General features: G+C 34.0%; 2 protein-coding genes and 1 non-coding gene across 4 annotated transcripts; 1 reads left to right on the top strand and 2 right to left on the bottom strand.

Annotated features, from left to right (window-relative positions):
* Nucleotides 1–262: 262 nt before the first annotated feature.
* Nucleotides 263–46606, bottom strand: LOC129221860 (RNA polymerase-associated protein LEO1-like). Of its 2 annotated transcripts, none has more exons than XM_054856211.1 (20): nt 46503–46606; nt 34963–36183; nt 32810–32875; nt 32025–32102; nt 29475–29558; nt 26393–26452; nt 25925–25978; nt 22441–22506; nt 22184–22240; nt 22054–22089; nt 19759–19812; nt 13599–13711; nt 12489–12607; nt 11202–11286; nt 9558–9652; nt 8164–8301; nt 7852–7987; nt 7568–7757; nt 6649–6749; nt 263–452 (listed from the first exon to the last, which is right to left on the bottom strand). In XM_054856211.1, exons 1-20 carry the CDS (start codon nt 46537–46539, stop codon nt 366–368), a joined length of 2877 nt encoding a protein of 958 aa, XP_054712186.1. In that variant the 5' UTR covers nt 46540–46606; the 3' UTR covers nt 263–365. The 2 variants fall into 2 exon arrangements, with proteins under 2 accessions (XP_054712186.1, XP_054712187.1); XM_054856212.1 differs by having other exon boundaries at nt 19759–19809.
* Nucleotides 46607–47391: 785 nt separating this feature from the next.
* On the top strand, nt 47392–47478 carry Trnar-ucu (transfer RNA arginine (anticodon UCU)). The gene is given in 2 exon segments: nt 47392–47428; nt 47443–47478. It is a non-coding gene; the product is annotated as a tRNA-Arg (tRNA).
* Nucleotides 47479–76232: 28754 nt separating this feature from the next.
* LOC129221938 (uncharacterized) lies at nt 76233–101888 on the bottom strand. Its single transcript, XM_054856321.1, has 2 exons — nt 101401–101888; nt 76233–76788 (listed from the first exon to the last, which is right to left on the bottom strand). Exons 1-2 carry the CDS (start codon nt 101774–101776, stop codon nt 76574–76576), a joined length of 591 nt encoding a protein of 196 aa, XP_054712296.1. The 5' UTR covers nt 101777–101888; the 3' UTR covers nt 76233–76573.
* Between the last annotated feature and the right edge of the window lie 2141 nt (nt 101889–104029).

Genomic DNA, 104029 nt, shown 5'->3' with positions numbered 1-104029 from the left:
CGCTATGTTTGCCTATAAAGATAATTGAATGAGTGTCCCATTGTGTTGAGTTTTTACTGTACGAGAATATACCTATTTAATTTTTCAAAAATACAGTGACTAGAGCAATTCTGACTTTCTCCTAAATAAAGATACACCAGTTCATTGCATGGGTTGACTCTAATATTGTTTGAAAAAGCATTATTCATCATTATAATACAGTAATTTGTGTAGTAGCATGTATAAAGTAAGCCACTGAAGTAAGCTATTGAAAGATAATCGAGTTCCAAAAAAAAACTTTTTAATGATAAATATACAAGTTAAAAGATTTTCTAGATTTTGCGAAACAAATGAATATTTACAATATTTTGATGAATGTATCAGTACTATTCATCATCATCATCATCACTTTCTTCAATTGTGACTGTTTTCTTCTTCCCATCTGCTGCTGCTTTCTTGCGATCAAAATAATCCTTAAATGCAAAAAAAGAAAAAATAAGCAAAAACTAAATATAAGAAATCTAAAAATGAAATATTTAGTAATTAATAGTGAAGCATTGTGAACATTCATTCAAAAATAATTCATTACAGTCTCTAAAAATTAGACCACTAAAACCATAAATGCAAACATTTTTTTCACTTTCAGAAATCCATTTTGGACATAAAAGTTTTATGCAACAGTAATTTATAAATATTAACTTTGAATAAAAAATGTAAGACCATAATTAAATTTAATAAAAAATTAATATTTTGTATCTGAACCATTTGTTTGAATTATTTCATAAGATACTTATTTGCAATTTAAATCAGAGAATAGATTGTTTTTGTGAATGGCTTGATCTATGCAATGGATACTCGATATTTTAATTCTACACTAAAAGCGAATGCTATCAGATATGAACACAGACCAAATAAATGACTATGCTTTTTTTAACCAAGCACATGCACTATCCTGTAGCAATTTTGAAATGCCTCGCTTTTTCAAAAAAAAATGTTAAGTACTACTTTCACTCTTTCATGTCATTCACTTTAAAAAACTTCATCCTTTCCAACCATTAAGGATTTTTTTTTAATGCGAGGGCAAATCAAAGTCTTTGCGCCTATTTTTTTTAAGCCAAAATATGGCTGGGAATACAAAACGAATATATACATTCCCAGCAGTGACAGTTCCTTTAACCGTACCAGCCGAATCTGCTTTTTGCTCAGAAGAGCAAAGCTGCTATCAATCATTTAAGATGAGGGTGGTTCTTCAGACGTCCACAGCTTATGAGCAGCAAAGTGTTATTCGTTTCCTGCGGAGCAAAAGAGAGAAACGCCCCTTGTGTCTCTTCAAGGGAGTCTCTAAGAGAGACACTTTTCCCCGTGTTTGGGGAGCATTTCCCTGCCAATTGCTATTTGCGTTTGTCCCTTGCTCCATAGAAAACGAATTACATTTCCCTGCTCATAAGCTGTGGACGTCTGAAGAACGACCGTCATCTTAAATGACTGATAGCTGGCTTTAAAAAAAATAGGTGCAAAGACTTTTTGAAAAGATTGTTTTCAAACTGTTTTGTTTTTTTAATGCTGGAGTTGACCCAGCAGAAATATTGCTGGCATTAATTCAACTAGATTTACAATAAGGTTTCCCATTAATATTTACAGAGTATCTACTACATTTCGAGTTTTGAAATCCATAACTCCTGCCAATAACTTTCCGTGACTCTGAGATGCAATTTCTCGAGACAAAACATTAATTTTACACAAGAATATCTAAATTAGTGTTTCGTAATAAATTGCACCTATTTGATCTGTGCTTTGAACTTATATTTCACTTTAATTTGAATTTTTTGAAACATAACTAACTTAGCTACTATTATAATTAAAAAGCAATTTATGCTACGATGAGTAGTAATACAAATGAAATAATTCGAGTTTGCTACGAAAGACACATTTATAAAACTAAATTTTTTAAAACATTTTTTGCATTCCAATAAATTATACAAAATTTTTGTAAGAAGTTACATGTAAACAAATTTAATACTTTTTCTCCGAAAAATCTGATATGATACACAACAATTTTTCAATTGCTCCCATTATTAAACATATACATTCAAAGACACAATACATTAATTCAATTCAATACATTATTCAATGGAAGAAAGTCGAGGGTAGAGCAAAAAACTTTATAATGATTATTTGATTTTTATATGGAACGCAAAACTAGAAAGATAGCAGTATATTTTTTTACTTGAGCTGGTACATAGGGGCGTGCACAGAGCTTCAATAATAGGGGTACCACTTTAGGAACGAGCAAGGAGGTTTAGATAACCACCAGAAAAGGGGGGCAGGGCTATGGCGAGGTCAAAAAATCAGGTGAGTATTAAATTGGTGCGGCATCTGAATTTTTTCAAAAGTATTTCAAATATAATATTGAGAGAAGATTTAGCTTCGGTTTAAAATGGAGTCAGGGAGCCAAAACTAGTCTTTCGATAAAAATATGAACCTAATCGTAAGCATAATATTCATTCACAAAGGAGAGTTTCTCCCCCGCGAATTTTTAGAAATTGCAGTCTTAAAAATGCATTTCAAACTATTTTTGATAGTGTTAGAGAGAAAAGGTTCAGGGACCCTTCCCTGTCCATTTTTCGAACTTGAAACTTTTAAAAATGCAGTTTGTTATTTCCAATTAGGTTGAGAAGCGCAGAATTTAGGAACTCACCCTCAGAAATTGTAGCTCTAATAATGTGACTTTGAACAATCTTTGGTGATGTAATGAGGAGATTCAGAGCTCTCCGTCGGAAAGTTTTCCAAATTAAATCGAAGAACTTAAAACGAAGTTCAAGACGATTAAGCCAGGAGAAGCTTCCTTTCCAGTCGGTTCGTTTCAGCCACCTGCTCATTACTACAAAACATTCTGGTGCTCTTGACAAGAGCGCATGCCTCTGCTGGTAAACATAACATTGCACAAGGTGCAGCAGAAAAAATTTTCACATTTGCCACCACAGTTTCTTTGGTACTAATAGTGTGGCTATTATTATTTTTGTGACCTTGAGTAGAGTGTGATCTACCATTTTGTTTGCCGCAATGGCATTAAATTTTCATTACTGCATGCCTATTCCACAACCACATAACTACTTTAATGTCAAGTGCCAAAGTTCATTTCCATTTCTCGAGCTGCAAAACAGACAAAACTTCGTACTGGGCCAAAACCAGTCGGTCTTCTGCGGCCCTTGAACAACCTTTTCACAACCAATCTTTAGTATACTCGGAGGTAAAACGGTCCGTTATAACAGGTATGAAAACCTAGAGGGTTCACTAGCATGGTGTGACAGCACACAAAATAAGAGCGTCATGGAGCCTCCCCCCAAAAAATGTTTCCTGGGCACCTGATTGCAAGATGACATTCAAACAGGGTTCGTACGGGTCATGGAAATCCTGGAAAGTCATGCAAAAAAATATGCAAATTTCAGACCTGGAAAAGTCATGGAAAATTGAAATTTTCATTCAAAGTCATGGAAAGTTATTTAAAGTCATGAAAAAATGTCCTGGGCAAAGAGAAAGTAACAGTAACTAAAAGAACATTAGAAATATTGAGTGATTTAGCAGTATCGCATATTAAAACTGAAAAATTGAACGATCCCAAAAACAAATCTGAATTTTGAAATCTCATTACATCCACTTCTGTAAGCCGCTCGTCTTTTTTTGCAATGTGACGTTACTGCTTAGACATCACTCATTTTGCATTTACCATTATTTTTAACACTTTTTATATTTTATATTCTGTAGTAGCGAACTAGCACATTCTTGATTTTGCCACGCCCACTTAAAAAATGCAATTCACTTGAATTCAAGTTTGTTTACGTCACTCGTAAAATTTTATTATTAAATTTATCAGGGTTTATATAAATTTGTTAAAAGTTTTAGAAAATGAAGATCTTTAGTTTGGTGATAGAATACAGAAATAGGGGAATCCTACTACTCTAAAACAGTAGTTCCCAACATATGGCCCGCAAGACTAATCCATGCGACACACTGCTACATTCAATGTCAGGAATCAAACACTATGTTGCAGAATTTCTGAACCTATTAATTTATACGCCTTTGAAAATGTGCAAATAAGTAAACAAAGACATTTGAATCAGAAGATTTATTCGCTACTGAATATGTTTCTTTCTTTTTTTAAATATAAATATTTGGTTTAAAAACATGAATTTACTAAAGAATGTGGCTTTGCTTTAATGAAACAAAGTACTGTCAAGTTATTTGTATGCTTAAATGCACTGCTGCTGCTAAAAGGCAACGTTTGAGCAAATTTATTGAAACTTGGTAATGACTCATTCAACCTTTGTCCCATTCATTATCATTCTACCCGTTTATAAAAAAAATATTAGACATTTAAGCACCGTTATATTCACTGTATGTTTACTTTACTTAAAGTATGATGAAGACAAGTAAGAATAGTTTAGTTTTTTATGTGTACACTGATATTTTTTCAATCACAAGTAAGTGCTTCAATGAGGTAGTGGCATTCACGTAAAAGTACTAATAGTAATATTCTCTTCATGTAACAAGGTCATGAAATTTTTTATGAAGTCATGAAAAAGTCTAGGAAAAGTCATGGAATTTTTTCATCCAAATAGGGTATGAACCCTGTTCAAAGCCTGCGATCATGTTTCTCCAATGTTGTTTCTTTTTTCTTTCTCTTGGGATATTTGTAGTTTTACCAACATAAGGCTAGAATGTAAAAGTCCAAGCTGGTTACATATTTTGGAAAGGCAGGGGTGCCTCCCCCCAAGGGCAAAGGCCTGCCCCCTGAATATTGCAAAGATCCCCCCCCCCCAATGAAAAAAATAACCACCATGACCCCCTCATAGGTGAGAGCCCCTGGGAAAGTTAAAGGTAGGTAAACAACCTAAACATTTTTTTCTTCAATATTCATTGCATCTTTCTGAAACTTTATTTGATTATTGAACATGACATAAATAACACCTCTTGACTGCTTATTTGCCAGAAAAAAAATTTCGATGTTTTTTTTCTTTTAAATGCCATATTTTTAACAAATTACCATTTCCTTAACACTTCCAGTGCATTCATTTTTCTTATAATTTTAAAACTTTTTGGGTCTCTTTGTGAGATAGCAAAGAATGATGTGACCCTCCAATTTGAAAATAATTAACTAATAACAGGTTTTATGGGTAAATGTTTAAAAATTTCCCCCAAAACATGTGCTTTCTGCCCCCTAAGTTTAATTGATCATTATTTCAAAAACACATATTGCATGTACATTAACTTTTCGAGGTTTATATCACAGTAATTTGTTCCATTACCATGTTTGCAAAGTTTCAAATCTTTAAAGTTGATACTTTTTCCGCTTGAGCTGTTGGCGTAAATAAAAAATTGAAAACGTGGTTATGAGAAAATCAAGAAAGAAAAAGTAAATTTCTGTTATAAGCAGTGCATTTGAGTTTAGTAAATTTTTTCTAGTTTTCTCAATAACTTGTCAATTTAGAAAACAATTGCAGATTAAGAAAAAAGAGCACTAGGGCTCTCTAAACTTTTCAAAATTCAGAATTGAGAGTCTGCCTCGCAGTTTGCAGTTCTTTTGCTACTGCGCAGCTAGTTATAATTGCAAAAAGTCGGATAAAAAAATTCATCCTTTCAGCACCTTGGAATTGAATATCATATCAATTTTTTCAGTTTCAAGTGTCTAAAATACCTTTCGAAAATGTGTCGCCAGCTTTCCGACTATTACAAGAACTACAAGTTGCAATCTGCCGGGAAATTGTAACAATATCACTCGAAAACACTAAGGATTTTCTTAAGAAAGTCTTGAAAAATGCGTAGGATATGAAGTTGGACGTCTGAATGATTTTATTTTCAAAAAAAAGTTATTCAGGATATTTACACTAATTGCAAACATTATAGTTTAAAAATGTAAAGGAATTCTTCAATAACCCTGTGTTATTGTTTTGTTATTAACATTTAAAATGTGAATAACAAAATTGTGACACTGTTGCTTTCTGAATAAACATATCAAAGTAAGTTAAAAAATTTAGAATATACACAAGTGCACCATTTGCTATGTTAACTACGAAATTTCAAATGTTCATACTGTAATGTAAAATATATGCTAAGCAAAAATTGGAGTGCTGTTACTTATTTATAATATGCTACTACAAAAATTTGATATTAAATGGTTATAGGAGTCGGCTGGTGGCGTGATGGTTGGGCGCTGGCCTTCTATGCCTGGGGACCCAGGTTCTGTCCTGGGAGGCCAGTCGGTGGATTTTCGAGATGCAGGAAATCTTCAACGCCCATGTCATATGATTATGCGGCATGCAAAAGATCCCTTGGGTATTCGTTTGGCTTAGAATATCCCTCGGCTAAATTAAATTCCTAGTGCAATTTTGCATCAAATGACAGCTCAGGTGCCTCCATCTGGTGGAAACTCTGGTGGTGTGGTCAAAAACACTGCTGAGTCATGCATCAGTGCCTTAATGGTGACACACGAAAGACTGATGCATTGTTGGGGAGAGAACTAGGTCTGGTAATGGCCCAGACGCCTCGAGGTGGGTCTCTTATACAGCCCCATTGGAAAGAAAAAAAAATAGTTATAGGATAATTAAATGGATATTTTTTTTTTGCCAAATTTCATTAATAAAATTAAAACATTAGTTTAAAAATACAAACCAAGTCACTGTCGTCATCATCATCCTCTTTGGCTTGGTCGGCTCTTTTGTCTTTAGCTTCATCATCCGATGGTTCATCAGAAGAATATATGGATTGACGCTCTGAAAAAGGCTTTAATTTAGTCATATCTTGTTAAGGCTCCGACTATGGTTACATTCATTTGAATCAATCAATAACCAATAAAAATCATAAAAAATGATTTTCTTCCCCACTCAACATCAAAAGTATTAGTAGAAAATTTCCCCCAAACAATACATTGATACAGCTCTAAATGCTGATGTTTTGTTTTTCATTGCTGCAATTTATCTCAAGATTCAAGAAATATTAGAAGCAAATGGTAATCATGTTTTGAATTTTATGGAAAACGTCATATGTTCAAATATATTCTTTGTTTTACTTCTTAATTTTGCCTGAATGATATTTAATAATATCCATTTGGGTATTTTAATGCATAACATTTCGAAAATAATTTTATTTAGAAATAAAATATATAAAAGAAAACTTTAAAAGTAACTCAAAATAAAACAACAGCAAAGCTGACATATTTTATTGCATTGGAACTGCCCAAGTTTGGAATCTAGAACTTTTCAATCACACACAAGTATATACCACAGACCCCCCCCCCTCCCCAAAAGAAAGAAAGAAAAATGACCAGCCTGCTTTTCAGTTATAACAGAGTATCATTAAAAATCCTTCTCTATTCGGAAACCGCCGAAGAATGGATTTCAAAAAGCATTTACTTGAAGCTAGTCGACCTGGGAATTTAGCTATAGTTGGGGCATACCTAATCTGGCAGCATTGTAGAGGCTACGCATATCCTTATCACAGCATTTATGATACTGCCACGTTGAGTTGTTAGAAATGCCATATATTAAATAACATTGCCATTATATTAAAAGAATTTGTAATACAAATTTACCTTTGGCAGCAGCAGCATTTTTCTTATACTTATTCTTGATAGCTGACAAAGAAATTGCGCCATCATCATCATCTTCATATCTGTCACCTTCTAAGTATGAACTACTGAGTCCTCTGGAATGAGATTTTTCTTTAACTCTCCTCTGTTTACTTTCCCTTCGAATGGATGCTCTTAAGCGATCTTCCTCTTGCTGTAAAATGAAAGACACTTTTTAAAAATGCTGTACGATCTAATATTTTAAGCAAATCCATTTAAGGTTTAAGTTACAGGGTAATCTACGGTACCTTAATCATTTCCCATCTGTGAGCTTCAGGATCTTTACCAACATTAGGCAACACCCTAATTTTCTGTGTCTTTTGATTTCTGTCTGCCAGAGACAACGTCATCTTTCTATGAGTGAAACTGTCTGTTGAATGAGGCCTGATAAAGAAAAAAAGGGAAAAAACCATTTAAATGGAGTAAAAAACATATAATAGAAACTTTTGACAAAAATGCTTTAAAACAGCAGTTAAAATACTTAACTTAGAAATAAAGAATATTATGCTCTTTTTTTTATATAGACAAAACTTTTTACAACTATAAAAATATCAACTTACCTAAAAGTGAGTTTTGTACGGAAAACAGCTTGACCTTGCAAACCTGTTCCTTGACGTATGAAGATATGATTATGATCACCCGGCATTAATGTTTGTCGGTAAACATCGAATATTTCAGAGCCTAAATGTAATGACAAGCTGAAAACAAAAATAGAAAGATGAATGCAGAAAAGCATAGGATTAAAAAAATATATAACTTAAGAAAAATTCTTTAGCCTGATAAGTCTAATAATATTTTAATTTAATAATCACTAGAGCCCGGATTATTAAATTAAAAAGTCATAGAAGCATTAAAAATACATACACTATGCAATAAAAAAAAGTTTTACTTGCATAAAGAAAGTTGTCACACCTGAATTTAAAAAAAAATCCCTGTTCTTCCTTTTCACTTTAGGAAACTCCATAAATAAATAATTCTAGGCTTCAATAAATAAATCCAATTCGTACTTTAAATCTGCATTATAGGATCGTTTTTATGAATTTATATGCACTACAATAAACTTACATCAAAGACTCAAGATACATTTCAACTTTGTTCAATGTTTTGAGCACTTGAAAATGAACCTTATTTCAAGCAGCGTTCAAGGTTTTTTAAAAATGTATGCACTATGTTTATGGGAACATTTTACAGCTAATTTTCATGCTGTGCATTTTCATTCCTTCATCTCAATTGTCACTGTTAAAGGAGGATTTCCATAACCATTAAAAAGGCAGTTCAAAATCGCAACCGGCTACTCTCGTTGATGATTGTTGACAGCAGACTGAGGCAGTGAGTTGTGTCTGAAAGTTCTCTAAGTGTTGCCAGAGTAAACAATGAGGATCACATTCACTAGGGAGGAGGAAGAAGAAATGAGAAGCGTAGACCAAACTGTATGAAGACATTCTGTAACTTACCGCTTGAGAAAACCAATTATCCCAAGTTAGTGCCATTTGTACTGTTTTTTAATCTGCTACTATTGATATAGTGATTGCTGTTCCACTAAAAAATTTTTATTTGGCAAGATTTTTTCTGTAATTCAATAGGCATATTCTAACAGATTTTTTTTTTACATTACAATATACAAAACAGATACAAAATTATATAATAGTGAAAATATATACTAACTTCTTTACGTACCTAATGTAGTCAAAAAAAAAGTTCTCATCACTCAGGTCAAGTTCGCCTTTTGTGGAAAGTCCCAAATTTTTTCCTCCTAGTGCATTCTCACTTGAGAATTCTTAATTATATATATTTACATTTAATTTCCTTTCTTCCCCCTTTTTTTTCAAATAACACTTTTTCAACTATGGATTTTTAATTCCCAAAATCTTGCAACATCATTATTAAAGCTTAATGAAGAATTTATTATGTTATCTAATCAACAAGAGAAAATATTAATAAAAACTATACCAACCTGCCATCCGACCATTTAATAACTCTAGCATTACTTTCCTTTTTTTCGTGTCCATCATCATCAAACACTTTGCGCCACCGAATTGTATTTTCAACCTAGGATAAAAATATGTAACATGTTAAGTTTTCAATACTCAACCGTCGTTATGTTTATTGATCATTAAATTCAGAGTCATGCACTGCAGTAAAATATATCACCATAAAGTAGGTAATTCTTTGACTAAACCTCAAAATGGAAACAAATTTAAAAAAAAAAAAAAACTTTTACTTGCTTTTTCTATTTAATAAGTTCAATTAATTCATTTCATTTGTTGGAAATTGGGAGATCTATTACGCAGTTTGGAGGTTCAGCCATTGAAACCACTTGGTTTTCCGTCATATCGTCGCCTCAAAGCAACAGTAGGATATCTCAGTGTTATTCCTGGGATTTGATGTCTTACTGTTGCTGAGGTGACGATACTGTGAAATCTAGTATTTTAATATACAGGGTGTTTCACATTGAATGGCACAAAATGAAAGAACACTTGTGAACATTCACATCATAATCACTTAATTTTAATAAATCAAACTTACAGAGAATATAATATAATTATTCAAGTCTAGTGACACGACAAGTATTTATAAACTTTTTTAGTTTGTGCCACTCTCATGATATATTATACTTCGTTAATGATTCAAGCACTCCAGTTGCTTCAGGGCTTCAGAGTGTTAGTTCCATTTTCTGAGGACCAGGGACAGCTAATTAGAGTTCACTGTAGCCTTCCAAAAATGCCTCATTCAGCAAATTTTGCCAAGCACAATTTCCATTTAGAGACAAGATTGCAACATTGAGATTATTTTTTCTTCCTTTAAACTTTTTAAAATTATTTTTCAATGATGCCTAAGGATCCTTCCCATTAGACGTTATGTATGTACATTCATTGCAGTGAGAAGCAAAGGGAAGTAAGTGGACATTTTCAAGTTTTGAATAAAACGACTTTAAAGATAAGATGCTAGGTAGGCTTTCATGATTTTTTTTTCTAAATCATACTATACAGCAGCACCTACCAGGGCTACTAGTACTATCTCTTGCCCCAAGACAGAAGAGAGGTTCCCCTACCATTTGTACTGGTTATCTCCAAATTTTTAATTTTGCCACTTACATCCCTTAGCTTCTCCCTGCCTCATTTGTGCACGCTCCTAATTTATCATTCGGTAAAATTTGGAATTGACCATTGATCGAATTTTTGAACAAAAATTTTTGTTCGGGGATCCTCTGCTGAGTACTAATATGAGTAAGTCCTTGAACAATAGAGGCACTAACACTTAGCCTTCAAAAATATCTCATTCATTCCCCCAACATATTTAAAGCAAGATCATTTTTGGACCAACATTTTTTTTAGACAAGATTTTTAAAGCAAACATTTCAGTTTAAAAGCAGGAATTGGTCCCTGCTTTTAATAATAATAATAAAAAAATAACCTGAGGACTAACACACCACAGGTTTTGAAATACTTCTTCAAAAGCAATTTTTTAAAGCAAACATTTCAATTGAAAAGCAGGAATTGGTCCCATAATAAAAAATAACCTGAGGCCTAACACACCACGGGTTTTAAAATACTTCTTCAAAAGCATTTTTTTGCTGACAGCAGATTTAGAAAATTACCTTTAATTTCAATCTGGCTCTACCTTCTTCATCAAGAACCTCATCTTCATCAATTTCGTCTTCATACCACTGAGGATCATAAGGCCTACAAAGATGAGTTAACCACTTTATCTCTTCAGCTACACACATATGAAAGTATTCAAAGTATAAGCTGTTTTAAATGCATTTAGTGTGAATTTTACTGGAAAATTTTAATACTCAGGGGGAAATTCTTGCAAAAAACCGACAACATCTGTCTCAAAACGTAGTAATAATAAATCTATTGCTATGTAAAGAAAATAATTAATGTTATTGGTAAAATGTTTTTGAAATAAGCTAAATAAACAACAGAATAGTTTAATAATTAATAATTAATTATGTCACCTTTTTCAGTACATTATTTTTGAAAAATTCCATAATACTGGACTGCTTCCTCAAGGGGACACTTTCGGAACACTTTTCCGACTCCCTTTTCCCCTTCCTCGTCTACCATCTTTTACATCTAATATTTATCAATTTATTATCTTCTAAATGTGTATATTTCTTGGTTATTTAGTTTTGCTATCGGCTGCGCCATTTTTTTTTTTTTTTGTAACGGCAAAGACAGAAAATTTTATAGAATAGTGGAAATGTTTTGATGGAGTATGAATGTTGTTTTTCTTGCCCGTTGTTTGCGAAAAATTTTGTCAATATATTTCCTTAATTTATTTCTAATTTATTCAAAAGTTTTCTCAGCAAAAATATTAGCAAAAGCTTATTACTATTATTTGATTATCGGGGGGCCCTTAAAATTGCAGCTATGAGGAAATATTCGGTTACGGGAGAATTTATTCATGTAATCGTTTATTCGTTACATTTGTTTATCCGTTACCCGATTAAGCAGGTCTGACAGTATATACTTTTATTTTTTAATATGTTGCAACTGTGCTATTCGAAAATTTCAGTCATGGTAAATTTACTACACCGTTTGTTAGTCTGCAGGACTAGTGGCCAATTGTCATTGATTTAGGCCTTTTCATATCATTTATATTTTATAATAATTTCGGCATTTTAATTAAGGCAAATTTGTTTCAGATAACAAGATTAGTTTAATGATTAACAAACATTAAATTATAGCTAATTAATTTCCAGGACAACAAGATGGGTCAACTGCAGATATAAATTTGAAAGTTCATTGTATAATTACAATATTGATGTGAATTTTGAAAACTAGTATAAAGAAAAACTGGAACACTTGAGAAGTGCAGAGAATAAAAAAATATTTTAAAAGAAAAAATAAAATTAAAAAAAAAAAGATTAAAATTATACCTGGTTTCAACACTGAGAAAGTTAGGCAATTTTATGAAATGCACTTCTTTTCCAAGATTAGTGCATATTCTTGGTATTTCTAATTCTATTCTTGTTTCTGGAGGAGGCTCTTCTTGTTCCTTTTAATAAAAATGAAAAAAGTTAATAATAAATAAAAAGAAAAAAATTGTCTTAAACACTTCAAATGACAAATTGCATTCATAATTTGGATGCAATAATTAAAAATATAGTATGGAAAAAACAACACTTTCAACTTCATGACCTAAGTTAATGCATTTTTAGATGTACCAAATTGAATCTACATTTTAAGAAAAAGTCTTCAATAAAAAATGATTCACTTACAAGACTTCCCTTTTATGTTAACAAGAAAACGCATCATTTTCAAAGTTGCAAAATGGGAAGTTCATTGTCATTCACAAAAATTGTAGAATCTTAGAAGCCAGAAAAAGTTGTGGGCACTTCGCATGACAAATTGTTTTTCAAAACAAAACCCTGTGGCATGACAGCCTGTGAGGGCCAGGCCTACTGTGCCAAACTCAGTTTTCTTGACCAAGGGCTCTGGTTGCACAGTAGATGTTCCGGTTAGGTGGTCAGCCTAACGCGGAACCCCCAGTGTTTGCTTCCGAAGTATGCTTGGTACTCATTTTATCGATCCACTGAAGGGATGAATGGCAGAGTCAACCATGCCCGACCCGGGAATAGAACCCCGGCCTGTGGCGTGGGAGAGCGAAGCGCTACCACTCGGCCACAGGGCTTCAAATTATTTTTCAGTTTTGGATTTTTAAGAAAATTTTGGTGTGACATGGCTGCTCCATACATCATTTTGCGATAAACAACTCAAATTTCAATTTTTAAATGAAAGCAGATTCATGAAACCTATAAATTAATAATAACAAAATTAAAAGCTAAACCAGAAAAAAAATCCTTAATTTCAAGTGTTTGAAACATACTTCTCTTCTAAAACCTTGCAATAGTAGAAAATGAAAATATATATTTAAAATTTTATAAAAAAATACCTAAAACTTCAAATATTTTTTCATTTCCAGTATCTTACAGAGCTATTATTTCTGCCTGTCTCAGTAAAAGAAACACACAGAAAACACAACATACCGGTTTTTCGGATGGAGAGGCATCTCCCATATCCCCATTAGTCATTCTCTCTGCTTTAGCTTCCTCATCTGAGCTAATATCCAGATCTTCTCCAAACAAGTCAGTTGCAGTAGCTAAACATTTTCACAGATTATTAGCACTCAAACTATGCTTTATATACAAATTCAAATATTGCATTTAAACATACAAAATGATATATTGATGACAACAAGCCTACGAAACTGCAATTGATACCTGACACCTGAACCAGAAGATAAAAATTCTGTGCAAGTAAAAAATGTAACTGGAATCTGTAAAAACTTGATGCATTTTCATTGATTAAGCAAATAATAAATCAACAAACAGTAAGCAACAAGTTATGCTTTCCTTTATAAAATGATTAAAAGCATTTTAACTATCATTCATATCATATTATTACAAAGCAAACACAATAGCTCCATAGTCATGTACAGCAATCCCTCACTATGTCTTGTTATATGGCTCATTTGAATATATAAAGCTTTTCCTCCGTCTCTCAAAAAATTTAAGGTAAGTAAACTACGATTTAAACTTAAGACCACTGAAGTAACAAAAACATTGTACTTTGGGAGAAAAGTTATTTTCTGTTTTTAACCAATGAATAGAAGTAGAGATGATTTTTACTTATTCATCTGAACTCCCCACAGTTTAAGTTACAACTGTTTGGATTCTTATTTCACAATAAAAAATGAAAAAAAAATTTTTTTTCCAATATAAAAAAGGCAAATGGTAGGCTAATTTCCGTTGGCTGCATTTAAAAAGTAATACTAATGTAGAAATAAAATCATGGCCCACATATGGGAGTGATTAGGGCACTAAAGCAATAGGACCCAGGTTAAGATGGGGTTCAAGATGAAACAAACATATAAATATATAACTTATTTTTATATACATATTCACAAAAATTAAAGGGGCCATAGCACTGTCTGATACAGGGGCCTCTTGATAAAGGTGTGGTACATGGATAAAATAGACATGGTATAGGTACACATACCAGTTACTTGTACGTTTGTTAAATTGTAACTTACTTAAGGACCAGAGTTACATCATGGTTTTGGATATATCTAACGTTTTTTTTTAATTCTCAACAAAAGCTACATAACAAGAGGGCTAATGTACTGAATATTCAGACCGAAAACCATGAAGCTGTGTCAGTGGTTGGAAGTAGCGCGCTACAAGTAGCGACGCTACTGTAGTAGCTACATTTTTTAGTAGTTTGTAGTGTAGCGCACTACTTTCTTAAAAAAGTAGAGTAGCGAGTAGTTCGATACAAAAAAAAAGTAGTTTGTAGCGATTTCTAGAAACTACTTTTAAATAAATTTTCAAAAAAAAAGAAAAAGGAAGAAAAAGAAGAGGTTTCAAGCGAATCTGACAGGTGCAAGTTTTACGCAAGTATAACTTGCACCAATCAAATTTGTAAGACTGAAAATTTTGAGCTGACCTCAGACACATTATTTTGGTACCATTCGTTCTATCTATTGACGCTGTTAGTTTGTTTGGCATCGAAATTTTCGAATTTCCCAAATATTCGCCTTGAATAGAGCATGGCTTAGAAAGAAAAGAAAAAGCGATAACCGCCAATTTGGTACCAGGTTTGCGTTTTCTGACAGAGGGGTGGGGGGGGGGGGGGTCAAAAAGGTATCCATACAATTTTTCATGAACATACCTGTAATTTTTGACATTGAAAAACATGTCTCAAACTGTTTTAACCCATTTCTTAACTTCATATTACCGAATTTAAATATAGAGAACTAAAATCTTACTGTATTAAAAAAATAATAACCTGCGTTATTGCATAAAAGCACTATTAGGATGCACAAACTCAATGGAGGAGAATAGCATGAAGTGAAACAGTACGGTACGTATAGTATGTAGCTATAATAAAATGCAACATTACAATAGTACTGTACAGTGGATACAGTAATTATATTCTACACACTGTTTAGTTGTTCAAGCATATCAAAAATCTTTACATTTCTTTAGTTGTCAGAAACTTTCTATTTTTCCTTCAATTTTTGAACTTTAGATAAACTTATAGGAAATTATGTATCATCAACTTCAAATTCAGAATGAAAAAAAAGCGGAGCGACTTGTACACTGACAAAGCGATGTTTTGACTCGTACGGTGTGAGGAACTTCCGCTTTCAGTGATTGCTAAAGGGAAAGTTTATTCACGAAACTAATATTAAGTGTGTTGCGGTTGAGGAAATTCGCGTTAGTTCCGAAATTCGTTACTCGAGAAAAACTCCGCATAAATCGAATCACGTTGCCACGCTAGTTCATTGTACTTTAAAATTGTACATTGAAGAGAAGTAAACTTTCATTTCATATTTTGGATATTTATTAATATTCGATTATAAATACTAGTACCGTTTTCGATATTTTTTTTTCTCTTTTTTTTTTTTTTTACTGATTGTGTTGATACATTAACCTAATAAAAGTCAATTATTAAATATTTTAGTTTTTGAGGCTTCGGTAAAATTTAAAAATGCTTTTATTTCATTTTATCAGTGGCATAAGGAGGGAGATAGTGTCAAAGTCCGGACCACTAACTTGATGCTCAAATCCAATTAATTAGTTCCTACAAAAAAATATAACTTCCCTACAAAATTAACTCCTATATTGATAATTAAATTTTGTTTAAAAATATTTTTCATCATTTAAAATCAATTTTATGAATATGTCTGTCTGTGTAAAATTTAAATTAAATTATAACTGCATCTTTTTGCATTTTCAAGTAGCGAAGTTGCACTTCTTGAATTAAATATTCACTGTTAGGAATGGATTAAAAATTTGAAGATTGAAATCTTTCAACTTTTAATCCTTTCCTAAAGCGAACACAGCAAAGCCTGTGAAGTTGACCACCTTTGTAAGTTTACCACCTGTCCAAGTTGACCGCTTTTTTCAGGAACGGAATTAGCCCTTATCACATAAATCAACCTCTCTAAGTTGACCACCTGTTTAAGTTGACCACTAAAGCAGTGCACCGCGAGTGGCCAACTTTCACAAGTTTCGCTGTATTCGTAAAAATCGTAAAAAAAAATGCTTCGAATGACAAATTGGCTAATTGAAGGAAGGAAAGAATAAATAATTCTTGGTAAAATTCCATGTTCAAATGAGCCAATTAATTTATTAGTCTAAACCACGTTTTGAATTCTTTTTGTTCAATCCTCAAACGGTGTGTATGTGTATGTATGTATTTATTTTTTTTTAAAGTAGTGAAGTAGCGACTACATTTCAAAAGTAGTTTGTAGTTGCTACATTTTGAAAAAAGTAGTTGTAGTTGTAGTTAACTACATTTTTCATAAAGTAGTTGTAGTTGTAGTTCGCTACAAAAAAAATGTAGTTTTTCCAACCACTGAGCTGTGTACATATCACATAATTCAGCTGTTAAAAGAAACATGTTGCTGTTGCCAAAAGCATCATAAGTAGGTTGTAAAATTATAATTTTGAGTCCGATTGCACCATTCATTACTTTTGCATTTCAATCTTAGTCATAGTGTTTAATAAAGCGAGAAAACTAAAGCGAAAAATTTCTCTAATGTAAAATTAGGTTGGTTTGAAAGAGAACTTGAAATTTGTTGATACATTTACAAAATATGTCCCATATTTTGCTTCAATTAATTAAATAAATTGAATTATTTTATAATGAAACAGAAGATATACAACAAAAACTTATGTAATAAAATTCAGTTATATTATTAAAAGGAATACAACTAGTAGTTTTCTGAATGTTGTTTATACTTAAATACAAATTTAAGATATCTCTATTTTTTCTAGTTGACAATTGAGGCAGCAAAGGGATGAAAGTGGACATGTTCAAGTTTTGAGCAAAACTTGTTTAAAGATAAGGTCTTAAATCGACTTTTATTGAAATTTTTTTCTAAATCAGGCTATACAACAGAACCTACCAGGGCTACTAGTACTATCTCTTACCCCAAGACAGAGGAGAGATTCACCTACCTCTCTGGTTATCTCCAAATTTTTAATTTTGCCACTTACATCCCTTTGCTTCTCACTGTCTCAATTAAGAATGATAAAAATAAATAAACAACTCTAATATGGTTATTTGATTACAGCAGTCAATAGTCCAGAGTAAAATAAGAGTAATTACGTTTAAATGTCCTAATAATTATCCATTCATAATAAAAGAAGTGAGAAAATATGTCTGAACTTTAAAATACAGATGAGGGACAGCTATTGTTTTCATTTACTAGGTACAAAAGTTTGTAACTTTAAGGCAAAAATGTGCAAGTGATATTTTTCTGTATTAGACGTATCTTGTGTAACCAGGGCTGCGAAGTCTGAAGGAAAATGGCCGACTCCGACTCCGGATTTTTGAAAAAAAATTCAATTGTATTTTTTCAACTCCCTCTCTCCCTTCAGGGGAAGGGGGAAAAACTCTAAACAGAGACTGAAATATTAATTCCTTTTCATGAAAATTTCGCATTTTGTTTTTTATTGTAAACCCAAGACGCATACAACGTTAGAAATTCAATTTAAAAATCAAATTTTTCAATAGTTACGAGTAAAAAAGTGAGATGACTTAAAAATCCCTTTTAAAAAATTTGAAAAGGATTATCTGTCATTTGCCCCCTTTTAATGTTTAACAAATAGATATTGACCAAATCGTGTGCTTTCAATTTTTGAAAGCTGTAACTTAAGAGAATAAAAGCTTTTTTTCTAAATCCAAGTTCTTGAGAGACACCCAAAGTTAATTTCAGAGTTTATAAAAAATATAAATATTTTAATTCTGAAATTTTTCACGAATATATTTTAAGTTATATTTCATCAATAAAATTTTAACGAAAATAGGGCACATATACGTCAGGAGCTAATTTTACACAAAATGCAGCGGCATACAAATTTATACGAATAGCTTTTACTATATTTATATTTCTTCTTCGCTAAATTTTTAATTTAAATTTTATTGGCTGCTTTAGAATTAATCTTAATATGAAGATTTTAAGATTGACTGCAATTATTGAGTGTTGTAATCAAGCAATCATTTACATTTATTTTGTTCCATACTTTTTAGTGAGAACCAAGCTTATAGAATTAGTCTTAATAAAGAAAGAAACATTAGATAATTTCATTGAATCTTTTGGATTCGTGCTTTCGCTCCAGAACTTCTTTGAATTTGCCGATCACCCTTAAACGTTTCAACCTTAGCTACGGGACTTGAGAGACTAATTTGTTACGTTTCTTTTACTATTTTATAACTGAGATCAAACAAAACACTGTATTTCTATTTTTATTTGCAAGTGATTACTTGAAAATGTTAGGCAACAAAACCGTTTGCTGACAGTTGCTACTAGTTAAGTTAAAAAGCAAGCAAATTAGGGGACGGCTACAGAAAGTTCGGTAAGCATTCAAGCTAGCTGATGGCCATAATGGCAGTTATTTTCTCATTAGTATCTTTTTATGCATCTAATCGAACCAATTGGTGGTTAGTTTTTAAAAACTGCAAGGGGAGTCAGTGAAAAGGAAAGAAAAAAAGAAGCCCGGAGTTGGCATGTTGTCTAACGACTCCGACTCCTTTACCCCAAAATCAGTCCGACTCCGACTCCACAGCCCTGTGTGTAACATACCTTAAAGAAATGTAACATTTGCAGTCAGTTTTAAGTGAAGAATACAATCACTGTGGGACAGTATATGCATGAATATTTTGAAAATGAATCGTGTGTTTCTTCGTTATGTTACTTCTCGGGAAGCCATGATTTGTAGCTACAGTATGATGAAATTCACTTCCCATGGTCTTATGTTCCGATAAAATTAATACCACTAAAAATGATAAGATTAACTAATTCTCTATTTTAATGGCTGTATTTTTTTCTGCTGTAATAGAATTTGTTACAATCATCATTTACCTAGCTTAGTACAAATCATACATGCAAAAGGTTTCTTATCAACCAATAATTTTACTCTCACTCCACCTATTAATAAACCTACATTGCCAATGTATGTCTCATGTAGGTTTTAATTGGTAAATGATTATGGAAATATATTTTTTTTCAACAGTTATAACAACTTGAAGTTCAAACTGAAAATTCATTTCCTTCATATCCATATGAATCCATGTTCTCAGTTCCTTGAATTGTACATATTCATTGCTTAAACGCTTAATAACTTTTAAAGTTACCTTTGGGAGAACCTTCTTCATCGTCATCTCTAACACGATCTTGATCCATTTCTTCTAAATAAAATTAAAAAAGAAAAAAAAATGAAAACTTGATATAAAACATAATAAAAAAACTAATAACATTGAAAAAAAATCAGAAGCTGAAGAGAATTTTTGTGAAAGATTTCACATTTTTATCATTGCGAAGTTTTATTTTGTTGACCTAGTTATGATTTTTAAAAGTAGGCTAATTATTTAACAATTAAACAATTATTTAACAATTTAAAATCTACCAGGAGTATGATAAATATAGTAAAAACTACTTTGATTCTAGTAGGGTTCAGACTAGGATGCGGGATTGTGGAATTCCTGCAACTTTTTTTATATAAAATCCCACTCAATAAAAATCACTTTGCTGGCTATTCCCGCTGATCATCATTAGCGGACATACGTTTAAAAGATATTTCACACCTCGGATTTTTCATATTTTTTTAAAAGAAGGTAGCCAATATAATTGGAATGACTAGCGCTAATTTTCAACTGCTATCTTATTACCAACGAATAATATAATCTGGGAGTTTAGTCGCAAAGTATGCAGAATAGACAATTGAGAAGAGCTTTAGCCTTTGGGTTTACTAAACCGCTAAAACACCTTTTGGAACTTATTCTTCTAGTCCTAATTGCACCAAACAAAACATTTTTTAACCCATTTTGGGTCGAAGCTACACAAAAATGCTTTTGTCTGCGAAATCACCATTTTCAAACTTTTTTTTTCTTTTGGAGGTATTGAGACTTTTTAAAATAATAATTGACAGTACTTTATTGTACACTATTTAGTAAATGATTGATTTTAGAAAAGAATCTTGCCTATGTAGGGGAAATTTGAGATTTCAATGTTAGTTTTTCTTTAAAAAAAATAGTTGATATCTCTAAAATGCAGTAAAACTCCTCTTATGTGGACAGTTTTTAATTACCCGGCAGGAAGGCATATACAGACACCCTCAAATATGGACACTATTTTGGAAGCCATTTATAGGGATCTTTCTTTTCTTGAGGGCAACTGAATTCATGAATGGAAAAATTAATTTTGGGAATAAAATAATTAAACATTGGAAATTATTAATTAAACATTGTTACATTTATAAAGCTCATGAAATCCACTTGTTTTAGAGTTTGGCAGGATAAAACCCTATCTTAACGGACAGAAAGCTGTTACGGTGGGAAATTTTCTAATGGCATTTAACAATTTTTTTCAGAGCACAATGGATGGCACAAAAATGGAAACCTGTTGTCATCCTGGAAGCAGCCAGACTCTAATGTTTTAGAGGTCTGCATCTAAAGCATTTACCAGTTGAATGATAATCAAGTTAAAGAGCCTGGATAAATGACAAATAGTGAACCAGTATTATGTCCCATTGTATGGGATTTTGGATAAAATGTTTGCTGGAGAAAAGGGGCATGTTGTTTTCTTTACGGATAAATGCGACTCAATTTCAAACAAATACATAAACAATATATATCTTCTTGTTAGCTGAAATTGATGATGGATGCCAAAATTAAGTCCTCAAATTTCATCTGATTGCTAGATTTAATGCATTTGAGCAATAAGATGAAAAAGGCTAAAACTAGTGGAGAACTGCTTAAAACTGTTAATGTTTTGAATGTGATCAGTTGTGTAAAGTAAGTTTGAATGAATGGGGGTTACAATAGATACAATAGCAAGTTGCTTTCATCATGTTTGATTTTAAAAAAGATACGTCAGAGTGGAAAATTTTGTTTCAATGATGAATCCGAAAGTTTGCAGGTGTTAGTGCGTCCAGTAAGGTTCAGAAACGCAACTTGGTGTAAGGCAACCGGATAAAGTAATGTTGGTTATTTAAACTAGTGAATTAAAAAGTTATAGATACATTAAAGTGCATATCATAAAAATATTTAAGTTGAGAGTTGAAAATGAATACTGCAAAATAAATCAATAAAACTGTAAAACTCCTCTCTTGTGGACACCCCTCTGTTAGGGACAAAAATGTTAGTCTCATTAGTGTCTGCTTTGGAGAGGTTTTACTGTAATAAGATGCACATTTATTCTAGCTAACAAATGGAACATTCTTTTTCAAAGTTGTGCTTGTAAAATAAGATTTTATAAGTTAAGCTTCATGATATGAACACTTTGTTCAAATACATATTTATCTAAAATGTTGAAAAAAAAAATCTAACTATTCCCATTTCAATTTTAAAAACCCCACTTGACATTTTGGGAGATCCCATTTTAGTTTTTTGCCTAGTGTGTGAACCCTGAATTCTAGTATCATTTCTTACCTGCGTCTGATGCATTTTTTGCTTCCATGTCAGAACCTGTAATAAGTTTAAAATATTTTAAGTAATAAACATTAACATGAGTACAGATCATCAAGTACTAGAGTAGCAACAAATTAAAACTAAAACCAACCTTGATCAGAATCATCAACAACAACTCGCTTCTTTTTCTTTATTTTAACATCGTCATCTAGAAGGGAGAATTCAATAATCAGAGACTACCTGAGCATATTTACATGTGTTTTATTGCTTATTATTTTTTTTAATTAATTTTCATTTTAATCTTTGTCTCAACAACGTCAGGGGACAGAGAAAGAAAAAAAACTGTGGAGGGTGATCGAGAAATAGTAACTAATAACACCAAAAACACTTATATACTCAGTAAGTTACCTTCATCAGAATCATTTTGCTCATCACTGCTATGTTTTCTTTTTCTTTGAGACTTTAGTTGGGATTCTGTAAAAAAAAGGAGAAGACAAAACAATCTATTAAATAAATGTTGTTATTAGTATATAATTTTTCTTTTAATGCTTATCAATTTTGAATAAACTTTGCTTGAATACATTTTTTTAACTATTTGATTTCTTGAACCAATGTGTTTCAGCAAAACAAACACAGGAGAGTTTTCAACACATTATAAAAACCTCAACAAATTTGGCCTAATAAACATAGCTCAAACATTGTCCACCAAATATGATCTAAACTGACTTAAAATGTGAAACAGATATTAAAAAAAAAAAGAAAGAAAGAAAGAAAGGAAGAATAAAGTAAAAAAAACATAATGGTCAAAAATCGTTTTTAAGTAAAAACGAAAGAGTCTAAGTGGTCTATGACAGTATTTTAGAATTATTAAAAATTGCCATTCAACCCTCATTTGATTAATCTAATAGCAATTTATGTGTTTTTCTCAATTTATATCTGTTTTTATTGTATATTACCATGTCATTTATGAAATTGATTTCAATTTTTTTTCCCATGATTTTTAAAAAGATTAGAGTAGTAATGCATGAAACATTTTTATCTAAAACTATCAACTTACAATTTTTATACAAGTTAAATATATACAGGCAAATTAATTAACAACTATAAAGATTTAAGGCTGTTAAAAAGTACTTTCAAAAGATCTTACATATGTTTATAAAATTGTTTTATTTAATTCAAAAAGAAAAATAATTACTTTTTACACATTCAAAATACAATTATATTACCATCAAAGTAAATCCTTTTTTATTTTAAACAGTGGATTCAAAAAGCGGTGGATTTTCATTTTGTCTGTTTTCACTTTTATCCAATTTATTCAGCATACCAGATTTTATATAAAACTATGGACAAAATAGCAGCCCTGACTTAGCTATAACCAACGTTCATACCTAAGTCTACTATACTACTATATTGTACTGTTGTACTACTATATTGTACAACAACTTTTTAAAAATTCTTTCATAATTTGGTAATTTAAAAGTACAATATGTTATTTTACAGTTTTAAGTTTCCTTTTTACTCATTAAATCTTTTCTAGTACACACCACACTACAAAACTGCAATAGGTTTGTTGATAAAAAAATTACTCAGCCTTGTTCCAGAATGAGAATTAATAAGAAAAATGTCAGCCAATTTTTCAACTTCTTTGAAAAGTTATATATAGTTAGTAAATGCTCATTTATTCCCTCAACATCAAGGACGGATCCAGAAATTTTTCAAGGGAGGGGCGATTGATTTTTATTACTTACTTTTTACTATGTATGTATACTGGTTTTAAAATATTGATCACAAAGATTTTGGACTAGAAATTTGGACGAAACAGCTCTGGGATAATGTCCCAAATGCATAACTCCCTTTCCTCAACATCGATGAAACTCGTCTAAATTTGCGTTTTGTAAACTTCATTTTCGAAAAATTACGGGGGAAAGTCCCTCAAGGGAGGGGCGATCGCCCTCAACGCCCCTCCCTTGTATCTGCCCCTGCTCAACATGAATGGTCAGATTCCCTTGGCCCACTATTCTGACTATAAAACTGATACCAACTATAAGTACTTCACAAATTAATCATCAAGTCCTTTTAAATATTGCATTTTTAAACTGATTACATAGCACAATCAAAATATTTTCGTCCCCGTTGCACTCATAATATTGAGTTGTCACAGCTTAGAACCTACGGCAGTTAATTATAGTTCAATTCACAATGAAAAAGGACCTATGTTAATGAATAATATTCAAACTTTTTTCCTCTCCTAATATTTATATACAGGGTGTTTCAGTTAACTGTTTTAGAACTCCTAACAGGGGTGATTGTGAGTTCATCAAAAAATACCTGAAATTTTCAAAGCGAGAACGGGGGGGGGGGGGGGGGGTGTAATCTTTGGCCCCTATTACTTAAGTGCACCTCTGCCATAGTTTTAAATAATTCTGAGTGAAAATTTTGTGTGTACATTTAATTAAACTTTTAATGGATTACAAAGTTACTTTTGATCTGGTGTTATACAATTTATCTTCACAATTGTCCATTTTAAGAGATAGGTGTCCATCTTACGGCTCTTGCAGGTATATTTGATGAGTATTATATAATTTAAAAAAATTGCGGAGGTAGGGAGAGAAAAGCATAACAAAAAAAAACATGATTCCGGTATTTTCGGACATGAAAATACCGGAAATACTTCCGAAAATACCGGAAATTCGGTAAAATACCGGTACACAATCACCCCTATCCTAAGAATGGTAGGGTGCATGACGACTTGAAATCATACAGCAATGCGGGGTTAGAAATGCTTTCCCAGGGTGGTGATGTACACAGAAGCAACATAAAGACAGAAAATGTGTAAAATCTTTTAAATTTTACATGTAAAACAGCAAAAGGTATGTGGGTCAAAGTAACTATTCGATATTGCGACGGCGACAAACAGCGCTAAAAATACAGTAAACTCTCGATTATCCGCGAAATAGGGTGGCACGGTAACCGCGGATAATCCGAATAATAGGTGAAAAACGATACTACTGTACACAATAGCTAAAAAAATATGAATAACGCTCACACATACATTTAAATTATAGCTAAAAACATTGCTGCATTCCCTCTACTAACATTGATTGTAAGAAATACACATATGTAAAAGCTAAAAACGAACAATAACACAATCATGAATTTAAAAAAAAACATTTAATTAAAGTTAAAAAGAATAGTGAAAAGACCTGCGGATAACCCGAACCGCGGATAAACGAACCTCCAATAATCGGGAGTTTACTGTAAACTCTTACAAAAACAAACTCTCGTCGCCAGAGACATTGAGAACAATGACTTTCAAAACTGAGTGTTGACAGGAAGTGTTTCAATGTGAACATGGCGTTTGTTTTATAAATAACAAGATGTAAATAGTTTAGTGTAGAATAATTAAATATTGTGCTGTCTTCCAAGAAGGAGTATTTATGATTTTTTGAGTATTTCCTTATGTGTAATCAACATCATCTACGGAATTATTCTACTGCAGAGAATCACTAGCAAACAAGCCTAACAGGTAAGCGACTTTGTTGTTCTTACCTAGTGAAAAATTAGGATTGTTTTAATCAGTGTAGTCTAATTTAGAAGGTTATGTTTGCAAAATTCAAAGTGTTTTCCACCGGCTGCAATGCACACCTCACATCTTTGGCACATGCAACTCAGGACAGTCTGGAATACTCCAGGCATATCTCAAATTTCTCAGGCAGAGAAATCATTTTCAACCCTCTATTGCTAAATGATTTCAAGTCGCCACGGTGCACCTTAGCCCTCATAGGAGTTCTGAAACAGTTAACTGAAACACCCTGTGTGTGTGTATGTATATATATATATATCACATAAACAAAACAAAAAAATAATTATATACAGACAATAAATACCATACCATCACCAGATTCATTTTCGCTACTATCTCTCTTGACTGCTTCCTCATCAGAGCCTAGATTAGGTTAAAAACAAGCATTTTATTTATTTTTAAAAGTAATTTTATGAATTAAATATCAATAACTGCAGCTTAAAGTTCAATGCATACTAAATCATTTGTTTACAAAATTCATGCACAATTACACATCACATGATAAAACTGCAGGCAAATAAAATAAGCTGCTGATACCGATCAAATTGGAGGAACCGAAATAAAATCAACACAATAATGATTAAAAACTTGCGAAGCTTAGCACTAAATAATTCAGAAATTAAAAGTTTTATTGTAATTAAAATTAAAAAAAAAAAAAAACTGACATACTTCCTCCGAGATAATAGTTAAAAGTGAAATATATGTTTAAAATTTTCAGCACTGAAAAACTATTGACAAAAAGAATGAAAATTATTCTGAGAGTAATTGAGAACCTACCCAAATCATTGGAATGTGCAATTTTTCTTTTCTTTCGGGATCTCATTTCTACATCCGAATCTTTAAAAGAAAAAGTAGTTATAAAAGTCAAATAGATAAATTATAGACAGCATTTTTGCTATAATATAGCATTTTTTGCTATACAAAAGTGCACTGATATTACTGTTAACTTCTTAATTTACTTTTTTTTTATTTATATTATCATCGTTAACATTAATCTTTTTAAAATCTTTAGCCCCCCATTATATCTGTCGACTGCCAAGTGTTCAAAACCTTGTCTTCGGCCAAAGAAAGTTTCATTCCCTTTCAGAAAAACACACATACACAATGGATCTCTGCGGAAGATCCCCTACTCCAGTTTTGGCTGTAAAACTGAAAAAATTTTTGTGTCTCTAATAGAAAGGTTTGGCTCCCCTCAGGTGACAAGTGGGTTAAAAGGTTGAAGGGAATGGGAGTAAGGTCCGAGGGGCTTACAAGTTTTATCACTTCTGTGCTATAAAAAGGTAAATATGAGAGTACTGCAGATCACCTCATTCGATACTCATAAAGAATTGAAAAGAAATTAATAGGTTTTTAAATTTTAAAACATTTTAGGATTAAATTTTAAACAATATACATATATTAAAACAGAGGCAAATACAGTTTGTGGAGGAAAAGTCAAATTTTTCAAGAAAGGAAAGACAAAACTTGAAAAAATAAAGGAAAATCTTCAAAAGAAATTAACAAAGGTTGATCAAATATAAACCGGAATTTGATCTAATGTTGCTATAAGTAATAAATCGGATGTGATGCTTTGCCAATATGTAGGTGGGGATGTCTGAAGGGTTTTTGTGCAAACTTTGGAGATATGGGGCTGCTTCAGTATGCCAGGAATGAGCAAGAAGTGCACACATCTGTTGCAAATGCATTATTATTAAATTTCTTGCAAAAGAGGGCACCAAACCCATTTTGAGACAGCTTCAGGCAGTTAGTGGGGAAAAAAAAACATTTTGCACACTCAAGTGTATCACTAGGATAAAAAATATATGGCAGAAAAAGAAGCTATAAAAAATGAACCTGATAAAAGAAGACCGCTGACAAGAATAACTGTGGTCAACATTGTTGCCATTTGTGACATTATTAAAGGACAACTAATGCAAGCTATTACTGTCACCTTTTGCATGAAGCAGAAGCTGTATATCGCACCATACTAGGCCACCAAGCGATATGGTACATCATTTTTCTCATCTCGTGGAAAGTAAGAAAATAATGCTAATCAACATGACAGAACTTTTACAAATGTTTCTGAAAGGAAAATCTTACTATGGTTGCCATCTCCCTATTTCCTTTGCATGAGTAACTTTCCATCAATTGCAATAAAATACATTATCCCTGCATCCATTCATTCCGCAATAAGCAAATGCTTTTCTGAAATCGAATTTGTGCAACGCTAGAGAAGACAAGCTTAACACCCATTGTTGTACTCTTGTTTTGTTTACAGTTGCGATTTCATTCAAAAATTTTGACAAAAATGTCAACTTAAAAAAATAATTTTCATTGTCGAAAAAAAAATTGTCTGTGCATATCTTTATGTAGAAACATGATGGACTCTCTGCCAAAACCTGAATACATAAATTAAAACTTTAGAGTGAATTTAAAAAAATATACATTAACAATAATTCTTTCACAGTAAAAACCATGGCTGCAGAGTCGGAGAAGTCAATCTCTTTTTGGGCAAACGAGTCCGAGTCAGGAGTCAAAAGTTTTTAATTCAAGGAGTCAGAGTCGGACTTATTTTGAAATAAAGGATTTGGAGTCAAAAACTTCTCCCAGAGCTGGAGTCAGGCATTTTCCCTCCATGTCTAAATTTTTGCCAAAGCTACAAAGTCAGAGTCGGGGAGCGGGGGAGTCGAAGTATGACTAATTTCTGGGCACAGGAGTTGGAGTCGACTGCTCCAAAAATCTCGGAGTCAGAGTCTGAAGTTATCAGCTACTTTGAACAAAATTTATTTGAAGTAAATCCACCTTTAAGTTCGGGATCTATATTGACTTATATTTTCACCGTAGGCGCTAATGTTAAGGGAATTGAACTGTTCAAAATTGAACGGAAAATTGTTCAAATCAAATAGATATTTTCTATACATGTTCTTCATCAAATGTATTTTCCTTGGAAGTTTGTTTGAAGCAAAGTCGGCTGTCTATATATATGTGTTAAGGATTGATATTTGTCTTGAATTTCCTCGTAGGCACTAATGTTAAGTTGTTTGAATTATTCAAAATCAAACAAAAAAATTTTCAAATCAAAAAATGAAATATGACGATGAGGTGTCCTCGCCGAGATTTTTCGAACAAAAAAAAATTATTCAAATTGGAGAATTCACTCAAAAGTTACTAGGCAGGGGGGGGGGGGGATAGACAGACAGACAACATTTTCCCCCATCTCAATACCCTACTTTCCAATTTTTCAATATTTATTTAATTACTTTATTTTTTTAGCGATATTTTAAAGATGCATTTACCCTTTTTTCATACCTTTCTTCTTTCTATGACTTTTACTGGGAAAAATCGGCTAAAAGTCGGAGAAACTGAAAAAAATCCGTTTTACAGGAAACTGTTCTTTTCAGTCTAAACCTCGAGAAATTTATTATTCGAAATAAAACAGACATTTTTCAATTTATAACTCCATAATGAAAGTTTTAGAATTACCAATTTTACTATCTGTCATTATTCTGTTTTAACTGACACTTATTTATACTGATGAAAGGTTAAAAAGTCAAAATGCTAGGGAGTTCACATTTCTTTTATAATTGAACTTAAAGTCTCAATATGCTTTTTACACTGAAAATCGATTTTCTCAGATTTCAAATACTCAATTTCGGCTGAAGAGAACCGATGCTGCTGATGAAGCCAAATCTTTTTCCCCGTTACAGTTGAAATGGGAATAATGAACAAAATTGTTTTTACGACAAAAAGTGCACATGATAAATGCAAAAGCCAAGAGCCATTCCTACAAACCAAACCAATAATTTATTTCATGGTTAAAACTAGCTTTAAAACTGACCAACTCTGACACACTACTTATTGAAATGCAAAGCCAGCTTACCTGCATCATTAGAATCAGCAGCAGAATGCTCTTCATGGTCAGATTTGACAGATGATGCACCTTCTCTTCCATCTTCATCTGATTCTAAGTATGAAATTTTTTAATTAAAAAAAGTTTTTTAAAAACTGAAACTGCTTAAACCAATGCACCTAGTATTTTTTAAGACTACTTTCACCTTTAATTTTAAAGCCATGCTTTCCAAAAAAAAATCTTCATAAAAATTTGTTTTGTTTTAGTGTTAGTCATTTCATTGATTTGATAAATCTTTATATATTAATACGTGAAGGGAATTCTTTCAGTATCATTTTCTCCTCTGTTTGTCAACCGATTTTCTTCATTTTTTCTGTTCAGTAGCTATTGCTAAGTTAAGTTTGTAGTGAGGGTTGTTTTTGTTTATATCAATAACATATTTTGAAAATTGACACTAACAAATGGAGACATTAATTGAAAATGCATTTTTGCCCTCAATGTTTATGCGAATGGATTATCCAATTTTTTGAATTTGTTGCGGTTGGAAAGCCTTTAAAAAAATATTTCAAACGAAGTTTTCACACAGCCTCAAAGGGCAAAAAACCTAAAGTCACTAGAAAAAAAGCTATAAGCATTTTTTAGATATCAAATTTCTCTCCATTGTTTACTCGAGCTATAAGTAATATGAAACATTAAGTTTTAATTGATTTTTTAAGTAGCTCTTTCAGCATTAAAAATTGATTTTAGTGTTTCAAGCTTGGTATGGTAGTGAACCCACAAAAAAATACCCCTCCCTTAAGACGTTTTTTCTAAATTGACTACAAAAAGAATGAGAAGCAATTGTGACTGAGAATTCATTTTTATTTGGATTTTTTGCATGACAGAGTTAAATTGTGCATTGTATCTTTCAATAATCTTTCTGAGGAATCACAACCCCCTCTCATATTGATTGATGAAAAAAGCATGGCAACAGCGGACAAATTAATTTTCCTTTTTTCCCCCCCAACTGCATTCTAGTAAAAGAAAAAAATTCAGAATTTCAACAATGTGGGGACGTATCAGATTCTGGAGTGAAATGGTTATTTTTACTGTATATTTGAAAGAATTTACATATTTTCAATTATTTCTTGATCCCTTTAGTGAGAAAAAAAAATTCAAGAACCTTTTGAAGTTCCTGAGGAATTTACGTCAGACAAATTAAACCAATATCACTTGAAGTTTTTAACTTAAGCTATACTCACAAAAACCTGCCATGGTTAAACCACAAATAGAGGTAGGTATGGGGGACCCTAGATTGAAGAGTGAAAAGTATGAGTTTACTGGATAATATTTCCAAAAACTGGAATCAGTGCACAGCACGGCAGTTGTATCCAAATTTTAGTATTATCATGGAGGTTTTCTACGAAAAATAGAGGATATTCTCAACTTTGATAAAATAAAAAGAACATCAAATGTTTACTTTTGTAAATTATCAAGACTTTACAGCAGTCACACAATCGAGTGTGCCCAGGGACTAATTTTAGTATAAGCCTGAGAAGCTTTTGGAGACCTCTAGCTTTTTGAGGGGGGGGAATGAATTTATTTTTTTCATAATGAATGTTTTCCATTTGTTTCGCACTATAAAATTTTTCTAAATATTTTTTATTTGAGTGTAAGTTTAAACAATAAATTGTTATTGCTGGCTCTGTGTTAACAAGGTTTACGAGTTCAACGGCAAAACTTAACTCTCTCCCATGGAGTGAGGAAAACTATCTGGAGTGACATCTGGCATAGAATGAGACCAAAACAGATGTCACTCCGAGCTCACTATTACTTCTTAAATAAGGCATTTATTTTTGTTTCCATTGATTTCAATATTTCCAGATGTTTGAATCTTTTATAATTGTTTATTTATGTAAGTTTCAAACTACAAATTACATTACAGTGACATTATCAAAACATATGAGGCAGTGAGAAGCAAAGGGATGTAAGTGGACATTTTCAAGTTTCCAGTAAAACGACTATAAAGATAACGTTCTAGGTAGGCTTTCATTCATTTTTTTTCCTTAATCATGCGTACACGGCTACTAGTACCATGTCTTACCCAAAGACAGAGGAGGGGTTCACCTACCATTTGTGCTGGTAATCTCCACATTTTTAATTTTGCCACTTATACTCTTCACTTCTCACTACCTCATATATAATTTACACCCTGGGTTTACTACAGCCTAAAGCCATACAAATGTCAATGAGGTCAACCTAAAAAAATAAATGGTGCAGATTACACCAGTTCCTCTTTCTTTCTTCGGGGGGAGGGGGGGAATATCAGGGTTTTTTTTTTTTTTTTTTGGATGGTAAGTCATATTTCTTGGGGCATGGGAATGTCTGGAATGACAAAAAGATATGCCATTGAGCACATTCTTCGGTTTTGCAAGTCAAAGGGGCCCCTACAAGTTTGTTGTGCTTGCAGTTCATAAATTTCTAGATCGGGCCCTGAGTGTGCCCTTCAAAAAAAATTTAAATATCACTGACTAAATTTACATGAATAACTAAACCTTTAATTAAGACAATCATAAAAATTTGTGATGATTTGTGACTTACCATGAGCAGCTTCTTCTTGGTTGGATGATCTTCGAACTTCTCTGCGTTTTTGATGGACTTTCTTCACCTTGCGTTTATCTAAATGAGTAGAAAAAGTTGAAGGTAGTCAACTAACAAAAATTAGTAATTCCAACATCATACAAATCCATACTAGTTGTTTGCAAGATTCATAACAGTAAAAATAAAAAAAGCACTTATGTATTACTAGAAAAGCATTTACTACCTTGGAGTGCAGGAGAAACTCATGTGTTGTTCTTGGTGCAAAAATTATATTTTTATAATACAACTATACGATTTTTTCGTTCTTTTCTTTAGAGAGAATACTATTCTTTTCTCAATTAACAATTACCAAGTAAAAGTTATAAGAGCTGAGAACATTTGTTCTGACACCCGAAATGCACAAACAAAGAAAACACAAACCCTGTGGCCCATCAGTCCATGAAGGCCAAGGGCTACTGTGCCCATCTTAGATTTCCTGACCAAGGGCTCTGGGATGCAAGGCAAATGTTCCAGTTAGGTGGTCAGCCGAATACGGAACCCACAGGGTTTAGTTCCCAAGCATGCTTGATATTCATTTTATACACCCATTGAAGGGATGAACCGTTGAGTCGACCAATATCAATAAATATAATTTTACGTATCCAAAGGAAGATGATTTTTAAAAAACTATTTAAAGTAAAAACTGAATGAAATTTGAAACAATATTTTGCATCAGTAAATCTAGCACTCATTATGCATCTATTGTTCAAAAATGCAAAACATTTTTAATAGCATTAATGAAATACCTTGATCTGAATGCTCATCATCACTGCTTAAAATTCTTCTTTTCTTTCTAGCCTCCGAGTCACTTGCTGTATTAGTAAGAATAATGCGAGAAACTTATCATTACAAAACAAATAATAACAATAACATTAAATAATAATAAATGATAGTTTAGTATATAAAATGTAAAACAACATCCAAGATGAAAATCTGCAAAATTTGAAGGTTTCAAATTTATCTACATGCATATTTAGCAGCAAATTTAAGCAGTGATATACAGGCTCCATACTCAAAATAGAAATAAAAATGAGAATTTTGGAGAAATCTTAACGGAGAAAAATGAGATTTTTAAGTACAGTGAAATCCCGTTTCAACGAACTTCAAGGGACCGCCAATTTTGTTCGTTGTAATGAGAATTTTGTTGTAATGGAATTCAAATAATGTAATGGCAATTATATAGGGACTGAGAATGTATTTCGTTGAAACGGAAATTTCGTTGTATTGGTATTCATTGTAACGGAATTTCACTGTACTACTTTAACCATATACTCTAAGCTAATCCAGGAGGGGGATTACCTGCAGTAGTTTCTAAATTTAATACATGTTGAAATTCAGAAAATAAAGTAAGTAGCACAGGCTATTCTTTTGCTTCCCTTAAAAGATTCCAGGTCCAAGATACAGCCTGAGTAGTTTTAAAATGCGAAGTAGAGCAAGATATTTAGTTGCAAAATCTTTTCATTTGAAAGATAATGACTTTTTCTTTAAAGCTATATAGTAAAACCTTCTGTAAGTCAAACTTTGACAAGCCAAAGTAAATATTTATTATGGCTTAGCTGAATGAGGAAGTATTGTTATTTATTTTCGATAATTTCCGAATTTCATCAAGTTGAAATTTTCAATAAGTCAAATTTTTATTTCCCTTGGACTTTCCTTGGTAAAGTAACTCGATTAGTTAAAGTCCCCCCCCCCCCAAACAATATGGAAAAAAGAAAGACCTCAGAAGGAGTGTGGACAAAGTGAATCTAATAAATCTCTGGCATTAATTTACAAATTGAGTGGAGCTCTTTCAAATGTTATTATTATTTTTTTCCTATCAAAAGGCTGTATGAAGAAAAATTGAACTCATATTTCCAAATAGTGCATATCATTATTTTAAAAAAAAATTATTTTTCAAACAAGAAAAAAACTGCAGCAAAATATTGTGCACCATTCCGGAAATAAAGCAGTTTTAAAACATGGCATTGAAGGGTACTTCAGAAAAATTTCCTAAATAAAGGGAGTACCTAGTTTTGAAGGAGCGTAGGAACCCTAGCTAAAGGAAAGAAGAAGCCACAGGATTGGATTATCTTAACAAAACTGTAATATTAATGATTCAACACACAGTATTAATGTAATCTCAAATGCATCAAAGCTTTACAAACAAAATAACATGTCATGATGTCTTGAAAAGTGGTTTTACTTAGCAATGTAAAAAAGTTTGGTAACTGCATTCTAAATCAGTTAATCCGGAAAAACTCAGTAGAAAGCAAGAGACAAGTAAATCAGTATAATACCGGAAAAAATAACAGAATGTAGTGATAAGTGGGTTAAAAGCAGATTATAAGAGCACCATGTAAAAGCAGCAACTATGAGAATATTTCAAAAAATTATGGTCAATTGTTATGGCATTTATTTGATGAAATTATGTGGAGCATTAAATATTTAACAGACTTAATGATTTAAAAAATATCTTACCTCAAAGTTAATTCATGCATAATGGTTCTGTACTTTAGAAAAAAATAATTTGCTTTTTAGAGATCCTAAAAGACATTTTAAGAAACCCTTTACAAGAACTTTGTCACAAAGGATTTTTCCGCAAAAAACCACTTTTTACTTCTAGTGCCCATTTAAGGAATTATTCCTGAATCCATCTTATGTGCATTGCAATTAAAATTTGTCAGAATGAAGTTGTTACTAATTCCAAAACACACATCTGTAATTTTTTTTTGTGTGTGAATTAGTACATTGCGATATTGATCTTTACTAAGATGGTAACCAGCTCAAAACAGAAAGGTAAGATTTTTTGCTTCAAAATTCCTCACATAATGCCACATCACAAAATGATTTCACATAAAAGCAACAGAAATGAAAAATTACTAAAAAATTGTTATTTCAACAGAAATCATAAATAACTTACTTGATTTGTTTCCTTGATCAGATTGTTCATTCTCTGAGGCTGCGTCAGACTGTTCAGAACGAGCTTCTGCTTCAGATTCAACACGTTCATTGTCAGATTCTGATCGTTCTTTATCGGAACTGCGACGTTCAGTATCTGAAACTGCTTGCTCAGCATCAGAATCAACTTGCTCAGCTTCCGAATGAGCTTGTTCAGCATCTGAACCAGCTTGTTCAACATCTGAACCAGCTTGCTCGACATCTGAACCAGCTTGCTCTACCCCAGAGCCTTCTTGTTCACCATCTGTTCCAGCGTGTTCAACTTCAGAACCTGCATCTTCAACTTCAGAACCTGCCTGCTCTGCATCAGAAACTGCCTGCTCCACATCAGAAGGTGCTTGTTCTGCATCTGATGCTGCTTGTTCTGCATCTGAACCTGCTTGTTCTGCATCTGAATCTGCCTGTTCTACATCTGAGGCTGCCTGCTCAGCATCAGAGCCTGCCTGTTCAATATCTGAGCCAGCTTGTTCAGCATCAGAGCCTGCCTGTTCAACATCCGAGCCAGCTTGTTCAGCATCAGAGCCTGCTTGTTCCATATCAGATTGTTCTGCATCTGAACCTGCCTGTTCTGCTTCAGATACAGCTTGCTCAGCATCAGAACTCGCTCGTTCTACATCAGATCGTTCTTGCTCCATGTCAGAACCACCGTCTTCATTAGCAGATTCCACTCTTTCTGAAACAGCTTGTTCATTATCTGAATCTTCTTCAGACTGATCACCTTGACGATTTTCTCCATCAGAAGCTTCTCTGACACTTTGTCCCTGATTATCTTGTTCATAATCAGAATGTTCAGCATCTGATCCTTCACTTTGAGAAGCACGTTCACTTCCTGAAGCTACTCTTTCAGATTGTGCACCCATTTCTTGATCTGATGCTTCATGTTCATCACCAGAAGCTTGTCTTTCAGATTCATTGTCTGAATGTTGCTGCTCATGCTGTTCTGAAGCATATGAATGTTGACCTTCAGATTCAGCATCCGAATCATGCTTCTGAGAAGCTTCATCTGAATCATTTTGATCATGGGAAGACATATTTCTTTCTTCTGCTTCAGATTCACTACCACTAGCCTCAGATCTTTCGCTGCGATTTGACTGTGCAGCTTGCTCATTTTCTGATTCAACATCACTATGTTCTGCTTCTGATCGTTTTTGTTCTGCATCAGACTCGTTGTGGCTTTGTGCTTCTGAAATAAAATTAAAAAAAAAGTTTTAAAACAAAATGGTCTACCTGAACAACTTTATGAGCAAGAAAAAGACATCAGTCATAAGAAATATTATCCTTCACTAGTAGTGTTCAAAATTAAGGGGTTTTTTATTTTCTGCTACCAAACATCATAGCCGGCCTTAAGCCGATTAGAGCAAAAGAGCCCAATGAGGCCCCGCGCCAGCACGGGCCCCGCTCTAATTTTTTTTTCCTTCCGAAAATAAATGGAAAGTAAAGAAAATAAAAAGTTCAAATGAACTTAAACTGATACTAATCACAAAATGCTTAACTGATATTTAATCTGGGGGTATGGAGCTACTTCCAGTGTTAAGGGAGTAGGAAAAGTTTCCTGAGGTTTTTAACATCCGCATTAAAGTTGGCAAATAAATGTCCAAAACTACTAGTTTCAAATAAATTTCCAGAAGAAAAAATTAAAACATACAGCCAGTTGAACATTTTTAAATCCATATCTAAGGCCGTCCCCTCTGTAACCTAAAACTTCCGGTCAAGAGAAAGGAACTAGGTAGTGGGGAACCAAAGTACAAAATTTTTAATTATTATTAGGGCTCGACCGATGGCATTTTTTGGCCGATGGGCCGATGCCGATTGTTGGCCGATTGTTCAAAGATGGCCGATGGCCGATTGTTTTCCTCCAAATGGCCGATTGCCGATGGCCGATGGCCGATGGCAAAAAAAGAAAAAAATCAAACAGAAATAAATTAATAAGATTATCAGGGATTTAAAGGATCGTTTATTCATTTCACTTTACTTCCTTTCTACGAATAAGGAATGGTATAATCGCAAAAAAAAACCAGATTTCTTTTTCGAAACATAAATGCTAAAATATTTGTTCTATTAACTTTCAAATGATTCCTTTAAGCAAATTTTTCATTTGTCTTTAAAATTAATCATATGCTCTGTAATTTTATTTCGTGCATAAGTTGTAAATATTCATGAAATTAGTCAAAATTCGACCTTTTGGCCTTTTTTGATATGGGTAATCTTTTTATGCTCCCGGTTTTACCTTTTTTGCCAATAGTGTACTTTGTACAGATTTTTACTGGGAATGCGTTTATAGCTTATTATATTAACAGCCCAGAATTCACCGTGAATTCCACCCCTTCCTTATAATCGGAGAGCTAGTGGCACATTTTGAGAAGGTACTTTAGGCAAGTTAAAAATAAGAAAATTGTTACTGGGAATGCGTTTATAGCTTATTATATTAACAGCCCAGAATTCACCGTGAATTCCACCCCTTCCTTATAATCGGAGAGCTGGTGGCACATTTTGAGAAGGTACTTTAAGCAAGTTAAAAATAAGAAAATTATTACTGAATAACAATATAATAAGAAAATAGTCATAATAGGAATATTTTTGTACTTATTTAAAATTTATGAATAGAAAAGTTTGCAATTTTCATAAAAGCTATAATAGTGAAATACATTTTGCTGAAAAAAGAAATAGCCATGAAAAGAGCGAGGTTCTTAAAACACAGCTACAATAAAAAAAACTCAATATTTACACCAAGTTAATAACCGAAATAAATATACTACTTGATCTGATGTTTGCTAACATAATATTGAACAATTTGATTGTTTAATCTTTTATGAAGCTTTACAAACAAATTCAAATTAAATTTTTAAATTTAGCAATAATTTTCTGAAATTTAAAAAAAAAATGCATAATTTGAAAATCCTTGAAACTTTTCTATAAAAAAGGAAAATAACTTATTCATTGATTTTATATAAATACATAAAAATCGTTACTTACAACAGAAAAAAAATCGAGCGCTATTAATGATGCAAAAAATAAGGCGCATTGCGAAATATAGGTGAAACAAGTATGAGAAATACGCAAAATGACATTTCTTGACCAAAATAAATAATCGCAATAAATGTTTAAGAAATGCTTGAAACGACGAGGGAGGGTTTGGGAGGGGGGGGGTCACCCTCTGATTTTGGAGTAACTCACACTTCGGCCCCAACTTCGGCCTCATTTTTTTAGTACAGAACCGCTACCACCAACGCCTCGGAAGAGTTTCTGAATCTACTTCAGCACTTCTGAAGAAAAAATTCAAAAGTCCCTTTGATTTTCTAATTATGTCACCATTCAAAACGTCTTTAATCAATTTCTTACATTAATGCTCTAAATTCTTTCTAAACAATAGATAAAGTTTGAAAAAAAATCTAATTTTATGAATGGTGCTAATTTAAAGAACTCAGAAGTACAACTAGAATTTAATTTCAGAAATTGAGGTAGTGGGAGGAGGGGCACGCAAGTAGTCTCGGAAATTCAAAAAATAGTCGTAAAAAATCGAGTTCAAAATAATCATAAAAATGGAGCAGAAAAAATCTTTTTAAACTTGCACCCGAGTTTGTTTTGACGTGCAGTGGCGGATTTAAAATATAGCAAATGTTGCAATTACACGAGAGGTCCCATAATTATAGGGACACCGTAGGAGTTACAAAAATGCTTATGATAAATGTTTTACAACTTTTGTGATAGAGAAATGAGGTCCCAAAATGTATTTCGACGGGCCCCAAACTTGTAACTCCGCCGAAGCGATACAGAAAAGAATGCATTACTGTGATTCATATTACAAATATTGAAAAATTAAAAATTACCGTCGGTTCAACGGAATCTAACAAAATGACACAAAAACCAAATCGCCATCTCATATTTGTTTCCATGGTTTTCAATGCGGCAATGTATCACCAAATGATCGTCAGTCTGAGACACTATATTAGTTTTACATTGAAATAAGTAATTAGTAGCTACAAAAAATGAGTAAACCGGCTTTTCAGAACACCCGATCGAAAACAAAAAGGGAAGTGCAAAACTGGAACGTACGCACACCCCACATGCGAAAACTTAACCTTCTACAGCTTACCATCTTTGAGTTATGACTTATGAGAGATACAGTCGAACCCGCTTAATGGAATATCGTATAATGGAATATCGTATAATAGAATACCCCGCTTAATGTAATAAACTTACAATGTACTACACCGTTGAGATGTGTTATTTTTATCCCGGATAATGGAATATACCGCTTATTAGAATAATTTTTCCTGGCAAATTGCCTATTCTATTAAGCGGACTCGACTGTATATACGTACATCCAACTTCAAGAAACAACGCAATAATTAACTTGTTTGGTACCTGAATGTAGTATTAAAAACTCTTTCAGGGGTAACTAAAATAGAAATTCATACTGAAATTTAAGTAAACAATTTTAAACTCCCAAAAACTCCCAAAAATCAAAAACTCCCTTTACTTTGTATTAAAAAGTAAAATAGCAAAGGTCCTTTAAAAAAAAAAAAACATGGGCCTATTCCATCGGCTTTTTGATGTATTTTAAGGCCGATGGGCCGATGTTTCCTGCAAGTTAGCATCGGCCGCCGATGCCGATGGCTAAATTGTTGAACCATCGGCGCCGATGCATCGGTCGAGTCCTAATTATTATCAGCAATTAATACGGTCGGTAGTAATGTAATGGTCAAGGGCCTTTATCCCAAGATCTTACTATCACATGGGCAATGCGGAAATTTACCCGAGACTCCCTAATTTCAGGAATTTCCAGAGCTATATTTTTAATTTATTTCATTTATATATTTACTTTTATTATTTTTTCTTTCTTTAATTTTGTAGATAAAAAATCTTAGAACTCAACAGCAATGACAGTTTTTTACAACATTACCACTAACGTAGGTACAATTCTGAAAAATAAATAAATGATAAACTTCAAATACTGCATGCTTAATACGCGTAAAACATCTCCATAACAATTCCAAAGAAAGCAAATTGCCATTCATCCTGTAACGTTTATATACATGCAGCCTGGAATTTGGTTTGTAAACCTTCAAGGCCAAAAAGCTTCTAGGGGCAGCCACCAATCCCTGGCATATCTCCTAATGTGACTAAAGATGCATTTTTAAGACTTCAATTTCAAAAAAATTAGAAGAAGGCAACTCAAATGCCCTTATCTCAACTTTATCACAAAAAAACTGACTAAAATTTAAATCATTCAGCTTTCAATTTTAACGGATTTTCAAGGAAGGAAGATTTATAAATTTCACAACCCTCCTCCTCTTTTTCTCCTTTAATGTCTCCAAAGGTAGCCTAAAATAGTGTTTTTAAGATCTGAATTTCAAAATATTTTATAGGGAAGGTCTCTGAAACATTTTTCCTAACTAATGACCCCTTTCTTTAGCATCAGCACAATAGCTCAAAATTTCCCTTTTAGAAAATACTATCACGAGAAAAATCTCAAACCCTTCCTTCCCATGGATAGCATAAAATTGATTACAGTTTTGAAAAAAATTCCGGGAGGAATCTCCTTCCTTTTCCTCTGTCGTTACCAAACAGGGCCTAAAAATGAGTTTTTAACATTTCAATATCGAAAAATTTTCGAAGAGTTAGGTTCCGAATTCCCTGAAGTAACCAATGATAGTCTAAAATTACGCCTTACCCTCGATTTTGAACGTTTTCTGCAGGAGATCACCAAATTCCTTTCTTCTCCAATTTCATCAAACGTTACCTAATTTGGACTAACATTTCTAAGAGGAGCCCCCAATACCCTATCATAACCAAAATTAATCTGAACTTATCTTAAGATATTAAAAATATTTCGATAGGCAGGGAACCTCCGCATCTCTCCATTTCCCTTAATTTTACACAAAATTGTCCAAATTTGCAATTTTAGACGCCAGCTTTGAAGACTCTTCCGGGGATTGTGGGTGGTTTATCTAACCTCTAACGTCTGTCTCCCCCCCCCCCTCTCCCACAAACCTCATCTCTGTACAAAAACTGCTTTTTTAAACTTCAATTTCGAAAAATTTCCAAAAAGAGCTCCCGCCTTTCCTGCATTTCTGTTCCACTTCTGACATACCAAAGGCGTCTGGTTTTTTGCATGTAGTCTAAAATTATATTTTTAGAACTGATAAAGTTTGGTGCATTTTCTTTTTAAATCTAAGCTATAAATTGTGCACATAGGCAGCTCGTATGGCGGGGGGGGGGGGGGGGGGGGGGGGCTGCCGCCTGCTCATTCCAACGGTGATGGGACTTGCCCCCTCACTTCTCAAAGTTGCACAGTAATGATCAATAGAAAAATGATTTTTTACTGGGTGGGTTGCTTTGTTCCACGAAAATAAAAACTAAAAATTCCAACCATGTTATTTCAAAATAATTGAACTTTAAATTAGAAGAGGCGAGTCAACGGTGGCCATCCGTTCCAGTATTAGAGATCATATTCCACATTTTTTGAAGGTCATTTAATCAGTCATGTTAAAATCATGGGCACCCATATGCAAAATTGTAAGGGGGGGGGGGGGGGGCTCAGATATTTTAACCATGGTTTTGCATGATATTTTCCCCATGAAAACCAATTTCAGGACAGATTAGAGTGATTAAAATTGGACATTTTTAATCACTTATTCATTAGTGGCTGGAGAAGAAATATTTTTACATTTTTGCAAAGAAAAAAGTACTAAAAACAAGAAGAGAAAAAAGTACTAAAAACAAGGAAGTTCTAATTTCTAAGGGGGGCTCGATCCCCCCTTGCCCCTATATAGGCGCTCTAGGTTAAAATCCCTTAATATCATCCAGTTTTACAAAAACAAAAACAGAAAGAAAAAATCAGCATCAGCGATGCCGTTCCCTAACCCCCAAACTTCTTTTGATCAGCCAATTTTCTTGTGCACCAACTGCATATGATTGGGTATAAAGATTCTCAAAGCTACTTATTTCACTATCTTAAAATTTACATTTACTTTTGTGGCCATTCATTCATTTCTTGAGATAAAAAGAAGTAAAAGTCAAACGTGATGTGGAATTTATGGGAAGACGGATAATTGCGGCAGTTTTGAATCCTCGCCCGAATCAGAAAAATCGGTCGGCACTTCTTGAATTCGTACAGCCAAAATTTGTAAATGGCCCCGCTAGATTTCTCCAACCGGGCCCCGCATGAGCTAAGGCCGGCATTGCCAAACATTTCAGTTTGACAAGCTATTTCCAGGGGCACTGACTAGCAAAAATTATGGGGGGGGGGATATCACCGGGGGTTTAGGGGGATTATGTAATCCCTTGGCGGTCCTCCCACCCCAAATAAAGGTCAGATTTTTGTACATTGAAAATGCCATACTTTCTGGTGTGTATAATTTTAACAACCAAACAGTAGCTATGTGACATGGCATTTTCGAAGTAAAATAATCTAAAGATTAGTTAACAAATTTTCTGGTTCAACTAAATCATGTCACTTGTCTTAGTAAGGGACATTTTTATATTCTAATTTATGGGGAGTCTTGCAGTGGCATAGCTAGGCACTGATATAAGGTAGGACACTTGACTTCCATGGAAGGGCACTCCAAGAGACGCTGACTTAATTTTTAAAAAAAAATGGGGGAGGGGGGAGCAAACCAGGGGGTCTTGCCACAAGAAATTTTTTAATTTGAGATGAAAAATAGTGAGTTTTAAAGGTTTTTTTAAGCACTTTAAATCCATATAATAATCAACATTAGAGCAACGAAAACTCGACAAGCCTGACACATATTTTTTGGCTTTGAAAAAAGGAAAAAATAAAAACAAACACCCACAGTATTTTGTAAAAAGGTAATTTAATTTACGCATGTTTTTTAAGCCCAGTTGATTTTCATCAGTGATTTCGACCAGCATATTCAAGTATAAACGCACTCTCAATGTCTAGGTCATTTTTGAAAAATTCAGTTGATTTTTCAAAATTTGTTTCACCTTTATTTAATAAAAGCAAGCACTTTTGTTCAACTACAATGATCTGTGTGAATCCAGTTGATGCAAACCGCCCAATATGCAAAATCGTACCATTTCACAAACCTCAATGTAAAGTGCCTTGTAGTACTCCTCTGGGATTTTGAAAGTGTGCAGTGAGCTGGCTTCGTTGTTTTCATACTTCTTTGGTATATGTCAATTACGAGGAAGCGAAGGAACATCGTTTTGTGAAGGTTTTTCTTTTAAACATAATTCAAAGCTATCAAGCCTCCCATTTAATATACAAATCAAACCCTCATATATTTTTTCCAGATCAACAACACTTAGACGAGCACGCCGCAGCGTTGCCCACCTGTGACAGACTTGACCAGCGCAAGTTCGTGCACTGGGACAAATTCTAAGTGTGCTTGCAGCACTGTAACACTATTATTATTCATGCCACTTGTTTTGAGTTAACCTGCTTACTACCATAATAATTATTTGTTTTAACTCATTTACTGGATGTATTTTACAAGGTTAACTACCTTCAAACAAGAAAAATAAAAGATAACTTCGTGAGTTTAGAAAGCATAATGTAACTATTAATTTTCTTGATTTATTGGGGGGGGGGGCTCTACCCCCTCAAAAATATTTCTGAGGCCCCATGGAGTCGGCGCCACTGGCTATTTCTCAAACCTAGGTGCCATGTTAGACACCAAAAACTTTGGATCTTCTTTTTTCTAAATTATTATCATCTGCCACTGACAAGATGGGGAGAGAAAGAAAGAGTTCTATTTTGACGTTAAAAATCCATATTGATATCCTGTGTGGGTATTAGAAATTCTATTTAAAAAAGGAGTTTTTTAATAATCTCTTCAAGACACATTTGAAATTCATTAAAAATTGGTGCCTAAATATTTCTCTTAACATCCAAAAAATTTATTGGAGGGGACACTGAGAGAAAGAGAGAGATAAAGAGATGCTTATGCTTAAATTTTTATTTTCTAAAATCGTCTCTTCATAGAAAATATCAAAACGTTTTTATGTTGAAGGGGATGGATTGGCCCTCTCAACTGGTCAAGATGCCCTGACTGGTTCATTATTGCCAAGTGGTGCAATATAAATAAATTGTAATTTAGCTAAAAATTTAAATTCAAGTTTATATCATTTGCAGTAAAATCCTGTTTCAAGGAATTTCAAGGGACTGTGCAGTTAGTTTGTTGTAATGGGAATTTTTCTGTATTGGAGTTCATCTCTGAAATCAAAAATAAATTAAATTTCAATGCAAATGTTGTATCCCAATTACATATGTAATTCTGTTGCTGGGATAATGAATATATAACTAATTGTTTGCAAAAGCTCTAAAAATTAGCAAAATTGCTAAAAATCAGTAACATAAAGATAATTTTTCTTTACAAAACTGAAAAATAGATTTATCGCCATTGCAGTTATCTTCAAATCGTACAATAAAATATTTAATTACATAAAATCTGCATTTTTTTTTTTTTTTTGTAGAAATGAGTTTTAAGCTGCACAGATAAAAAGAAGTTGTTGAATGTTTAATAGACAAAATGTTCACAAGCACATTAGTCAGTGAAGCAATAAAACTAGGGGGAGTTGGGGGGCGAGTCAATGACGATTGTGATAATTGTAACATTATTAATTTGAATTTATGATAAACAAATAGCCACCTATAGTCCCCACAAATCCTATAATAAAATCACATGGAAGATATTTTAACCAGTGATGAGTTTTCTACATTCTGCAACTTTATTTTTTTTTAAATTGTTTTCATGAAAATAGAGCAAAAAAAAATGAATTCCTCTTCTAATTTAAGTTTATAATTATTCGTATTTTCTTTATTTTTCATCTTTAAAAAAAATTGCAGCTTTTTTTTCAGGAGCAGGGCGAACATGGGTCAAGTTAAAGAAAACTTACAAAAAAGGAAGAACTATAGAAGAAGTAGAAAAGCAATATTCTAGTAATAACAACCAGTAAAGTTGATAAAAAGACTCAAGTTGAGCTGATTCTTGAGAAAATGTACATGGTTTAGCATGAATAAGCAAAAAATTGAAGTTAATTTACTATGAGGCAGTGAGGAGCAAAGGGATAATGTAAGTGGCAAAGTTAAAAATTTGGAGATAACCAGAACAAATGGTAAGTGAACCTCTCCTCTGGCTTGGGGCAAGAGATAGTACTAGTAGCCCTGGTAAGTGATGTTATACAGCAGGGGCGTAGCTAAGGGGGGGGGGGGGGGGGGTTGGGGGACAAAACCCCCCAAAAAGTTAGTCTCAAAAAAAAAAGAGAAAAAGAAGAGAGAAGAGAAAGAAAAAAAAGGAAGAAAAGGAAAAAATTCCAAGCGATTATACATACATATATATATATATATATTATATTATATATATATATATTATATATATATATATATATATATATATATATATATATATATATAAAAGAAGTAACCCCCCCCCCCCCCGAAAGTCGGGTCTAGCTACGCCACTGTTATACAGCGTGATTTAGAAGGACTTTTCAATGAAAGCTTACCTTGGCCCTTATCTTTGAATGCATTTTACTCAAAACTTGAAAATGTAGACTTACATCTATTTGCTTCTCACTGCCTCTCCAATCTTTAAACATATATTTTCCCAATCTGAACACAAAAACAAAGTAAGTAAGTAACATTACTGAACAATATTTATCATCAAAATCGCAACACAAGCTGTTTTCGTAATGCAAACCAAAGTATCCGGGGGCTCCAGGCACGTTGGTTCACTTAATACAAAGACAGGTTTTATTTTATTTGGGTCTGAGTGATGTCCAAATCCCCCTTCTCTGCACAGTGAAGTTGTTCTGAAGAAAGGGAGGGAGGTCACTAACAGAAAGACAGCATAAGAGTTATCAAGTTTAAAAACTCACAGAAACTTAGTGGGGGGGGGGATACAGATTATAAATTAACCTCATCCCCTCAACCTCACTACAATCACCACACTAAAATGTATCTGCCCAAAAACAAATTTATATAGTATTTTGAGTACCTTCACCAAGTCACTCTAATAAAAGCTTAGCAGACCGCAGGTTGAGTATATTGCTTTTGAATTTCTTTTATGATGAACACTTGGATAGTAATTTGCACAAAGATAAATTCGTTTTGAATATGCATGATCCCAAGATGTGCTCGTACGCTAATTTTTATAAAGATCACAAGTTATAGATTATCCCAAGGTTTTTTTTTTTTTTTTTTGGCTCCTTAAAATACTTTTTAGTAGATGTTACCTGAATATCGTTTTTAAAATATGACCAATTTATAGCAGCCACTAAAGATTCAAGCTTTATAAACAAAATAAGAAAAGAAAAGTAGAAAACATTTTACTCTTGAGGAGATTTCCGATGCTATACAAATTACACATTATATTTGTTAGAATTTAGTCTGTTTATGCATTTAAATTCGAACCGGTAAAGAGGGCAATTCATACGTGAGAAGGGGAAAATATGAGAAATAAGCATTCAGTAGGTAAATTTTCTTTCAAGTCTGAATAACAAACAAAGAGCTTGTTGAAAATTCATTAATCTTACCATCACCAGAGTCATCACTGCTTGAATAAGATTCCATATTTGTCAAATAAATAAACCAGATCAACCGCCATAAAACTTCTTAGAATTCAGATTTTACTGGTTCTGATGGGAACCATAATTCAGCGTTTGGCGTAAAATATTAGGAAGCCAAAACAAACACGTGTTCATCCATTTCGTTAAAAAATATCAGTGCGTACATTTATTGAAGAAAAACTTTTTATATCATTTTGTATCGGGATTGAAACAATAAATACAGTCATACTGCTATTCTAGAACGGAGAAATAATGTCAATGCAATGTTGAATTTGGCGACAAAAAGGAGTCTTTACACTAGATTTGGCAACTTAACACTGATAGGATTATTTTTCGAGAAGTGAAAAATAAGCTGGTAGATTTCATAATATTTGTTACCTATTTTTTCATTATTGCATTCTTCAAGAATCGAAGTTTTTGTGATTTTAATTTTGCTTCATAAAATCCATATCCATTTTAAAGATCGTCAGTCATTAGTGATCTGGTTTCATGTAGAACAAGGTTACTATCTAAGATCGCGAGAGAGGTTTTGTTTATGTGATCTAAAGAAATATTTGCTCCTCTTATCTCATTGAAAAAACATAATTTTTGAATGAAATCGCAGCTGTGAAGAAGTTTAACAATGGATGTTAAACTTTTCTTCTTTCATTTCATAAATTTGATTTCAGAATAGCGTTTGCTTTCTGCGGATGAATGAACGAAGGGACAAATTAGTAAATTGGAATTGATGGAAAATTTCCCATGAAAGAAAACAGGGAAATGGTAAATATGCTAAGATTAAACAGTCAAAAACAACAGTATAAACGCTATGATGTTGGTTAGCATTATTTTTTTACTTTCCACGCCTAGACATGTGGTCCCTGTAGCGCAGTGGATAGCGCGTTGGACTTCTACTGTATTAGATGGAATCCAAAGGTCCCGGGTTCGAATCCCGGCAGGGATGCAAATACTACACCACGATTGACGGGTGTATGCTTTTTTTAAAAAAATTTCGGAGTCACTTGTTAGGATTTTTCTTGGTTGAAAAAATCAACTTTTTTTTTTGCAAGGACTATTTAGTTTACGTAAGGATGCGAGGATTGTACCAACTTTGACAGGTGAAAAGTTTTTTTTTTTCTTCTATTTTTCTCAGCATTTTTTTTTTTGTTCAGAATTTTGTCATTTCTATGATGAAAAATTTGATGTATATATTTTTTTTAAGGCGATTTAATTTGCTTTCTATACAGCAGCGGATTTTAAGGGTTGGCACAGGGGGGACCTTGCCCACCCAAAGGAATAAAATTAATCTAAGCAATCCCATTAAATTTTTTTAAATTCATTTCTCCATAGTATAAATAAGGTTGGCACAGGGGGGACCTTGCCCACTAGGGTGGAGTGAAAAAAATTAATTTTCGAATTTCGAAACGTCTGGGGTCTCAAAAGTTGCCTTTTAGCTTCAATAGGGTACCCTTAAAATATTAACCTCCTAGAATAATATCTTTAAGTTCCAAAATCGTCCCAAAAAAGTCCAAATTTGAAAAAAAAATCGATTTTTTTTAAATTTTCTTTACGAAATTTAAATTATATAACTTTGAAGATTCTTATGGGTTCAAATTTTATCTCTATGTAAGGTTAATATCTCCTAGTAGAAGTTTTAGGTCGATAGAGAAATTTCTTCAAATTTTCTAAAAGCCACAAAAAACCAAAAATCGACTTTTTTCTACTATTTTCACACGACCTTGCAAAACAAAAATTAAGTCAAGTGCACACAATATAAATATTTTTAACACAGAATCTAAACTTATTTATCAGTTAAAAAATTTAATTTGTTATTCAGATAATTTATTACATTTTATTTAAGAGCTTTTGCTACGCATCATTTTTGTAGTTTTTGTATACAATGATGGTACAATCCAATTTACAAGCACCCAACAAGAACAAATATTTTTTTTTTACCAATTTAAATTTTTAGATTATGAAAATCTTTACTCTACTTGCGAACAGAGCTGCCTTCTTTTTAGGGTTGACTGAAAAAAATGAATTTCCGAATTTCGAAACGTACAAATGTTTCTCTTCGCAAATGAAAAAGAGAAAAAAACATAGTATTACACCAACTATCAAATATCATTAATACAAGAACCCGGTTCAAATAACGCAGGATATATAAAAGTTCTGCGCGGAGAAGCTGATAAATATACACTATATAACATGATTAATTTCCTAACATCTAATGAAAAGCCACTTGACAATAATTAATTGCGACCAGTGGCGGCTCGTGCCTTGAAAAAGTGAGGAGGCCAAATGATGGGTGCGCTCGCACCCCCCCCCCCCGGTTGGTTTTTCTTTTTCTTTTTGTAGATATGTTTTTTGTTTAAACTTTCTTAAAATAATTATTTGTGTTGAATAAATGAAATAATCAAATCATTTAAATACATGGCGAAATTTGGAAATCTCACGTTTCTAGTACGCTTTCCGGTGCTGCAGTACGCCTCCCTTGCAGCACCGGCAAGGGATGCAAGGGAGGCACTTTCACCCCCTGGTTTTTCAAATAAATTAATTTTAAAAAGCAATATTAATCTAATACTTTTAACAGAAATATTATTTAATCTTTTAATAACTAATTATGTTATATGAGTAAAATTAATTTTATTTTAAGCAAGGCAAAGTTACAAAAGTGCGAAAATATTGTGATCAAAGAAATCTGTAAAAATTATAAATTAATTAACTTTAAAACAAAGATGAAAATATATCTCAGTATCCGCTTCAAAATAAATAAAATAAAAATGGACAAACTAAATTTTTAAAAAAACTTAAAATGAATGAATTAAAAAACAAGTGAAAAAAGATTCTTAATTTACATGCGGTGTGCCCATCTGCATCTGAATCTGCCCGCGACAGTGGGCCAGATTCAGAGTTTTTATGCAGACAAAGAAAGAAAAAAAAATCAAACTCTTTTTGTTTTCTTCCAATAATTGATAACTTGTCACATTTTCTTTAAAACTACATGAGCAGTAATTTAAAACAAGTAATAATGTCTGTGTAACAATGGGAAGACATTTTTCGAATAAAACAAATAATCGTGTAACGATCTATGTACGCACGTAAACAACACACAACAGTGGCACAACTAGCAAATAATTTTTAGGGGGGGGGGGCGCAATAAGCAAAAAATCTCATCAATTTGATTGATTATAGACGGTCTTTGATGATGTTAAGAGAAATAGTACAGGGGACTTCGCGGAAATTTGTGGAAATTGAAGCCGAAAAACGCGGTCATGGGCCATATTTATTGACGTTAAAAGTGTAAAGGATGGAACTCCGGGACTCTCTCCCCGATCGTTTTTTTTTCTAAATAAATATAAATCAATTTCTCCTCCACCATCCGATTTTTCGAAATTGCAATTCCAATAACGCACTTATAGACAAACTTTGAAGATTTTTACGGGATGGGGTTCTGGCGTCTGGCGTTCTGTAGCTCTCCCTTGGAATTTTTTTCAAATTGAAGTCCTAAACTCGGTCTGAAGAAAAAAAAAATCCTCGTGTAATCCGCGGAGATAATACGATGCAAAAAAAAAATGAAGTTTTGATTTAACGTACAATTTTAGAAATTAAAAACGTGAAGAAGTAATGACTTTTAAAGCATGTTCAAAATTAATATAAAAAATAATGATCTCTTTTCCAAATTGTCATTATAGTACGCTAATTACTTGATGCCAAAGAGTCAAGAAAGGAGCAAACGGTCTAATCTTGTGCAAATTAAGGCTTCATCCTTTACTGTATGTTTTTTATTTTACATAGCCTGAATCTCTTTGGAAGAACATTCAAGCTATGTAAAATAAACAAAATACAGGCAGAAAAAGAAACACACACACAGATAAGGCAGCGTATAATCCGCACCTCATTAATTTTACACTTTTTTTAACAATTAATCCGCGGATTATACGCAGAAAAGTACGGTACAATCCATTTTTTTAATTTCAAGAACGTAAGCACGAAAAAAAGGAAAATAAATAAAAAGTTATAAATTATTGTCTGAAAAAAGGGAGAGGGGCCCGGGCCCCCTTTGACCCCTCCCTCGAGCCGCCAAGTAGTTATGTAATATCATCTGCGTCTTATTACAACAGCCAAGAAGACTTTGCGCCTCAACCCTACTAGCAAAATTTCTTGCATCAACCTTGACAGATCTTGATATTATACTGACGGCGTCAATATTGACGTGTTTCATACTGCATAAAGCTTGCATAAAGATTAAAAAGCAATATTACAATAACAACACACATGCAACATTGCATTCATCTTAAAATATCAATATTGATATTACCTTACAATAACAACATTGCATACATGTTGACGCCGTCAAGATGATATTGATTTCATGCTGTCGCCGTCAAGGTAATTAGTACACAATAGAACAGGTGGATCTTTGTTGATACTTGCGCATGCGCACAGTTCTTTCTACCCAGCGTCCCTCGCATTGCTGGCACATCTTCCTGCTTCGACCTTTGATTCAGTCGGTTCAGAGGAGTTGCACGTGGCGTTGCATTCTTTTAGGCTTCGTTAAGTTGGCTGCTTAGTTATTAGTGTGGAATAGTATTGTTTTAGGAAAAACTTATGAATGACTGATAACTGCATTTGTTTATTAATATAGTACTAAACAAGTCATATCGCAGACGATGTTCGATTAATGTTAAAAATGGCCGAAAATAACTTTTTTCGTCCCTAGACTTTGAAACAAAGGACATGAAGCCCAGAATTTCGTATTATCACTTCAATCTCACGTAAAATTTTATTCAATGGTTATTTATGTTATTCTTTATGATAAATTCATATGTTTTGTCCATGGGATATTTTCAATGCTGACATCCATTTAAAAATGTACTTTATTGTATTTATTTATATATTTATTATTTTGCTATCTTTACTCTTAAATATGCTATAAAAACTTCCGCAATTATTCTTAACTAGGCATTTTATGTCTTTATAATACAATTAGAAGCATGAATTTAAAAAATAAGTCAAGTATTACGCAAAACGAAGAAACTTTCATTTTTTAAATTAAATTGCGAGTACTATTACGAGTACTATTATTATATACGATGAATTTCCGATCAGATGTCAGCTTTAAGAAAATATTCTCAGGCTAGAAAACTATCTTGAAGAATAACAGAAATAATTAAAGAATGAAATTTCTCGAGTTTAAAGTGAAAATAATACAAATAAATAAATGGATAAAACACCTTGCAAACGTGCTGATTTCATACTGTCATGTCAATGTATCCTGACATTTTCCTGTCATATCATACGTATGCAATATTACAAAAGCAAGATCATCTTGCCTAGACCTTTATTTCATGCTGTCATGACGACATCTTGATATTATACTGTCATATCAATACGTATGCAAGATTACAAAAGCAGGATCATCTTGCCTAGACCTTGATTTCATGCTGTCATGACAACATCTTGATATTATCCTGTCATATCAATACGTATGCAATATTACAAAAGCAGCCTACCTTGATATTTTCCTGATATTATGCTGCATACACCTTGTCAGTCAATATTGTGGCAGCGTGCTGACAGCATATAGGGAGTAACATAACAATATTGAGGCAGCATTATTGCAAGATGATTTTTCTTGCATATCAACCTTTATGCAATACTGAGGCAAGATATTCTGCTTACTGGAGTAAAATTGCGTGAAATTTAGGGAAAAACATTACCGTACCGAAAATATGATACTGAAACTTTAAAATCTAAAAGAGAATAAGCGATGATAAAGATTTTGTTACAAGCTTAGGAGAAATCATTTGAAAGCAAAAAACAGTTCAGCCTAATTTTTCTGACCATTAATTTAATGTGCCGGGGGGGGGGAGGGGCATTTTTTAGTATTTAAGTTCGTTTTGGGAGGTGAGCTATTGTTATGGGGTGGACAGTCCTGATTTAATGCATTTTAGATTTGCATGAAATAATACTTCTACTTGAAATGAAAAGGACGGGGGGAGGGGGGATTGAGGTATTATTTTATTTGGCAGAGGGGGGGGGGGGGATTCTGTAGCTTTGGGAGGAGGTGCACCATCGCACCTCCTCCCAAAGCTACATGGAAACACTTGATTTCTAACTTAAACTTTGCATAAAATAATATTTCCATATGAAATGTATGAAGGGGGTATCGGGGGTACTGTTTCGTTTTACGGCGATAAGGGGGCTCTGTAGCATTGGTGGGTTATGTCATCCCTCTTGGGGGGGGGGGGGCAAACACCTTTAATTTCATGCTTTAAAATTTAGTATAACATAATATTTTCACTTTAAACTTACTCTAAAAATTCCGGAAAAATACCCAAAACAGCAATTTTTATATACCCTCCATTCCGAAACCCGACGCATTATGCGGTGAAACTTTTTACCTGTTCTTATTGGGAGGGTAATAAACAATTTGCACCAGGTTTAGCTTTTTTTTTTGGATGTTTGGGTCCGACCCCTTTTTTTTACTGTACTATAATCTCAAACACAAAAGTCTCAAAAATACCACGCGATATTCCGAAGCAGGAACTCTTCCGATTCGGAAAAAACAAAGTATAGATGGAAGAAAAAACGTCTAAGTTTCGGCTCCTACACTGCAATCATTGCCAGTGTTACGGAACTTTAAAGGACTCCTTAACCCAAAAATTAGATTGACTCCGACTCCGCGGCTGTTGCAGGTCTTTACTATGAAATAATTATTGTTGATATGATTTATTTTTATTTTGACTCTAAAGTTTTAGTTTATGTATTCAGTGTTTGGCGGAGAAATTCGGAGTCCTTTATGTTTTAACTAAAAAATAAGCGCAGACGATTTTTTTTTTTTTTTTTTGAGCAATCACGATTGCTTATTGTTCTCACTTGACCGTTCTTGACGTTGTGGTTCCTTTTTCAGCTTGGATCAGCGGCTCTGCAGCACCACCACCCACCGGCCTCTGCAGGCAACGCGGCGTCTGTCCCCCGGTCGTGAGCTATCCGCTTTTCATGGTCGGAGGCGTCCATGTCCGGTACACACACGCTTACGTGCATACACACAGATCTATGCACACACACAAACCTACACATGCATGCACGCGCGCCTACGCACACACAACTATACACACGTAACCACCCAGGAGGAGGGGCAAGCTTGGGGGACAGGAACCGTTTCTAGAAACAATAACTCCAATGAATAGGGTCCTGTCACAACTCGTGATTGCGAAATACATAATTTGGATTCAAAATTTCAGAATTCAAATTAATTATTATTATTTTTTTGTGATAGTAAGAATTATTTCTTTAATTGGACATTCTGTTGTTTTTTAATTTATTTTTGAAAGTACATTTTTATTTTTTAAAATTATTTTTTGGCAACAATGGAAAAAGAAATAATTTTTTTTTTAAATATATAATGGGGTCCAATTTACTGAATATAATTCGCAACTCCAACGAACTATAGGGGGCACTGAAGACACTGTCTAATGGCGGAATTGAAAACTAAAACAAACGCACATGGTAACGAAGAAAATGCTAAAAGTGTTGTGATTTTTGTTCGTACGTATGATTTTTTCGCTTTATTCTTTTTAAATTAATTTTCAAAGTCTTCTTGATATTCTGACCCACGTAGAAAGAAATGAGAATTCAAGTATCATTACTAAACGTCAAACAATAATGCAAAGTACACGTAGTTCATAGTTCTAAGCAGCCATTTTCACGATGTTGAATTCGATATTTATCAATTCTTGATAAAACTAAATAATAATTGTGGTCTGACAAGAATAACAATTAATGCTAGAAAATTTAATATGACATTACAAATTATTACCAAAAGAAGATGATACTTCTTTGCTTTGCTTTGGCTAGCACTTGTTTTCCATTTGTAGCTGAGTTATTTCTCTTGAATTCCCGAATCGGTTAATTTAAAAATTTTCTGTTTCGATTTTTCTAATTTCTGAGTTACGATTTAATTGTGTCATGTTATGCAAATAATCAACAAAATTCTCACAGATATATGGTGGTAGTTTTCTTTTCAGTTGATTGACAATTATTTCTTTTTACTTATCGAATTCTGTAATCTTACTACCATTTTATTCCACTCATGATAAAAATTGAAAATGGTTTAACTAAAAACGCGAAATCTCGCCAAGGCTACTTTGCTCGCACAATACCACAACTATAACCCTAAACAAATTTGGCGATACCTTTCAGCTGAGAATAAAAGGAATAAAGTAAATTCTTTCTCGGTTAAACATTTTTCATTTTGTTCTATGATAATATATTCAAGAAAATATTTTGCATACTGTCCATTCCAACTAAATGCTGCTGTAAAATATGGTAAGTTTAATTAATTTAAGATTTAAAAAAACCCCATATTTTTACAAATTCATACAAAACAATAAAAATTTTTACCTTGTATAACGTTATCCAAGTTTGTTAATCCAGTGTTTTCGCTTTCACCAATTATTAAGGAAATAATGAAAACTAACATTATTTTGAGAAGCTCGAGAATACTACTAAGTGACGAATTAATTTCTGTAGCTGAAAGCAAACTAAGACACATCGATTGCGTTAATAAATACTCAGAACAAACTGCCTGTGTTTACGTCAACAGACACACGTGGAACGCTTCATTTGCAGTTTTGTAAATCACCGCAAGGTAGCGTATTCGAGCGCTGGAGTTCCGAATGGGATCGTTTCCAAAATTTTAAAAGTATTTTTTTCTGAAAGAACATCATGCTTAAAAACATAGGATCTAACAATTTTTTAAAAAATTTGTTTAAGTTTGATATTTTTAAAAAATTACTTAAATCGGTGCGCTTTCATTGTTTACATTTCTTGCCAATGACATCACCTAATATAATGACAAATATTTAATTCGCATCTTTACTCACGTGTATTGGCAACGATATGGTTGATAGCAAGCGTAGAGCGCAATTTTAATTCGCTTCTTGATTATCATTACGTAGAAACGCGATAGAAAGATGCGGCAAAGTGCATCATTTGTAACGTCATCAAGACCATGCCCCATGCCCTGTTTGAAAAATCGGGCAGTTAAAAAAAATGATTAAAAAATAACTGTTGGGAAAATGAAAGAATTTTCTGGGTCCATGTTATTTTTTTGCTTATTCTATCAAATTCTGTTACAAAAAGTACTACTTTTGACTGAAGGAAACAACCCCATTTATTTCTCTTAATGAGCTTGTTTTAAATTCTTTTTGAAAGCGATTAAAGATTTTCTTTTTGCAAGAAAATAATATATTAGCTGCTTTATTTAAAAGGTGCTACAACGTTATTTGCTCGTTTATTTATTTTTTACGCACATATTTCTTTATAGGAGCGTGGCATATTTTATTTCTAATAATCAGCTTAAAATGTTAAAAATGTTATGTTAGAGGTAATTTGCGAATTTAGCTAATTTTGAGAAAATTAATCAGATACTAGAAAGTCGATACTGTTAGACCAGAAAGTAGGCTCGTTTAGTTATGGACGGAACTTCTTGTATATATTACTAAAAACGGCCCTTTTTCTGAAGCATCAGGATGTCCGAGTTGCTCTTGCTGCATTCCCCTCTCAATGGCCCTGCATTCAATGTATTTTTGAGCATAATTTAACAGATGAGTATTTTTTGACCGAACCTTTTTTTTTTTCTTTTAAAGATGGGGGGAGCGATATATTCCAGGAGTTCCCAACCTTTTCCGATTCGCAGCACGCTTTAAACAATTAAAATTTTCTCACCAGCCCCAGGCTTTATACGTACATATTGTTACAAATTCTATAAATAGTAATTATTTTTGTGATTAATTTGTCGTAATCTAGCTAAATTTTGTCGTTTATTAAATTATCTTTCATCTAAAATTATTGTAGTAACTTAACCTGTAAATAGTTTCTTGTAATGAATATACAGCCCCGTACATTCGGCTGAAGTATACGGTCCCCTCATTTCTGAATGATAAAATTTGTGAATGGAAAGAAATAAGAAAGTGTAGAACGGAGTAGGATTTTCTGGAATATCTGAGAAGCTCGTTCGATGTCTATAAATATGCCGAATGATAAAAAGTCAGTCTCGACTGAGCCGTTGGGATGAGAGCATGTATTTTGCTCTGTGTGTATTAGCCTTCTTTTTCGCTGTGTTGTTTTGCGTATTTGGATGAAATACGTGTGTCATCGTTGAGTATACAATATTAATTGATATTTGCCTAATTGCTGTGGTCAATTTAGCAGTTGTTAACGCTCTTTCCTGTGCATAGTGTAAATAAATCTCCTGTGTATTCTCAAGAACTGTCGTCATTTCAAGAAAGTTTGAAGTTTCTCAACAAAAAATGTTCAAAAGTTAAATTTTGCATTTTTTGACTCATTTTTATTTTTGCTTCAAACTTTAAATATATTAACCCTGCATCTGATTTTGAACTTTTTTGCAATTGGAAGTATGCATCTAGGAGGACTAATGGTTGCGAAAATAGATGTTTTGCAACCAACGGTTTAAAACGGAACACACCGTGGCGATTTGGCGACACCCCTCGCCTCTTCTTGTGGCACCCGCTTTGGGAATCTCTGGTATCTTTATCTTTCTTTACTAATAATAAATCTGAAAGTCTGTTTGGATGTCTCTCTGCCTGAAACTCTGTGACGAGCATAGCGCCTAGACCGTTCAGCCGATTTTCACGAAATTTGGCACAAAGTTAGTTTGTAGCATGGGGGGTGTGCACCTCGAAGCGATTTTTCTAAAATTTGATTTTGTTCTTTTTCAATTCCAATTTTAAGAACGTTTTCTCGAGCAAAATTATCATAAGATGGATGAGTAAATTACGAAATTATCATAACGTGGAGCCGTAACATGGGCAAGCTAATTGGCGAGAAATTCACAATACATTATTTGTTTGTAAATATACAGGCGAACCAAAAGACCTTTTAATTTTCTACTACGGGCAAAGCCGTGCGGGTGCCACTAGTATTCAATATGGTAATTCCACTGCTCAATAAATAGCACGTTAAATTTATTTCAACTGAAAATTCATAAGAGGCTGTCGATAAATGACACGTCACACATTTTTTCCAACAAATTTGACCCCTTTTCCTCTACCTGCTTCATAAAGTGTTACACTTAACCTTAACCCCCTCCCCTTGTCCCATGTCACGCTAATCTCCCTTCTTCTTCGAATCGTGACATTCATTTGTGGACGGTCCCCAACTTTTTTCTTTATAGCAGCGGATGTGCTGTTCTCTGTCAATTTAAAGTGCTATCGCTTTTCCCAGTTTGGTAGCTGGAGTGTTTCATCATCCTCGGGTTGTGACCTCTATTCCTATACTTCTACTTCGTGTACGAGTAAACGTACATTTTCATAACGAACTTTTCGAAACGGGAGATTCTCGCAGGGCTGCGGAGTCGAAGGGAAAATGACCGACGTCGGCTCCGACTCCTGAATCTCAGTCCTACTCCCAGGGCCGCACAGAGCCAAGGCGGGCCCCTCGTCAGTTATGTCGCCGAGCCCCTCCCGCCCTCCAAAAAAATGAAAAAAAGGAAAGAAAAGAGGGAAAAGAAGAAAAAAAGAGGGAAGAAAGAAAAGAAAATGGAGAAAAAAAGAAAACAAAAGCGGAGGGGGGGGGGGGGGGGAGAGTAAGCGCCATCCTTCAGGGCCCGAATGATTGCAAGATCTTCTCGGTTTGGTTTGCCCTGAACGACGTACGTGTTTATTTAATTAGAAAACAAAAACATAATTACATGATAAAAACATATAGAGACACATGATCCTGGTTACAAAAAAAATCGTGACTACATATAAACTGAATTCAATGGCCAAACAGTACCAGTTCTATGATAAGGCGGGAAAAAGAAGTTGCTTATTTTGGAAAAGAAAGTTAATAAGCGAAAGAGCCTTCCTGTAGGCCTCTTTATCGATGAAGATGAAACGCTTCCATTGCGCTCTTAAATTACTTGAAATCACAACATGGAAATTTGAGGTAAATCTGCAGTGGAAGAAGAAGTGCTCAAAGTCTCCAAGTTCCCCACAAATGCAGTAGGGAGATTCAAGGAGGTTTCTTGTGTGGAGGTAAGAATGGGTAAGCCCATGGTTAGTGGTGAATTGGTTTAAGGGAGAACTTTGGAGTTGAGACAAAGAGACAGTGTTGAAAAAATCATAGGGGGGGGGGGAGAGAAGAAAAGAAAATCAAAACTGCTTACTAGAAAACAATTAAGGGGAGGTGGGGCCTGTTGGTCTGCTTTTTTACTTATTTTTTATCGCATGAAAAAATTTAATGAGCTGTTCGATTTTCTACAATAAGTTTCACTAAACACTTCTCAATAATATAGATTTTTTTGGAAGCGTTGAATTGATAAATTCTTTTTATATTAATTTTTTAACGGAACCTCGTAAAGTGAACCAACGTGTCCCACGGGTGGAGTACGTTGGTCCGCCTGGTGGAGCACGTTGGACCGCATAACTCAAACAACATTTTTTACAATTTTAGTGATAAATGCCACCAAACTTTGTGACTACCTTATTCTTTTTTATGTGTAGAGTGAAAAATACAAAGTTTAAAGATCAATATAACATATTAAATTCATTTTTTTTTATAAATCATCTTTATTTAAAAACAGCAATAAGCATTCACCATTACTACACTATTTAAAAAAAAAGAAAGAAAAATCAATTTTTGAATATTCATCAGACAATTAATGCAGATTAAAATTAACTAAAGATGCGTTAAATGATATCTGGGAATATGAAAGTGCTACTTCTTGAGCTTTACGCACTTTTATTGGACTGGATTTTTAAACTATAAGTCATACGTTAATTTTATGCCAAGTTACATCAATATTTGCTAGGGGGAAAAAGCTCTTCATTGCATTGCGCGAAACAACTCCAAAAAGGAATGAATCCTGTTATACTACTACCATATATTTCAAAGAAAAAGTACAATAAAAATTGACAGTTCTAAGTTAGCATACCTTTGTGTTCTAAAATTAAAATTAGATAATCTTAAGTAAAAGTATATTTTTGTATTCCTTTAATCAATTATTAGTTTTATTTTGTTTCTATATAGAATGCTTGTTTAGCAAAAATATTTTATTTAATACATGAACTTTTTTATAGCATGTACTGCATATTTTACTCTTAGGAAACAATTGTTTGCAAAAATTTGCAAGTATATTTGAAAATATAAATAGTAAAACAGTGTAGATATGAAATAAAAAAATTAATTTAGTAAAATTTTTGTTAAATAATTATAAAATATATCCCTGATTTTTTTTTCCATCTAAGTTTTTATTATTATTGTTTCAAAACTTGTGTAACACGCAATGAAATGAATGTATCTCTACATAGTATAAAATGAAGTCTCCAAAAAGCGTCTGTTTGTTTGAACTCGCAAAACTCGAGAACTACCCGGCCGATTTTGCAGAAAAGTTCGAAAACAATTCGATGAATAGTTCTTTTTTTATTCCAATTTAGGCCCAATTTTCACATAAATTCCCGAATATGGGGGTGAAAAATTACTCGCAAATAGTAATATTACATATCGTTGGAAAGGGAAGAATTTTCCGCGTTCTACGCAATTTGTTCCAATGCTCTAACTTAATTGCGGCGGGAGTTTTTTACGTTTTTAGCTCGAATTTTTTTAGGCTTAGCTGAAATTTAGGCACTACTTTCTTCATTAAATCCATCAATAAAAAGTGAAAGAATTGTCCCACAGTTTTCTTTTTAACAGCATTGGAAAGAGCAGTTTTTGTTACTCCAGATCTAACTCGACCCAAGGTCGAAAGTTTAACGCTCTATCTCCATTAGAAAAAAAGTTACAAGCGAATTAAATGAAGTTCAAAAATCTGTTCTCTATTCAAGTTTTTAACCATTTTATTTTGCGTTTCTACGGTAACGCTTTTTGAATTCATTGCTTATTTCCATCTTTCTCATTTTCAATTCTTAAACTTATTTTATTTTGTGTTTCCAAGGTTACGCATTTTAAATCCATCTTTCTCATTTTATTTTAAATTCTTAAAAGTATTTTAGTATCTGTCGTCATTGTTTGGCGAGAAAATTTTGCATGATGGTTTTTTTTTTCTTTCATTTAATCCTGGTTATTGAAGATACTTCACTTGGCACAATGGTTTTTTTTCAAGGTAGACCGGGCAAAGCCGGGCAATGCAGCTAGTGATATACAATCACTTAGAATATTGTTATAATTATTGTGGTGTAAGAGAAAAAAATAAGTTTTTAAATTATGTGGGGTAGGTTGGTCCGGTCCAACGTGCCTCACAAAGAGTGGACTAACCCACCCCAGGTTTGAAGGAGTGATGTCATATTTTTTTACTTTTTGACAAAAAATGAAAAAATGGCCAATTATTACTTACTTTTTGAAAGAAGTTTTTTCCCGCAATCTTGATGAAAACCATTTAAAAAAAAATTAATTAAAAATAAAAAAATATAAAAAAGTTACAGTTTTCTGAAAATTACTCAGGACTACTGAAATAACTTTCTGAAATAAAATTTGTTCAATGTAACTGTACCATGTGCTTTCCTTATAGGATTTGTAGGACCATAGGTGCTATTTTTTGGTCATAAAATAAAATAAAAAATATTAATAGTATTAAAATAATTGAGAGCGGTCCAACGTGCCCCACGGTCCAACGTACCCCACCTTCACACACACACACTATTTTGAGTGCCACAACAGTAAATACCAAAAGAGTAAATTTTATTTAATCTTTACGTTTTCTCTTACTCGCAGTCCCCCTCCCCTTTTTTTTCCTTTCCTTTTCCTTTTTTTTTTTTGCGTCAGTGTCCCCCCCCCCCCGTCCAAGGCGCAGGCCCCTAGTTTCCGACTAGGCCAGTGATTCCCAACCTGGGGGCGATCGCTCTCAAAGGGGCGATCGAACTCTTCTAGGGGGCGATAAATTTCTGGGGGGGCGATAGGGGGGCGACCGGTATTCGCATACCTGGTAATGGGAAATTCTTGACCTGTCAAAAACTATATTTATTAAAACGAATCAGTACACAATTCAGAAATATCTTTCAGAATACCTGTGTTGTGTAATACCGAACCAAGCATATGGCACGTCAAATCAAAGAAAGTCGTTCCCAGAAAATAAGGCATGTATGATTTACACTCAATCCAATCTGTTCGGATAAAAAAAATCCTAAAACCGAAAAATTATATCTTTTATTTTATTGCCGTTTTCACGAGGAAGAAAAAAAAAATCTTGTAAGCACTGTCTGACCGTTGGCGCCAGCATATATTTAACGCCTGAAAAGTAGATGGATATGTGTAGGAATGGATTTTTGCATTTACTTATTAGTTGTCATTCAGAATCTTGTAATCAGCGCATAAACCTCATTACGTAGTTTCTATTGTTTGATTTAATTTAGTGAATTTCTGTTTAATTGTGCATGGTTCGTAGTGTGGAAGTTCGATATGAATTCGAAAAAGAAGTGCCGGCAGTATTCAGAAGAGTATTTAAAATTTGGTTTTGTCACGTCACCACAAGTTTCCGCACTGTCTTTTGTGCGATAAAACATTTTCTAGCAATGAAGCGATGAAGCACTCGCGAATGAAAGAGCATTTGTCAAGAGTACATGGTGACAAAGTAAATAAACCTCTTTGTTATTTTCAAGACCTCAAAATAAAAGCGGATAAACGGCCAAAGGTGGGTGGTGAATTACTTATAAGACAAGCAACAGATCTTGACAAAGGGCTTCTTGCTTCTTACGAAGTGATTCTTTTGATAGCAAAATGTGGTAAGCCTCATACGATTGGCGAATCTCTTATTCTACCGGCTGCCAAAAAAATAGTTGAAATTTTGCTTGGTGAGGGCTCTAGTAAAAAGATAAGTCAATCTCTCCCCCTGAGTAACAACACAGTTTCCAGGAGAATAGATGAAATGGCTGCTGACGTTGAGTGCAAACTCATGAATGTTTTGAAACAAAGTTAATTTGCACTACAGATTGATGAATTAACTGTGACAGATAACAGAGCTATTTTATTAGCTTACGTGAGGTTTATTAATGATCTGAAAGAGATAGTGGAGGAAATGTTGTTCGCCAGAACTTTGATTACTGATACAAAGGGATCGTCGATTTTTAAAGTGATGAAGGATTATTTTGAAGAAAAAGAAATTCTATTGACAAATGTAAGTGCTTGCGAAGCAGATGGCGCCCCAGCCATGGCGGGTCGTCGTATTGGGTTTCTTGCACACCTTAAAAAAGAAGTGCCAGAAGTGATTACCATCCATTGTGTCATTCATCGTCAACACTTGGCTGCAAAAAAATTGAGTGGTGTTTTACATGAAACCTTACAATTAGTCATTACTGGTATTAACAAGATCAAAGCTAATTCTCTCAATGATCGCCTGTTTCGAGAGCTTTGCCATGAAAATGATGAAAAATTCGAACGCTTGCTTTTACGTACGTCTGTGAGATAGCTTTCCAATGGAAACTGTTTGCGCCGTTCCTTTGAATTATTCGACTCTGTAGCTGAGTTTTTCGACTTGCATGATCCTGCTTTAAGTGAGAATTTGAAACAGCGCAAATTGGAACTTGCGTATCTCACAGATATTTTTGAAAAAATGAACGAAGTCAACATTAAGCTTCAAGGAAACAAGATGAACCTCATCAAGGCCAAAAGCATAATTTCAGCATTCATTGCCTAATTCGAAATCCTCAAGGCAAATATTGGCCGTAAAGAATTTACCCTGTTTCCGACTCTAAAAAAAAGTTTAATCGTGGATGATTAACTTCCTGAAGAAAAAATTTTAAGTTTTATTGATCACCTTGATCAGTTAAAAAAGAACATGGAATCAAGGTTTGCAGATTTGATCAACTTACAAATTCCTGACTGGATTTTAGACCCATTTAGTTTTCACGATGTGGATGAAGTGGAAAACTCTTTGCAGACAGAGTTTATGGATTTGAAATTTGACTGTGAATCAAAAATTACTTTCAAGCAATACGGTTACGAACTTGCCTGGGTGAAGCTTATGGATACTTACCCACAACTTTGGAAAAAAGTTGAACAGCTCCTCATCTCATTCCCCTCAACATATTTAGTTGAAAGAGGATTTAGCTCTGGAGTGCAGCTTTTCACGAAGCAAAGAAATAGATTGGACATCTGCCTCAAAGGGGACCTCAGATTAAATCTCACTAATATAAAGCCAGACATCAAAGCTTTAACGGAGTTCCATCAAGCACAAAGCAGCCATTAAAAAGGTAAAAAAGAACAAATCTCAACAGTTAAAATTTTCAATTTTTTCCGGATTTCAATTTAAAAAAAAAGCATGTTACTGAAAAATGTAGTATTCTTATTTTTGCTAAGTATGTAAATGACGTTGGTTAATTAAAGCACATCAAATTACGTTTTATCTTTTTTCTTTTTTTTTTTTGGAGGGGGGGGGGGGTGAGAGGGGAAGGGGTTAAGAATAAAAAATTCAGTTTTAAAGCTAATTATTGTTTTATCATGCACTTTTTGAAGCTTTAAACAAAAATTAGGTGTTCAGTAGCATTAATCATCACTAAAATCAGCGCCAACTAATTTATGTTTTTAAGGGAAGAACGTGGGGGGCGATAGGTGTAATTTGACTTCCAAAAGTGGCGATGGGCCAAAAAAGGTTGAGAACCACTGGACTAGGCTGACATGGCCTCTCGTCGGCCTGCCTATTCCGACTCTGGCTTCGCAGCACTAACAGGGCTGCGGACTCCGAGGGAAAATGGCCGACTCCGACTCTTGGAATGGAGTGATTTCCATCAGTCAAAAGTGCTACTTTTGACTGATTCTATCGCGTTTCTACGTTACGATAATCAAGAAGCGAATTAAATATTTGGTTCTGTGAATGGCAACACTGAATGGCATTTCATGATTTGTGATGTCATCGATCAGAAGCGTAAACAATGAAAATGCACCAGTTTAAGTATTTTTTTAAACATATTAAATTAAACAAATTATTTAAAGAATGCTCAGATCCTATGTTTTTACGTACGCTCTTTCAGAAAAAAAAAATACACTCCTATTTGTGAAAATCGCAACACCATGAAGGAAGCATCATAGTTGAATGAAATTTAATACACAGTTGAGTAGTAATGGTACAAATAAATGATTACATTTTCAAACCAAACAAACAATAAAAAAAGATAGAAATTAGTATTTTGTGTGGCCACCACGCGCCGCAATAAGAGCTGCTGCACGACTCGACATGGAGTGAAACAAAGTTTGAATATCTGCCTGCGGAGAGTATTCCATATTGTTTGTGTGATCAACCGAAGTTCGTCTGTCGAAGCAACAGGACGAGGATCACGAGCGAGATGCCGCCCTACGAAATCCCACACATGTTCAATCGGTGACATATCCGGGGAATATGCAGGCCAAGGAAGAAGCTGTACCTGTTGCGAATCAAGGTAGGATTTGACAGTCCTGGCGACATGTGAACGGGCATTATCCTGCTAGAACACAGCCCCTGGCAATCCTTGCAGGAAAGGCATAGCTTGGGGCTGTAAAACTTCGTTTATGTATCGGGTACTGTTCAAATTGCCCACAATTTGTAGCAATTGTGATCGTCCATGATATGCTATGGCACCCCAGACCATAACTCCGGGTGTTCGTCCACTGTGGCGTTCGATAATGCACTCCGGGATGTGCCGTTCACCGGCATAGCGCCTGACACGAATTCAGCCGTCAAGGTGCCACATATTGAAGCGGGATTCGTCAGAAAAGACGACCTACAGCCAATCAGCATGCCAGCTCGTATGCACATTGGCCCATAGTAGCCGCAGGCGGCGATGGTTTTGCGTGAGACGAATCCTGTATAAAGGAATCCTTGCGCGCAGCGGAAGTCTCCAAATTGATGAAGCACACAACACCTGTAGCTGTTAACAACTGTGCTGCCAATTGTCTAGAAGAAGCTGTGCGGTCCGTCAGCGCCATACGCACCAGGTGTCTGTCACCGCGAGCTGACGTCACATTTCGGGGTCCACTCCCGGATTTCCGACCCTCGTCCGTCCACAGATTCCAAACACGCATGATTGTGCTGCTGTTACGCTGCACACGAGCGGTTACTGCACGATAAGACAATCCAGCTTCACTAAGGCCGGCGATTCTGCCCCGTTCAAACTCCGAAATTTGCTCAAATTTCGCTTTCTTTTGTCAAAGAGGCATAGTAAAGATTCAGTTAACGTTTACTCTAGCATATAACCAGGGGCGGCAAATAGGGGGGTCAAGAGGGGGCGGTCGCACCCCCAAATTTTTTGAGCAGAATGATAGAATATGGGTGAATTCAATTTATGTGAAACGGAAATCAATGTTCATTTTTAAAAAATCTCGCTGGTTCTCAGTAACTATTTGATGAAACTCGACACATTTTCAGACTGGAAAAAGTGTTTTTCGTTATTTGTATAATGACTTAGAAATTCATGAAGTATTTTCCAGCCTTTTCAGAACACAGAAAACTGATCGAGAACCATGATTAATTTTAACTAAAGAAGACATTTCCTCATATAGGCTAAATATTTCATACTTCTGTGCCCAGAATGGTGTGTCCAATATGAGAGGCTCGTGCAAAGTGGTGTGGCTGCAAGGTTTCCGCAAGAAAATTCCTTGATATTTTACATTCACATTTACGCTCATTTTTTAAGTGTATATTTATTTAATGAGTGTTCATCGCTTTCTTCTGCTAGAAACACGTTTCAGCTGCTCAATGCATTATATGCTTTCATAGAAACTTCTTAAAAATGTATGTGATTATTGAAAAAAAAATATATCAGCAAATACCTTTTATTGGGCTCTATAATTATGCAATCTCGAAGTGACACAAGATGGTCTTCAAGAGTTAAAAAGATTTCTTTATAACTTCAAAGCAGTGATTTGACGACTGGAAGAATGATTGCATAACCATTCTTTCAATGGTGAAAAACCTCATGCCCTTTTTCATGTATGACTTCGTTTGAATTTTTATTCAATTTGTTTGTATTGAAGAAAGTTTTTGAGAAATGCTTTACTCTATCAAAACATCTTGAATCCGCTACGCTTAATTTTTGGACTATTCAAACCACAGTTCAATCTACAATTAAAACTGAAAATGGATTTTACATAGATGTATATTTCAATCAATCGTGAAACTTTTCGAAAAAATTCTTCCTCCGAGCCACTTAAGGCGCAAAAAAAAAAAAAAAAAAAAAAAATCCACATGATGATGTGAAGTCAAACATTGATTTTTCAATATTTTGTATGAAGTAATAGATTCAGTTTCGAATGAAATTAACACAAGATTTGATGATAATTATTTTTCTGTATGGTTGGCTCTATATTATCTGGATTGGATTTTGAAAACGAAAAATAAAATGTTTCAATTATAAGTAAAAATTTTAGCATGAGGCAGGAAAAATTACAAGCAATATACCTAAAAACTGGTTATCACAACCAGAGACTGCAGTTTGTCCTTGTAATGGACTCATCAGTCTGGAATAGTGAATAGCAGAGCTGGAGGCAGATGACGTCTCATTGAAGCTGAGAGCGCTCAGGAGACTAGATTATTCAATGATGAAAAATTAAGCTCCTCACAATTTTTTAAGCTGTCTGTGTGATTTTGAAGAGCAAGATATAAAAAGCATACATAACTTTGTTACTTTAATTGTTTTTTAACTATTTCAATTGCTCAGCTAGTAGAGAAAGATTTTTTTGTCTCAGGAGATTAAAGACTTATTTTCGAAGCACAAAGGGCAAAAAAAAAAAAAAAAAAAAAAAAAAACTATTTGGCTATAGTGGCAAAACAGCACGGCAGTGGGCACTAACAGATTAGTAACAGGATTCCCTGCTCTTCCGAATTTCAAAAATCGTGCACTAAAACTTTTCCAAAAGGTATAAAAACTTTAGTATCGAGATGTTTTGTACGATAACTTATTAGAAAGTGAATCAAAATTTTATTTGTTTCTAAACACTAATTTTTATTCATATTAAACCGATTTTTTGACCACTTCCTGTTAGCTAATGTGTGTTTGGGACCGCACTGTGGTAATACATATTAAAGAAACTCGACCCCCCAAATGAAACGCTGAAATGCCGCCCCTGCATATAACCACCGATAATCATACACGCAACGCTACAGCCGTCTATTTATATCCGGTTCGATCCGCCGTTCAGAGGGCGCTGCTAAGCATACATATGCGCTACCGGTCTGCAATTCTAATCATTTGCATATCATGCCCTACTTTACATTTTCTGCAATTTTCAACTCACTCGCGTAAGTCCTTCGTGGTGTTGCAATTTTCACAAACAGGAGTGTACTTTAAAATTTTGGAAACGACCCCATTCAACGAAAGCCGTTAAAAATAACTATTATTAAACTAGAAAATCGCCCGTCAAGGTATGGCGGGTGAAAATTCCTTCTTCTCTTCTACATTTGAACGAAGCCATTGCCTGTTTGGTGATATTTTGGTAGTTGAAATTTTAAACCTAACACCAGTGGATTAAACCTAACAACTCCAGTAGATACTCCAGTAGAAAGAGTTCAGTGTTTCCGTTTCTTCATTCTCTTGAAATGACACAATCATACCTGTAAAACAGTTAAGTGACCGGATCGAGCTCAGCCTTGTCACAATTAAAGCCCTGGATCCGTCTCTTCGGACGGATCGAGGGCTTTAGTCACAATAAATCCTTTCCCTGCATGTCAAACATTACCAAAAAATATTATCAAATTATCCTGCTACACGGCGCGCGTTTTACTGTTGATGACGTCAGAGCGTTACTCGATCAGTAAATTGGCTGTTGTATGATATTTTACTTGACTTTTTTAAGGATTATTTTACTCTGCACTGAAATTATTTTCAGATTTGTAACAATATAATTCATTCAGTTTTTCTCAACCTCTTTTGATCCACGGAGTGGTAACAGCTTTTGAAAAACATACGTGGACCAGTGATACATATTTATTTCTTCCCCTTCTTTCTCTCTCTTTTTTCTTATATATTTAAAAAAAAAAAAAAAAACTTGCATTGCGGATTTGTTTAAAAAAAAAAAAAAAAAAACGATTTTTTTTTACGGACCGACCGGTGATGGTCTCTCTCTCCTACCTTTCTTAGAACAAAAATCGACTGGAGGACCGTTAAATACTTGAGGAAAAAAACTGCGAACGACTGAGGGTTTTTCCATTTTTCTAAAATAAAATAATAATGATAAATGAATTAATAAATGTATAAATAGAAGTTCATTTGGTGTTAAAGAAATGTTACAAAAAATATTTAAATGCTAAGAGTAAGATAAATATTTATTGTAACATACTGCAGCAATAAATATTGCTATGAAATCATGAAAAAGTACAAGAATTAATCGTAAAATTCAAGAAAAAGATGTCATACAGGATTTTGTTTTCTATTACGATGGTGTTATCTTCTTCTTTTTTTTTCTTTGAGAAAGGAAATTCTTTTAAACCAGACGAGCTAAAATCTCTAAAGACCGGTCAAATTTTTCTACGGACCGGTGTCGTACCGCGAATCGCTGATCTAAATCAATATCATTTCGACTTGGTGAACCAGAGTGATGGTTTGCAAGTTTAGGAGCAAATCGAGGTATAAATTAGTTTTAGCTGGTGTTAAAATGGTTTCCGGAATTAAATATTTTGTTCTGTGAATGGCAACACTGAATGGCATTTCATCATTTGTGATGTCATCGGACAGAAGCATAAACATTAAAAGCGCGCCGATTTAAGTAATTTTTTAAAAATATTAAACTTAAACGAATTATTTAAAAAATGGTCAGATCCTATGTTTTTAAGCATGCTCTTTCAGAAAAAATACTTTTAAATTTTGGAAACGACCCCATTATGTTTTACTTTTATCATTGTACACTTACTTCAAAACAGCACACTCTAATTTTCGGGTGTAATTAATCATTTTTAGGAAAATGATACAAGAAATTTTTAAAAACACTGAAAAAAATCATATATTCAAACAAAAATGGGAAACATTTTCAAAAAAAATTAAATTTATAAAATACAGAATTTGTAGTACATAAAACATTTTTCAATTGCAACGTCACCTGATACAGTAGACACTATACAAAATAGTCTCACAATATTTGAATCAAGATTATAGTATTCGATGATAAGAAAGACATATATAAAATCTAAATAATAAATGATAATAAAGACACAATATATATGTAGTTATAAAATACATAGCAAAAAAACAGAGTATTGCTAATTTCATATAATATGCATAAAAAAGTATGTGCTTTTGTGTCTTCTAAGGCAAACTTCGCATGTTGACTATAGTGCATTCAGCGTAGAGTGATAGAGGAAGAAAGACAGAAGTAAACAAAAGGACGCCCCAGCTGGCGATACCGTTGCCCGCGTGGCGTTGGAACGAAGAAAACGGCGCCAACTAGATAAGCGAAAGATCATGAACAGAATCGCCAATACAACAAGTAATTCGTGAAAGTGGCAAATGTTGGGAAAAAACAGAGACCCTGTTAGTTTATTTCCGCTATCACTTTTCCCTGAATGCACGATAAATTCCGAAAGGCACTGCGTGTTCTAAGTGAAAAATTTGTACACCAAATTGTAGTTTCCAAAAGAAGCACGGAACGCCAACATATGAAGTTAATAACCCTTCATATTGCACGACAGTTTTGTCTACATAAATGTTGAACATAAAAAATAGAATATGATAGTTTGTGAAAGCCGATTATTTGCATCGCTAAAATTTAAGTTTCTGAGAGAAGGGAAATCATGGCTCCTTCAAATTTATGAACGATATGTGATATTTTATAGCACTTCTTTTTTGGACGGATAAAAGGCAGCAATATTATTTCGCGATTTCAATCTGTTATCAACTGCAAAATTTCGCGTTTAATGTGCTACTTTGATTTTCACAGCTTTATTCCAAATTCTTTAAATCATTGCTTAGTTTTACTCCACTATATTATCAGTTTAGTGAATGTTCTAAATCCTCCTCATGCATTCACCAAAACAGGGATGGATACAAGGAGTGAGTTGTGAACTCCCTCCCCCTCTAAAATTTTCGAAAATATTATCCATCCACATAGTGTTTAAACACTTTACGAATAAAATGTAAACAATGGGGTAGTTTCTTTCTGTCAAAAGTACTACTTTTAGTCATTGAAATGGATAGAATGAGCAAAAAAATAACATGGACACAAAAAGTACTTTCATTTTCCCAACCGTTTTTTTTTAATTTTTTTAAATGTCCGGTTTTTCAAACAAGGCGCGGTCTTGATGACGTCACAAATGATGCACTTTGCAGCATCTTTCTACCACGTTTCCACGTTATGATAATAAGAAGCGAATTAAATATTGCGCTCTACGCTTGCTATCAACCATTTCGTTGCCAATACAAGTGATTGAAGATGTGAATTAAATATTTTGCACTGTGAATGGCAACACTGAATGGCATTTCATCATTTGTGATGTCATCGGCAGAAGCCGTAAACAATGAAAGCGCTCCGATTTAAGATTTTTTTTAAAAATATTAAACTTAAACAAATCATTTAAAAAACTGGTGAGATCCTATGTTTTTAAGCATGCTTTTTCAGAAAAAAAGAAATACTTTTAAAATTTTGGAAACGACCCCATTACAGCAATCTTTTTAATTCATATATCATTTTTAAAAGAAAAATTTGAAATACAACTTTATTTTTATTGCTTATGAAATTGACTACGTTGTAAAGTTTGTGCATTTTTCAATGCCTCATTCTGGCCGATTTGGTGCTTTTTATTGACACTCGAATAGTTTCAAAAATTTTTCGTACCCTACGCTCTCCAGCATTACATCCTCCCTAAAACGGGAGATAGTATCCTTCCCTCCAATTCCGGCAAGAATCATGTGAAGTTAAGACCTCCTTTACACGAGGCAAATTTGTTGAATCAACACTCAAAAGTGTGGTTATCAGGATGTGCAAGGGCAAGAGCGATTATATGGGGGGGGGGAGGCAAGTGGGGGTTCAAGGCCCCTCCCCTTTGAAGTTAGAACTTCCTTTGTTTTGGTACTTTTTTCTCTGCAAAAATGTAAAAAAATTTCTTCTCCAGCAATTAATGAATAAGTTATTAAAAATCTCAAATTTTAATAACTCTAATCTGTACTGAAATCGGTGTCTATGGGGAAAATATCCTGCTAAACCATGGGGAAAATATCTGAGCCCCCCCTTAAAATTTTGCATATGGGCGCCCTTGTGCAAGGGCGTATCCAGCTCAAAATAGAAGAGGGGCAAGTTATTTAGACAATTAAGGATGGCCCACTGCCCCCCCCCCCCCCGATTTCGGAAACAAGTTAAAGATGCATTTGTGTATGTATTGTGCTGTTTTCTCCCTTAAAAAAAAAAAAAAAATGAGTACATTTGTCCTTTGTATAATAACATTTAAGTTGAAAGTTTCCAAAAACATCACGAATATTACATACTTCCATTTCTATTATTCTTTACATTTCATTTGTACTTTTACCACTGAAATTAGGTTTTTATAAATAGGTTTATTTTCACTAGTTTTAAAAACATTGATCCGTTTGCTTTGAGACGTTGAATTATGTTTCTGCCATTACGCAAGAAAATGCTTTGGTTTCACATTGACTAGATATATGTTTCACAGCAGATAACCGTCATACAATCGAATATTGTGTTAACGAAGTAGAAGGGGCCTAAGAAACAATTTCGCTGTATATCGAAATTATTGTGATGCTACGCAAATTAGTTTGGGGATCTTAGGCGTCTTCTTTAAAACCGAATTTTCGCTATAACGATTTTCGCTAAAACGGGAGTCAACTGCATTATTTTTTTCACATATTAGGGGCCATTCCTTAATTACGTAAGGGTCCCGAGGGGGAAGGGGGGTTACAAAAATCTCTACATACCCTTACTTGGGGGGAGGGAGGGGTCAAATCCATTCTTATGTAATATTTTCCTAGTTGATATTTTATATCAGAAGTCGCTCGGTCAAGTGGTTTGGAAGAGATCATATTTCATTTGCTTCTGGAAGGTAAAAAACGTATTAGGATAAGCTGATTTTTACTTGTTTTACAAAGAATGAATAGTGTAAAATATAATCAGGGCCCTTCTAAGAGATGATGGCGCCCAGGAGCGAAAATTTTCTCCCCCCCCCCCGCCACACACACAGCGAATATTGAGCGTATACTGGAAAAGTACTGTTTTTTTTTTTTAAATAATTAAATATGTAATCTGAAATCTTTGTGTACCACATAAAATCAGAAATTAAATGTAACGAGTTAGCATTTTAAAAGCTTTTTCTTTATGACGGAATAAAAAAAATTAAATAATAATAATAAATTATAATACATACAGCAACCAGTAACAGATATACTTAAGACATCGCTCTCGGGTTAACTCAATTTTCTGAATCTTTTAATGTATTTAGAATTTTTTAAACTATTTTTCTCTCATGCAACTACATCTCATCTGGCGTTTGGCTTCTTCTGGATCCTCCTGAACTAGTTAATTCTATTTTTATTTGCTCAATATCGAAAAAAGGTCCGGCCCCCAATAACAGACACCGAAAAATCTGATGATACCCAGTATGGGTATCCCCCCCCCCCCCAGACAGGAGGAGAAAAGGATGAGTAAGAGACAAAATTCCCGTTTTCGCTTGAAAATGTGACAAAAATTCTTTATTTTTAGAACTAAAGCCTCATTAAATTCAAATGAACATGCAACACCAGCAGACCTCGTGGTAGCTGCTCATAACCTTCCACCACTGCCTCGTAAAGACCAACTGGATAAAGAGCATTACATTTACAGGGGTCCCCCCCCCGTCTAAGAGCGAGGGCGCACCCCCCTCCCAAAAAAATAATTAAAAATACCCCTCAACCCTTTTTAAAAATTTCAATGGTGCAATCTGCGCCATGAGACCCCCCCCCCCCCTCTAGGTGATAGGCACCCTTGACATTTAGATTTTAAATCATTAACTAGTACGCTTTTTACAAATTTTGAGTTGTGTCACTTTCCTTGCCGGGATGCGATGTGTTCCTCAGGGCCGATCCTAGCAGGTGTGCACCGCACAAGGGCGGCCAAAGCAAGGGGCGGCCGCAGGCCGCATCATATAGTTCTTTTAATCAAACAAAATTCTTCAAGAATTTCTTACAAGTTGACATAATAAGTCGAATAGATATGCAGAATTTTAAATGTTCAATTATCAAAGTAGGTGTCAATTTTCCAACAGCATACCATATTAAGAAAAATGGAATGTTAGAGCAATGACGAAGGGGCAATGACGGAAATCCCCCCCCCCCCCCGAAGCATAAAAGGGTGCCTTCTAAAGGCCACTAATGCTCATCCCCAGCCTCCAAAGCTTTTATTGACCCTTAACAATGAAGACATATTTTATGCGGGGAAAAAAAAAAAAAAAAAAAAAAAACTGTGCTGATAGAATACTCTCGCAAGTATTTCAAACAACAAATTCTGTGTTCAGCTGTCGTGGATGCATGGAGACTGGAGAGACATTGGAAAATTGCGACTCCCCTGAGAGTCAAACATATATAATCCACGAACTTAAAATTTTTAATTTTCCCCCCTTACAGCAATTTTTTCTAATTAAAATTACGAATGAACTGCCCGGTTTCAGATCAGGTAGGAGGACAGGGCTCTTGCCCCGGGTTACAAATTTTAAGTGTGACTCCAAAACGAAGATACAAAAGGATGCCTTGACGAGACTAAAGAAGACTTCAAACTGCGTTTTTAGGACTTCAATTCCGGAAAATTTCGCTGGTTGAACCACCGATTTTAAGGATGCAATTAAGTCTCTTATTCACCCTTTCTACCTTAATGTAATTAAACATAGCCTAAAAATGATGGCTCCGAAATGTCTTTTTCTGGGGGCAGCTCTTCCCAACGTCATCAAAAATTGCTCAATGGTATTTTTCAAATTTCTTTTTTGAAATTTTTGCGGTAGAGGGCCCTGAAATTCATTCCCTAAGATTACTACCAAAGATGGTTGGAATTAGCGTCTTTAGAGAGCCCCCCCCCATCCTACCCCCTTTCACTTAACGTAATCAAAAAGAAACTAAAATTGCGTTTTTCAATCATCAGTTTCGAAGGACTTTGGGGGAAATACTGCGGATCCCCCTTTTCTCCAACGTAATCACTATGGCTCAAACTTTCGTTTTTAGATGGTTCCGTGCCACCAAATCCTTCCTGCCTAAACTAGCCTGAAACTTGAATTCAGCTTCAAAAAACAGTTCTTGAGGGCACACTGAATCCCCAACCGCTCTTTGTCCCATCGTTTATAAAGCAGTGCCTAAACTACGATTTTGGGACTTCCATTTCTAAAAAATTCCGAATGGCTTACGTAAATTTTCACGGCGCTAGGGCATCCGGCATCCCCCATCAATCGGAGACGTCTGTAGTTGTATTTTTCAGATATTAATATCGAAAAAATATTCAGAAAGATCCGCTGAAGCTTCTCGGTTTCCTTAACGTCACCAAAGAAAGTACAAAATTGCGCTTTTTAGAGCCCTAAAAACCCTTCCTTCACAAAAAATAGCCTAAAATTGATTTTAATTCCGAAAAATATTTCTCTCAGTTCGGTATATTTTCCCGTTTCCCCTATTGTGTCCAAATCTAGCTAAAAAATGTGTTTTTGAAACAATAGTGCCGATAAATTACCAGAGGAAAGATGCCAGACCCCCCTACCTTCACCAAAGAGAGCCTAAATATGAGTTTTAACTACAATTTTGAAAACTTTCGATAGGAGACGACCGAATCTTTCTCCCTCCAGCAAACGTCAACAAAGATAATCCAAAATTGCTTGTTTAAAACTTCCGTTTCAGAAAATTTTCTGGAAGAGCGCCGATCCTTTCAAAACTAAGGTCACAAAAAATAGCTGCAATTTAACTTCAATTTTTAAAGAATTTTAGGAAAGAACTTCAACATTACTTTCCCCTCAAATCTCGAAAAATTTCCTAAAATTGCAATTTTTGACGTCAATATTGAAAATTTCTCCATGGACCTTGAATGTTCCCGACACTTTTGTCCTTGCAATCAAAAACAACCAAAGATTAATTACAGTTATATTTTCATACACCAATTTCGAATATTTTCTGGGGGCGATTCCCCCCCCCCCGTTTCTTCCTCCTCCGTCTTTCCTCTGATGTCACCAAAGACAGACTATAAAATGCGTTTTTACGACTAGTACATTTTTTTTACCTATTAATTTCTTCAAAGATATAAATTGTACCATAGGAGTTTTTTTCTAACTTTTTACATAAATTCATGGACGTTATGGGTCAAAACATGCAAATTGTTCTTCAGGGGCGACCGACACCCTAGGATCGGCCCTGGTGTTCCTTCATTTCAGTTTCGACTTCATTCTTTTTCATTCTGCTAAAAAATATATTTCAGTCAATCTTCTCAAAATTATTTCTCCAAATGGATGTCGGGACGCTAGCTTCCAACGCAAATTGTATCCAACCAGATCCATTTCCCCGACAGCTCAATTCATATAAAGTAAGACAATGGTTTCATTTCTATTCTTTCGTTTTTTCTGCTTTTCTAACAGTTCATCATAAGTGACTTGAAAATGATTCAACTCATCCTCCATCGTTTTTGCTAATTTCTTTAAGTTTTCTGCATTTTTACTTAGGGACCCTTTGTGAATATCAATGGATGTCAAGACTAAAGATACAAACGTCCACACACGAGTCCGGCGCCAGCCAAAGCACCTCGACCTGCAGCTCTCAGCACTGCCGGGCTGACCACCCTTTATACCTTGCAAGACGCACGCAGCGCCATCTGTAAACAGATCGAGAACTATGCCAATTAAGGCTACAGAACGCTGCATGAAGAAGAGAGTGTCAACTACGAAAACGATTCTTTTTGTCAATATATACAGTGACAATGACTATAGAAATTATCAGAGGAAAAGGAATCCTAAAATTGGACAGCGTGTAACCTTAGACATTACATTAATCATTCTTTTTGACGACTGATAAGAATTTATCACTTTCAATGGCATCCTGCACTTTCTTGAACTGATCTACGAATTCAGGCCGCTTGCTTCATGAGTTCAGTCATTGTATCGAAACCTATAATGTCCGTCCATGGCTTTTTTCAACGCTTCCGACTGTTGATCACCACGACAATGTGTCTTGTAGTATTCTTTTATCTTCTTTTATGAGTTCTTGAGCTAATTTCATGTTCTTACTCTCCAGAGAAGTTTCAGCTACTGTGGCTCCGAAGGAAGTCGCTCCCCCCGCGCCCACCATCGATGCACCAGTGATCGCAAGGGGAGTAGTTGCACCAAAAGTGAGAGGAATCAATGCTGCACTCGTGGCACACAGTATGCCTGAAATTGTAGAAAAAGAAATAAGCATCTGATTAAGGAAAGCATTTAAACACATAGAGTAAGATAGAGAGGACACGCTATTAGGACTATGGGCGAAAACCAGAATTTCTAATAGAGAGATATTATCGCTCTCCAAATATCGATATTTTCGATATATTCTTGGGGGGGGGGTGGGCAGAGGTTATAGCTCAGAGCATATTATATATCAAAACAACAGGGGGGCTTGCAAATGGTATTAGCTCAATGCATGACAAAAGTTGCTTCGCAGTCGAAAAAAGTTTTAAATATTCCGTTCAATATTTTGTTTAAAAATCTTTCAATTTGAGTCAGTCTCAATAATTTGAATGTACTTTGAACTATATTTCGTGTTGACGTCTTAAATAGTTTATTTTTAGTCATTTTTATAGCTCTTCGCTTTAATATTTTTACTTCTTAGTTGAGTAACATTAAGTAAATATACTAATAATAAAGTCTCTTTAAAGAATGCAGCTGCAAATTTTGGGAAACTATCACACTATACACCCATTAAGCACACAGAACTATGAAATATACCTTCAATTTTATATGTCTATAATTCTGCATTACCCGACGTTGCACCACGGTCTACCTCGAAAATAAAAGTTTCGTCTAGTGACACATGTTTAACAATCAGGTTTAAAAAAGAAAGGGGAAAAAAATAGCCCAAACATTTTCCGTCAATGTGTAGAAAGCAAAATTTTATGACTCAAAATTTAAATTTACACATCATTGGATTTTTTCGTAATCATTCTGGATTTTCTGGCGAACCCCCCCCCCCCCCGAAAGTGGTCCCCGTACACCCCATTTTGAGATGAAAAATAACTATATGAAAATTCCTGAGCATCAAAGGACCGCTGCGACATGTTTGGAAAAAAAAAAAAAAAAATCCGACGAAAAAGGAAAACCCATTGTGGGGTGTATTTGCACAATCCTCCCCCCTTTCCTCATAGGTAGGCGAAAACCCCTATGACAATTCCTGACCATCAAAGAACCGCTGTGCCAAATTTGGCAAAGATCCGACAAAAACTGGATTTGCATAAGGAAATCCCCTGTGGGAGGGAGGGTGGAACCCATTGAAAACGAAAACTACCCTAATTCAATTCTTGAGCATTAAAAGACCTGTCTGCAAAATTTCTGCAAAAATCCGACGTAAACTGGATTTGAAAAAGGAAAACCTCCGTGGGATGCCCCCCCCCCCCCCCGTCCCTTACCTCATCGGTATTAAAACTCCCTATGAAAATTCCTAAGCATCAAAGAACCGCTGTGTCACATTTGCAAAGATTCGTCGAAAACTGTGGATTCGTAAAAGGAAACCCATGGTGAAAGGGGGGGCGGAGGGTCCGATTGCGAACGAAAACTGCCAATGTGGATTCTTGAGCATCAAAGGACCTCTCTGCCGTATTTGGCGAAAATCTGACGTGAACTGTGAATTTGCATTAATAAAATCGTTATTTGGTTAATTAACCACGAGATATTTTAACGTGCCTCAGTCACCATTAACAATCATGGATGATCTTCGACCAGCTGGCATCGAACCCGGTACCCTTTTGCGAGTCCGGCGCCTTAATGATTAGGCCACCATCGTATTGTCACGGCCCAAGTGACAACACAAGAGCATAAAAGAGTTTTCGATTAACTCCGAAAAAGAATTTGTTTTAGTGTTTTAGCTATGTCTGTTTAAATAAGCAAGTATTTCTGGCATCTGTATGGGTACGTAAATGTAGTTGCATTAAATCAAGATGGCCGTGGTAGCCTGATCGGTAGGGCATTGGACTCGGGGCCGGAGGGGCTCGGGTTCGATCCCCGCTGGTCGAAGACCCACCGTCGTCATTAAAGGGGACTGGGCGACGTTAAATATGCTCGTGGTCTCAATGTCCTCCAAGTGAAACGATACCTCTGGGGGTGCTAGTACCAGGTAGCTATTAGCTCTTGGACTAGTTCTAAATTCTCATTAACTGTTCGATCCGGTGATGGTGCTGCCATCTATCGGTATATAAAATAATGGAGGCAAGGCACTTTGTATGCAGTCCTCGACATAAATACAGTTGTAGTCAGTTGTGACTCTTGAATAGAATAGAATATTAAATCAAGATGATGAAGGTCATTTCGTTAAATACACATTCTAATTTAAAACGAGCTGATGGGTGCATCACATGACTTCCTTTTACACTTTTTAATGTTATTTCCCCATTATTGCAATTTTAATGAGATTCAATAGTTAACTCTCTAAACATCACCAACAGTGGACAAATTGAAACCAGATTATAAAAAGAAATCGCTAAATTTGTCGCCAAGTTGGCGACCAAAAGACTAGTGATATATCGCCAAGAGTCCGCCAAATTATAACACCACTTGAGTTTGCATTGAAATTAACAATGATTTCTCCCCAAAAAGGTGCAAGAGACCCCTTTAGAAACACCCGAATGCAACCAAAAGGGGAGGTGCACAACTAGACCCCCACTAGGAGTCTACGTACCAAATTTCAACTTTCTAGGACTTACCGTTCTTGAGTTATGCGACATACATTCGCACATACGCACATCCGCACATACATACGTACATACAGACGTCACGAGAAAATTCGTTGTAATTAACTCGGGAATCGTCATTATGGATATTTCGCGTGTCTGTACGTTCTTAGGCCCTTATTCACGTGTGGTCGAGTCGAAAAAAAAAAAAAAAAAAAAAAACTCAATATTCATTCGGGGGTGAGTAAAATGGAAATTAAGGTCGATTTTTGAGTGAAAATTTTTTTGCGACTACAATACTTCCTTTTTTGTAAAAGGAAGTAATAATATTCAATTTTCAACCAACATATCGCTCGTTTGGAAGAAGAGTGCCACAATACGAATTTTTTCAATATTTTTTTTCTTTTTTTCGCTTAAAGGCCGTCAAGAGACGTTATCTTCTTTGGAAAATAATGACAGATTTTTTGCTCGAATATTAACCACTAGAGGGCACCGCAAAATTACTTTTCATAATGCAAATTGCCTGAAGTGTTAAACTTAAAACGCTTCTCCTGTAAAACTTCATTTATTCGTACTGTGGCAGTCTTCTTCCAAATGAGCGATATATGGCACTTACTGATACTTTTTGTAAAAAATAAAACTTTAATTTAATTTTTAAGTTATAGTCAATTTGTTTATATTAAATTTATGTCAAGTGTATACACGGTATTTATTTATGTTCTTAAATAAAATACGTATATTGTTCACTTCGCACTTACGTACTTCATAATACTCAGTATTACATCGAATCTCTAATTGTTGGTCATTTAAGAGTATACGGTGCAGTCAGGAACCGATTTTGGAACCTCTGAGATTAGAGGAAGATCGGTCTCATTTTGACCCCCTCCCCCACCCCCGCTTTTTGTTTGAGGAAATTTTTCTATACAACACCTGACAAATGCTAAGTGCTTCAACAGAATTCAGATTTACGTTTATTCAACCTTACCGATAGAACAGTAACACTGAGCGCGGGGGGGGGGGGGGGGACCGCAAAACCTCAACATCCAAAAAAAAAAAAAAAAAAAAAAAACAGTTTAAACCTTTTGAAAATTACTGCTTACCCTTCCCAGCACTTTGCGCTTCGGGTTTGGGAGGGAAGGGGAGGGGGGACGAAAAAATGCCCCTTTAAAAAAATTCTATTACTTAAAAAAACTTATTGAAATCGCAAAAAAACCACTCTATAATAGCAAAATGATAAACTCTAATAAACAAAAATGCGAATTACCCGGGGCGGAAATTGCATCATTGGAATTTTTTGGACGTTTCTTGAAGGGGTATTTCCAGGTGAAATTTTTGATCAGTATTTTCCGCATAAAAAGCAGAGGTAGGATGTTTTTTTTTTTTTTTTTTTTTTTTTTTTTTTTTTTTTTTACGCCCGCGTAGATACGAGGGTCCAGGGTTCGAAACTATCATGATATTTTCGAAAATATCCGATGTTTTGACATATATCCGATATTTTGATATATATATCCGATATTTTCAATCAGCACAAACTAAAGTCTTCAAAATAGTAAATGCATCCTCATATCTCTCTTAATTTTCTTATATACTAGCCGCCTGCGGCGACCAGCTGGTCCGCCTTTTTACGCCATTCGCCTTTTTGCGCCAGAGTTGCCGCCTTCGGCGGCTGCTTAGACAATTTAGCAACGGTATTAATCAATGTTTTTCTCTTTTTTCTCAATATTATCATTCGCCTTTTTACACCGATGTTACCGCCTTCGGCGGCTGCTTAAACCAATTTCGTGGCGGTATCAATCAATCTATATCTATGTATATCATTAGTAGTTTGAATAAAATATTTTCTAGATTAGATCTATCTCCAGTTCCGTCGTTTGGAATATTTTTAAAGGAGGGGGTACGACGTACTCTTCATGCAAATTTTGTCGAAAAATAACAAAAAGCACTTCCACTTTTATGTGAAAGCATTGTTTTTTCAAAGTCATGGTGTGTGTGGGGAGGGGGGCACTGACACCCCGTTGAAATTCCTTAAATGACGGACATGCCTCTTTCTTGCTGTCCATCTGCTATATCGAACTCTATATTTGTCTATCTATCAATCTATACGATCTGCGCATATCTACCTCCTGACAGTACAATCTTTTTTTATTTATATAAGTATTAATTCGAAAACAAAAACATTTTTTGTCCACTCAACCTCTATCTATCTCTGTATCTACCTAACCTAACCGCCAATTCGTAACAGAAACGAAGATCATGCAAAAAATCGCGGACTTTATTTATTTAATCAAAATAGCCCTCAAAAATAAAAGCTCTTTGTTCCCCGTAGTGTTCAAAAAGTAGCGCTTGCAAAAAAAAAAAAAAAAAAAAAGAAAGGAAGGTGAAGAGAAGGCAAACGATTTCAGTTGGATCACGTGATGAGGTAAACTCGGAACTCAGCCGGCAAGCGAACAGCGCGCGTTGTGTTCTGCCATTAAAAAAATTGTAAAAAAAAAACTATTGCGTATTTTTCAAACTTTTTTCTTCTGAAGAGGGCGGAATGTTTTTACTATACCAACTAAAATTTTAGAATTGAGGGTTCAATACTTGTTGCAGGATGGGTTTCGAAAAAAACTAAACCCAGAAAAAAATGTAAAATAAAGGTTTTTTCAAAAATCAATAAAAAATACAAAAATTGCTCTATCTTCAAAATTTTTTCAATCATCATATTTAAAACTAAATTTCCTACATTATAGTACAAAAAATATTTGTGTGGTGCGATTGGTTCGGGGTCTGTGAGGTAAAAAGTACTAAAAAGTGCAAAAAAACGCATAAAACATTAAATAACTTTTTTTCTAATAAAAATATCAAAAATAAAAATCGAAGCCCGAGGTGCACTTTTTCAGCAAAAACTGCACCTGTATACCAAATTTCATCTTTCTAGGCCTTACCGTTTTCCTGGGATGCGCGCCACAAACACACACACACACACACACACACAAACATCTTATTTTATTATATGTATAGATAGAAGATAGAAGATAGATTACAATTTATAGACTTACAATTAAGATTTCTTTCATTATTTAAAGTTAATATTTCATTCTATATTTCTATCAGTTTTAATGAAGTCAATTTAGCATGAGCTGTTTTACTCATTTTTCTTCTAATAGTTACTTTTACAGTGTTCTGATTCAGAAATAAAAAATAGGCATTAGTTGATGCACAGTCATAAGACATTTTTTTCTGACCAATGTTTAATATTTACTTAGGCACTTTTAATATGAATTAAAATGGTTACATTACTAATAATTTTATGAATATAAAATAAAAAGGAATATTACATTATATTTTATAATATTAATTATGTATTAATACATCATAAAAATATAGTACATAACATTTTGGTAATTTCAAGTAATAAATGAACAATACAACAATGATTAATATAATTTTTATATTAAAAATACTGTAGTTGAAAAAATAAATATCGAAAATATCAAAATACCATGATATTTTCAAAATAAATATCGGATATATATCGTGATATATCGACTGATATATATCAGCGAACCCTGCGAGGATCGATCCAAAAGTGAGGTTCCCATTAATTTTACAAATATACAGAACTGTCTATTCTCATTGAAATCTACATCGTTGGAAAGAAAAACCGTTTCTCTATTGTTACAAATCCTGTAAATAGTAATTATTGTAGGAACGTAACCTGTAAATAGTTTCCCGTAATGAATATACAACCCCTTTTCATATGGCTAAAGTATACGACCCCTATTTCCTTTTTGTTCATTGATAAAATTTGATAACGGTCTACTACTTAACAGAAGCGTGTGGAATATTTGAGAAATTTCTTTTCGGTGTCTATATAAGCCGTTAGCGATGGATAAACAGGGGAGTTTCGATGGAGATTTCGAACTGAGAGCATTTTTGCTCTGTTTATTGCGAGGCATTTCGCTGTGTTGTTTTCGTATTTGGAAGTAAATACGTGTGTAAACGTTGAGTTTACGGTGTTGTGTGATAATTGCTTAATTGCTGATGAATAATTTAGCAGTGGTTGACGATATTTCCTGTACATAGTGTAAATAAATTTCCTGTGTTTTTATCAAGAACTGTGTCATCCTTTCAAGAAAGTGGAAGTCGCACCGAATCCGTTACACTATTTTTAAACATAATCGCCATCTTTTTCTGTGCATTATTATCGACTTTGCCTTAACTTCTGTATCGAGAGTCACAGAGAAGTCCACCGCCAACCCGTTGAGGAAGCGTGTGATCTCCTTTTTGACTTCGTCGTCGCTCCGGAAACGTTGGCTATCAACGTGTTCCTTCAAGTGTTAGGAAACAAGTGGTAATCACTAGACTCGAACTCCGGACTGCAATCAAGAACGAGGTGGTTTGTTGACTGTCATGTCCCACTGTGGCGGTGGAATTCTGTGACACTCGATACAGAAGTTAGGGCAACGTCGACAATAACGCACAGAAAAAGATGGCGATTATGGTAAAAAATGGAAAAACTTTTTTCTTCCCAACGATGTATATTTCGATGAGAACAAACAGATAGTGCTGTGTATTTGCAAAATTGATGGGAATCTTACTTTTGGATTGACCCTCGTAGAAATTATCCATTCAATCATCCGTCTAAGAGTTGATAAGCACCAGAACAAGGTCGAGTAGTAAGAGTAGTTTTTGGGACAATCTAGGATCTATTGTTGGGGCATACCTCATCTGGCAAAATTGTGAAGGTTTCGCAAATCGCAATTGTAGCATTGTGATTCGCCATGGGTGCCTGGCGACCAGGGATGCCCAAAGGGGGGAATTATGGCGAAAGTTGCGCCATCAAATTTTTTTTGGAAAGAGGGGGGGGGGGGGTGATTTTTAAAAATTATTTTAATTTATTTATTGATATATTTTTATTTTAAATTTATTTATTGATTTATTTTTAATTCAAATTATTTATTTTATTCTGTTTATATTTTATTTCATTTATTTATTTAGTTTGTGTGTGTATGTCATTGGCGTTGCACAGAACTTTCCAAATGAAATAAAAATAATAAAAATAATAAGAAGAATAAATCAAGAAATCCAATAAATAATAATCAATTAAAAAAAAAACCTAAATAAAAAATATTTTTAAAAAATGAATAAAATAAAAAAAGAGAGCTAAAAATAAAAAGAGGAAAGAGGGTTGAGAAAAATTTTGGAAGAGATTTTGGGCCACTGAAAACTTGGGGGGGGGGGGGTGACCCTGATTACGACGTTTCCAAGTTAGGTTTGTCCCAACTATAGGTGAGGTTGTTTTCCATATCAACCACTTTTACATCATTAATGAGTGAGTTGACACTGTTGTTTAATATTCACCATCTGACACAAAATTGAATCAATTATTGTTTAGTTTGGTTTTAACTTTATCTGAAAAACCCACGCGCAAACCTTGGGAGATGCCCCCATTACCATGTTGATAACCACTGATCTACAATATATTTCTAAAAATATAACAGTGCTTCAGCCAAAGGGCATCATAGTGAACTATTAGTCCAGTTGCATACTTAAGGTAAAAGACACTCCGTGGGAAATTTCGTGAGGAAATTATGAGACCAATTCTAATACATTCCTTATGGCCTATATAACTATGCCTCACCTGGTGTTTTGTTTGAATTCGTGTCAGACGGCCTGTATGACGTCATTAATCCAAGATGGCGGCTGCTCTAGATATTGATGAAAATTCTCGGTTTTAACACATTTTTGAGGCCTATTATGATTTTTTTCAACTTGTATTACATATTTAATATTTGAATACGATTACATTTCAAATTTAAAAACAAATTGTCCATATAAAAGAAGTTTTTTTTTTTTTGTTATTCGTGATTTTCGATTCAGATTTTATGAACTTTTTTAGTTACCAATAGCAGCTAAAAATATTTTGGAAAACTTGTACGATAAAATACAATTTATTACTCCATAAAAACATGTAAAATTATTTGCATACACGTGTTTTGGTGTTATAAGAAACTTTTTTTTAATGTAGAAAAATTTACAACTTCCGTTACTTAATATCGGAAACAAAGACAATTTTATTACTAACATTTTATGTACTCTAAACAACGAGTAAATTATTTAAACTCTGATTTTACTTAAAAAATACAGATTTAAAAGTAAACACACAGTTTTTACTTAAAGTTCTTCATCTGAAGTTTCATCAATATCGCTTTGTTGGCCGTGATTTTCACATAAGTCCTCATCACCTCCACACACAAAGTTCAGTGCATGAAATGTTCTGAGATTTGCATTTACATGAAACAATGCATTTTCCTTTTACAACAGCTGCATCGAACTAGCTTCAAGGTTGATTCAGATGCATAAGGAAGTATACACATAACTGGAGCATAGAAGTTGTCTTTCTTTTCCCATCCGAAGTCTAACGGTGACGGTAAATTCGGGTGCTGCTGGTCAGCAAGACGCCACTCTAATACCTGATAATGGCTCTTAAAATGTATGGGGACAAAAATGCTCTTGTAGGAGGCAAATTTTCATTTTGAGCCTCTTGCTTGGAAAACGTGAACCAACGAAGTTCTCCAATGTCAGAAATCTTGGTCAGAAGCACATACACGGAGCAAATAAATCCTTCAATAGCAACTTTATCATTTGCACTAAATTCTTCGGTTGACCCCAGATTACTCAAAGCATCAAGAGTATCTTTGTCTGTCGTCTTGTAAATTTTCCAAAAAGATGGTTTTTCCAAAAGATGGTTACAATGCTGGTTAGATCGATCATTCTTCGATTACTACCTACACCAGTCAAAAATGAGCATGGGCAGTGAAATCATTTCAACCAGAACAATGCTAGTAAAAATACATCGGTGTCGGGGGAAATATATATGAATACTGGTTGCCCCTTCTCTAGAAGCATGAAGACAGTGCAGTATTATTTTAACATCTGCCTCTTCATGACTGCTTTGCATTGCAGTCACAACACCTTTTAATGATGATTTAGCTTCACTTCTCCAGCTAACGATTAGGTCTTTTTCAATGTTGCTTGCGTACATTAAAGCTTTATCCGCCAGATAAGCTGTCAAATTATCCTTTGTTTTTATATGAGAAAGTAGGGTCTTCATCTGTACATTTTTAATATTAGTAGAATCAGTTATGTGTTTAACGTACTCACCCTTTTTTTCCCGCATGGCAGATTTCAGCGAGTTTTCAATATATGTGTCTAACACTAAGTGTGTTTCTTCATAATTTAAAAGAATTTCCTTGATCTTATTATTAACTTCTGAAGCTAAATCATTATATATTTTAACTAGCACTGATTTATTCATTGATTGTAGCTCAGCCATTCCATCAATAATAGCAACACTGTAAGATTTTCTATTCATTTGCTTCGGTATGTTTGAGTATTTTATGGGGTTTGGTAAAGAATCTTTGCTGCTACTGTCTACTTTTTCTGAGCCACATTTCTCTAAAATCTTTATTAACTTTGATTTGTTTTGGGACAATTTTATCGACCCGTCCAAATTAAACATAGACTGTGGAACAGCCGAAAATTCATATGCACCAAGTGCTGCTTTTAAATCAATGTCTGCTCGGCTCCTCGATACAACTAGCAAACGGGTAAATAACGATCGATCAGCTTTTAACTGTAGAACAGTGCCAGCTATATTTGTCGCAACTTTTTTCATGCTATTTTTACATAGATTTAGTTTTTCTTTCTTCATTGGGGCCCAGAAGTTTATATTTTCAGTTTCAATTCTCTCTCGTTTGAAAGTGGCGTACATTTTACGGCCTCTGTTTAAAATGCTTAATAAATCTGTTTGTGTGGCTTCACTATGTACAGACTTTGTTGTTGTGTTAATAAGTTCACTTCCATCATGTGTTATAGGGTTTGTTGATACTCTGATGGCATTATATATAGATTGCACATCTTCATGTTGTCGCTTTCCTCTTGAACCTGCCAAATGATGTTTACTCAATTCAATTGGATTCCATTTCATTTAATCCAATCATTGCTTTAGATTTATCAGAAAGCCTTGCCAGCTATGGTAAGGTCAAAAAAAAAAAAAAAAAAAAAAACCCGCGCGCTAAAGTATTTTTTTTTTTTTTTTTTGAGTTATTGAGTTATATTTACTGTTCCACCAATTACTTTCATTCTCCTATTCTCTTGCTCTAAAGCTTCATCTGACCCTAAAGTCAATTTCCTTCCATAAATTCATTCCAAAGATTTGGATGCTTAACTTTAAGACGATTCATATCAGTCAGGTACCATGATACTGAAAAACTTGGTATAGGTGCACATTCTTTTTTTTTTTTTTTTTGAATGTCCGTTTCATGACCTAATTTGACTGGACTACAAGGGTGAGGGTCAGAAAATCGTCCTGCAGGGGACTGTTTTGCGTTACTGGGGTGCGTTCTAAAGGATGTAAGAAAAGCTCCTCGTTTGGCGCAATTATACAGGTTATTAGGAATTCTGTTAAACAATTACACAGTCGAACCTCGTTAAAACGAGCTCAAAGGGACCTTCAAAGTAAACTTTTCCCAACAGTAGCTTGTTTTATCTGAAAAACAATAGTGTTGAGTGTGTTAAGTGATTTTCAACAGAAGGACTGGGTCCGCAAATGTAGTTCGCTTTAGCAGTAGTTCGTTATAATCGTGTTCGAATTAACGAGGTCCGACTGTACTAATGTTTAGTGATCTTAGCCTGAAAAATAAAAGTATTTTTAACTGCGAAAGCTCACCCGAGATACTTTTAAGTTGCTAATTAGAGTGTGCCAAGGTAAAAAAAAAAGGATTTATCAGAATTTTCCTTAAAAATGAGTCAATAAACAAATAAATCAAATATTTTGTTTTTAATTTATAATAAGAAGGTGAAAAGAATATTAATCAAGTAAATTCACCAGAAAATTATCACAAAATACCCAAAAATAAACTCATAATTTCAAAAACTCATCAAAGCCGCCATCTTGGATTGATGACGTCATACAGGCCGTCTGACACGAATTCAAGAAAAACACCCGGTGAGGCATAGTTATATTGACCATAAGGAATATATTAAAGTTGGTCTCACAATTTCCTCACGAAATTTCCCACGGAATGTAGTATGCCCCCCTACTATATTGAATAAAATACAAATCTCTGGACGATCCGATCCGTAAGTCCATTGGAATTTCCATTGCATATGATTGTTAAACAATTTCTAGGTGAAACGTCTGTATTTTAAAAGGCCATAAATATCATTGTGAATGTTTGAATTACCCATAATATGTAAACGATTAATTCGCTGAATACTGCGTAGTATAATGATACGCCATAAACTTGATCATTAACCAGGAGATTAATGCCTTTGAACTCTTTAAATCATCTATAACAGTGCTATATTTCATTGCATCAAATGTTAAATTAATATAACAATCATTATAACACATTGATATTAATTTTTTTTTTTTACTTACAACAAGTGTGATATTCAACTATTTTTTTTTCCTCACAAAAGAGTTTCTTTTCTCCCATATTATTAACATTATTCCCAAACTTATTTCTATTTCGCAATACTAGTTGCTCGTGAGAAAAATCCTATCTCCATACTCGGTCCTAATAATATCTGTTAATGGCATGGATAAAAATAAAAATAAACCACCAAGAGCAAAAGAGAAGTGAGAGAACTTCAGAGAAGCCGTCATTCAAAATTATCATTTTACTGTTTTATGGCAAAATATTTTTACAATGCAGGGTTCGCGTTATGGCGAGGGATTCCGCTGCTTTTTTCTAAAATCCCACTCAACAAAAGTCCCTTAGCACGCTGTTCCCTCCATTCACCATTGGCAAAGCGGACATAAGTTTAAAAAGATAGCGAAATTTCTCCTCTCGAAGTTTTCTATTTTCAAATTTATTTTAAGAAGACAGCCAAAGTGAATGAAATAGCTGACGAAAATTTGTGTAACTGCCATCTTATTATTATTAACTAGTGGTACCCCGCACGGCTTTTCCCGTAGTATAAAAATTAAAAGGTCATTTGGTTTCCCTGTATATTGTTACAAATTCTGTAAATAGTAATTATTGTAGGAACGTAACCTGTAAATAGTTTCCCGTAATGAATATACAACCCCTTTTTTCATATGGCTAAAGTATACGACCCCTATTTCCTTTTTGTTCATCGATAAAATTTGATAACGGTCTACTACTTTACAGAAGCGTGTGGAATATTTGAGAAATTTCTTTTCGGTGTATTTAAGCCGTTAGCGATGGATAAACAGTTAGTTTCGATTGATATTTCGAACTGAGAGCATTTTTTGCTCTGTTTATAGCGAGGCATTTCGCTGTGTTGTTTTCGTATTTGGAAGTAAATACGTGTGTAAACGTTGAGTTTACGGTGTTGTGTGATAATTGCTTTATTGCTGATGAATAATTTAGCAGTTGTTGACAATCTTTCCTGTACATAGTGTAAATAAATTTCCTGTGTTTTTATCAAGAACTGTGTTTTCATTTCAAGAAAGTGGAAGTCGCACCGAATCCGTTACAATATTTACAAATACTGAATGATGAATTTCTAGCCGATTTGTTACGTTCATTTGCTCGCCCATGTTACGGTTCCACGTTATAATATTTTCCTCCGTAAATTTTTCTTAAAATTGGAATAGAAAAAGAATAAAATCGAATTTTCGAAAAATCGCTTCGAGGAGCACACTCATGGTATAAACTAATTCTGTGCCAAATTTCATGAAAATCGGCCGAACGGTCTAGGCGCTATGCGCGTCACAGAGATCCTGACAGAGATCCAGAGACTTTCAGCTTTATTATTCAGGGTTCGTACTCCATTTCAGAAATAAAATGAAGGAGTTTTTGAAGGAGTAAAAGGAGATTTTGAAGAAGTACTTGAGCTGTCCTTAAATGACATCACATTTTTTGACCCCCTTCTCCTCTGTCCCAAAGTGTCACACGTCACCTAACTCCTCCTCTTGTCACATGTCACATTTTCATAAACATATCACCCTTTTTACAATATCGTCACTACGATTTACTAAACAATAGTTTTTTTTAACACAATCACTTAATATAGTACATCTACTTATGTATTTTTAAGTATTTAAATATAATAATTAGACAAACTGACTTTTGCTACTGAGAAAGTGGTGAAGGGAAAAGCAACAATCATAATACTTGAAAAAATAGCCAAGCACTATTTAAGCATGTTTTACTTAACTTATGAAATGTCTTAGTCATATAATATTTTCATCTTCAACTTTAACGACTTTATGCTCAATTTGTAAATCACATCTCTATGAAAAAGAAAATTCCAAAATTAATACATTAAAACTGTACTTATACCATTGCCCTTGTGTTGATGCTAAGTTGCTGATCGAAGTATTTTAAGTCACTGTCATAGAAGAGGACTATGTAGTCTTGAATTAAGAAAGAAGGAGTTTTGAAGGAGTTAAAACCAAAATGAAGGAGTTTGAAGGGCCCTTCAAAATAATTTCCTAACTGAAGGAGTATTGGAGGAGTTTTGAAGGAGCATACGAACCCTGTTATTAGTGAAGATGAACAGAATAATCTAGGCATTTAGCCACAATGAAATAGGAAGAAAGATTTATTCTTTTGACTTACTGATCGCGAAAACACCTTTGAAATTTTGAGTTTATCTTCTGCTCTTAGTTGCACCTTTTTAAACCCATTTTGCGCCGTTTTGAAGTTTTTGAGTTTTGAACACTAAAAAAAATTGCTGTAGAGTCGGAGTCTTGGAGCAGGAACTAATAAATGGAGGGAGCAAGTCCAGTCATTGGCATAGCAAAAGCTGACCGAAAGACCCCAAGTCACGTGACTCAACAACGGCGAATGGTAGGCACGCTTTGCGTGAAAAAAGAGAAAGAAACCTGGTTTCTTCCAATGCTTTGCCTTAAAATCTATCACGTGACTTGAGGCCTTGGTTTTATGAATGAAAGTCTTCACTCCCTCCATTTTATCTCTTTTCAATGGTCGGAGTCGAAGAGTCGGACGGATTTTGGGATAAAGGAGTCGGAGTCGTTAGAAAATAAACCGACTCTGGGCTTTTTTTTTTCTTTAGTTTTCACTACCTAACCTTGCATTAAAAAAAAAAAAAAAAAAACTGACGATTAACTGGTTTGACTACATATATAAAGACCTACTAATAAGAAAATAACTGCCATTGGCAACCAGCTGGCTTGGTTATTTATCGAATTTTCTGTAATAGCTACCTGTGCGGAGATAGTCTAATTTGCTTATTGAATAAATAGCTACAGTCAGCAAACGGGTTTGTTGCATAATATTTTCCAAGTGGAGGTATTGTTATTTCAATTTAAAATGATCACTTTCAAATAAAAAAATTAATATTTTTTACTTCTATCTCAGTTATAAAATAGTAACGCCCTAGAACCTCCCTTTTCTCTTCACCGAAGGCCCTCTAAAATTGTATATTTATAAAATTTTCAGGCAGGGGGGAGTTCCGAAACCTATCCCTTCCCCTAACCTCATCACAGATGGAATACAATCTTTTAGAATTTCAATTACGAAATTTTTCCCGGATAGACCCGGACTACCTCTGCCTAAAAACCTTTAAAAAATTCAGGAACATTCCTGGTAAATAATGGGCGCCTAACTTCTGCCAGTGACATATCTGAGGAAAACCAGAAGGGTTTCTCTCTAAATGTCAGTAACCTTCCCGAAATTAACCTGGAATCTTCGTGAAACAATCAGGAAACTTTCCAAGAAAAGCTAGAAACACTTTACTTAGGGCCAGGAAGGCAATTCCTTCCTGGCACTAAGTAAAAGCACTAAATAAATTCCTAGGCAAATTTCGGAGAGTGCCAAGCTAGAGTAACAGCTTGGTACGCTCCTAATTTGCCTGGAAGGCTCCTAGAGCACGCCACGAAATTTGGCTGAAGGGTTATTCCACAGTATTCACATGTTACGTACAGGACATTTCACAGCAAAAGATTAAGATAATAGTACTTTTTTCATTGTCAACAAATAAAGTAGATAATTTGTAACTATTTTTTATGCGTGATATACAACTTCAACTAGATTTCTGTAAAATATCTTTTTATTTTAGATATGTTTGTTATTTTTTTTAACAAGTAATAAAATTTTGTTACGTGCGGGACATTATAATTTCTTTTCTTCTTTTTTTTTTTAAGTACCTTCAGTCAACTGAACTTTGCTCTGAATTTATCAAATATTTTTACAAATCAATACAGTGGTTAAAAACAGAAATATACCTACTAACCATTACCGTAAACGCGGGCTACTTTAGCCTTAGGGTCCTTCTTTGGCCCAAAAGGAAAAAAAAGGTACAACGTTCTCTGTCAACCTTCAGGATGCAATTTTTAAACAAATTTTGACAGAAACTGCTACAGAGCATCCCTAAGCACTCAGTAATGTGTACCAAGCAGTTCCATTGCTCATTTCAGGAAGAGATACTAGTGGTTCTGCCTTCATTTGTGCCAACACGTGCCTTCATAACCTCTCAAACTTCTCCATGAAGAAGCAGTTCAACATCAGCTAAGATTTTTTTTAAGTACATATCTATGAGCACTATTTATCACTCTACGCCGTAGTATAGTTGCACTTTCATTTCTGTTTAAGTTTTCATTTATTTATTTATTTATTTATTTATTTTTAATTTGACAATGACAACATATCTCTTAACCTAAAAGTTACGACCTACTTTAGCTCAGCATAAAAACTTGAAAAAATCCACCAGAGAGATTTGAAAAAGTAAAGAATAGCTAAAAGTAAGACCCAAAGTCTTAGAAGTGACCGAAAATTTAGGATCCTTTGTTTTACGTATGGTGTTCGGTCAGTAAAATTATTCAACCTCTAAAACTAATCAAAATATGACCGTTCTCTGTAGGCAATTTCCAAAACAATAACTAGGTATGCACACACATTAAAAAAAAAAAAAATAATAATAATAATTTTCTTTTTTTTAAAAAAATGTGTGACTCAAACTTATTTTAAAATATATTTTTCTCTCACATAAACCGATTTTTGTATGAATATACGTCTTTCATCGACTCTAGTTAGTTTTACAATGATTTTAAATAGGGAAAAACACTTTGGGCCAAAGTAACCCAAACGCAAGAGTAACTTTGGCAGAGTGTGGGAAATAAGTATTTCATTTTAGAAGCAGTACTGCTTTGCAAATTCTGATATTGAGGAGCAATTCTGTAAAATTAAGGAGCAGTTTTACGACATTTTGCTAAATTACATTTTCAACAAGAAAACATACAAGTTTTAAGAAATGTAATATTAAATGTGAGGGTTTAAAATATTTTCAACAATGACTTCAGTTACAAAGTTTTATCACTTTTCTTTTACAAAATAGAAGAATTGGTGCAAATGGGTGTTTCTACACAGGAATATTTAGAGTAAAAATTTGAAAAAAAAAATGAAATTTATACAATTAAAAAATTAAATTAATTTTACTATGTTTATTAATGAAAATAGTCATCTAAAATCCTCAAGTATTATGCGTCAAGTACATTGCATCAACAAGCAGTTTTGTCATTTACATTTCAAAAATAATTACTTTTTTTTTTTTGGATTGCAATATTTCCATGCAATTTATGATAATGTGTCGTCTTTCATACGTTTTGAATCGCAAACTGCGATTCGATACCACTTATTTTCTTTGCTGCTTTGGCCCAAATAAAAAACAAAAACTAGTATGTTGTGTCCATTACCAAACTTTCTTCTATAATCTTTCTTATAATTCTGATCCCTCCCCATGCTTGACGAGGAAGCAATATTCCCAACAAAAATAAAACTACACACGCCAAAACTTGACGACCATCCCAATTCCAGATTTATCTCAAAAGTAAAGCAAAGACTGAAAATTGAAAATTATTTTAAAAACCTTGCTTAAAATATTTACAAACATTTATTTGTTAACAAACACAAGATGGCAGCAGTTAAAAAGTTTAAATCATCGCGATTTTCTGGGTCAATTTTCAACAATGGGATTGTTTCCTTCAGTCAAAAGTAGTACTTTTAGTCACTGTAATTGATAGAATAAGCAAAAAAAAAAAGAAAAAAAAGAAAAAAAAACATAGACCCAGAAAATACCTTCATTTTCCCAACAGTTATTTTTAAATTAATTTTTTAAAATGTCCGATTTTTTACACGTTATGATAATCAAGAAGCGAATTAAAATTGCGTGCTATGTTTGCTATCAGCCATATCGTTGCCAATACACGTGAGTAAAGATGCTAAATAAATATTTTGCTCTGTGAATGGCAACACTGAATGGCATTTCATTATTTGCGATGTAATCGGCAGAAGCGTAAAAGATGAAAGCGCACCGATAAGTAATTTTTTTTAATTATTTAACTTAAACAAATCATTTAAAAAATGGTCAGATCCTATGTTTTTAAGCATGGTCTTTCAGAAAAAAATACTTTTAAAATTTTGGAAACGACCCCATTAAAATCACACGAAACTATTCACGCGGGCTACTTGTCGATAAATTTTTGTTTGATTCCGTTCATTATTTCTTGAGATATAGCAGACACAATCGACGACAAAAACGTTCTATAACTCAACCCCCATTTGAGCTATTGACACCAAAACTGAATCAGCACCTGTACCTGTTAGAGGCAACGTACGGACCAAATTTTGTTTGATTCCGCCAGTTACTTCCTGCGGAATAGCAGGCACGTATAACTCAAGAAACGTCCCATTGCTTCACCCCACTTGGAGGAATTCGCGCCAAAAACCAATGGGCACAAATTCATATAGGGGCACATGTGTGTACCAAATTTCGTTCGATTTTATGCGGTAGTTTTTGCTATAGAGCAGTCACAAAAAACCGGTCACACACATGTATGACACACACACACAGACAGACAAACATTTTCCAAAAATGGTCGAAATAGACTCAGTACACCTCAAAACGTTCAAATCCGTTAAAATTCAAAAATTTGCACGAATCCAATACTTTCTTCTACATATTAGATATAAAAGAAAGTAATAAAGGGTAAAAATACTTGGAAATAAACTGATCACTATTCAAAAATTACATTAAGAGATCTCTAGAGGTGTAAAACAAGTTTCTGTAATTTGAAAACATGAATAGTTACAAAATTATTAAGAAAAGAATGAGATATTCTTTTAATTATTATTGATGAATGAGATTATTAATGAGAATTATAGCAGGGTAGTGGAACCTTGGAACAGTTTACCGGAAGAGGTGGTAATGAGCAAGGGAGTAGATAGTTTTAAGAGGGCCATTGATCTTCACTGGGGATTGTAAATTGACTAGGACCAGTCTAGCTGGGCCCAGAGCCTGTTGCTGGTCGTCACTTTTGTATTTGTATTTAAAAGTACTAAAATCTGGGCCAAAGTAGCCCGCGTTTACGGTACCTCTTTAGTTATTTCTGAAAAATGTCTCATTAATTAATAAAAGCTAATTATTTTTGTTACGTACGGGACAACGCTGTTCGTTACGTACGGGACACATGAATTGAGATCCCAATTCTATGAAGAGTTTTCATTCAAAATGAGCATAAATCATGTGAATTTAATAAATTTACTATTTAACTAGTTTAAATAAAAATAAATTAAATTTTCTTGAATATTTTAATTGCTATTCTGTTTATATTAATAAGTTCTAGTCTACATTTGAAAAAGATGAAACATTTAAAAATAAACCAGTGTATTTAGACAATATAAATTAGTGCAGATCTAAAACATGTTTTTACATTAGTCTTAAGATATTATTAATGTTTTTAATTTTTGAGCAATCACGATTACTTATTGTTCTCACTTGACTGTTTTTGACGTTCCTTTTGATTTTTCCCACCGCCACCCTCTGCACCATCACCGTCGACGGGCTCCTCACGATGCTGCACCTCTGGCGAAAGCCGTCTTCTGGTTGCATCCATATCCTACACACATGCGCATTCCTACACAACTACACACACACACGCACACACACAAACAAACACATACACACATGCATAAATACAGACGACTACCCACACATTCATGCCTGCACACAGACACAAACACATATCATACACACACATTCACCCCCCCAGATACAAACACACATGCCTACACACACATAACCCGTACACACAAACACATACCCCCCACACACACACTCGTGATTGCGAAAAACATAATTTGAATTCAAGATGTCAAAATTCAAATTATTATTATTTTTTTTTTTTTTGACTTCTACTGGTAGTGAAAAATGTCCACGCCTATTCTGCCGTGTGCAGGTAAAGGGCAGTAACTGCAAATTTTTCATTTTTAATTTTTTTGCATTTTTGTCATCTATTGTACTAATACATATCTTTATTGTACAAGCTCGCTTATTTGGGTTCCGCTGAAAAAAAGTCGCGAAAAAAGTGTCTAATTCCAACATTTTCCTATTGTTGGTATTGAATCCGCCACACAAATCTTCAAATATGTCGAAAACTCATTTCTGCAGTTACTGCCGTTTACCTGCACACGGCAGTATTAAATGGACTAGGTGCATTGCTGAGTTCAGATGAAATATTTTTTCATCTTCTACCGCTCCTGGCCGCCAATCATCATCATACAAGACTGGTACCCAGTCTGACTTTTAAATTAATACTGAGAAAAGCTCTGTGCAACTGATCTAGATTTTATAGGACACAAAATTTTGATCGCTACATCAGGATTTTCTTGTTGGAAAAAGAAGAATTTAACAAAATGTCAAGAGTGTCCAAGCTTATTGGTTGGGGTTGAGCGAAATCAGGGTTGCTCACCTGTGGGGGGGGGGGGGGGTCATGGAGACAGCGCCATTAAAATTTTTAGTGGGTGTTTTGAGTGATATTTTTCACTTTTTTGGGGGGTTTTGCTTTGGGGAGGGGTATTGACAATATTTAGGGGGCTGTGCCCTTGCTCTTAGGGAGGGGGGGCACCCCTGGAGAAATGAATCCTGTGTATTCCTAATATTGAGGTGGCCATTTCCCACTTTTCACGTGAACCACTCTTAACTATACACCTTTGAATGTCATCTTCACTAACGTATTTGATATTTATATGGGGCGTCTCTTTTTTGGCAGCTTCAGGAAATTCCATTTATCATATATTGCTTCTGTAATATACCAAGCCAAAGGTTCCTTTTTACCACTGTCCCTAAACCGTCCACTGCACCTTTTCCTTGCGCAGTTCCAAAAAAGTTCCAGTCTGCTGAAACGCCATAATCAAGCATGTGGAGCATTGAATTTTGTTTTACATATAATATTTGTTTTTGAATTGAACTATATAGCCATTAGACCAAAAATGACTATGACTAAATGTTAGGGTCCGTTTATAACTTTACCTAACACTTGTGGTGTCATCATCATAGAATTTGACGGTTGTTCTTCATGTATAGTCATATTTTGACATATCTTGCTTTTTTCAATTTCTTTGCTCTTTGTGCGCTTTTTCTTTCAGCTTCATCTTTCCTTTGTTTGTCTAATTCCTTTTTTAGTCATAGTGGACTTTTTCTTCTCTCCGTATCTTCTAGTTCTTTCCCTTTCTTTGATTTTATCAGCCAAACAGTTACCTAAATCATTTTTCTTTTCAGTCTTTTTTAACTCTCTCTTTTGAAGTAGGAGCCATAGTTAACTTTCACAAATTATAATTATTCTTATATACTTTACATTAAAATCTAACATATGAATCAAAATGTATTTAAATACCTATTGCATATTGCATTACAAATATTGAAGTGGATCGGGTAAATACCCAGCAGATAGGTAAATATTGTTTGGGTATTTACCCAAGGCCCGAGTAAATACCCAAAAACTGGGTATTTTACAAAAAAAAAAAAAAAAAAAGCAAAAAGTGAATGGGGAATATTTTTTTAAAAATCTAAATATGAAATAATTGGTAACACTGATATATACGTATGTATTACACACTTCATAATATTTTTTATTGAAAGACTTGATGAAATTATGAAAGAAACATATCGTGAACCAAAGAATCTTTCTTTTCAATGTCATAATTGGAGAAGTAGGTATAAGCAATTCAATGATGAACTTCAGGATTTCAAAATCACAATCTAGGTTAGTCATATTCAAAATGAAAAAAAAGGAAGCATGAGGGATGTTTGGAAAAATAAACTGAGGAGTTATTAAAATTATGATGTTCTTTATTTTATTGCTGTTTAAGTGATAACCTGGCATATAAAAACAGTTTTCACATTAATAAGCAAAAAAAAAAAAAAAAATATCAAAATATTGTTTTCAGTTGCCTTGCTCACTTACATTTGCTCCCCGGTACTTCATAATGAAAATTTATTCAAACTATTTTTATTGACATTTTGTTACATTTTGATGTCATGCAGGGACATATTACTGGGTTATAAAAGACTAGGACCTTAAAAAATTGATGTTTGCTTTTTTTTGTAACCAGTTAAGCTTTATACTTTTTGTAGAATGGCTTTTTATATATGAAATTTGGCTATCAACAATGATTAGGCATTTAAATAATGTGAATATCATATTGGGTTGCTAAGTTGTTTCACACAATAATTTTTTAAGTATGAGATCAAAATACAATTTTTGGGCAAAAATTTATTGTTTTGTATATGGTTGACTATACATAGTGAAATACATACAGAAAAGTATTTTAGTTGAATATAAATTTTTGAAATAAATACCCGGGTAAATACCCATTTTGGGTATTTACCCGGGTATATACCCTGGGTATTTACCCCTAAAAATCAATAGCCGGGTATTTTACATCACTAATTACAAATAATCACAGATACATATTTAACTTTTGAAGTTAATTAACTGGTTAGTTAAGATTCCTAAGATTCTTTTTCAAGTTTTTGAAGCATGCTATATTCCAACTAATAGTAGCTCTAGCTAACCACATGTTTTCATGTGTACATCTTTTATAGCTGGTGCGGCCATCTATGTGTGAAGCAATATTCCAAAATGTATCTAAAAATTATGTTTTCTCCAAATTTGAAATTAAAATTCTCCTTTTTGTCCTGTACATAACACATTTTCAGTTATCATCTCCCAGTTCTAAATAAACAGTTAGAATATTTTACTTGAATAAATTAAGAAATTAGCTTACAATAATTGAAGAGAAAACAAAAAACTGTTCTGTTGTCATGTTTATTATTGGTAAAAAAATTAAAAATAAGCTTAAAATTGTTACGTACGGCACAAAAAGAAAAAAAACATTGAAAATTTATAACTAAATATTATTTCAATATTTTTCTTATTACTCTTTTAATGCTACTATAATAGAGGTTTGATAAAATATAGGAACTTTGTATTAAAATAAAATATTTTTTGAGTTATGGTTAAACATTTGCTCCATACCGAGTACAAATAAAATTCTCTAATTTTTGTCTAGTTCAAAATACATATTTTCTGTTTGTCAACTTTAAGAAAAGAGAAATTTCAAGCTTTACAATGATGTATTACACTTATAGTTTAAATTTAAAAAAAAATTTCAAACTTGTGAAGCCAAATACTGTGACCCAGAATGACCCAGAAGTTAAGGCAGAATTGCAAGCAAGTACCGAACAGCCTATTTATCTGCAACTCTTGCAAAAGTACAGTATCCAGAGAGACTGCATTTCTCCCTCATTTAGAACAGAACTACAGGCAAAACATGTCAAAAATAAGATGAGCATATCTCCAGAGAAGTAGCTAAAAATATTTTACCCAACAATGAAACGCCGGCATTAATGCAACTTGTAGAAATTCAGGAAACTTTGCTTTTCAAAGAAAACTGGTGGAAACTTGTGAAGTCGTGAAACATTGTTGAAAATAATCCCTGACGTTTCAAAATTTTTTTACTGGGTATGATCATTTTTAAGATGGATTTCTTGAATCCCAGTGTTTCTTTCAACGATACCAAAGATGGCATACCAAACACAAAATATCTTTTTAAAATGCATTTTTAGAGTCAAAATTTTGATAAATGTTTAATTGAGAGCACCCACCCCAATATCCCTGTTTTCGCACAAATATAGTTCATAATTGCTAGTTCTCTTTCTGTGGATATATACATGAAGCAATTCTTCTGATTTATATGCTCATATTCTAATATTTATATGAGCTGTCTTTCTTCCTGCATATATAAATATATGCTTAAAGAAAAAAAAAAGAGGGGTTGTCAAAGTCAATTTTTCAATCTTGGACCATGAATAAGATACATGAAAATGTTCCCCATACAAATTTTTTGAAATATATCCTGCCATGCAAGTCAAGTGCGCTATGGCTATACTAATGCCCAGCTATGGCCCTGGGGGGGGGGGATTCTGGACAAGCGCTCTATGATATTTGAAGAAGGTGTGTTCAGGCAGAGGTTCAGGAGGGTGCAATTAACATCCTGGTTTTGAGAACTCAATGCATTTTTATATATGTGAACGTGGTACTTGCAATTCTCAATACAACATGCGTGAGTATTACACCCTTTGAACACCCCCAGAAAAATCTCAAATGACAGGCCTGTGCTCTGGGACCGATTAAAATATCTGGGAGACTAGGGCCTAACACTTTTTCCAGGCCCTCTACAGTAAAACCATAAACAAACATTCACAAGGAACTTTCCTGTGCGTTGCAAGAGCACAACCACTCACACAGAATATTTGTTGTAGTACAGAATAACACACTTTAAGGAAGCAAAATAAACAGAATATAATTGAAGAAAATCTTATTTTTTTCTTTTCCTTAAATAATAGACTATAATTTAAAGTTTTAGTCATTTACAGGCCCCTATATCTTGGGGGGGGGGGGGGGCGTCGGGGCCACATGTCCTTATTCAGTAATCAGTGCTGGGTGTACCTTGTCCTAGGGGGTATTGGGGGGGGGGAACCCCAAGATATAACTTTGTAGTTTGATAAAGAGATCCTCTTTACTTTTTATCATTTCAAAATTGAGGCAGTGAGAAGCAAAAAGAAGTGGCCAGTTTCCAGTTTTGAGTAAAGCATGTTTAAAGATAACCTCCTAGGTAGGCTTTCATTGAATTTTTTTCCCAAATCATGCTGCACAGCAGCACCTATCAGGGCTACTACTACTATCTCTTGCCCCAAGACAGAGGAGTTCCCCTACTACTTGTACTGGTTATCTCCAAATTTTTAATTTTGCCACTTACATCCCATTGCTTCTCACTGCCTGAAAAAGCATGAAAATACTCACCTCCAATAAGGCTAACAGAGGCGCCTACAGTTTTAGAAATGTTGCAATTTCTTCTGTGATAGTTGATCCATTCTGCTATTTCTCTCAATTCTGTGATAATTGCCTTACGAATTTCGCGCCAGTCTGGGAATTTTTCGAAAAATTCATCTCGTTCTTTGACTGATTTTCCGTAATGGTACATTAAAATTTTTAATTTCTTTTTTATTTCATTAATTCTTTCCTCACTCTGACTCTGACACACATTTGAGTTTTTTTCACTACGTTTTATTTCTTTCAAAACTATATCATAGACGTCTATAGCTATATTTTTCACATTATCATCGGAAGTCAATTCACTCACCGCCAAACATTCTGTTAAAATATGACGGAGATCCATACTGACTATCAAAAACTAGAATTACCTATTTAAAAGACATAGTGGGTTACATAGTAAAGAGTAAAACAGTATAATTTAACTTCCGTAAAATCTCAGATCATAGCGCCCTTTCATTCCCTCGTCAATCTTTTCGTCTTCTGCTGGCTGGCTGGAATGTAAACAAAAACACGCTCTCGATCAGAGCGTTTAGTCAGAGGGGCACTCGTGACGTGTCTCAAAACGCCCAGAGTAGCGGTTGGAAGAGAGCCCGAATGCTTTAGGTGTTGTCCAGAGTTGCCTGAGTCACTCGAGACAACGCCTCCTAAGCACAATTTCGGTACCTTCGCTACTGCCATCTATCGTAGATATTAGAAATTAAAAGCTAAATATTTAACAATTTAAATCTGCGTTTTTCAACAATTTTTTACCCGCAGATCGGAAAAATATTCGCTATTATGCGTAATTATTAAACCTTTAAGAAAAAAAAACTATAAAAAGTAATCAAAACTTCAATATTAAAATTATCGTAAAAGTTATTATTTTCATTAATTCATTCATTTTTTTAAAATAATTAGAGTATATATGTATGATTGATGTAAACTCTGGAAATTTTTAAGTGGTGGAAAAAAAAAACGATTTTTTACCGGGTTTTTTCGGGAAAAAATGGAAAAATTGATTTTTTTTTTTTTTTTTTTTTTGATGAATAAAAACAGGACTTCTTAATAGCTCTGTGTTTCTGGGAACATATAAAGGACTAAGCATTAAAAAATATATACATTCCACACATCTTCTTTTTCTGCTTGACAGAAGCACAATAAAAGTAAGTTTAATTAGAAAAAAAAACTTTTTGTTTTAGAACTGAGAGCTTTCTTGGTCAAACACTAGAAATAAGTCAAGTCGTCGTTCAACCAATAATATTGGGTAGTAGTCCAATCATAACAATTACATTTTCTTTTTTAGATTTCCTTTGAAACTTGAAATAATAATTGTAATTTTTGACTTTCGAACTTGATTGATCTTGTTTGAAAGAAAAATAAGTATGATTTCCTTCCTTATTGTCTGAAAATGAAAGCTATTGAGTTTAGATTTTTTTCAATCCAGTCTAAGTCCAAATCAAAACTAAATTGGTTTTTCATTTTCTTTCCAACAGGAACCCCAAACCAAAACTGCTTAATGGTTTCTAAAGCTGAACCAAAACTTAAACAGGAGTTTCAGTTTATTCATACGACCCTGCTAAGCACAATAGTAAAAGTAGTCATTTTACTATTGTGCTTGCTGCATTTTTAAACAAAACTGAGTTATTATAACCAAATTTTTCTCTATTTCGTGTTTTACTTAATAAATAAAATGTTTTAGTGTCATTTGATCAGGAATTATTTTATTGAAAAATTCTGGGAAAAAAAAAAGACATCTGAATCAAATGTATGGAAGAACCAAACTTCAAAACACAATGTCTCAGATTCCACTTTTGTGCTTAGCACGGTAGTATACAGGATGCGGGGAAAAAAAAAAAAAAAAAAAAAAACTTTTTACAAAGATTGCATCATCCAATGGAAGTAAAGTAATTTCATTTTAATGAGTGTCTTATTTATTTTTGTTTCTCACTTTATTAGAAAATAATTTACAATGTATCTCCTAGTTTATGCATTGTTTTTCGATTTTCTTACAATTTAAAGCAAGAGACCCGGCATTTTAAAGTTGTTTAACCAAGTAGAAAGACAGTTCGTTTGCTTGTTGTGCCTCATCAAACAGTATTTAATGTGGTATGCTGCTTCAAGTGGCTTGGAAATTATAGTCGATGTCCGGAAAGTGTACAAAAACAAACAATGAACAGTGAATCTACCCCCCTCAAAGCCTTGTGATTGTAGGAATTTTTTTAAGAAAAAAATATTATGAGAAGATAACAAAATTTAACACATGTGTTTTACTGAAAAAGAAGTATAGGCCTTAATTGAGAGATAAATTATATCCCTATCCTCAAAACAAAACTATTATTTCCAAAAATTATCTTTATCTTTTACATCATTTCTTGATTCCAACTACATACACTTGGAAGATCTCTAAATGCTGATGTTCTCAGAGTATACCTATTTTTCACAAGACCAAAGAAAGCCTAAATTTTCGTTTTTATGGCTTTAATTTCGAAACTAGGGGGAGAACCCCCTTTTCCCATGCGTTTTCACAAATGCCTTGATATCTAGCAAAAAAATGCATTTTAAGTCTTTTATTTGGAAAAAATGTCTACGGAAACTAGCTTATTTAGCCCTTATCACT

Source organism: Uloborus diversus, chromosome 5 (assembly GCF_026930045.1).
Source record: "Uloborus diversus isolate 005 chromosome 5, Udiv.v.3.1, whole genome shotgun sequence".
Classification (NCBI taxonomy): Eukaryota; Metazoa; Arthropoda; class Arachnida; order Araneae; family Uloboridae; genus Uloborus; species Uloborus diversus.
Note: the sequence above shows the minus strand (reverse complement) of the source record. Positions and strands in the feature narration are given on the sequence as shown.

Excerpts from the sequence above, each read along its gene's own strand:
- LOC129221860 (XM_054856211.1), bottom strand. The coding sequence starts at position 46,539 with ATGGAATCTTATTCAAGCAGTGATGACTCTGGTGATG. Across the intron at positions 19,813-22,053 it reads AAAAAATGCATCAGACGCAG|AAGAAATGGATCAAGATCGT; the intron begins GTAAGAAATGAT and ends AATTTTATTTAG. Across the intron at positions 453-6,648 it reads ATGATGACGACAGTGACTTG|GATTATTTTGATCGCAAGAA; the intron begins GTTTGTATTTTT and ends TTTGCATTTAAG.
- LOC129221938 (XM_054856321.1), bottom strand. The coding sequence starts at position 101,776 with ATGGATCTCCGTCATATTTTAACAGAATGTTTGGCGGTGAGTGAATTG. Across the intron at positions 76,789-101,400 it reads CTCTGTTAGCCTTATTGGAG|GCATACTGTGTGCCACGAGT; the intron begins GTGAGTATTTTC and ends CTACAATTTCAG.